A 144,179-nucleotide genomic window follows, 5' to 3' on the forward strand; every position below is an offset into this window, starting at 1 on the left:
GCGGCGGTATTTTTGTCTTCGGCTGCAATTGCTTCTTCTCCTACGGTCGTTTCGGCAGCGGAATTATCTTCTGTTTCGTTTGGTTTGTCCTCAATATCCTCGTGTACGGAAACACCTGAAACATTTTGCACTTCAACATCATCTTCTTTTTCTTCCAGCTTTTGTTGCAACTTGACGGGCGTGCTGCTTTGCAGGGTAGCTTTAGAGAAACGGTTGCGCAACAATGACAAAGGCGAAGAAACAACGCTAAAGAAGTCAAGACGAGCTCGCTTTGGTGGCGATATTTCCATGTCGGTTTGGAATTCTCCAATAGCTGATTGTGAATGTTGAAGGGGAGGAGTGCGCTCACGTTTACGCCCACGGCCGCCAAAGAAAGAGAACGACGAGTTGTTGGGAATTTCCGAGCCAACGGTTACATTCAAACTGGTATTGGTAGCATCCAATTCAAGGTTGATACGTCTGTACGATTCACGGAACTGTGGATTGCTCTGAAATTTGGATGGTGTGTACTCGTTGATGGGGCGTATAGCACGTCTGCCGGATATCTGTGAAAATGTTCTGGGGCGTTCGGGGGAAGACGATGGTTGCATGGCCAATTGCACATCTGTTTTAGGTGCTGCTGTACGTTTTGGCAACACTATCTTGCCAGGGGTAGATGTAGCTGAAGGAGCAATACCTTCGTTGGTGACCTGAATCTTTATGGGCGATTGATCGACAGCTAAAGTTTCCATTTCAACATCATCAATAGCTGTGGTAACCTCACGTATTGTGGGTGTAGTTTTAACGGGTGTTTTCTCATTAGCCTTTTTGGGGGTGTTTTCCACGGAAGAAGACTCTTTTTTGGTTGGAGTCTTTTCCACACTTTTATTTGGCGTCTTATTGGGTGTGGCGGCCTTTGAGTTTTCTTTTACAGATTTCGGTGTTGGAGGAGCAGACATTTGTAAATCTTCTTTTGCTTGCTGTTCTTGTTGTGGTTCATGCAGATCTGCAACATCCATACTTTCAACTTTATCTTTTTGCTCATCCTTGTTTTTATCTTCAATTGGAATTGATTCAACAGTGGTACCAATTTGTTTGTCGGTTTCCATATTTTCTTCGATCTTCGAATTTGTTTCCTCCTTCTTGTCTTCCTTAATTTGGTCCTTTATATTTTCTTTTGGGCTCGGCACTTCTTTCTCGGATTTCTCTGTTACCGTAGGAGTTTTACTTTCTACCTTTTCGGGTTTATTTTGCACTACCTCATTCTTTTTATCATTAGTTTTGGCAACATCATTGGATGTTTGAGGGGTAGTCTTATTATCCTTGGACTGTTGCTGGTTATTTTTGTTACCATTGGCGGCAACACCATTCTGCTGCTTCTCCGTTGATTTTTTATTATCAACAATTGCATTTTGTTGTTGTTTCTGGTTTTTGTTATTATCTGAATTTTGACTTGTATGTGGCTTGGGAATTTTGGATTCCGTTTGTTGCTTGTTGTTATGGCCGCCTTTGCCTGAATTTTCAGACTGTTGTTGTTTTTGATTATTGTTCTGATTTTGTTCAGTCTTTTGATGCTGATTTGGTTTATTATTGTTTCCATGACCATTGGCCGAGTTATTGCCGCTTCGATTGTTGTTGCTATTTTGGCCCTTGTTTACCCCGCCACTCAAGGACAAGGGAGTCCGGCGACCAGGTTGATTGGAAGCTTTGGCTGACATTTTTCGAAGACTGAAGTACCAAACAGATGTCTCTTAGATGGAGGTTATCTAAAATAGAAAAAAATAGAGATATTTATAAAATTATCTATCAAAACTGTAACTAATCTAAGTAAAATATAAAAATTAGTTTGTTTCTCCTTCAAGACGAACTTAATGATCTGAAATTTGAAAAGAACTTACCAATGAGTTATAAAAATAAATCTTTACTGTTATACAGTACTTTTGCACTATGAATGTTTAATTGAGAGTGTTTAGAACACGTTTTAGGATTTACTAAGAGTTAAACTCTAATGTTTATAGCAGGATAAACAAACAGTTACTGTTTAATGTTCGTCAAACACTCGAGGTTTAAATAGTAAGACACCTTAAGCAGGTAACAAGACATTTGAATTGGTCCTATGCAACTATTTTACATACTTTGATATGTATTGTTTATGGTCCCAACAAGGGATTAACTTTAGTATAGTACCTGTGGACTAAGTGGAAATATTTATGAATTTCTGGGAATTTTCGAAGATTTTCAAATTCGTTGAAATCTAACATATGTGTAAGTAATTAATGTTTAGCAAGCATGTTTTAGTGATTATTCCGAAGACAAAAAAAACATCGTGCACATGTATGTATTTCCATATAGACAATGCCGCAGATCAAATCTAAGGCAATTAGTTGCATCCATCTATGGAGCGAACACAACAAGCCGCAATTTAGTATTTATTATATTATATCCTCCACCAAAGTATTGTGGTTTGTCATTCCGTTTGTAACACCTTGAAATATACATTTTATACCCCACAAAGTATATATATGTATATATTCTTGATCAGAATAAAATTCTATGTCGATTTAGCGATGTCCGTCAGTCTGTAGAAATCACTCTAAGCTTCCGAACAAAAATAAGTAGGTTGATGAAATTTTACTCAATGTGTATATGCAGGATTTTTGGTATTTAAAATAGGCATGTAGGTCCACGTTTCGATATAGCCCCCATATAATAGTACCTCCCCTTTTTCGGTACTATGATGATTTTAGCGACATTATTCACCAGAATTGTTTCAAATTTGGTATTTGGTATGGGCCGCCATAACAGCCGAATTAATCGACACGACATCAAAATAAATGCCGAATATTATCGCAAAAATATTCTGGAGGGTGTATTAAGGCCTTGGGCACGCAAACAATTTGGCCGCATATCTTGGACATTCCAACAGGACTCGGCACACGCCACCCAAGAATGGTTACAAAATGAGTTTCCTCGCTCATTTCCAGCGCACAATGGCCACCAAAATCTCCGGATACAAATCCGTTGGATTATTGTGTCTGGAGTTTTTTTAAAAAGCAAGGTTGGCAAAAAAAAAATTACCAAAGTGTCGATCACCTCAAGCAAGCGCTTCGCCGGGAATGGGACAAAATACCGCAGAGCAACTTTCGTACAGCGTGTGACAGTTTCATTGGCCGTTTGAAGGCCATAATTTGTGCCAAGGTGACCAAACCTAAAACTTATTCTAAAATGTGATGCTATTTCCGACATTTTTGCTTTCATTCAATTATATTTAAAAAAATGTAAAAATGATGGCGCTTGACCTTGTTGCAGTTTTTTATCCCACCCCGTACATAATTTTGATTATAGTTCTTCAAAAGAAGCATTTTAATGCTAATTAAAAGAATTCATGGCATAATTGAGTGTAGACTCTGCCAAACTCAAAATTATCTTTAGAAAAGAGCGTAGTTTATCGGCTTCATTAAACTCCATAGCTAAGCAGCATGTTAACATGCATACTGCCAAACATTAAATCCATTTTGTTGAAGAGAAACATATCCTTTTTCCAAAAATTCCAAAACGCCGAAACATCGCACTCTTGGCTTTGTATTTCGGCTGTGAATATACTGCATGTACTCCAATTGGTTAGTACTGCTTCATGTATTTGTATACTCCTACTATTTTTAGTCTTTTAGACTTCCAAGGGATCAAGTCGCCCGCGCAAGCCACAGTTATCTGCAACAAATCAAAAAGTAGTAACAAGGTCCTCAAGGGGCTAGCCGACAGCACTTGGGATACGGACAAGGAGACCTTGTTGACCTCTTATAACGCGATAGGTCGGTCTGTGGTCAGGTATGCGGCCCAGTGTGGTCTGCGAATATAAATGCCCCGCTGTGGAAGATTATCCAGGCCTGCCAGAATACTGCCCTGAGAAGTGCAACAGGGTGCCTCCTCAAGGCACCAGTGGACCAACTACATGACGAGGCGAAGATCCTTCCCGTACGTCAGCATAATCATAAGCTTTCTCTGTTTGGGTGTTGTAGTGGAACTGTTACAACAGCAACAGCTATATCGTCTTTATATAGTAAGATTTGTACTTGTATATCTTTTATACATTCTCCCCTCCAGAAAATAGTTCGAATCGTTCAAACCACGCTTGACACCGGTTGAAATAACAAAAGACAATAACACTTTGAAATTCTACACAGGCATTGAAATTTTTCGATAAAGGTCGACTCCTGCTCCTCCGATAACGGTACTTCCTGATTTTCAATATTTTGAAGTTTTCGGCCCTTATTCCCAATTTTAGCATTTTTAATTGGCAAGAGTTGTTGTTCATATGTATTTAAATATTTGCCGATTTAGTGGGAAGATCTATAATTATCTTGTCAAAAATAAACAAATTATTCGCTCGTCAATTCTCTACTTCCAGGAAAGTAATAAATTCACAGCGACCATAAAAAATAATACAGGTAAGTACGGTATTTAGTTTTATGGGTTGCACAGAAGCCAGGTAAATAGAAGCAAATATTTAAAATATATATAATCATCAATGACTCAGAGAATTATACATCAGTCCTGCGAGTACAACTTACGAATTAGTGCCAACAAAGACATTTCGCATTTCTAAATGGTCTAAACGTGAGTATAACATCTAAACAATAGTTTTTCCTTTTCTCTTACATAATTCAAGTGGGAACGTCTATATACAACATCTCAAGTTTAAAACAAGCAATTCTATTTACATTTTAGGATGCACGCCCTACAAATGTATTACCGAGGCCTTAATGTGTCAACAAACTAGAACTTTAATGACTTTGCTCAATTGTTTTTTTGTTTTCATTTTGAATTTCTATTTTTGTAAATTTATCGTAAAGTTCACATGCGAAATTGCAACGCAATGTAAAAATGCGGTTGCTGTGTTGTGTTTGTTATGCCTTTGCATTTGTCTGCCAATGTTAGCAATGGTTTCGGTTTTTGGTTTATGTTTCTATTTGTATCTTATGCTACAAGAGATGATGTTTCGTAGCAATGCAAATACGAAGCAAGATGTGTGTTGCAAGCAAATAAATTAAACTGTTCTATATATGTAGTAGCTAATACATGTTTCTAAAAATACTCGGCATTACAACTATAAATCCCGATTGAACTTTTAACATATCTATTTAAAAATCGATTTGACATCTATTATAAACAATTCATAAATGTATATATACCAAATTAGAGGCTTTTTGGAGATCTCCCAGAAAAAGTTTTTATACCCTACAACACTATGTGTTTGATTGGGCCAGAATGAGTTTGATTGGGCCAGAATTTATTTAACACCTCGAAATATTGGTTTCCCATATAGGAAAGTATATGTGGATCTTCCTAGCTCGCCGAGCTGAGTCGATCTAGCTATGTATGTCCGTCCGTCCGTCTGTCCATGTTAATTTGTAATCACTCTACAGGTCGCAATTTTGGCCCGATCTTCACGAAATTTAAAATGTAGGTGGGGTTAATGTCAGAATAGAACCCTATTTCTTTTGGAGATGATCGCCAAATGTTTAGGGGTTGAAATGGACCAAATACTGAAAAAATGTCCGATTTTGCAGTAGCTATACAGGTCGCAATTATAGACCAATCGACGCGGAATTTCGCATGTAGCTAGAGTTTAGGGCGGGGAAGAAGTGGAAGTGGGTGGTCATCGGATAATATTTAGCGGGTAAAATAGACCATATCTTTTTTGTTGAAAAAATTCAAAATTTTTCATTAAACCGCGAATATTTTAAATCCCGGCGAAATCACAAAGCAATGACAAGGTTACTTCTGATTTTTACATTGATGTTAAGATCCAAAAAATCGAATATATAGCAAAATATGTGCGATATATACATATGTCTATCAAAGAAGATATGCTTGAAAGATCTCATATATGTCGAGAACGGCTGAACTGATTTCGACAGTTCTCATTAATTCAGATTGGCCTCTTGGCAGATGAAAATATCGATTTTGTAATATTTTTTCATATTTTTTCAATTTTGTCATATTTTTGGCATATTTCCATTTTGAATTAAACATTTGGTAATATTTCTACAGCTAACAAAACTAAGTAGTTAGGATATCAGGATATCATATACAGATCGCATTTATGGCCCGATCCTTACGAAATTTTCCATGAGGATAAGATGAGGGTCAGAATAGAAGCCTACTCTTTTTGGCGGTTGAAATGGACCAAAAAACTGCAAAATTGTCAGCAGGTCGTAATTATCGCCCGATCCTCAAGCACATTTGAATGGGGATTACCGGACATTGCAAAAGCCAAGAAGTTTTGAATGGCCATCCAAAAATATTCTATGAGTGAAGGAGTTTGCCAACTTTTGTAGACAAAATACAAAAATGTCCATTCCAGAGACATTTTGGAGAATTCACAAATACAGGAAAGACCCACTTCTGGCTATTTCAGTAACGCTGATTTCGTTGAAGAATATAGTCATATGTCTGTATCTCATATAGATGCGTTTCAGTCAAAAACCAATAATAAATGTTAATCTTTTGCCACTTCTGAGAGATTATAGGTCTTTGGGAAATATTGGTTCCAGATCTAGGAAGACCATTTACGTGCAACATCTACCAATAAATTGGAAATGAGCAAATTAGTTTAAGTTGCTATTATTCGAAAATTAGAGAACGAAACCTGATGGTTCTCTTTTATTATTTGTCACAATATCTTGTGGAATTCTTTCGAGTATCTCGCCTATATAAACTGTATCGTTTATTGTAGTGTTGTAGGGTATTCAACGGTCGGCCCCGCTCGACTGTAGGTTTTGCTTACTTGTTAAAAATGTAGGATTTTTGTACTGTATAATAAAAATAATTAGCCAGGAAATTTTTGAGAAATATTTGTAGACAATTCGCGATTCTTTTCCATTTCTGACAGAAGTCAATTAATTTTTTTAAATCTTAGCACCCTGAGCATCGAAGGCTCCGATCGTATTATAACCTTCTCACCTTAATATTTGTCTTATATGAAATTCATTATTTTTCGAAATGGTAGACCCGTTTCACACTTGATTTAATATTGGTTACTACTATAACATATTTTGAGTGTTGTGACTATTAAGTGGCTCAATCTAAATACAGCCATTTTGAAGTAAGTAGAGAACATGGGAGGTCGGGTTATAACCAGAAACTATATATCACCCAGGCTAAACTTCGAATCACTAGACATCCACATACAGGGTGAGATAAAATACTGCAACAAAGTCAAACGCCATACCATTATATGGGGGCTATACCAAAACGTGGACCTACACATACAATGTTTCGCAACACGAGCTACAACCCATTACAAACTACAAATACCAATTTATGGACAAATGTGCAAAAATGCGCTAAAATCATTAAAACACCACATATCGGGAGGAACCGTTATATGGAAGCTATACCGAAATGTGGACCTATACATACCATGTTTCGCCACACGAGGTAGAACCCATTATGACCTACAAATACCAATTTTTACACAAATCCGTGGAAAATGTGGCAAAAATCAACAGAATGCCGAATATCGAAAGGCACAATACAAATTCTTCTGCTAAATTTTAACGCTCTACGTCAAATAATGTTGGGATTTCAACAGAGAGACCGACGGACACTTTTAAATCGACTTAGAATTTTATGATGATTATGAATATATATACTTTAGGGATTTTACAAACGGAATGACGAAGTTAATGCCCTCCCTCCTTTCCAAGTTGGAGGGTATGGTCTTGAATTTTACCTATTCACATAGTTTTCTTATAAATTAAAGTTAAAAGCAGTAAGTTGAATACCCTCCACCAAGTGGAACGAATTTGGAAATTTTATAAATTTTTTAAAAAATAAAATCCGTTAAAAATTCTGTTAAAATCTTAAAAATACCGAATATAGCCGTTATATTGGGGTCTCTACGACGTAAACCTACTTAGGTTCTGTTTGTCATAAACCATTGCCATATTCAAATTCGAAACTTGAAATAAACGGTGAATAATGTAGCTAAAGTCATCGAAATACCGGAGGTACCGTTATATCGGAGATATACGTAGACCTGGACCGCAATAGACAATTTTCTGTCACAGGCTGTAGCATCAATTACGAACTTCAAATACGACATCTGAATATTGTACTGATATATGGGGCTTATACGAAGACCTGGACCTGCATACACAATTTTCTGTCACAGACTGTAGTTCCCATTACATACTCTAAAAAAGGAATTTGAAACTACTCCAGTTAATAATGACTCTAAAATAATCAAAATACAAAAATGTTTCTCATAGGCTGTAGTACCCATTACGAACTTCAAATACCAAATTTGAAACATTTCCAGTAAATAATGTCGCTGAAATCATGAAAATACCGAATGTCAGGAGGTACCGTTTTATGGGGGCTATACGAAGACGTGGACCTGCATACAAAAATGTTTGTCATAGGCTGTAGTACCCATTACGAACTTTAAATATGAAATTTGAAATAATTCCGGTAAATACTGTCGCTAAAGTCATGAAAATACCGAATATCGTGAGGTGACGTTGTATGGGGCTATACGAAAACGTGGACCGACATGGCCCATTTACGAACTTAACCTGCCCACTGGTAAACTATTCATGTATCCAAAATGTTGTCTCAATTCGTTCGAAAGATATCGTGATTACAACATACAGACAGTCATCGCTAGATCGTCTTAGAATTTAACGCTGATCCAGAATATATCTACTTTACTATTATGAATATTTCGAGGAGTTACAAACGGGAGGACAAAGTTAACAAACCCTCCATAGAATGGTGGAAGTTATAAAAAAAAATAATGAGATTTTTGTAATAACTTAAAAGTAATATAAGGGTATAATAATCCGCTCGAAAACTAATTCCATTGAATTTTACCTATTCACATAGCTTCTTATAAATTATAAGTTTTAGAAAAACCAGAACTAAATCTACACATATTGTTCCATCAGCCAAAGAGTTTACTATTCATTACGCTGAAATTAAACCTGTTTGGCGTGAGTGAAAATAAACATTTGCTGTTATGATTTTATATGCAATTGCAACAAATGTTTGCACCCTGCAAAGCTTTCTCTAAATGATGGCAACATTTTACAAATGCTATGGTGTATGCTTTCACTTTAGATAACACATAAATGGAAGCTATTACAATATGGCAGGAATTTTGTTTACGTTCGAATGCAGTTGCAGCATATGGAAAAAAACAAAAACGAAACAAAAGTACTAATAGTGACAACAACAAACGGAAATATTAAAACAAGACAAGCAAGCATGCAACTTAAAAACAAAAAAAAAAAAAAAAAAAAAAAAAAAAACGGAAAAATTAGGGGAACCAATGAAGCATGTCTAAAAAAAACAAAAAAAAAAATGTCGATGCAACTCTTTGGAAAATTCTAGAAACCTAATATCAATACCATAGAAATTCAAGAACAAAGAGCTGTTACATCCTCTTCCACCTAAATTTGACGTATGCCCAAATTGATAAAAATCTAAATTTTCCACTATTAATTAAAGTCAGCGTTGGAATTTCATAAAAAACGTCTTTGTTTATTTAATTCATATCCCCCAATCAACAACAGCTACAAACTGAACGAACATTCGTTGCTTGCCGTTGTCGCTTATTGTGAACATTAAGTTTTTTTATTTTGTTTTGTACATTTCTCAATGCAGTTGAAAATAAAACGAAGTAAGCCAAACCCTTTATGCAATTATGTACGATATTTTTCATTGTTAATGCTTCTTGTCTTCAAATCTTGTGTGTGTTTTCTTCATCGCTTTTAGAAGCTTATAGTGTGGATACACATTGCCGCATAAAATTGCAAATACAGCAAAAGAAAAAATAAATAAAAGACCCAACAGTATAGAGGGAGAATATTATGGAAGCTTGCAATCAAAATAAATAAAAAAGTGTCAAGTTCAGAGGGACAGTACTTTTTATACCCATATCCATAAAAAAACAACTAGAACATTTTGTAAATAGCATCGACGATATTAAATGTTATAGCGAGTTTTACTTAAACATGAATATACCAGCGACAATGATATGGAAATTAGGTGAGGTTCTTTTTTAATTGATGCACCTTTTGAGATGAGCTTAAGGAGTTTCTTGTATGTCCACTTTGGATTGCTTTGGGATTTTACCCCTGGCATTTGTCCAACACCGACTTAAATTTCATGCCAACTTTGAAAGGAATGCAAAACACTATACAGAAATTTTCATCGGGAAAAAATTAGAACAATGTGACAATAGTTTGGAATATTGTTAAAGAAAACCAATGAAAATAAATAAATAAAATAATAATAAGGCAATATTTTTTATCCAGATATTGGCATGGAATACCGATTGCACATCCTAGAATGTGAATTGGAAAGCTTTTAGGTCTCCAAAAATAGAGCATAAGAACTGCAATTTATACCCGATTGCTGTGGTACAGGGTATTATATCTTTGTGCATTTGTTTGCAACATAAAAACGGAATCGAAATGGACTTAAAGATCTTTTGGATGATCTTCGTAGAATCACATTCTGTGTCGATCTCTCTAAACTTTAGAAGCGAGTACTTCAACCGATTTGGTCCTAAAGTCCCTCAAACTAGCAATGTGTGCTCCACAACAATGATATTTGCTTCCAGATATCAGATACATGACAGAAACATCTCTCTCAAATTTTATCCAGATCGGTTGAAATGTATATATATGCAGGGTGAGATGAAAAAACTTCAACCATCTTTAGACTGTTGTCATTTCTAAACCACACGTCCGATAGCTGTTAAAATTATTGCAGTGACAGCTCACTATATTGTTTACAAGCGTTCAAAAGCATTTTGTCGAGAATTCTCCAGAAAAAAAGTTATTCGCGATGGAATTCAAGCGTGGTAGTGTGATTTCTTTATATTAGGCTAAAAAACCACAAGTGGCTATCGTTAGAGCACTCCAGCATTTAAATGTGAATAAATCTTTTGTATAGCGTAGTCCGACGTCAAGAAAGTGGACGGAAGAAAACAGCAACATCAGCAGAAAAGGTTCGAAAAGTAAAGAACCGACTTGATCGAAACACGCGTCGCAGTGACCGAAAAATGGTTCGCGAGCTGAAAATAACGCAATATTCCATTCGGAAAATATTGAAAAATGAGCTCGGGGTAAAGCCATTAAAATTCCAAAAAGTGCAAGAACTTACACCGCAACTGAAAGAAAATACACTCAAAAGAGATAAAGAAAGGCAGAAAGTGGTGTACGCCAAATTTGGTTTTTCCGATAAGAAAACATTCGTAGTCCAGCAGTTTGTAAACAAACAAAATTATCGTGTTTACTTGCCAAATAGGTCAGCTGAAAATGTGCACCTTCGGTTGGCCACCAGAACTCAAGGGCTCGCCATGGTGATGGTGTGGGCCGCAAAAACCGTCGATGGTCGCTCTCCGCTCGTATTAATCGACGCGGCATCAGAATAAATGCCGAATATTATCGCGAAAATATTCTGGAGGGTGTATTGAAGCTTCAGTTCCATCGCACTCAGCACGCGTCACCCAAAAATTACTACAAAATCAGGTTCCAAAGAGTCGATCACCTCAAGCAAGCGCTTCGCCGGGAATGGGCCAAAATACCGCAGGGCAACATTCGGGCAGCGTGTGAAGGTTTCATTGGCCGTTTGAAGGCCATAATTCGTGCCAAAGGTGACCAATTCGAAAATTCTAAACTTATTCTAAAATGTGATGATATTTCCGACATTTTTTGGTTTCACTCAATAAATTTAAAAAAAAAAAATTAAAAATTCTGGCGTTTGACTTTGTTGCAGTTTTTTTATGTCACCCTGTATTTGAGTGAGATTTTGTCTACCTACTTCATTCCATTCGGAAGCTAGTACCATGGAGAAAGAATAATAATAGGTGATAAAAAAACACGAGCCATTAAAAACCTTTTTTTTTAAATTACATTAATGTGAAGCCAAACATTTATTTTAAACTCTATTTTCTCGAGAGAGTTTTGAAAAGTGGTTTCTGTTTCTACACATTATACCAAACAATTTCGAATCTAACCCATTTGCAGAATGAACTCAATGAAAATAAAAAATAAAATAATTTCTAGTTTAGCCGATTGTAAGATTCATTCCAATATATATACCTTCAGAAACCCGATTTATGTCGATATTCCAGGCGTTCATTTTTAAGCTTTTCTTAAGTTGACAATTTCTCCAGATTCGGTACAGAAAAGTTATCTTAACTACACCAAACTTTATACGGACTTAGCTTTATATCATTCCAAAGAAAGGAAAATGTCGATCCTCAACCTTGATCCATCAACTGTCTTCAGCGACTACGTCTAAACATTTAAACACGGCATCACTTGTTTGTGTTTTCCTTAGCTAAGGAAGTGAAAACATAACAAAGACAAACGAAAATATCAACATTACACAAATTTGGAAAAATCGTTATCACCTCAAGTGATGTGTTATTTATTTGGGTATCGAAGGTAGGTATTTGTTTTAGTTGTGTGTACACATGTTTCAATGCCCAATGACCTACCCCAAGTGAAAAATTCTTTCAAGTAAATATTCTTCGCAATGAAACAAACTGATAACAATATGTTAGTGGATGGACCAACAGTGATTTTATTTTTCGTTTGGGGTGGAAGAATGTAACAGAAAATGTGACAGTGTAACAAAATTTTTAGACCCTATTTTGAAATTAGAAAAAGGCAAGAAACAGACTGTACTATCGACAAAATTCTGTCATAATTCTTCTAAAGATTTGGGTATTTCAAGTTGCCTCATCATAATATCTTTCTCGGCGAGTTATATTTCGTAAAAATGTCAACTGTACCCTCACTAATAATCTAAAAGGGTTCTATCAAAAACACCTTTGTAGATGTCTGTAAAATAGGAATATCAAAATTAATATTAACTAGTAATACTTGGAGGTCATTGAGATTTTCTAAAATTAACCATGAATATTGTTTTAGGAACTCTGCAAATACTCGACAATATATACCAAGATCGAAAATTTTGAACCGAAGTGTCTTCAAAAATTTTACAACTTTTTGCCATATAACATAAAATACATTAAAACCCCTTAACTTGTAATAATACCTCTAGCCTTCACTGTACCACCACATTTAACTAGAAATTATAAAAAAAGGCAAGGAAGAGTTTTGCATTGTACATGTATGATGGCCCCTGTGTAAAACGAATAAATGTATGTAAATGTGTGTGCATTGCTTTTTTTAAAAAATGGCGGTCGTTGGCTCTTTTTTTCTAGTATGGGTAATGATAACCAACGACGGTAGGCAGGCACCTTTTACAAATGATAAAATATGATTTTTAGCATATTTTGCATTAGAAGGTAAAAAAGCATTATAAACTTGATTTTCTTACAATAAAAGCTACTTTATCACAGACCGTTTAAATCACTTGCAAACACCAATACAACAGACGCCAAACATACACCGCCGCCAACATCAAAAACCGAAGATACACATTTTCAATTTATGCGATGCTGTATATTATTTCTCAGCAATATTTCAGTTTTTGTTGTTAATAAAGTTCAATGGAACACAAACCTTTTCTGCTATGCTTTTAACTATGATTTCCTTAGCTATTTTCTTTATTTTGATTGACAATAGACAAACGGTTTTAATTTATCACTTTTAATTTAATTTGTGAGAGAATGCACAACACACAACACCGACAAACAGAGCAAGCACAACAAATAAAAAAGTAACGAATTCTTCTTCCTTTTTTGTTATGTTACTCATCTAGAATAGATAACACTTAAGGCGAAGCCGAAAATAAATCGGGCGTTTTTACATTAAACGCACTGTTGTATTTTACAGAGAAAAATGTGGCAGTATTTCTCAAACTGTAAATATTTTATTTTTTTTGTTTATTTTTAAATAGTAGATGTATGCTCGTTCCAGAACTGCAAGAATATAAAACTTTTTACTGCGATAGCCGATTTTTATAATATCGCAAAAATGCTAAACTAGTAAAACAGCAGTAGTGTATTCTTCTGCTAATTTGTATGTGGAAACAAGAAAAGTTTAACATCAAAGGACATAGGAAAAAACGCAACTCTGTGCTAGAGTCTTAAGGTGGAAGTACATAAAGAGTTTTTTTTTTGACTGGCTTAAGTCATGATCCAAGTATAAGGTCCCCCTTACCAAAACAACCAGTCAATTAAATTTGAATTCGCTGCAACCAAAACAAATTTCAAAACTATGGTACAGGCATGGCAGAAGAATACAGGTAGATTCATCAACGCTTGGGTGCATTGATATGTCAAAAAAATTTAAATGTTTTTTCAAATATAAGTAGATTTTTAAATGTTTTCTTATACTATAAACCAATTTTTAAATTAAAAGCATTTTATGTATTCTCACTTTAAGAGAAATAACAGAATCTGGGATGGAAGAGTGGTACAAAAAAAAAAATGGATTCGCACTTGAAAATTTATTAGTTGAATTAATAGTGTATCGGCAAACCATTTATTTATTTTTTTTTTAGAATAGATAGTACCACTCATGGTACAATAAGGAAGTGGAACAGCCCTGAAGCAATGCCCGCTTCCTGTCAGACTTATTCAAAATTGTATAAAAAAGTTGTTTTCATTTTTTCATATATTTTTAGATTTTTAAAATGAGTTAAATAGCGCGAAAAATGAATGAAATGCCTGGATTTTCTCTCAAGAATATGATCCAAACTGTTCGATCGTTCAATGTCATGGCTAATCTGGTTAATAGCTTCATGGTTCAAGTCTGGTTCGGCATCAATATTTCATATTGATTGCTATATTTTTCACATTTACATCCCAAAGTGCTGGCAACGACCGGTAAACTTCCAACAACTCAAAAACATTTTTTTCTCAGTATCCGATATCTCTATGCATTCGCTTGGAAAAAAACGTCGCAAATAAGAATATGGAAGATTCCTCAACCGAACACACGTATAATTTTACAATTATTTTTCAATATCGCACAAAAATATAAATAATAGTCGAACTGTACATCCCTAGCTCAAATAGCCAAGAACCTCAACTAGTTCTGCGGTCATTTAATGAATGCTTCCAGCTGGAAAGTCTCATGAATAGTCGAGTAATCGGTTTTCACCCAAGTCCATAGTCGAGTTCGAGTTTCAGAACTTTGAGTACTAAAAGTCGATTAATCGAAAGTCGACTTACCTATCCCTAGGGTATTAATAAGAATCTATTTTTTGTGGTATATTTTTTGATTTTAACAAGAGAATTCTTCAAAATCAAGGTAATATTTTTTTATATTTTGTTAATTTAAAGTCATTATTTTATATTAAAATAAATATTCTCTTTTTTGTCATTTTCTTCTGGGCCACTTCGAATGAAAACATTGGCACCTGGTTTTTTTTTTCGCAAAAAACCTCACCTATAATACGACACAAAAACAACGTTGTTGGCTGACGAATCTATTTTAACAACAACAACACCAATAATAATATGCATGTAAATGTTATTTACCGGGTCTGTTGGTTGGCTGGCACACTGGTTGGTCTTTACATCCACCTCCCATATGGTGTTGCTGCCGCTGCGCTGCCCGTTCATGATTATTGGTGTATTTTTTGGTGGTGTGCTGCTATGCTGCTGTGTTCATTAACAAAAACCGGGTTACTTTAATAACAACTGACTCCACCGTCATCATTATTGCTCCGTATGCAATGTTTGGGCGTATTTTGTCTGCTTGATTGTCTCATGGCTTCAACATATGAATAATATTTGTCCGACGTCGCTATTCGGTGTCCGTTTAACAGTCATTTACAACCCACGCATTCATTTATTATCTTACTACTTCTAATTTTTAATTTTCTGTGTGTCACACGCTATCGTAGACGCGAGAGGTACGTCTTCGAAGACACATCCAGTGATTGAAAACATTTGATTTAAGAGCACCAGTACTAAGTTCCGCCCTCACCGTTCTGTAACAATGGCCAATGTCTTGGAAAATCAATTAGCTGCCGTTGCTTCAGTAATAGAAAAGCAATTGGACGATCAATTGGATCGTTTGGAAAATTTAGACACTGACGATTTGAAGGCCATTCGTGAGCAACGTATGAAAGAAATGAGAGAATTAAACCAAAAGAAACAGGAGTGGCTGAAAAATGTAAGTACCTATTTGAATATTGGAGATAATATCCTATTTATTGGATGAGGATATCGTTTTCGGTGAATCATGAAACGTGTTTTTTAGCTATTTTAATGACTCATCTTAGTAATTGTTATATGGTAAATGTTGGATGCCGTATTTCATCCCCTTTAGTTTTTATAGCGCATCTCCTAAATTAAAAGAGTATGGTTCCCTAAAAACTCACCCATTTATGTGACGGAAAGAGTTTTTTTTTATGAAAGAAAAAGATGTCATTGGTGTTACATTTTAGGCGATCTATCTGGCACACATTTTGTGCTTAAAAGTCGAAGTCATGACCTAATTCTTATTATTCAACAAGTTTTTAGTTTCTAATTCAGAATTGACTTCCCAAAATACCGTGATTATATTTTTCATCTTGTTACAAGACCCACTACAAAATAGCAAGTGGTTACAACAATTTTATAAATCAACTGTTATCAATGGGCTGTTAGAAGACTATTTGAAATATTCTAAACGTTGAAGTCGTGAGGCCGCCAAGGTTGACATTGTTGACACCCAATGATATTCGATTTGTGTGACCGTACTTAGTATTAATGGTACCTGTTTTTGATAACAGTTATTATTTTTGCAGAATACTCGTAACATATCAAATATGAAGCACAATTTCAATAACAATTTGGGTTCTAATAAATAAATTTATTACGAATCAGGTCGAAATGGTTTAAATCATATACGAAATATATACCACATTTTTCTTGTAGCCTCTACAGACGGTTTTAATAAAATTTCGAAAGAGGTTATTCTACGTAGAAGATCATAGACTACCAGTAATGTAGTCAATGTGGGATTTGAAGTCTATTTAGCACCTACTACACTTATACATCTATGCTTGTCAAAAAATTCAATTAGGTTACTGCAAAACAAAGACCTTTATGGAAGATCATGAAAATAAAGTACGAAAAACAAAATACTGAAACCTATATAAATTGTAAAAGCAACATGGCAGACGATTCTGAGGAGCTTGTTTTTTTATTCCCTGAGATTACCATCTAGATGGCCTTAGATTCCTTGCAACCGGTTTCCAAGTGTGAAGCAGCTAAAGCAATAGCTTCTTGGTAGTTTAAAAGTCTCATCAATTCGCTTGATTATCGACATATATAGTTAAATGATTATTCGTCCTGCTATGCTACTGCAAAGTTCATTTACCATTTCGGCTGCCATCTGGATGCAAGAATCTCAGCCTGAAAATCGATGCAATTGTTATTAAGCTTATATGAGAATGTTATGATTGGGTTAGGGCGGAATACGCCCGCACCGGTGCCTTCATCCGTCTGTACAGGGTGAGATAAAAATGTTGTAACAAAATCAAACGCCCAAATTTATACATTTTTCTCAAATTTTATTGAATGAAAGCAAAAAATGTCTTTGTCACGAATGTTGTTATTTTGGCCCATTCCCGGCGAAGCGTTTGCTTGAGGTGATCGAAACGTTGGTATTTTTTAGTGCCAACCTTGCTTTCCTCAATACTCCAGACACAATAGTCCAACGGATTGGTATCCGGAGATTTTGGTAGCCATTGTGCGCTGGAAATGAAGCGAGGAACCTCATTTTGTAACTATTTTTGGGTGGCGCGTGCTGAGTCCTGTTTGAATGTCAAAGGTCTGCCGCCAAAATGTTTGCCCAAGGCTTTAATACACCCTCCAGAATATTTTCGCGATGATGCCACGTTCGATTAATACGAGCGTAGAACGAACGTCGGCAGTTATGGCGGACCACACCATCACCATGGTTGGCGCTTGAGTTCTGGTGGCAAACCGATGGTGCACATTTTCAGCTGATCTCTTTGGCAAGTAAACACTATAATTTTGTTTGTTTACAAACTGTTGGACAACGAAAGTTTCCTCATCGCAGAAAACCAAATTTGGCATAACACCACTTTCGCCCAGCTCTTTTGAAATTTCAATGGTTTTATCCCTAGCTCAATTTTCAATATTTGACGAATGGAATATTGCGATATGTTCAGCTCACGAGCCTTTTTTTAGCCACTGCGACGCGGGTTTTGATCAAGTCGCTTCTTTACTTTTCAAACCATTTCTGCTGATGTTGCTGTTTTCTTCCGTCCACTTCCTTGACGTCGGGCTACGCTACCAGTATCACGCTACCATATATAAAGAAATCACACTATCACGCTTAAATTCCGTCACGAATAACTTTTTTTCTGAAAAATTCTCACCAAAATGTTTTTGTACGCTTGTAAACAATATAATGAGCTGTCGGACGAGTGGCTTAGAAATTACAGCAGTCTGAAGTTGGTTGAAGTTTTTTCATCTCACCCTGTATATTCCAATGAAGTCGAAAAAGATTAACATGTTATCACTAATCCCATTTCCTTCGCCTGACATTTTCCGACAAAATGGTATGTCCCGGATTTGTGCATGATCAACACGTGAAGAAAACCAGCTTATCGTAGTCCCAGCTCACACTTTGCTGCTTGGAATTGAGTGGCTGGAAGTTTTTCAGCACATCCAAGGCAAATTGGGAGTGTTCTTGAGAGATCCGGTCAGTAAGGACGCGGCTCTGCAGTGGTTAATTTGGACATGAGTGCTCTGGATTTAATCGCAAACCACAAGAGTCGCCCATATGTCAGAACAGGTAGAGCGCAATGATGCCTCGTAGCGAGGTATTTGACACACGGAGAGGGATTCGGTATAACTCCATCCAGTAATGATAGAGAAAAATTGGCATATTTAGGGTTTCTTTGTGAATAGTACAAGTTCTGTTTATCCCCAAATAACTTCAGCGAATAACATTCGTTACTAATTTTATATTTATCAATTACACTTAATATATTTTAAATTTAATATTCGTATTTTGCAGGGTCATGGCGTTTATACTGAACTCGCCGATGAAAAGGAATTCTTTGAAGTGTCAAAAAAATCACCCAACATTGTGTGTCATTTCTATCGCGATTCAACAGAACGTTGTCGCATTGTCGATATGCATTTGAAGATCTTAGCTGGGAAACATGTTGAGGCCAAATTCTGCAAAGTTAATGCTGAAAAATCTCCCTTTCTAACACAACGTCTGCGCATTAAAGTTATACCCACAATTGCCCTGATAAAGGATAGCAAAACAAAAGATTTCATTGTGGGCTTTACCGATTTGGGCAATTGCGATGATTTCTCCACAGACATGCTGGAATGGAGAATAGCCCAGTCTGGAGCAATTGATTATAAAGGCGACCTAATGACACCACCCGACGTCAAGAAGAGGGCATACATCAATCGTCCTAAGAAAACTATACGCGGTGGTTATGATTCGGATGATTCCGATATTGATTTCGACGATTAACCGCATTAATGTCGACGACCGTAGTGCAAATTGAGTTTAATGTTGTGTTTTGTAAACAAAGAAAAAGAAAAGAAAAAACGGAAGAAATATTTGAAATATTTATTAAATACGTCTGCCTTATTTGCAGTTTCACAAGTGTCTTTAATTTGAGCTTGAGTTTACAGTTGAGTTGAAGGTTAAAATCGTCATTTTTTAAAAATGATCAACACAACCTGCAACTTGTTTACCTTATACAGCTTAATATCAAAATGTATCAACAAATATTTTGTTTACAAATTAAAAAAAAAAAAACTTTTGTAAACTGTAATCTTAGTACACAAACAAACTTAAATCCAAAACTGAAAAGAAACAAAGAAATCTCTTAATGCAACATTCTACTTTTGTCAGTTTAAAATTTTGTTCAAAGTATTCTATTCTAATTTTGTTGTCCTAATTTAAAACATTTTTGTTTTTTTACAATGGTTTTCTATAACTTACAAAACATTCTCTTTTTGTGTTCATTTCTAGGCTTTGCTGGAAAAATTATACTCCTTAAGAGATTAGCACAAAATTTCATACAAATACAAAATTGATCTTTTTTAGTAGTTTTAATCTAAAAACAAAAAATGCAAAATAAAAAGACAATTTATAATTGTAGATTTTTTAGTATTTAAAAAATGCAATGCATAAATCATAAGCAAACAACAACAACAAGAACAAACAAACAAAAAACACTCATTCACAAAGAGCGAATAATATTTTTGAATAGTTATATAATATAATTCCTATTTTTATAGTGGTAATACAAAGTTTTGACATTCACAAATTAAATTTTAAAATTTAAATCTACAAGAAATCAAACTACAACAACAAAAAAGAGCATAAAACAGCAGCAACAAAACAAAATCACACAGCATAACATACGTATATATGTCTGGTTTTATTTTTTCACACTTTATAGTAATAACATAATTTATTTTTTTATAATTTTAAATGATAATCGTATTTTTTTAATTAAAAAATAAAAATGCATGGACAATTTTTTTATGTTTAAAACAAACTTTTTTATGGCGAATTTATTTACATTGTTGGTAATTTGGTTGTGGGTAGGCAAAGATGGTTAAATGGTTTTTAGGACGAAAGCAATAAGCATCCATTAGAAATTTGAAACCAAAATGCTATGGGGAGTGAGGAATAGTTTTATAATGAGGCAAACCATTAGTCCGCAATCAAAAAGAAAATAATTTTATGAGAAAAACGAAGTTGGATAAGGTAAAGGACAGATTATTTTCAATCTTCTCTCTTAAATATTCACTCTTCTTTTTGAGAAATATTTCATTTCATGGGAAATATTTCATGAAAGAATTTGATTTTTCTAAAATTTTTATACTTTTTATACCCCCCACCACAGTATGGAGCGTATAATAAGTTTGTCACTTCGTTTGTAACACCTCGAAATATACATTTTAGATCCCACAAAGTATATATATTCTTGATCAGCATAAAATTCTATGTCGATTTAGTCCATCCGTCCGTATGTGGAAATCACTCTAGCTTCCAAACGAATTGAAATAGATTGATAAAATATTACTCAAATGTATATTATGTCTGCAAGACTTTTGGTATTGAAAATGGGCCATGCAGGTCCTCGTCTTCGTATAGCCCCCATATAACGGTACCTCCCGATATTCGGTATTTTGATGATTTTAGCTACATTATTCACCGGAAGAAAATTGTCTGTGCAGGTCCACGTCTTTGTATAGCTCCCATATAACGGTACCTCCCGATATGAAGTTTTAGCTGGATTATTCACCGATTTTTTTAAGTTTCGCATTTGAATATTGTAACGGCTTATAACAGAAGTTGTCTATGCAGGTCCACGTCGTCGTATAGACCCTAATATAACAGCTACATTCGACATTTTTAAGATTTTAACAGAATTGTTAACGGATTTTATTGTATTTGAGAATTGCCCAGTTCGTTCCAATTGGTGGAGGGTATTCCTAAAGCGTTTTTACTTGTTATTATTGAAAAGAATACACACGCATAAACAATTAAAACCTAGAAAATAAAAAAAAAAAAATAAAATCATATGGTATTATAGACCGACCTTCGGTTTTAGGGATAATCTAAGAAAACATGTACCTATATATACAATATATAATCCCCAATACGAACCCTATGTACAGAATTTTAAACAATTTCCAAAATCGTCGACCTAACACGTCAAAATGCCGAATATTGAGAGGTACCGTTATATGAGGGCTAACATTTTACAACTGGACATCTCTATATCAACTAAGAATTTTTTGGCGATCAAGAGAAGTAACAAACTAAATGGACAAATAACGCTACCCGTTTTAATAAAACAACAAACACAGTAGACAACTTTATGGTTTTTGTTTTTTTTTTACAGACGTGTGGCATGAAAATTGCATATCGTACGTTACGTTTAACGTTACGACTGTCGTGAAGATACGAAAGCACGTGTTATACTAATTGGTATGTATACTAAAATTCCAAAACGAAACGTATCGTACGTTACGGCTGTCGTGAAGATACGACAGCACGTGTTATACTAATTGGTCTGTATACTCCAATTGGATCAGCTGGTGGTTTATTTACAACTTGATTTGTTCTTTTGCCCGTTTCACAACCAAATGAGGGGCTGTTTTACAATGAGAAAATATAGAAAAGAAATAAGTAATTCTCTAGCATTTTTACAAGGCAATTTTGTTCCGAGCAAAATATTTGAAACTAAAAGCAAGAAACTTCCAGTACGAGTTACATTTCCATGCCCTTCCTTTTCTGCAAATTGCCTAGTGTATATAATACGAAGGTTGTTGTTTTTCTAACACATTTCCGATAATTTCTCATAATTTAGCAAATATTTAACAAACACAAATGTCATTTTGAAAACATGGGCAAAATTATCCCAGTATGGACTTGAAATGGATTTCTGTAGAACCTTGTTTGGAGAAGAAAAAATGCCGGTGCTCTTTTGCTCACGTAAAATGGGAAAACATAATTTTGCAAGTGCATGTGTTTTGGCGTCGTCGTCGTTGTTGTTTATGTTTGTCGCCCCCCTCGACAAGCAATCCACCCCTTAAGCCTGATATTTTATCGGCCATATGAGAATCCAACCAGAAAGAGAGTACCCATTAACTGGAGACTGTTCGACCCCGTTGATGAGCTCATAGCATGGCAATAGCACAAATGAACTTGTTTTGCGCTGTGTTATTTGTTTTCACTACGCTATCAACGTTGTGGGTATGTATTTCTTCTCCATGCTCCATGCGCACGCAAGCCAAAACAAGTTTGGAGCAATTTCTGTGTTTGCTTTTATTTGTAGAGGAAAGCAATTTATGAATATTTCTGTAGTTTCAATCAGTCTTTCGTTGGATACGTCGCGTTACGCCAGCAGTTTCTTTTTTGATTATTTGCTTACCACCCATATGCGGCGGTTAAATAAAAACACATTCGGAAACAACTAAAGAAACCCCAAATAAAAGTTGAATTCTCTAGAGTGGTGGTTGTAAAAAAAAAACCAAACACAAAAAGCAATTTTTGATGACGAAGTCTAAAAACGCCACAGATTACCAGTACTCTCCATGACACACAGCCGTGACAACGAGCGATTTTGAATGTTTCTTCTTCTGGTGGTGTTCGGGGTATTGTGTGCTTATTGCCTTTTTGTATTGTTAAATTAAAAAGAATTTTAATTAGAACAAATTAGAATTGTAAGCAAACGAAATCAAGTGGTTCACTATCGATCTGTTGTCGTTCCAAAAGTTTAAAGTTCACAAAGCAGGCAAGGAAAAACCAATTACAAAAATCAATCCAACCAACAACGAAAAATATTTTATGTGTGTGTGTTTTTTTCCAAAAAAAAAAAATAAAATCAATAAAAACGACAATCGTTTATGATAATCTGTGTGGAATTGGAAAAAGTGAAAAAATACAAAGCCACAATAACAACAATAAATAAGAATGGCTCAGAGCTCTTCTAAAACGGGTTCACACAGTAACCTAATGGCCAGCGGAAGTAGTACTCCAATACGTATTGGCAGTTACCATGGTCATGTATCATCGAGTGGTGGCAATGACTCGCCCACCCCCATGATGCATCATCAGCAACAGCAATCGCAACAACAACAACAACAACAGTCTAGCAGTGTTCCAGCTACTGCTGGACATCTGGGTCAAAGTTCGGCTTCTTTAAATATGGGCCCATCCACCACAAGTCAACATCATCCTCAGCAGCAACAACAACAGCAGCAGCAACAAACATCCTCTTCTACGGTTGTTATGAGTTCCAGTGTTACCCCACCAAACAGTGCTGGTTTACGTCAATCGGGAGGTAAGTTTTGAGTCTGAAATCCCAAATGTGCAGACATACATACATAACAGTGATGTATGTATGCCCGTTTGTATTTGCACATAGTATCTGTATGTGCGTATGTGTGTGCTTGTGTAATGAACGTCTGAAATTTCATACTAGATTTTCTTCTGTTTATTTCTTTTTCTTATATTTTGTTTTTCCACGATTTTCTTCATTATTTGAGTTAAACCATTGCGCGTTGTTTTTTGCAATCTACCCATTCGAATGTTTTCTGTTTCCTTTTTCCATTTTTTTTTTATAAATATCACATTTGTTTCTATTTTTATTTTCGTTCTGTTGTTGATGTACACAGCCTGGGAGGTAATGGCTAATTGTTTTTTCATGTCATGGTGGTTTAGTTGGTAATTTTGCTTAACTGGGCTTCTGAAATCTCCCCCTGAAATCTCAATATCCGTTTCCGCTTAAAATGATGGGTATTCTTGGTAATGATTTTTAATTTAAGTTGTGCCCATCTGTAGGTACGTATGTGTAATTTATAATATAAAAATAGGGGATTAGCTAATATGCCCAGCTTATCATGAATGTCCAAGAATTAAAAGTAAACCATACATTCGGGGGCGAGCAAGTAAGAATCAGTAGGATTTGCTATCTAAATCTAAACGTGAGGAGCCTTAAAGTGTTTTAGGTCGAAACTAAGGTTGTTACAAACATAGTAATGCGCCAAATCGGGGACTCCATTCGTTTGTAGGAGATTTTAAATTTTGATATTGTGGGAAAGTTACACAATCAGTTAATCTTCGAACCCCAGGTAAATTTCGTAGAAGGATAGGGCTTGTTGCGGGAAGACTGAACCGAATCGCTGCATATAAATGTATGATTAATTATAACAAATTAATATCGGACATTTCGGAACGAGTTTAGAGATAAAGAGGGTAAATATCATTTAATACGACTAAATTGAAATGACGGGTTTAGACTCCATGTTTCCTTTAACAATATTTTCAGGATGTTTGGGTCGATCTAGTTATGTCCACCTGTTTTTCTGGTAGGTATACACGATAACAAAGTTTTGTCAAATGTAGACCTATGCACCATATTGGCTTACTCCTTCTAGAATAAAAGTTAAACATTTTCAAATTTGCTTGGAACATAGGTCAGACGTGAAAATGGACAACATAGAATTGAAAATTTATCCTCGTATTATAGGGTGAGATAAAACAACTGCAACAAAGTCAAACACCATAATTTTTACATTTTTTAACATAATTAAATGAAAGCAAATTCGGAAATGTTCGAATCGGTCACCATTGGCACGAATGATGGCCTTCAAACGGACAATGAAACCGTCACACGCTGCCCGAATGTTGCTCTACGGTATTTTGGCCCATTCCCCGCGAAGAGCTTGCTTGAGGTGATCGACACTTGGGAATTTTTAGTGCCAACCTTGCTTTCCAAAAAACTCCAGACACAATAGTCCAACGGATTGGTATCCGGAGATTTTGGTGGCCATTGTGCGCTGGAAATGAAGCGAATGTCAACGAATTTTTGGACAACGAATGTTTTCTCATCGGAAAAAAACAAATTCGGCAGTTCAACACTTTCGGCCAAGGCAAGCAACTCTTTAGCCATTTTGAGTCTATTTTCTTTCTGTTGCGGTGTAAGTTCTTGCATTTTTTGGAGTTTCAATGCTGTAACCCCGAGCTCATTTTTCAATATTTGCCGAATGGAATATTGCGATATGTTCAGCTCACGAGCTACTGCAATGCGGGTTTCGATCAACTCGCTTCTCTACTTTTCGAACCATTTCTGCTAATGTTGCTGTTTTCTTCCGTCCACTTCCTTGAAGTCGGGCTACGCTACCAGTATCACGGTAAAGAGCGAAGGTACGAGACACAAAAGATTTATTCACATGTAAAAGCTGTAGTGCTCTAACGATAGCCACTTGTGGTTCTCCAGCCAAATATAAAGAAATCACACTATCACGCTTGAATTCTATCACGAACAATTTTTTTTTCTGGAAAATGCTCACCAAAATGCTTTTGTACGCTTGTAAACAATATAATGAGCTGTCACTGAAATAATTTTATCAGCTGTTGGACGAGTGGCTTAGAAATGACAGCAGTTTGAAGTTGGTTTGCTGTTTTTTCATCTCACCCTGTATTATACGACAATAATATTATAAAGATGTAAGACAACTGAAAATTTATTTTTTTTTGGAAGTTTTAGTTCCTCAAGAGAAGTAGAACCGGACTGTTCGTTTCAGCTGGAAAATGAAGTCATCTGGATCAATGTAGGTGGCAAATAACAAGTTGTGGACAGCTGCTAAATATTCTAATCCGTGTTTTTTTAGAGATCTTGAAGATAATAGCTCAAATTCCGCAACGATATTCCATGCACATTGTGGGGGTGTCATTCTGATACCAAATAACACAATAATCTTCTCACTGTGAAGGTGTGGCTACGTAAGCAGCTTGGCATCATGGCTGAGCATTTTAATGACAAATTATAAGGAAAATCGACGCAGGATCTGAGTGGTTCCTTGCGAAGATTGCTTATGTACTTACAACTTTAATCCTGGGCTACACTACAAATTGTAATTAAAATAACGCATGCATCTCTAAGTATCTATAACTGTCACGTCGTTAAATATGATCCCTACCCATATTAGAGCGACTTAATGGTGTTCCATTCAATTTAGAATTTTGAGCAAATTAATTGAAGATCAAACATTCATTTGAAATTGTCTGTAATCAGCATATATATAACAATTATCCAGAATATCTTCTGATCGTTGCCAGGCGACTTTGATTCTTTTCTCTTAACGTTCTCTGCTGTAATAGAAAACAATAAAAGAACCACATATCTTAATATTATTTTCAAGCCTGCATTTGTTACGAATGAAAACATTTCGAGGCCGGAAACTATTGCATGCATACCATGATTGCCCGAACGTGAATATTTTCATTTTGCTAACCCATGGATTATTATTGTGCCATCCATTTTTATTGAGTTTCATTTCACCATTGTTTTGATACGCCACCACCCAAAGGATAAATACCATAATACTTGCCATGTAGTGTAAACAAGCTTATGTTGATGACAGCATGACATTTTTTGCTGACTAAATGGAAGGATGATAAATGAGCAACAGAATGTAGGATATAAAAAAATGAAATAAATTTAATTGAGACATTATTAGAGGGGAAATAGGATGGCCATATCCCACATGGGAACAAAAATAGCTTAGCAGTTTATTTTATGAACTTTCAAGTTATTTTCCGTGAAGTCTAAAATTCTAAAAAACCAGACATTTCAGTATTGACAAATGCTAGCTAATAAAACGATTCCCTTGTTATTCTTTTCAAATCTTTTTATAGCTTAAAAGTATTATCCCCATGTGCATTTGGTTTTCGAGTAAAGTAGCTGGATCTAAGTAAACGTCCTGAGAAGAAATTTGAATTTGCAGTTAACATATTGCAGATGGATTTTCATAAATCAAGGAATCGTGAAAAAATAGGGCAAAGCAAACATACCATGACACATCACATGAAAACTAGGATGAAAACGCGTCAAATATGGTCCATGGATACATAATGGTCTGGGAGAACTCACCTAGAATCGTAGATATCCTATGTAGTCGCTACGAATGTTATTGAATGATATATTCCCCAAATAGTCTGTCCTTTCCTTTTGCAGGGCACTGAAAACAGATACTTTCATTTTCTGCTTATCCCCACAGAGTCGAGGACATTAATTATTATTTTTTATAAGTTAAACAGTTATTGCTCTATCGGAAATTCAAAGTTCACAATTCCTAAGAGGAAAGGGACAAAATCCAGCATGCTGAAGCTAATTGACAGGCAGACGAGACCTTGCATGTTAATTCAGCCATTTTTTTTTTTTTTTGAAGTTGTGGAGGCTCGTCAGTATAATACCTCGCTATGCTAAGAAATTGGACCCCGTACTCACCAAGGTTTCTCAGAGTAAATCCGCAATCAAGAACAACCTAGCTTTAACCCATTTCAACGTGGCTACCCCTCCGCTGAAAGGCCCAGTTTGTTCGAATTGGTCACCTTTGGGACGAATTACGGCCTTCAAATGGCTAATAAAACCGTCACACGCTGTCCGAATGTTGCTCTGCGGTATTTTGGCCCATTCTCGGCGAAGCGCTTGCTTGAGGTGGTCGACACTTTGTGGAGTAAGTTCTTGCACTTTCTGTTGCGGAGTAAGTTCTTGAACTTTTTGAAATTTCAAAGGCTTTACCCCGAGCTCATTTTTCAATATTTGCCGAATGGAATAATGCGAAATGTTCACCTCACGAGCCATTTTTCGGCCACTGCAACGCGGGTTTCGATCAAGTCCATTTCTGCTGATGTTGCTGTTTTCTTCCGTCCACTTCCTTGACGTCGGGCTACGCTACCGGTATCACGTTAACGAGCGATGGTACGAGACAAAAAAATTTACTTACATTTAAATGCTGGAGTGCTCTAACGATACCCACTTGTGGTTTTCCAGCCAAATATAAAGAAATCACGCTTGAATTCCATCACGAATAACTTTTTTTCTGGAAAATGTTCACCAAAAATTCTTTTGTACGCTTGTAAACAACAAAATGAGCTGTCCCTGGAATAATTCTAACAGCTGTTGGACGAGTGGCTTAGAAATGACAGCAGTCTGAAGTTGGTTACAGTTTTTTCATCTCACCCTGTATAATCGGCCTCCAATTTCCCAGAAACCACATTTGTAGGCTACAAAGGTGCAATACTGAGACATCAGCTTTAAATTGTTTGAACAATTAAAACCCTCTTATGCTTCCCCCAGCATTCCTCCACTCTCTAGGTATATAAGTATATATCTATGAAAATGTATGTCACACGTGCCAATAAGGCTCTATTGCTCCCCATCGATTAGTTGCTATTCGAAGCCAATAAATTAAAGAAATTTTCGTGTGACAAAAACAAAGATCTCATAATGCTGGTAACCATTATTATTATTTAGCATGCTTAGCTTTATTACATACATCAAATTTCTGTTTTCTATTATTTACCGCCCCTTCGGAAACGTGTTGTTGATAACAACGATGCCATTGTGGGCATTGTTGTTGCCTTCATTGTATTGATGATAAACTATTTCATGGATAAAATCAATTGTTTTCCTGCATCTGTAAATAATGTTTTTTATCCAATGCCCGGATCTAAGTAATAACACTTACAGCCTTATTTAAGGCTAATTATGATTTAATTAGAAATCTTTAGAGATTAATTACAGCGTCATATATTATGTGCGAGCATGTTGAAATTGTTGTAAATGCTTTTCAATATGTCAGCAGAGGAGATATGACATGTACGGGTACTTATTATAGATACTTGGAAGTACATATGTATGCATGCATGTAAATTGGTGATGGAAATGATAACATAATATGATATGTTAGCGGAATAACTTTGATGAGACAATATCATATATATTCTTTGTAAGCCGAAAAGATTTGACTCCCTTCATAAAAAATACACTTGATTCTAATCGATACATGTTATTTCCATCAAAGTTGAAAGAATCATGTTAGATGCGCTCTAGATTTTTATGGGATCATAGAGCATTTATTTGTAGTCATTTGTAAAAAAAAAAAACATTTATTTGAAAAAAAATCCAATCTCCATTCCAAGAGTGTTAATCCTGTAAATAAAAGAAAAAAAATATGAAATAATTTGGAAAAAGGCAAATGTTAAACCATAAGACCCTTACAGCACAGTACGTTAACCCAGTATAAATGGGTTAAACCACTGGATTTGGATTAAAATTGTCATATCCATTACTTATACTTGAAATAAATCCTCTTGAGGTAGGTTAACCCTCCCAAAAGATATAACGTAAACGTGGTGTTAGTCCCATTCGAATTTTTCAAAAGTGTCGGTGTGAAGAATACAGGAACAAAGCAATCCTACAATGGCACTTCACATTAAAACTATGATGTAAACCCGATCAGATATGCTTCATGAATAGATAAAGAATAAATGGGAAACCTCAATTAGAATCAAAGAATATTGAATTACATGTTCGCCAAATATTCTGTTTTCTGTTTTGCAGAACTGGACAGTTACAAAACATACATTTTTAGATTAGTTATGATATTATTTACAAATAAATTAAAAGCTTCAATTTTGAACATTAAAATAAAGGTTTTGCTTTATTGTAGATTCGTGGAAATGTTCTCTTTAATCATATTTATGTTCTTAAAACCAAACATATGTGCAGGTCCATATGTAATCTTAAAAAGTATTTTACCAGTACAGAAATATGTATGAGTATGCATGAGTAAACGTGCATTTTAGCCCTCTTGTGCAAACGGTGGCAATTCCCGACCTCTCCCACTTTAGATCTCTAAAAACAAACAGAATTTCAACGAACTTAGTAGTAATTTGGCATTTCTAAGGGTTTACAGAAACCCTCTTTGTTTTGTATACTGGATGTACCGATATCCTGCTTTCCTCCTAAAGTTTGATATTTCAATGGTTTCAATTTTTCATTTTCGTTTATTAATAAATGGAAACACGCCATGCTATTATGGTTTCACCTTTTGATATAGCCCCCATCTAACTGCACCGCCAAATTTAAGGTGTTTTGCCGGTTTTAGTCATATTTTTGAACAGAATATTCTGGAAATTGGTAGTTTGTGTTTGATATGTGTAATAGATATCTTTGCAAAAGAAGTCCTCAAAGTCCTCAGATAACTGTACCCCACGAATATTCGGTATTTTGTTGATTTGTGTCACATTTTTATCGGAATTGTATCAAATTTAGTATTTGGAGTTCGAAATGGATACCACATATACTGACAGAAAATGTCTTATATAGGTCCACGTTTTGTATAACCCCCATGTAACGATACCTCCCTATATTCGGTATTTTGAAGATTTTAGCTACACATTTCATGGGAATTAAGTCAAATTAAGAATTTGTAGTTCGTACTGGACACTACCTCCACTGACAGAAAATTGTATGTGCAGATCTTCGTTTTCATATAACTCCCATATAACGGTACCTCCCTATGTTCGGCATTACAGAGTGAGATTAAAAAACTGCAACAACGTCAAACGCCATAATTTTTAATTTTATTGAATGAAAGCAAAAATTGTCGGGAATAACCTTAGATTTGTTCTAATTGGTCACCCTTGGCACGAATTATGGCCTTCAAACGGCCAATGAAACCGTCACACGCTGTCCAAGTGTTGTTCTGCGGTATTTTGGCCCATTCCCGGCGAAGCGCCTGCCTGAGGTGATCGACAATTTGGTATTTTTTAGTGCCAACCTTGCTTTTCAAAATAATCCAGACACAATAGTCCAACGGATTGGTATCCTGAGATTTTGGTGGCCATTGTGCGCTGGAACTGAAGCGAGGAACCTCATTTTGTAACTATTCTTGGGTGGCGCGTGCTGAGTGCGATGGTGCTGAGTCCTGTTGGAATGTCCAAGGTCTGCGGCCAAAATGTTTGCGTGCCCAAGGCTTTAACACACACTCCAGAATATTTTCGCGATAATATTCGGCATTTATTCTGATGCCACGGTCGATTAATACGAGCGGAGAGCGACCATCGGCTGTTATGGCGGGTCACACCATCACCATGGTCGGCGCTTGAGTTCTGGTGGCCAACAGAAGGTGCACATTTTCAGCTGACCTCTTTGTTTGTTGCTGTTTTCTTCCGCTATCGAGGTAACGAGCGATGGTACGAGACACAAAAGATTTATTTACATTTAAATGCTGGGCCCTAATGATAGCCACTTGTGGTTTTCCAGCCAAATATAAAGAAATCACACTATCACGTTTGAATTCCATTACGAATAACTTTTTTTCTGGAAAAAATTTCAACAAAATGCTGAGTTGTCAATGAAAAAATTTTAACTGCTGTCGGACTAGTGGCTTAGAAATGACAGCAGAAATAGGCCTCATATAACGACAATTTTGGAGTGGAGATTTTTTTCTACAGATACCTATAATTAAGCCTAGAATGGGCGTCTCTAGTTCTAATGGGTTTAGCTTTTTTATTGCCTCACATTCAGTTTTCCTTTCCTTCCAAAGTGGTTAAACTGCATAATCACCATCATCCATCATTGATTTTCTTCGTTAATGCTAATATTTCGCAAATGCCCATTAAACTAGGAGTAAAATATTATACGAAAACATTTTTTCTTTAAATCATGCTATTTACTATATATTTTTTTCGTTCTACATTCAATGTGTAAATGTGCAAAGGAGAACACGAAAATATACACGAACAACTACATACCTACCTTCAAACATACATATTTACACTTGCAATGTCAGTATTTGTAGACCAGAACCATAGCCGTCGTGTTTCGGTGTAATTAGCATAATGCATGTACACCACGACCATTCAAACCTAAAGGTATGGAAAGAATTCCACGTTTACCGAGTATATTGGGGTGGAACGCATTAAAAGTTTATGAAAATATTTATTATAGAAAAATATTTTTTTCGATTTGGGTATAGATCAAGTATTTGTCATGCTACAAAAATTGTATATAATTGATTCTCCCATTTCTTCGACCCACTCTCCTGTAGAATACTGCTGTGTGAGACCATAGCAATTTGTTTATTGGAAATAACCGCATAACATATAGAAGGAAATCATCCAAGCATTAAGTTAACTAACTGACTGACCAGAGAATAACCGTCAAAATACACGCAAATATAAAAAAAACAACAACAACAAAACATGTTCAACCAACGTCGTCTAGGTCAGGGCCAAAGGCGACAAATATGAAATGAAAAGCATAAAATGTGCGGCCATAGTTTTGTTGAAAGGGCAACATGGTGTGGTATGCTATTATGAAATGCTTCATCATTTCTAAGAATTTGTAATAAAAGCGAAGGTTAAGAAAGGTTTTCAAGCAGAAAGAATATTGTAGTTTTTTTTTTATTATTTATCAACTGGTTGGGGATTGAGGCAGTCAGCGAGTGAGACACTGAAATTGAAATATTTTACTTCAACAGCAATAACTGAACATAATTAAGTATGTGGTTCTATGGGATATATCCCAAAAAATGGAGTACATACACAGAAATTTTTTTTCGAAAAGCTTTATAGGTTAAGAATACGAAATAGCAAATTTCAAATTTTTTGTATGGGCGGTTTTTTCAAATTATTGTTAAATTTTGAAAGAAGATGTTCCGAGAAATGGCCTTCTATCCATTATCCATAACAAGGTGCTAACCGTTAGATAGCGATATACTTGCATCCCTCAAAATTTAACATGTACTGGACTCGAGCCTAAAATACCTAAAATCAGGCGGTATATTGAAATGGACCCCACACAAAACCATGGAGGCATTCTGAAAAATATACTTATACCATAACAATGATCTAATAATCCATTAGGAACTCAAAGTACAAAAAAATGCTGCCCGTTCTAATTAAAAATGCTATTTAAAGTACCTGCATGGGCTGGTAACGCATACAAAGGCTATACCAAATTTGAAAGGATAGACATTTGAATTTGATGTTAAGTCGTCAATGATTCTAAACAAGTTTTAGAATAATAATAGGATATTCACGAATTCGGCTGTAGTTATCAATCCTGTAATCACAGAAATATTTCCATTACGAGGCAATCTTCTACATATTTTCCTTTATCTTACTTACTTCAGACTTCTGTCATTTCCAAGCGACAGCTGTTGAAATTATTACAGTGACAGCTCATTATATTGTTTGCAAGCGTATAAAAGCATTTTGGTGCGAATTTTCCAGAAAAAAAACTTTCTTTGTTCTTTATATTTTTGGCTGGAAAACCACAGGTGGCTATCGTTAGAGCACTTCAGCATTTAAATGTGAATAAATCTTTTGTTTCTCGTTGGATCGCTCGTTACCGTGATAATGGTAGCGTAGCCCGACGTCAAGGATGTGGACGGAAGAAAACAGCAACATCAGCAGAAATGGTTGGAAAAGTAAAGAAGCGACTTGATTGAAACCCGCGTCGCAGTGGCTGAAAAATGGCTCGTGAGCTGAACATATCGCAATATTCCATTTGGTTAATATTGAAAAATGAGCTCGGGGTAAAGCCATTGAAATTCCAAAAAGTGCAAGAACTCTCACCGCAATAAAAAGAAAATAGACTCAAAAGAGCTAAAGAGTTGCTTCGCTGAGCCGAAAGCGTTGAACTGCCGAATTTGGTTTTCTCCGACAACATTCATTGTCCAGCAGTTTGTGAACAAACAAAATGATCTTGTTTACTTGCCAAAGAAGTCAGCTGTAAATGTGCACCTTCGGTTGGCCACTAGAACTCAAGCGCCGGCCATGGTGATGGTGTGGGCCGCCATAACAGCCGATGGTCGCTCTCCGACCGTATTAATCGACCGTGGCGTCAGAATAAATGCCGAATATTATCGCGAAAATATTCTGTGTATTAATGAAAAAAATGCAAAAATTATGACGTTGTCTTTGTTGCAGTTTTTTTATCTCACCCTGTATATTATATTTAAATATGCAAACATCTGTAGTTAAGACTGGGCGTTGATGTGCGGATTGATGATCGCAATCTATGTCTTTTTATATAAAGATGTATGAGGGAATTAAAATATTCATTACCTTCTAAAAAAAACAAACTGTAGAAAAAATCTTTTTTATAATTCACAAATTTATTTATTTCATTATTTTTTCAAATTATTTTCCATTCCCAATTTTAAAATGGCATCTTTGGTGGAGGATTTGGATTGTAAGGGCCAGTGCTGCTGGTTGGTATATTGGGTCGACGTCCAAAACTGGCATTAGCCTGATCCGCTCCAATAAGCAAAACGATGACGGCCATTAAACTGGAAATTATTTTGAAATTCATTGTAGCTTGTAGGATTCTAGACATATAACTGATACACAGCATCAATTAAAGTTCGGTATTTATAATGAGATGGATTATAATTTTGTTAATATTATAAGATAAGAATAGCAAAGGGGATTTTATGTGGGTTTTTGTGTTTGTTTCTTATCTATGATTCTGAGGGAATCACCGTCGATTAAGAATAAAATAGACTGCAATGGGGATTTTTTATAATCATAGTGATCTTGTGGTTAATATTGATCCTTATCCTAGAAGATCGATATATTCCTGAGGACGAACCGTAGTAAATTAATATCTACGAAATGCTTGTCATAAACATGGATATATGAGCAGTTAAAGAATTGTTTATAACAAGAAGTTGCTACATAGATATGCGCTACAAACGGATTACATATTAAGGCAGTGTTGAACAAATGTTTTAGAAAATCTAAAAATTTTGTATTTAGATTTGTATTTATTTATTTAGACTTTGTTGTTTGCGTACTTGGATTATAAATAATTCTTTATGGACAAAAATTCGGTTGAGCGCATTTTTCGATATAGTTCTGAATACGTTTGTATATCTTGGGTGGAGGAAAAAGTATTGCCAATGTTCACCACTTAAGTGTAGGGAACTAAGAATCCAATGCAACCATGGGCTAATGAAGCCACGGCCAATGAAGCCATCACACGCTGCCCGAATATTGCTCTGCGGTGTTTTAACCCATTCCCGATGAAGCGCTTGCTTGAGGTGATCGACACTTTGGTATTTTTTTATTGCCAACCTTGTTTTCCAAAATACTCTAGACACAATAGTCCAATGGATTGGTATCCGGAGATTTTGGTGGCCATTGTGCGCTGGAAATGAAGCGAGGAACCTCATTTTGTAACCATTTTTGGGTGGCGCGTGCTGAGTGCGATGGTGCTGAGCCCTGTTGGAATGTCCAAGGTCTGCGGTCAAAATGTTTGCATGCCCCAGGCTTTGATACACCCTCCAGAATGTTTTCGCGATAATAATCGGCATTTATTCTGATGCCACGGTCGATTAATACGAGCGGAGAGTGACCATCGGCTGTTATGGCAGCCCACACCATCACCATGACCGACGCTTGAGTTCTGGTGGCCAACCGAAGTTGCACATTTTCAGCTGACCTCTTTGGCAAGTAAATACGATAATTTTATTTGTTTACAAACTGCTGGACCACAAATGTTTTCTCACCGGGTTAAGCCAAATTCGGCAGCTTACCACTTTCGGCCGAGCAAAGCAACTCTTTAGCTCTTTTGAGTCTAATTTCTTTTTTTTTTTGGGGTGCCAGTTTTTGCACTTTTTGGCAATGGCTTTACCCCTAGCCGGTTTTTTCAATATTTGCCGAATGGAATATTGCGATACGTTCAGCTCAAGAGCCATTTCTCGGCCACTGCGACGCGGGTCTCGATCAAGTCGCTTCTTTACTTGTCGAACCATTTCTGCTGATGTTTTCTTCCGTCCACTTTTTTGTCGTCGGACTACGCTACCAGTATCACGGTAACGAGCTTTGTACACAAAAGATTTATTCACATTAAAATGCTGGAGTGCTCTAATGATAGCCACTTGTGGTTTTCCAGCCAAATATAAAGAAATCACACCATCACGCTTGAATTCCACCACGAATAACTTTTTTTCTGGACATTTCTCACCAAAATGCTTGAGTACCCTTGTAAACAATATAATGATCTGTCAGGGGAATAATTTTAACAGCTGTCGGACGAGTGGCTTAGAAATGACAGCATTCTGAGGTTGGTTGTAGTTTTTTCATCTCACTCTGTATATAAGTCCTATAAATGGAAGGCTTTCAATAGATATATATACATTGAAGGCCGTTAAAAGGTAAAATGGTTTTCTATAAATAGAAGGCTTTAAAAGGTTGCCTTAGGAAAAGAACACCTTTACAAGGTATACTATAGTTAGAGTAGATTTTTTATTAAATTAGATTTTTTTAGATAGACTGCTTTCAAAATGTCTTTAAGATCAAAAAGTCTTTTATGGATAGGCCTTCAAAAATTTTTCCATAGATGAAAAAACCTTTAAAAGGACGTTCATCTATTAAAGTGTATGAGTGTAAGGTAACCTGTCCTGTGCGTTTGGGTTCTGCAGCTTTTCTTATTATAGCTAGTTTGGAGACGAAAAATTCTTAATGAGTCTCGAAAAATGCTAACAGAGCTCTATTAGGCAGGTCTCAAAGATAGTAGCGTTATCTCAGATTGGCATTAAAATCATATTACCAGAACGTCATATAAGTGATCTGCAAACTAAATTTTAATATGGTTTGGTGTTAGTTTTTTTTAAGAACAAAACAATGGTCGGTCTGGTCTGTTTTAAGAATGTAATTATGCGTTAGTTCGTTAATTCGTCAGGGAAAAAGGATGTAAATTGTGTGGTAAGTGTAAGGGGAAGGCGGGGTCCTTAAAAATTGAAGATATTGGACTTAAAGGGTCAGGGTCAGGTTGGGTGGGCTAAGTGAGAGTGTGACTTCCACCAAGCACCCTTGTCACCGATGTATGTTTTGTTTGTATTGAAGTTTTTGTATTCCATTCCTTGGACTGATGGAGACAGGGCTGGTACTGATCCTGAGCAAAGCCCCCTGATTTAGCTGGATCCCCGCCACAGTGCCACAAAAGGCGGTAACATAACAACTTCTAGGGGTCTTCAGTCTCAAGATGCCATAATAGATCACTCATTTTATTATACCCTCCACCATGGGTAGGAGGGTATATTAACTTTGTCATTCCGTTTGTAACACCTCTAAATATTCGTCGTAGACCCCATAAAGTATATATATTCATAATCAGCATAAAATTCTAAGACGATTTAGCGATGTCCGTCTGTCTGTCTGTTCGTCTGTCTGTCTGTCTGTCTGTCTGTCCGTCTGTCTGTCTGTCTGTTGAAATCACGATAGAGCCCACATTATTTGACGTAGACCTTTGAAATTTGGCACAAGTGTGTGTATTGTCCCTAGGATGGTTGGTATTGAAAATGAGATATATCGGTCCACATTCTGGTATAGTCCCCATATAACGGTACCTCCCGATATTCGGTATTTTGATGATTTATGCCACATTTTTTCACTGATTTATCTGAAAATTGGTATTTGTAGGTCATTACGGGTCCCTGAGCGTGTGGCAAAACATTGCATGTATAGGTCCACGTTTTGGTATAGCCCCCATATAACGGTACCTACCGATATTCGGTATTTTGATGATTTATGACACATTTTTTCACGGATTTGTCTGAAAATTGGTATTTGTAGGTCACAACGGGTCCCTGAGCGTGTGGCAAAACATTGCATGTATAGGTCCACGTTCTGGTATAGTCCCCATATAACGGTACCTCCCGATATTCGGTATTTTGATGATTTATGCCACATTTTTTCACTGATTTGTGTAAAAGTTGGTATTTGTGGGTCATAATGGGTCCTAGTTCGTGTGGCGAAACATTGTAATTATAGGTGCACGTGTTGGTGTAGCCCCTATATAACGGTACCTCCCGATATTCGGCATTTTAATGTTTTTTGCCACATTTCTTCTAATGTTCTTTTACCCTAGGGTGGAGGGTATTAAAAGTTTGGCCCGGCCGAACTTAATGTTTTTTTTACTTGTTTTTTATTGTAGCTTCAACTTCAAAAATCTGTAGTTATTCTACTGCCTACTCTTAAAATTACCACTAATAATAGGTTCCTCTATTTAACCTAGGGGAATTCCCATAGCACATTTCCAAACTGGATCTGAAATTTATTTTCCCACCAAAATAAGCCTTACATTATTCTCTTATGACAGTCAACCCGCTGCTGGACAAATTCCCAGGTTCAATAAATAATTAATATAAAGTTTATTATTAAATAAAGGAAAATAATAATCATCGTATATCCTAGGGCAACATATGGTATTTTTCAAAAGCTATTTCGTCTTCTTCATTTTTTTCCATGGCAATTTTCTTTTCCAAAAGAAAAACACAAAGTTTATTTGCAATACGGCAAACGAATAACAGTCTAAACGACGTTGTCAACGGCGGTATCCCACTTTCCCATTATTGAACGGATATGTTTGAAAATAAATAAATCCTTCAAAGGATATTCTGCAAAGGAAAAAAAAAAGAGAAAATATTTTGAAAGTAATTGAAATTGATGAGCCATCATCATGACAATGCAATCAAGTTATTATCAACAAATTGTGAATTACGAAAATTGTCGATTATCCTTTTCATCGTCATCGTCAAACGGACATGAACATGTCAGCGGACAATGTCCAACGATTGTCAGCCATCCCTTTGGTCGTCTTAAAGATATCGAACGAGTCCTAATGACATTTCGTGAGAAACGTAAATATTTTCAATATAATAATTATGATATAGCCCAGGAAATGTTACAGGCCTTGGCCGAATACATCGATAAAGCTGAGCAAATGGAAATGTACATCAGGAAATTTTATGGTGAGTTTTTTTTGTGAAATACTTAAGAAAAATTTCAAGAAGATAGAAAAGGATGGGTGGAAATTGTAAATATTTATTCTTAGAGAAAATGCTAATCGAATGTTACATATGGGAGATATTAAAATTCATTAATCGCAAAGGTCATCCAACAGTATTCTACAGACTTTTGACAAGTCTTCAATGGATAGGTAGGTGAACTTTCAAGGGTCATTTCTATAGAAAACCTCAAAAAATCTTCTTTACATAGAATATCCTAAATGTACAGGTTTAGATAAAAAAAAAACTCCAACAAAGTCAAACGCCATCATTTGTACTTTTTTTTAATTTTATTGAATGAAAGCAAAAAAATGTCGGAAATAGCATCAGATTTTAGAATAAGTTTAGATTTGTTCGAATTGGTCACCTTTGGCACGAATTATGGCCCATTAAACCGTCACACGCTGCCCGAATGTTGCTCTACGGCATTTTGGCCCATTCCCGTTGAAGCGCTTACTTGAGGTGATCGACACTTTGGTATTTTTTGGTGCCAACCTTGTTTTCCAAAATACTCCAGACACAACAGTCCAACGTATTGGTATCCGGAGATTTTGGTTGCCATCGTGCGCTGGAAATGAAGCGAGGAACCTCATTTTGTAACCATTCTTGGGTGGCGCGTGCTGAGTGCGATGGTGCTGAGTCCTGTTGAAATGTCCAAGGTCTGCGGCCAAAATATTTGCGTGCCCATGGCTTTAATACACCCTCCACAATATTTTCGCGATAATATACGGCATTTATTTTAATGCCACGGTCGATTAATACGAGCGGAGAGCGACCATCGGCTGTAATGGCTGTCCACACAATCACCATGACCAGCGCTAGAGGTCTTATCTTCGGTTGGTCGAAGGTGACCTCTTTGCGAAGTAAACACAATCATTTTGTTTGTTTACAAACAACGAATGTCTTCTCATCGGAGAAAACGAAATTCGACAGTTCACCATTTTCGGCCAAGCGAAGCAACTCTTTAGCTCTTTTGAGTCTATTTTCTTTCTGTTGCGGTGTAAGTTCTTGCACTTTTTGGAATTTCAATGGCTTAACCCCGAGCTCATTTTTCCATGTTTGCCGAATGGAATATTGCGATATGTCCGGGTTTCGATCAAGTCGCTTCTTTACTTTTCAAACCATTTCTGCTGGCGTTGCTGTTATGCTACCAGTATCATGGTAACGAGCGATGATACGAGACACAAAAGATTTTTTAACATTTAAATGCTGGAGTGCTCTAACGATAGTCACTTGTGGTTTTCCAGCCAAATATAAAGAAATCACACTATCACGCTTGAATTTCATCACGAATAATTTATTTTCTGGAAAATTCTCACCAAAATGCTTTTATACGCTTGTAAACAATATAATGAGCTGTCATTTAAATAATAACAGCTGTCGGACGAGTGGCTTGGAAATGACAGCAGTCTGAGTTGGAGGAACCATTTGTGATTTGCTATCACCGCTTTCGAGTTTTTAAACTTATCAGGATTTCCCTATATTTTCCAACGAAATTGTCTGAATTTTGGTATTTCCAAGTCTTAAATTTTAGAAAACTTGCATTCATTTTGTACTAAGTTCTATACCTTTTACTTATTATTCTTCAATTTGTAATATTAAAAAATGTTTTATTCATAAAACTACAAACATGTATACGTACATACCGCTGCAACTTCCTCCTATGCACACACCTTTGCTGCAAGGTAACAGAACCATTTTCCACATCTTTAACTTTTACCTTTTTTAAACATTATGGCAACTCAAGGCATTTATTCCATACTTTTGTTCTTTTATGGCATTTAAATGTTGCATTAAAAATGCAGAAAGTTGCACATATTGTTCAACAAAAGCACCATTCACATATAAAACTACCTTACTTTCGTTTCGATGGAGAACGTAAAAAACTGAAAACATTTCCGAGATATACAGAGTGAGAAAGAGAAAAAGTCATTTTCTACCTTGGTCGTGTGGCAGAGGATGTACCTTTTTTACATTTAAATGATCAATTTAAGTTTAATTTAAAAAAAATTGGTAGTGTAAAAAGTCATTAAAAAGAGGCGAGGGTATGTGGAGTTCATGTTGTGAGTGTTTACTGAAAATAATGTATGACGTTGTTTTATGAAAATAATGTATGAAGGCCATAAGGCTTTGGAGATTCGACCACTTGACCACATAGTCAGTGAAAAATCCAACCTTAAAATTTTAGAATCGATCCAACAGTTCGTGTTAGGTCTTTTTATAACCCTACGCCACACTGTGACTCGTGGTATTATGTCTTTGGGTATTTTTTTGCAACATGGAGAATAAAACGAAATAGAACTACATTCAGAGTCGATTTATGCATGTCCGTCCGTCCAAATCATTTTTTGGCCCAGGGTCGAGCCCTATTGAAATTGATGAGAATCGTTCCAAATTCAGATTTCACTTTCACCGACGGTTTTCAGATTAGAACAAATTATTTTAAATTGGAAGTTTCATCTGATATGGAGTTTAAGTCCCTTACATTCGCAATATGTATATACAGATATCTCATATAGGTCAGAAATACCTCTCTCTAGTATTATCCAGATCGATTCAGGTTTGGATATAGCTCCCATATATATCTGTATCCGATTTCATATTTATTGTGCACCAAATGGTTAATATCAGTCTAAAAAGAGGAAACGTTTTCACGTCTGACCGAATTCAGCCTAGAAGCCAGTTTTGGTGAAAATCGGTTCAGATATAGCTATAGCTCCCATATATACAGGATGAGATAAAAACAACTGCAACAAAGTCAAACGCCATTATTTTTAATTTTTTTTTTAAATTTTATTGAATGAAAGCAAAAAATATCGAAAATAGCATTAAATTTTAGAACAAATTTAGATTTGTTCGAATTGGTCACCTTTGTCACGAATTATGACCTTCAAACGGCCAATGAAACCGTCACACGCTGCCCGAATGTTTCTCTGCGGTATTTCCCGGCGAAGCGCTTGCTTGAGGTGATAGACACTTCGATATTTTTTAGTGCCAACCTTGTTTTCCAAAATACTCCAGACACAATAGTCCAACGGATTGTTATCCAGAGATTTTCGTAGCCATTGTGCGCTGTAAATGAAGCGAGGAACCTTATCCGATCTGAGTCCTGTTGGAATGTCCAATGTCTGCGGCCAAAATGTTTGCGTGCCCAAGGCTTTAATGCACCCTCCAAAATATTCTCACGATAATATTCGGCAATTATTCTGATGCCACGATCGATTATTATAAGCGGAGAGCGATCAACTGCTGTTATGGCGGCCCGCACTATCACCATGGCTGTCGATTGAGTTCTGGTGGCCAACCGAAGTTGCACATTTTCAGCTGACCTCCTTGGTAAGTAAACACGATCATTTTGTTTGTTTACAAACTGCTGGACAACGAATGTTTTCCCATCGGAGAAAACCAAATTCGGCAGTTCTCCACTTTCGGACAAGCGAATTTTTGGAATTTCAATGGCTTTACCCCTAGCCGGCTTTTTCAATATGTGCCGAATGGAATATTGCGATATGTTCAGCTCACAAGCCATTTTCGGCCATTGCGACGCGGGGTTCGATCAAGCCGTTTCTTCACTTTTCGAACCATTTCTGCTGATGTTACTGTTTTCTTCCGTCCACTTCCTTGACGTCGTGCTATGCTACCAGTATCACGGTAACGAGCGATGGTACGAGACATAAAAGATTTATTGTATATGCTCTAGCGATAGCCACTTGTGGTTTTCCAGCCAAATATAAAGAAATCACACTATTACGCTTGTATTCCATCACGAATAACTTTTTTTCTGGACATTTCTCACCAAAATGCTTGAGTACGCTTGTAAGCAATATAATGAGTTGTCACTGGAATAATAAATAAAAATGACAGCAGTCTGAAGTTGGTTGTAATTTTTTCATCTCGCCCTGTATCTCAACGAATTTTCACCAAATTTAATGTACTTGCTTCTAGACTGAATTCGGTCGGATATGCCAAAATTCAGGTCCTTAGAACGGATATTGGCCATTATAAATGGGAGCTTTATCTAAATTTGAACCGATTCTCACCAATTTCAATAGGGTTCGTCCTTGGGCAAACAAATATTGTTTGGAAAATTTCATCTAATTTGGTTAACAAAATACAAAATAATAAATACATGTACAGACGGATTGACGGGCATAAATCGAATAAGAAAGTGATTCTATGAAGATTCACAAAAGTAACTATGGGTCTATCTCGCTTTCTTTTCCATATTACAAACAAATACACAAAGACATAATACCCTTACCACTCTGTGGTGTAGAGTATGAAAACTATTTTCCTAATTTTCATCCTTACCCCATATGAATGAATGGATATTATCTCATTTGTATTTGTTGACATATGATGTATTAACTGACGTGGCCCTCTTTTCTTGTGCCTCTTCAACTGTGTAACAGTAACACAAACATTACAACACACACACACACGCCTATACATACAACCCATCGAGAACGACAAGAGTATAAACATTAACGCCTTTACAAATCACCTGAGAAACGTATGTTCGTTCATGCCTATCTAACAATGTAAGCATGCGTATGTGTGTGTATGTGCGAGTTAATGTGTGATTGCTTTATCATACAAAAGGATTCACCATGCAATGTATACATGTATACGTACATGCGACTTTTTTGTCATGGTTCGTCCAACCACTCTCTCTTTCTCTCTCTCTCTCCTCCTCTCCGTCGGCTCATTGTCACCCACATTTTCGTGGAAACATTGTTTTCCATGTAGACTATTTTATCGATGCATGAATTTCCGTGTTAACTTTTTTCGCCACCACTGTGACAATTTGTGTTTTTTTTTTCAATTCACACACATACACATGCAGGCATTTATACAATGTGAATATTGTAGAAATTAAAGAGGAAATATAAAGAACTAAATTATATTTCTATGAGTTTGAGTAACACATAACATTTGCTCTAAATTAATATTCTCCTACTTTTATTCTTCTCTTTTCATAAATTTTGTTGACTGCTCAACTTTTTTTTATCTTTTCTTTCGATGGTTCGTTAAATATTCATTTGATCCTGATATTGTTTTCAACTTTCACATTAATCCTTGGTATTAAACAAAATTTTGTTTTCTTCATTCTCCTACATTTCCATATTGCTTGCTAGCTAGCTAGCCACACAAGACAAGAACAAAACAAAAGACAAAGGAATGTTTGTTTTGAATGTGGTCCTCTTCAAGTCCTTGAAATAGTTTCATAGCTAAAAAGTTTTGTTCATTGCTTTACGCTTGAATTGGGTTCAATACCTGGAGGCAGAGGGAATCGTATTTATGCAAATTTATTTCTCTGTCATAGACCAAAAAAAAAATGTATTAAGAAAACTTGAGTTTTCATCGCCCCTTGACATTTTCCGTTTTTTTTTTATTTTTATTGGAAAGTTTTTTTTTTTCACTTCTATCTATTGAAAGAGATAGAGATGGGATTGAAGGATAAAGAAATGCAAGTAAATATGAATGACGTGAGGTGAGATAAGGGGTTGTGCGGATGTTTTTTTTTTCTGTAAAATATACAAAAGTTTATTCATAAAATTGTTAAACTATTATATAATAAAAAAACTTAGAGGTTCGTTCGGATTTTGTGCAAGAGTTATCGTTAACGATAGGAAAAACGTGTAAAGTTTTTGCAGAATTTTATTTTCAATAAAACACAACTTCGACATAGTTTATTATTGTTGTATCTTTCGACAACTACACGCGAAATATTATCTTGTCATCATTGAAAAATGATTTCAATATAAAAATTTAAGAATAGAAATATATGCTTTCCGGCAAAACTGTAGACATGGCCACAGTTGCATAAAGTGATAACATTTGTACGTATAGATAATAATTATTCCAAATACATATACGCAATGATGTGCAATATTAATAACACTCATATGCAAGGTTTATTATTTACGATACAGTATACGATACGATATTATGGAAATTTTTTGTCGGTTGGTTTTTATGGACGACCTTCAAAAATTCAAAAGGAATGTTGTCAAAAGGAATAATTTAAAATCGTTTCTTGTTTTTTTTTATTGAAAGACCGATGAAATGTTTTTCTTTATGTCAGCCCTTTTGTCTTTCAATATAAGTCTTAAAAAAACCTTCTGCTTATAGAACAACGCAAAAAGCAATTTTCTTTATAGGAGAAAAGCGTAAAATATACGGGTGAGATAAAAAAAATGAAACAAAGTCAAACGTCATAATTTTCACATTTTTTTTTTAATTTTATTGAATGAAAACAAAAAAATGTCGGAAATAACATCAAATTTTAGAATAAGTTCAGATTTGTTCGAATTGGTCACGAATGATTGTCTTCAAACGGCCAATGAAACCGTCACACGCTGCCCGAATGTTGCTCAGCGGTATCTTGGACCATTCCCGGCGAAGCGCTTTGTTGAGGTGATCGACACTTTGGTATTTTTTAGTGCCAACCTTGCTTACCAAAATACTCCAGACACAATAGTCCAACGGATTGGTATCCGTAGATTTTGGTGGCCATTGTGCGCTGGAAATGAAACGAGGAACCTCATTTTGAAACCATTCTTGGGTGGCGCGTGCTGGATGCGATGATGCTCAGTCCTGTTGGAATGTCCAAGGTCTGCAGCCAAAATGTTTGCGTGCCCAAGACTTTAATACACCCTCCAGAATATTTTCAAGATAATATTCGGCATTTATTCTGATGATTAATACGAGTGGAGAGCGACTATCGGCTGTTGTAGCGGCCCACACCATCACCATGTCCGGCGCTTAAGTTCTGGTGGCCAACCGAAAGTGCACATTTTCAACTGACCTCTTTGGCAAGAAAACACGATAATTTTGTTTGTTTACAAACTGCTGGACAACGAATCATCGAAAAAAAAACAAATTCAGCAGTTCACCACTTTCGGCCAAGCGTAGCAACTCTTTAGCTCTTTTGAGTCTTTTTTCTTTCTGTTGCGGTGTAAGTTCTTGCACTTTTTGGGATTTCAAAGGCTTTACCCCGAGCTCATTTTTCAATATTTGTGATATATTCCGCTCACGAGCCATTTTTCGGCCTCTGTGACGCGGGTTTCGATCAAGTCGCTTCTTTACATTTAGAACCATTTCTGCTGATGTTGCTGTTTTCTTCCGTCCACTTCCTTGACGTCGGGCTACGCTACCAGTATCACGGTAACGAGCGATGGTACGAGATACAAACGATTTATTCACATTTAAATGCTGGAGTGCTCTAACGATAGCCACTTGTGGTTTTCCAGTCAAATATAAAGAAATCACACTATCACGCTTGAACTCGTATCACGAATAACCTTTTTTTCTGAAAAATTCTCACCAAAATGCTTTTGTACGATTTTAAACAATATAATGATCTGTCAGTGGTATAATTTTAACAGCTGTCGGATGAGTGGCTTAGTGACAGCAGTCTGAAGTTGGTTGCAGTTTTTTCATCTAATCATTTAGAAGGATATTTGAAGAATATTTTGAATTTGAAATTGTTTTAATGTCCTGCATAAGGTATTTTTTCAATTGAAGACCTTAGAAGCTCTTTCAATAGTGATGTGATAAATATGTCCTCCCCACAGAATACTTTAAAAAGTTTTGTGTTAAAATAAAATAAATAAATTTACTTTATTCTATAGAACTTATTTCGACTGTCTCCTGTCTGATTCGGCCCAAAAAATTTTCTTGCCGTTTTTTACTCCTTTATATCTAATTAGGTTTCATAAAAATCAATAAAGAGTGTTGTTTCCATTTTCGATAACGCACACTATTCTGAAGGTTATGAGATAAAAATAATGGGGTTCGCTAAAAATAAAACTACATTTTGTCAAAAAATTGCGTATATTATCATACTAGTTTTTCGTATTGTTGTAACGAAAATATTTGCACAAATATATGACTCAAACAGCGGTACAATTTTATCATCTACGAAAGTGTACACCTGTTGTTCCGACATTTAATATCTGGCAAGCAAATACTTTATTGTGATAACAATTAATGTACACAGCGCCGCAGCTGGGTATTATCTGTGATATGACTGGGTGGTGTCTGTCATTCCATCAAATGAGTTATAATTAAAAGAGGGAGGGAGAGAAAAAAATGAAATATACAGACAGGAAGTTTTACTAATTTGTTTGAACAAATATCGAATTACATTTTTTTATTTTGACATTTTTGGCCACCCTAAGGTCCGAGAAATGTATTCCATTTGCGAAAATAATGAATAGTGACACCCAAACTTAACGGTTTTTCCCTCTTGCCGAACACCCACCCCCCACCGAGCTTCTTCTTTTCAAAATATATGACTCATACTAATGTTGTGCTGGCATTGCGGAAATGTCAACATCAAGTTTTTTTCTCCCTTCATAACCTCAACATTTATTTTTCTTTTTCTACTTCTACTTCAGCATTGCCCTATTCTGGCGATTATTAGTTTGTCCAAGAATTGAACGAATGCCTGTCTGCCTACCTACCTACCTGAGTGATATGTCCATCTTAGTACTTTTAATTAATTGTCATCACATTGTTGTTGATGTTGTTGTTCTTGCTGTTTAAGCAGTTAATTATAATTGCCCTCCCTCAAGGGAGAGAGAGAGAACGAGAGAGAATAAATAACAAAAAAAACCATAGCAAGGATGATAGATGTGTCGTTTATTCAACCTAATGGTGTTGACTTTGGAATATTTTATTGTCATTGAAAATCATCAAGTGGAACAATTACGACGGGGAGGGGTTTTAAATGAACAATTTTGTTGGGAACAAATTGTGGAAGAAAATATTTTGTGGGATCCAGGCAACGAGCTATGGTTTTTGTATTTTGAGAAAATGTGTTGATGTTGGACATATCTTCAAATTTAGTCCTTGGGGCTGTAATTTTTTTCCTTTTATCCATTCCTCATTTGTCTGTCCATTGAAATAATTTACATTTGCTATTGAATTCTATCGTCATATTTTTAGCAATTGAAAAAGCGCTAGTTTTGTCCCTTCAGAATTGTTTTTCACAGTTTTGGAACTACAGCTATTTATTTTGAAAATTGGGGCTAATACATTCAAAAATTCCTTAAATTAGAAAACAGTGTTCCACAGAACTATACCTTAAAAAATGTAAAGTATTTGATATAATCTTGGCAAGAATAGTTTTTACAACTTGACGGGGGGAAGGTGTAATACGTCCTCCATAATCATCCATAAAATAATATGACCTTCATCTTGAATTCATTTAAATATAGAATTCATTTTATATAAGACTTTTGATTTTTCAAAATGTTGAATGCTTGAGGTAAAGGTGCCAGACGACGTGGACCAATGTAATTACAATTGCTTGAAATTTAGTAGATATTCGGAATTTAAGGAGAGTCGATGCTATATTTTTTTAGGTTATTGATCATTCAGGGGCTAAATTGAAAAGAATGTGTGTATTCGAGTTATCGATTGATGAACTTGAATATTTTGATAGAAACTACAACAATTTAAATCATTCCTACGTTTGAAGGTCATAATTCGTGCCAAAGGTGACCAATTCCAACAAATCTAACCTTATTTTAAAATTTGATGCTATTTCCGACATTTTTTGCATTTATTCAATAAAATTCAAAATAAAATTATCTCAGAAAGCAAATCGCAGAAAGCAAATCGTAGATATTACGATTTGCTTTCTCTAAGACATTTTTGGAAATTTTTGAACGTGTTTGGCGGGTTTTCGGTAAAACTGTGCCGATATATTTTCTCTTCACAGTAGCTCTAGTCATGGTTAAAATAGTAGAATAGGCAAATTAAAAAAAAAAAAAAAAAAACACATCCGTGAGTAATAGGTTATTTGTGAAACTTGAGAGCGATACCAATAATATGTTATTAGTCCGAACCAAATCGGATACTCCCTTCGTTATGTTACTTTTGAAGAAGCGGCACCAGGAGGATAGCCCGACTTCAAAAATTCGACGCAAATATTTAATTTAAATCGGACACTATCTTCAATATCTACCTTGCGCACCAGCCAGGCAGAAAGACGGACATTGGTACATAGACTTCAAATGCTCTGAAACGGATATCTGTAATGCATTTCGATCCCGTTTCGGGGTTCCAACTGGTAAAACAAAATTTCCAGTGCATATAATACTAAAGAAAGGGCGGAATAGTAACCATTTCGTTAGGGACCTTTGTCCAATGCTAACCCACCGCCGGGGAATATTGACTTTTTTACTTTGGCCGTCTTTTGCTATACTTTTAAATGATTTGGAAATCTGAATCCAAAACACCTTCAACACATCTCTGGCTATGGTAGACCTGTTTATCCTGATGCTGGCCAGATAATCGTAGGTTTCCTCATTGGTTTAACCCCTGCATTCTATTTTTGATTAAAAATTATTTTAATTTAAAAATATCTTTAAAAAATCGTATAATATTTCTCTTTCCTTATCACCCTTTTATCTCTCCAAATTTCTCGATTTTCGGTATTTTGAATTCTGCTGTCATAATTTCAAACCTAATGAGCTAAAACTTCAACTTTGGGGATCCTGGTAGGTCTGTTTTCTGCTTGCAAAAAATTATAAAATTAGGTCCACTAATCGGTTCAGCCCCCATGTAACGGTTCCTCCCGATATGTTAAAGGTTTCTCAGACAATTTCCAAACAAATTAGGTAAAACTTGACAATTGGAGTTCTCCATAGGTCTGTTTTCTCCTTTCAAAAACTTTTCGATTCAGGTCCACAAATTGTTATAACATACATGTAACGGTACCTCCCGATTGTCGGTATTTTTCAACCAAATAAGCTTAAACTTGACAATTGAATGGTCTGTTCTCTGCTTTCAAAAATACTCGATTCAGGTCCATAAATTGGTATAGTCCCCATATAACGGTACCTGCCGATTTTCGAAATTTTGAAGGTTTCGGCCACAATTTCCAAACAAATTAGGTGAAACTTCACAGTTGGGGTTCTCTCCTTGCAAGAAATGTTCGATTAAGGTCCAATAATTGGTTTAGCCCCCAAGTATCGGTACCTCCGGATTTTCAGTATTTTGAAGGATTCTGTATTTCTTACTAAATCCGCTGCAATTTAACTTTTGGATTTATTTGTAGGTCTGCTATCTCCCTGCAAATAATATCCGCTACAGGTCCCCTAATTGGTATAGCCAGTTTGTTTACATTACTTTGTAATGAGTTGTTCAAATAATTTGATTGCGTATTATTTACAGAATATATGAATATTAATCATACGCATTGCTTTACTTCTATTCAAACCTATTTTCAAATCCCTAGCAATCCGCTACCAATTAAATTAACCCAATTAAAATGTTATTTCAATTTTTTGCCACTTTCTATTTCCAATCGTATGTCGACCATACAACTGGGGTTAAACGAAGTAGAAATTTTCAATTTTAATGAAAAATCAATAGTTTCGAAAGAAAACAGTCACTGCATGAAATCCATATAATTCAGTCATTTTCCATTCTATGACGCTCTGACTCACTCCTCCGTTGGTGGATGTTAAGAACTTCATGACAACGTTTCAAATTGGTGGCAATGTTAAAATGGCATCATCAACGAGTTTTAAGTTGGCTCTTTTGCCACACATATATGTGATGTGATGGTAGTGGTGGTGTTAGTTGTGGCGGCATAGATACTACTCTGAATATGCATCTGCACGAAGATGGAAAATGCTAAAAGAAAAAAAAAAGGAACACATTTTCATTGGTGACGTAATAAATCCCTCAACCATTTTAATAAATGAAATTCCATACGAGTTTGTTTCCATCATATTCTCGTGCTGTGAGTTAACGAGCAAGCGAGAGCGTAACTGTCTATGTGTGTAAGTGGTTAGTATATGCACACAAGGATAACATTTAAGAAACATCTTGAGTTCTTACCAAATCCCACGCCCCCCTACTACATGGTATTACCCTTAACTTGGTTCAATTCAATTTGTCAATGTTGATGTTGTAATTTCAAAACTTGAATTTATTACCTGAGGCTGTCATAGCTAACAACCATCCAACCAACCGGCGAGCCAGTCAGCCAGCTTCTCTTAACCCGCCAGGTACTAGTATGAAGGTTGTTTTTTTTTTTTTTTTAAGAAAACTGGGGGAGAATGGAAAGTTTTTAACTTTCAAAAGAGAGATTTTAAAGGTGGGCTGTATTACAGATTACATTATGATGAGGTTTGGCTAATAAAAAAGTATGTTAGGTTCAAAAAAACGTCTTCAATTTAAATTTAATTTATAAAATTGAAATTGATTGAAATTTTTAGTAGAAACGGAGGCTGATGTTTTTTCGGAATAGGCAGTTTGGAAATGATTCCATGACAACATGTTCTCCTTAAGGATGAAAGTATTTCTTCACTTTGATGGGATCTCCTTAAAAAAAAGAAAAATTATTTAGGTTAGAAGTGAATTGGAATTTCATAAGAAATATGAAAGAAAACAATGAATATTAGCTTTAGATGGTACTAAACAACGGGAATGTGTTGTCGTATCATTCGCCAATTCTGTTGGGGAATTCGATTTGTTTTCGCGATTTGACAAGAAAGCGAGGGCAAAAATTCAAAAATTTCTTGTAGAACAAATGTCAGAAAAGTAGCCATATCGGGAGGGGCTCAGGGCCACCCTCATGTACACGTCCCAGCGATCACCAGAAATTCAGGATGAGATAAAAAACTGCAACAAAGTCAAACGCCATACTTTTTACATTTTTTTAATTTTTTTTTTTTTTTGAATGAAAGCAAAAAATGTCGAAAATAGCATCAAATTTTAGAATAAGTTTAGATTTGTTCGAATTGGTCAACTTTGATACGTATTATGGCCTTCAAACGGCCAATGAAACCGTCACACGCTGCCCGAATGTTGCTCTGCGGTATTTTAGCCCATTCCCCGCGAAGCGCTTGCTTGAGGTGATCGACATTTTTGTATTTTTTAGTGCCAACCTTGCTTTCCAGGCACAATAGTCCAACGGATTGGTATCCGGAGATTTTGGTTGCCATCGTGCGCTGGAAATGAAGCGAGGAACCTCATTTTGTAACCATTCTTGGGTGGGGCCTGCTGAGTGCGATGGTGCTGAGTCCTATTGGAATGACCAAGGTCTGCGGCCAAAATGTTTGCGTGCCCAAGGCTTTAATACACCCTCCACATTATTTTCGCGATAATATTCGGCATTTATTCTGATGCCACGGTCGATTAATACGAGCGGAGAGCGACCATCGGCTGTTATGACGGCCTACACCACACCATCAGGCGCCGGCCATGGACTTGAGTTCTGGTGGCCAACCGAAGGTGCACATTTTCAGCTGACCTCTTTGACAAGTACAAACTGCTGAACAACGAATGTTTTCTCATCGGAGAAAACCAAAATGGGCAGTTCACCACTTTCAGTCAAGGAAAGTAACTCTTTAGCTCTTTTGAGTCTATTTTCCTTCTTTTACGGTGTAAGTTCTTGCACTTTTTGGAATTTCAATGTCTTTACTTCGAGCCGGTTTTTTCAATATTTGCCGAATGGAATATTGAAATATATTCAGCTCCCGAGCCATTTTTTGACCACTGCAACGCGGGTTTCGATCAAGTCGCTTCTTAACTTTTCGAAACATTTCTGCTGATGTTTCTGTTTTCTTCCGTTCACTTCCTGTCGGACTAGTGGCTTAGAAATGACAGCTGTCTGAAGTTTTTTTCATCTCACCCTGTACATATAGCATCTATAGCAATATAATTGAGGGTCGTTTATTACTTTTACCAATAACGTTGTATGATTTTTACATTTTACTACTTTCGTGGCCATCACTTTTAGTACGGATATCCACAAAAATTCCACTTTAACTCGCCTAACCAAAAATGGAACTAATGGAAAGTATCAAAAGTCAAGGTCTTTCGACAAGACGAAAAGATTCAGACAACAGACGAGAAAAGCTTAAACAATTTGTTTGGAGTCTTTCTCCTATGAGTTTCTATAAATCTCAGTTTATCTTTGATCTCCAAAACAATATTTCCAATTCGTTCGATCATACAATATCAATGTTGTACTATTTTGGACGTTTTAGTAATCTTCGTACTTTTAAAATTTGAATTTCCGAAATGCACGCCATTTCTTACTCTTCTAGATAAAGAGTGATCTCCATGCTAAATTTCAAAATTTTAGATCCAACTGGTTGCACGATAACAATTAGTGTCATGTTGTACTTTTTAGTTCAATATTAATTAATATACATTTTTAGATTCTTAATTTCATTTCGTAGCTCAGAATTAATTCGCCTCTGTCCACAATTTTCTCGCAAAATTACTTGTCTAAAAATACTTTTTGTTTGTTTTATTGCCGTTCCTTTAAAACCACTCTCCGAAACTTAAATTCAAACCCACGGCCACCAGCAATCGAAGCAGCAGTACAAGGCCAATGGTGGCTGGATAGCTGGTTGTTTTAGTTGTTGTTTAATGGTACAGCTCCTTTAGCTATTTGTTGTTTTTTGCCTTTGCCGCGCCATTCCATCACAAGTGGCATGAGTTTGTGGCTTTATGAGTGGTTTTATTTCGTTTTCTACTTCTTCTTCTTTTTTCGCTTTCGCTTCTTCTTCTTCATCTCATTTTGTATTTTCTCCACATCTCAGACTACATTTCAATTGAATTTCATGCTTGAATGATGTAATCACTTAAATACTTGATGTTGATTAACTTTTGCTGTTTTTTTGTTTGAAGTCATTCTTCGTTTGGTATCCTTTTGTCGGGTGCTAGGGTTTGTTGGTGGTGGTCTTGGGGCTCAGGATTTGTGGTGTCCTATTGGTATTGGTGTGAATTGATTGAGCGCTTTTCAATCTCAGGGAAATATGTATAGAAATGATGGATTATTTATAGATTCTAGGAGGTGGGTTGGGTATATGAACCAACAGATGATTCACCTTTACAATGAGACCACAATGAAAAATATTTTCTGTCCCATACGAATAGGTGCTAAACATATAGCACTTATTCATACATTCGCCACAGAATAGAGATTAAAAAATGAATAATTTCAAAAATATAACAATATACTATTTTATTCTGGTGTAACTTATTAAAATCCAAAGCTCAGAAGTCAGACGTTTATAAAAGGAATCTAAGACATCTTTGAAATCTTCCAACTTCTATCTGTAGAAGATAGTCAGACTACTCTTAGGAGTTTTTTTTTTATCTACAGATAACCTTGGAAGTGCTTCTGTCTACTGGTGGTATTCGATTTTAAGATAATAAGAAAATAACAAAACTCAGGAGAGGCCAACAACACCAAGGTGGAGAAACCCAAAAATTGTCAGAATAGCAACTATTTTGTAGGGGGTTCGGCGTCCAACCCTGCGAACGTCCATATTTCTCCCGTTCACAAAGGGCTACTAAGGAGGATGGAAAAATTCTGTAATTTCGTTCAATTGAGCGATAATTTTTCAGACAATTTGAAAAATTATTAAGTCTGAAATTCTTTTTTTCCTCTAAGGTCCATCCTTGAAACCATTAATTTACGCCCAGCATCAACGCCGCTTTATTCTTAGTTTCTGTTCAGTGGGCCTTTTTATACCCTACACCACAAGGTGGTCAGGGTATTATGTCTTTGTGCATTTGTTTGTAACAGGCAAAAGGAAACGAGATAGACCCATAGTTCCTTTTGATGATCTGCATAGAATCACTTTCTGAGTTGATTTATGCATGTCAGTCCGTCTGTCCGTTCGCATTTATTATCCGATTGAGATGAAATTTTGCAAACAAAATTTGTTTGGCCCAAGGACGAACCCTAATGGAATTGGAGATAATCGGTAAAAATTTAGATATAGCTCCCATATATATCTTCGTCCGATTTGCCTTTTATTGTGCACCAAACGTGTAATATCAGCCCGAATAGTATGGAATTAGGCCTGAAAATAAGTATGCCAAATTTTATCGAAATCGGTTCAGATATAGCTATAGCTCCCATATATATTGTTCATCCGATTTGTTATTTTTGTCCTCCGCAGCCGTAATATGCACTCTGTAACAACAATATTTGGGGAAATATATCAAATGCAGCTCAGAAATACCTTTGCTAAATTTTATCGAGATCGGTTCAGATTTGGATATAGCTCCCATATATAACTTCGTCCGATTTACCATTTATTGTGCACCAATCGTCTAATATTTGCCCAAATGGGATGGAATTTGGCACATACGACCAAATTTAGTCTAGAAGGTAGTATGCCAAATTTGGTGAAGATCGGTTCAGATATAGTTATAGCTCCCATACATATTGTTCATCCGATTTATTGTATTTGTTACCCACAGCCGTAATATGCACTCCGTAACAACGATATTCAGGGAAATATATCAAATACAGCTCAGAAATATCTTTGTCAAATTTTATCGAGATCGGTTCAGATTTTGATATAGTTCCCATATATATTTTTATCCGATTTCAAATTAATTTCGCACCAAATAGGCAATACAAGTCCGAATTTAAAAGATACAAATGCTTCGGCATATTTAGTCCTTTGAATTTAAAATTCTAATTATAATCATGGCGTGTGTGATTGAGTTCTCCCATAAAAACTTTTAATTATTAAGTGGAGCTCAACTAAATTAGTAAAGTGGTGTAGGGTATCATAAAATCGGCCCCGCCCGAATTTAGGACTTTCTTTACTGGTTATCTTTAATTTTCCGCAAACCGGGGACCCTAGATTTTTGACCCGAAAGCCCGGATTTAAGACCTGGATCACCTACCCAATGTATACAATATAGGTATTTTTTTTGAAAATACTTATCCAACAAGTTGTCACTTGATGGAGTTATTTAAAGCGCTTCGAAACTTATAGTCAAATTATCGATTTTTTAGACACGGATTTTTTATAAAGTCCCCAAAAAATCGAAAACTGATGTCAAATAAAAGCTGACACTCTTACCTTTCCAAAATGGTACAATTTATGCTAATACCTTTTCTGGGTCCAAAGATGATCTCCCTGGGCAAGTTCAACCTGCTACGCGACCTAAAGTTTTCTAAATTTCACAGTTGTTGTAAGTAGCCGGCCTTCGACCTCATTATGTGACCACTTCTTTGATAGCTTTCAAACGATATCTATATTGCCTACATCGGGTAAGTGGTCAAGTCAAAAATCTGGGGAATCACAGTAGCAGTTTTCTAAAAACGACTTCAAGTCGTCTGTTGTGTTGACAATGGTAATAGCAATCAGTCATCGCTATCGACAAATAAAAACGACAAACCTAATACCGTTATTGTCGCCTCGACTTAATTCTGTGACGACTACGACAACCGTAATAGGACCAAATGTTTTTATTTAGCGATTTTTTTGTAGATTTCAAATTTGTACGGAAAGTTTGGAAATTTCATAAAATCTAAAATAAATTAAAATGTCTTTAATTTTTTACTGTTTTATGACCTTCAACGGCCAATGAAAACGTCACACGCTGCCCGAATGTTGCTCTGCGGTATTTTGGCCCATTCCCGGAAAAAGCGCTTGCTTGAGGTGATCGACACATTGGTATTTTTTGGTGCCAACTTTGCTTTCCAAAATACTCCAGACACACTAGTCCAACGGATTGGTATCCGGAGATTTGGGTGGCAATTGTGCGCTGGAAATGAAGCGAGGAACCTCATTTTGTAACCATTCCTTGGTGGCGCGTGCTGAGTGCGATGGTGCTGACTTCTGTTGGTATGTCCAAGGTTTGCGGCTAAAATCTTTGCGTGCCCAAGGCTTTAATACACCCTCCAGAATATTTTCGCGATAATATTCGGCATTTATTCTGATGCCACGGTCGATTAATACGTGCGGAGAGCGACCATCTGCTGTTATGGTGGCCCACACCACCACCATGGCCGGCGCTTGACTTCCGGTGGCCAACCGAAGGTGCACATTTTCGGCAAGTAATCATCATCCTCTTTGGCAAGTAATCATCAACACGATAATTTTGTTTGCTGGACAACTCTTTAGCTCTTTTGAGTCTATTTTCTTTCAGTTGCGGTGTAAGTTTTTGCTCTTTTTAGAATTTAAATGGCTTTACCCCGAGCTCATTTTTCCATATTTGCCGAATGGAATATTGCGATATGTTCAGCTCACGAGCCATTTTTCAGCCACTGCGACGAGGGTTTCGATCAAGTCGCTTCTTTAATTTTCGAACCATTTCTGCTGATGTTGCTGTTTTCTTCCGTCCACTTCCTTGACGTCAGGCTACACTACCAGTATTACGGTAACGAGCGATGGTACGAGACACAAAAGATTTATTCACATTTAAATGCTGGAGTGCTCCAACGATAGCTACTTGTGGCTTTAAAGCCAAATATAAAGAAATCACGCTATCACGCTTGAATTCTATCACGAATAACCTTTTTTTTGGAAAATTTTCAGCAAAATGCTTTTGTACGCTTGCAAACAATATAACGAGCTGTCAATGGAATAATTTTAACAGCTGTCAAACGAGTGGCTTAGAAATGACAGCAGTCTGAAATGTGGAAATTACTCTAGCTTCCGAACGAAATGAAGCAGATTGATAAAATTTTACTCAAATGTATATTATGCAGGACTTTTGGTATTTGAGCCGTGTAGGTCCACGTTTTCGTATAGCCCCATATAACGGTACCTATCAATATTTGGTGTTTTGATGATTTGATGATAACGACATTATTCACCGGAATTGTTTCAAATTTGGTATTTGAAGTTCGTAATGGATACGGCAGCCTAAGGCAGAAAATCGGTTGTGCAGGTCCATATTTTGGTATAGCCCCCATATAATAGTACCTCCCTATGTTGATGATTTTAGCTACATTATTTATTACTTTCGCTTTCACTGGAATTTTTTCAAATTTGGTATTTGAAGTTCGTAATGGATAAGGGAGCCTAAGGCAGAAAATTGTCTGTGCAGGTCTATTTTTTTGGTATAGCCCCCATATAATAGTACCTCCACCTGATGATTTCAGCTAAATTATTCATTTTTTTTCAAGTTTCGCATTTGAATATTGTTATGGCTTATGACAAAAGTTGCCTGTACAGGTCCACGTCGTCGTATAGACCCTAATACAACGGCTACAGAATTTTTAACGGATTTTATTGTTTTTGAAAATTGCCAAGTTCGTTCCAATTGGTGGAGGGTATTCAAAGTTCGGCGCGGCCGAAGTTACCGCTTTTTTACTTTTTTTTTGTGTGAAAATAATTTCCCCAGAATTTTTATCAAAACAACTCCTTTTAACAACTCAAAGAAAAATCTTTCACATACATTCTTAATTAATTTTGATACATTTTTTGTTTTGAATCCATTTCGCTAATAAGCAAAAAATTGTACAAACATTCCTCTGGTTAATTCTACGAATTCCATAAACCGGAAGAACTTTTTCGTAATCAGTTTTAATTGAAACCCTCCCTCCCCACCTCTCCCCTTTTCCGTCACATTTCCCTTTTATTTAAATTTTAGGGTAGACATTTATTTAATAAACATTTTTTTGTATGTCCATCTATTCTTCTCTTGTTTTCACTTTCTTTGTCATTTGTTTTTGTATTCCGTTTACATTATTTCACGTCATCTCTATTAGTATCAGCAGTATCATCATCCTCATCTCTGTCTCTATGTGTAAATCATCATGTATAAGTTTTATTATTATTATCAAATTGTGGTTGTTACTGTTGTTGTCGTCTTTTTTTTTTTTTTTGGTTTGCTGGCATTGAAATCACTGTAGTATTTCTTATAAACCAAAACAGTTTTAAGTCGAATCAAATAAATAAATATGAATCCCTCCCTTCGTTTATATTAATTTAGCTTTTGAATTCAAATTCATGAGACGTCCATCTTTAAAAACTGCCCACTTGCCCAAATTGTCATCGACCGATAGTTTAAGCTACAGTCCGGGTCCATCATCTCCAGGTGATAAATTTTAACATTTATTCTTCTCTCTCCTATTTACTATCTATTGTTGTTATTTGTAATGAACAAAAAAATATCTGTCACCTTCTCTCCACCCCCCAACTCACCTACTCCACTACTATGTGTGTGTGTCCCGACTTGCAAATTGTTTATTGTAATTTTATTAAAACATCTAGCACTTTTTAAATAGAAAAACAACAAATCAATACTTGTGTGAACAGAATTAATAATAGACACTGTGTTGTTGGGTGTGTTGTGTGCGTATGAGTGTGGGTGTTATTGGTTGATTGCACCGTTTAAATACACTTACAATAATAAAATTATAGAAATCACATAACACACTTACATATATTTGATGTAACACCTTGGTGGGGTCGAATTTTGAACAGCCTCTCTCTCATGGGAAAACTTTGATAAGGACCAAATCAAAATTTGGATTAGGAGGCTCAAATATAAAATTTGGAGATTACACCATATCGTCGAGAAACTTTAAGAATATGGGTCGACATTTTAATTGCCTCTCTCTCATAGGAAAATTTTGATTAGGTCCAAATCAAAATTTGGATAAGGCTCAAATATAAAATTTGGAGATTACACCATATCGTCGAGAAACTTTAAGAATATGGGATATTTTTGCGAAACATGCGGCTAGGACTTTGAAAACCTCCAAAAACGAGTGGTAGGATCATAATGAGCTAAAGTCGGCTGGAATCGACAGGAAAATAGAGGCTGAAAGCTTCACCATATCGAAAATCAGAAGGTATACAGGGTGAGATAAAAAAAACTGCAACAAAGTCAAACGCCATAATTGTTACATTTTTTTTTAATTTCATTGAATGAAAGCAAGAAATGTCGAAATATCATCAAATTTTAGAATATGTTTACATTTGGTCACCTTTGGCACGAATTATGGCCTACAAACGGCCAATGAAACCGTCACACGCTGCTCAAATGTTGCTCTACGATATTTGGACCCATTCCGGACGAAGCGCTTGCTTGAGGTGATCGACATTTTGATATTTTTTAGTGCCAACCTTGCTTTCCAAAATCCAAGGGATTGTTATCCGGAGATTTTGGTGGTCATTATGCGCTGGAAAGGAAGCGAGGAACCTCATTTTGTAACCATTGTTGGGTGGCGCGTGCTGAGTGCGATGATTCTGAGTCCTCTTGGAAAGTCCAAAATCTGCGGCCAAAATGTTTGCGTGCCCAAGGCTTTAATACACCCTCCAGAATATTTTCGCGACAATATTCGGCATTTATTCTGATGCCACGGTCGATTAATACGAGCGGATAGCGACCATCAACTGTTATGGCTGCCCACCCCATCACCATGGCCGGCGCTTGAGTTCTGGTAGCCAACCGAAGTTGCACATCTGATCTCTTTGGCAAGTAAACACGATCATTTTGTTTGTTTACAAACTGCTGGACAACGAATGTTTTCCCATCGGAGAAAACCAAATTCGACAGTTCACCACTTTCGGCCAAACGAAGCAACTCTTTAGCTCTTTTAAGTCTATTTTCATCCTGTTGCTGTGTAAGTTTTTGCACTTTTTGGAATCTCAATGGCTTTACCCCGAGCTCATTTTTCAATTCCGAATGGAATATTGCAATATGTTCAGCCGATCAAGTCGCTTATTTACTTTTCGAACCATTTCTGCTGATGTTGCGTTTTCTTCCGTCCACTTCCTTGACGTCGGGCTACGGTATGACGGTAACGGGCGATGGTACGAGACACAAAGTATTTATTCACATTTAAATGCTGGAGTGCTCTAACTGTAGCCACTTGTGGTTTTCCAGCCAAATAAAAAGAAATCACACTAACACGCTTGAATTCCATCAGGAATAAGCTGTCACTGGAATAATTTTTACAGCTGTCGGACGAGTGGTTTAGAAATGATGGCAGTCTGTAGTTGGTTGCAGATTTTTCATCTCACCATGTATAGCTATGCCTACGAGGAGTAATTCCTTTCAAATATTGAAAAGTTAAAAATTCGATTTAAAAATCACCCGATTCTCCGAGGATTATCAGAGCACATAATCGTGATTTTTTAAAGATTTTTTCAAGGACTATCAGAGCACATAACCGCATAATTTTAAAGAATGTATTCTAGGGACTATAAAAGTAATTTATCATAGATTTCGCAAGAATGTTTCTCAAGGACTATCAGAGCAAATAAACGTGGATTTTTTAAAATTTTTTTCAAGGATTATCAGGGCAAATGATCGTCGATTTTTAAGAACATTTTTTACAAGGACCATCAGAGCAAATAATCGCGAATTTCTAACGAATGTTTTTCAAGGTTTATCAGAGTAAATGATCGTGAATTTTTAAAGGATATTTTTCAAGGACTATCAGAGCAAACAATCGTGGGGTTTAAAGAATATTTTTCAAAGAGTATCTGAGGAAATAATCGTGGATTTTTAAAATATATTTTTCCGAGGACTCATAGAGCAAATTGTCGTGGATTTTTAAAGAGTATTTTTCAAGGACTATCAGAGCAAATAAACATGGATTTTTAAAGAATATTTTTCAAGGACTATCAGAGCGAATAAATGTGGATTTTTAAATAATTTTTTTTTTCGAGGATTTTCAGGGCAAATGATCGTCGATTTTTAAGAATATTTTTTAAAAGGACCATCAGAGCAAATAATCGCGAATTTCTAACGAATGTTTTTCAAGGTTTATCAGAATAAATGATCGTGGATTTTTAAAGAATATTTTTCAAGGACTATCAGAGCAAATAAATGTGGATTTTTAAAGAATATTTTTCAAGGACTATCAGAGCAAATAAACGTGGATTTTTAAAGAATATTTTTCAAGGACTATCAGAGCAAATAAATGTGGATTTTTAAAGAATATTTTTCAAGGACTATAAGAGCAAATAAATGTGGATTTTTAAAGAATATTTTTCAAGGACTATCAGAGCAAATAAACGTGGATTTTTAAAGAATATTTTTCAAGGACTATCAGAGCAAATAAATGTGGATTTTTAAAGAATATTTTTCAAGGACTCTCAGAGCAAATAAATGTGGATTTTTAAAGAATATTTTTCAAGGACTATCAGAGAAATAATCGTGCATTTTTAAAGAACATTTTTCAACAAATATATACAAAACCTATTCCATTCACTATGTCTCGTGGCGAGAACGCAACACATTTTCAATGTCAATGAATCAGTACTAAAAACTTTGAACTTCTCCAACGAATACCCGACCCATTCGGAAAATAAAAAAACAAAGTCAAACACAACCATTACCACAGCACTGAACCGAAACTAACCTTTAGTTCACAAACCAATGACCACTTTTAGTAAATATTTATAGTTTATTTTGCATTGTTATTGTTATTATGGTAGTTGTTGTTGGTCGGTCGTTTGACACCTAAACGACAGACTTATGAAAATATAAACAAACAATTGAATAGAGAGTGAAATAAATGTCGATATGTCATATTGGTTGGCTGGCTGGCTGGCTAGTTGAAAATGCTATTGTTATTTTTTTTTGTTGTTGCTTTTAGTTCTTCAATAGTTGTCGCGTTTTCTTTAGAGCAATTCTATGCAAATTATTGCCATTACAAACAATGACGCACATGTTTTTTATTTGCTTCGTTTTCGCTGGTATTGCTGGTTGGCACTTTAAATTTTATGATTTGCATGTTAGCAAAAAGTTTTGGCAAATCGCAAATAATAAGTTTTTTGTACAATAAAAAAGAGAGGAGGGAAAGGTGTTAGGAATACGGTGTGGAATTGAATTGTGTGTGAGTCCAAAGGCTCGACAAGAAATTAGCAGGTTATCAAGTGATTTTTATACCCTCCACCATACTATGGAGGGTATATTAACTTTGTCATTCCGTTTGTAACTCCTCGAAATACTAATGTCAGACCCAACAAAGTATATATATTCTTGATCAGCGTAAAATTCTAAGTCGATTTAGCGATGTCCGTCTGTCTGTCTGTCTGTTGTAATCACGCTATCTTTCGAATGATCTGAGATAGATGGCTAAAATTTTGCACACATGTTTATTTTTCCAGTAGGCAGGTTAAGTTCGTAAATGAGCCATGTAGGTCCACGTTTTCATATAGCCCCCATATAACGGTACCTCCCAATATTCGGTATTTTGATGATTTTAGCGACATTATTCACCGAAATTGTTCCAAATTTGGTATTTGAAGTTCCAAATGGATACTACACCCTAAGATAGAAAATTGTCTGTGCAAGTCCATATAACGGTACCTCCCGTATAACGGTACCTCCCGATATTCGGTATTTTGATGATTTTAGCGACCTTTTTCCCGGAAGTAATTTAAAATTTAGTATTTGAAGTTCCAAATGGACACTACACCCTAAGACAGAAAATTGTCTGTGCAGGTCCACGTCTTCGTATAGCCCCTATATAACGGTACCTCCCTATATTCAGTATTTTGATGATTTTAGCGACATTATTCACCGGAATTGTTTCAAAAGTGGTATTTGAAGTTCGTTATGGGAACTACAGTCTGTGACAGAAAACTGTCTGTGCGGGTCCAGGTCTTCGCATAGGCCCCATATATCAGTACCTCCCTACATTCGGTATTTTGACGATTTTAGGTACAATACCCACCGAAATTGTTTGAGATGAGGTATTTGAAGTTCGTAATGGATGCTACAGCCTGTGACAGAAAATTGTCTATGCTGGTCCAGGTCTTCGCACAGCTCCAATTTAACGGCACCTCCTAATATACGATGTTCTGATGATTTTAGCTACCTTATTCACCGTTTATTTCAAGTTTCGAATTTGAATATGGTAATGGCTTACGACAAACAATGCCTACGTATGTCCACGTCGTATAGACCCCAATATAACGGCTATATTCGGTATTTTTAAAATTTTAACAAAATTTTTTAAGGATTTTATTTTTTGAAAATTTCCAAATTCGTTGCGAATGGTGGAGGGTATTAAAAGTTCGGCCCGGCTGAACTTACTGCTTTTTTACTTGTTAAAAATAAATTTAATTCAATACTAAAACATTAAATGGAACAATTGGTACTGTTTCCTTCTTATTTTATCAATGGGCAGAATACCTTCTAAGCCCTTCAAAGGTTGGAAAGATATTCAAAAGGGTTTCAATGACCCACTAAAAAGACAGGTGGTCTTCTAAACGTCTTCTAGGAATAGCATAAAAATGGATAGAAGGCTTACCACAGGTCTTCTATGGGTAGAAGGCCTTTGAGAAGAATGTATGAGTAGAATGTCTTCCAAAGGTCTTCTATGGACAGAAGGTCTTTTGGAAGTTTTCTGTGTCTAAAGGTCTTTTCAGTTTATTCCATGGATAAAAGGCCTTCTTTGGAAAACATGGATATAAAGTCTTTTAAAGGGGCTTTATGTATAGAAGACCTTAAAAAGGGGTACAACCTTGCTTTCTAAAGTACTCCAGACACAATAGTCCAACGGATTGGTATCCGGAGATTTTTGTGGCCGTTGTGCACTGGAAATGAAGCGAGGAACCTCATTTTGAAACATTGTTGGGTGGCACGTGCTGAGTGCGATGGTCCTGTTGGAATGTCCGAGGTCTGCGGCCAAAATGTTTGCGAGCCCAAGGCTCTAATACACCCTCCAAAATATTTTCGCGATAATATTCGGCATTTATTCTGATACCACGGTCGATTAATACGAGCGGCTCACGCCATCACTATGGCCGGCGCTTGAGTTCTGGCGGCCATTCTGGAGTTCTGATGCACATTTTCAGCTGACTTCTTTGGCAAGTAAAAACGGGCAACGAATGTTTTCTCATCGGAGAAAACCAAATTCGGCAGTTCACAACTTTCGGCCAAGCGAAGCAACTCTTTAGCTCTTTTGAGTCTATTTTCTTTCTGTTCTTGCACTTTTTGGAATTTCAACGGCTTTGTCCCGAGCTCATTTTTCAATATTTTCGGAATGGAATATTGCGATATGTTCAGCTCACGAGCCATTTTTCGGCCACTGCGACGCGGGTTTCGATCAAGTCGCTTCTTTACATTTCGCACCATTTCTGCTGATGTTTCTGTTTTCTTCCGTCCACTTCCTTGACGTCGGGCTGCGCTACCAGTATAACAGTAACGAGCGATGGTACTAGACACAAAAGATTTATTCACATTTAAATGCTGGAGAGCTCTGACGATAGCCATTTGTGGTTTTCCTGTAAAATATAAAGATATCACACTATCACGCTTCAATTCCATCACGAATAACTTTTTTCTGGAAAATTCTCACCAAAATGTAAACAATATAAAAAGATGCCACTGGAATAATTATAACAGCTGTCGGACGATTGGCATAGAAATAACAGTAGTCTGAAGTTGGTTGCAGTTTTTTCATCTCACCCGTATAACAAAATTATACAAAATCTCGAGAGTCCGCGAGAGTCCGCTATTTGGCCGAAATGTATTTGAAGTCATTTTGAGTGAATCCTGTCGTAAAACAGAGATGCAGATTATGTTTATGTAGGATTTTAAAACCATAAACATCAATTCAGATCATAAATACGTTACCTTGAATGACATATTTAATTTTTGTTTGTTTACGAGTCTTTAGCGTCACTTACTCAAATTTCCCATGTCATATCGATATTTAAAGGCCGGGGATTATAAGAATATCCCAATGGGAATTTTCTATAGTTTTTCTCGTTGACTACCTGCCAGAATATGCCATATACGTAATTCCATTTAATATTTCCGCATTTGCCTTTAATGACTTTCACGCCTTTTCCCCGTTGCTCACTTACACACACACACACCCACACCCAATAAATTGTATTTGCAAATTTTATTAGCATCTCTTCCAGAGTCAGAATTTACAATTGCTTCGTTGTTATTGTGTTTTTTTTATTTGGGCCATAAATTACTATGTGAAAATGTTTTGTTAACGGCTATTCTCCATCGCCATGTGAACGCGAAGAAATGCTTAGGATCGAACTCACACACTCGCACACGAATTCGAATATTCATATCCCAGCACTTTGTTGAGAAATTATGGATACAATTAAATTGTACAATGACAGCAATTAATTGCAAATTGAACACTGAATATTGTTTGTGTTGTTTATGGCGGCTATTAGTTAGGCGTGTTAATAAATTTTTGGATATTTTTTTTGATGATAAATTTCTGCATAAATTATTTAAACAAAAACCAAAATTTTGGTATATTGGAAACTGCAACAAAAAAGACTGCGAAATTGTGATATTCAACACCACTTTATCATTTTCTGTTTAAATAAGCGCACAATGGGTTGAAATCACAAGAAATTATAAAAATTATGCCAAAATGTTAAAAATATGCCAAAATGAGTCGAATCTTTCTGATACCTTCACAAATTAAAGAGATATCCGAATCAAATATTGCACATCAAATTTACCTTAATTATACCCTAGCCATGAGGCTGCATACAGTTTACAGGGTTATATAAAAAACTGCACCAAAGTCAAACACCATAATTTTATTTTATTTTTTAATTTTATTAAGAGAAAGCAAAAAATGTTGGAAATAGCATAAAATTTTAGAATAAGTTTAGATTTGTTCGAATTTGTCACATTTGGCACGAATTATAGCCTTCAAACGCCCAATGAAGCCGTCACACGCTGCCCGAATGTTGCTCTGCGGTATTTTGGCCCATTCCCGGCGAAGCGCTTGCTTGAGGTAATCGACACTTTGGTATTTTTTAGTGCCAACCTTGTTTTCCAAAATACTCCAGACACAATAGTCCAACGGATTGGTATCCGGAGATTTTGGTGGCGATTGTGTGCGAGAAACCTCATTTTGTAACCATTCTTGGGTGGCGCGAGCTGAGTGCGATGGTGCTGAGTCCTGTTGGAATGTCCAAGGTCTGCGGCCAAATTGTTTGCGTGCCCAAGGCTTTAATACACCCTCAAGAATATTTTCGCAGTAATATTTGGCATTTATTCTGATGCCACGGTCGATTAATACGAGCGGAGAGCGACCATCGGCTGTTATGGCGGCCCACACCATCACCATGGCCTGCGCTTGAGTTCAGGTGACCAACCGAAGGTGGACATTTTCAGCTGACCTCTTTGGCAAGTAAACACGATAATTTTGTTTGATTACAAACTGCTGGACAACGAATGTTTTCTCTCATAGGAGAAAACCAAATTCGGCAGTTCCCTACTTTCGGGCAAGCGAAGCAAATCTGTAGCTCTTTTGAGTCTATTCTGTTCTTCTCTTTTTGGAATTTTTAAATGGCTTTACCCCGAGCTAATTTTTTCAATATTTGCCGAATGGAATATTGCGATATGTTCAGCTCACGAACCATTTTTCCGCCACTGCGACGCAGGTTTCGATCAAGTCGCTTCTTAAGTTTTCGAACCATTTCTGCTGAAGTTGCTGTTTTCTTCCGTCCACTTCCTTGACGTCGGGCTACGCTAACAGATCACGGTAACGAGCGATGTTACGAGCCACAAAAGATTTATTCAAATTTAAATGCTGGGGTGCTCTAACGACAGCCATTTTTGGTTTTCCAGCCAAATATAAAGAAATCACACTATCCCGCTTAAATTCCATTACGAATAACTTTTTTTTCTGAAAAATTCTCACCAAAACGCTTTTGTACGCTTGTAAACAATGTAATGAGCTGTCACTGGAATATGTTTAACAGCTGTCGGATGAGTGGCTTATAAATGACTTCAGTCTGAAGTTGGTTGCAGTGTTTTCATCTCACACTGTATACGGCCAAAGCACGCTTCATTAAAATAAGGGTTTAGGCTCTATATCTCCCATTGAGGTCAAGCCTGGCGTGCACGTAAATCTCGTAAGAGGTATACGATTAAGTTTAAACCTAGTACATTGTACAATTTCTATAAAACATAAGCACCGATTACACATTATGTTTGAGTTTTCTTCCACAACTATCTGTAGCATTTTTATACCATACTCTAAGGAATTCCAGAATCGTTTAAAAATAACAGTTCGCTATGCTATTTAAACTAGACTTAAAATTCTGGAGAGCGTCTAAAAGCATTCTATAAAATGTGCAAAATATAAAATGTGGAGAAGTCACTTTACATATGATCCTAACATCACGTGTAATCTAGTCTTTAGATCGAGTTTGAACATGGATATAACTAATTCAGTTTTAACTTCTTCAATTACTTCTTTCAAACTTTATATTTCTAAATTATTAATTTAATAAGTGTTAATCACTACAAATAACTGAAAATCGAAGCTAATAAGGAATATCTGATCAAAAATTCAGAAATCTATATATCGACATGTCAATAATGGCGTAGGGGACACTTAGGCATAACACCGACAATATATTGTTTGATTTGTTCATTTACCTTTTGCACATTATTGTCTATTCAAACCACATAATTTTTGTCATTCACAAATAAATATTAAATTCAATATCAATTCGCTTCAAAATCTTCTTTGCCCACATTTATTTCCATCGCCAAGAGGGAGATGGCGACTGGCCGTGGCGTCACAAGCTTTGAAGGCCTCTATTTATTATTGTTAATAAACCCATTCACGGTTAAATGTTAATGACTCACAAAACGTGTAAAATTCATAACTGGCTGTGATAGTTCAAGAAGTGGAAAAAATAGTAGCAATTTATCAGTTTTTATTGTTTGCTTGTCACACAATTTTTTACTAACAAATTAATAACAAAAAAAAAAAAAAAAATACAAAAAAGAAAACAAATAACATTTTTTGTTTACAAAACAAAAACCTGTTCTAAAATAAGCCGTGTAAATGATGACTGTTTGTTTAAGGGATTTTATTATTTTTATAGAAAAAAAAATAAATAAATAAAAAAATATATAAAACTACGGCTATGACGTATAGAAATTTGATATTTTGTCTCTTAAAAGTATTAAAAACTGAAGAAGTTGTGGGCCGGCCTTCATTACAAAATACGAGCCATTGGTTTTTTATTTCACGTTTAACAAAACAGTGCATCTTAAAACGACAGGTTTTATAGACTTTAAAATCTGTAAAATTTGTAAAGATTTTGAAATAAATGTTTGACGAGCAAACAAACCCTAATGGTGTGTTCATAAAAAAATAATTTGGATGGAAAGGAGAAAGTCGTAGAAAATATAACCTTATGGTTATCAGAACCAATGCCAACCAAGATGCATGCCTAGCAAAAGCTTGGAAGTTATATCTGTTTGACATGTGTTAGTTGCAAAAAAAAAACTTATTTCGGACAACATGCCATCAAAAGTTAATTTTATTCAAAATTTCGACCCATTGTGGGGGAGGGGGGGGGGAGGGAAGGTACCAGAAGGAGTGGACTGATACATTCTATCTTCACACCAAGTCTTGTGTTAGTAGAAATATTTGGATGTGCCAAGTTTGGATAAGCTTCAAGTTATTCAACATTTTGACACTTTTGTGCGGGAAGGATCAGAAGGAGTGGACTGATATATCCCATCTTCACACCTAATAATGTGTTAGTAGATATATTGGAATGTGTGAAAATTGAAGATAATCAGATACTTATTTCGCAAATTATAACAGATATAATTATTCAAAATTGTAACGCTTTATGGAAGGCTTTCAGTACAAAAACGAATATTTTCAAGGATCAGATAGGTTTTTTAGAGTTCAGAGCTACAAAGGATACTTTGAGAATGTTTTTTATAGGATTTACAGAATATAGATGTGGAATTCTGGAACTCAGATCAAATCTAAGTTCATAGATTATTAAGATAATTTTTTGAAGTACTTTGGAAATATGCAGGGTGAGATAAAAAAAACTACAACAAAGTCAAACGCCATAATTTTTACATTTTTTTTTTAATTTTATTGAATGAAAGCGAAAAATATCGGAAATAGCATCAAATTTTAGATTAAGTTTAGATTTGTTCGAACAACGGCCAATGAAACTGTCACACGCTGCCCGAATGTTGCTCTGCGATATTTTTGGTGGCCATTGTGAGCTGGAAATGAAGCGAGGAACCTCATTTTGTAACCATTCTAGGGTGGCGCGTGCTGAGTCCTGTGGGAATGTCCGAGGTCTGCGGCCAAAATGTGTGCGTGCCCATGGCTTTAATACACCCTCCAGAATATTTTCGCGATAATATTCGGCGACCATCGGCTGATATTGAGGCCAACACCATCACCATGCCCGGCGCTTGAGTTCTGGTGGCCAACCGAAAGTATACATTTTCAGTTGACCTAAACACAATAATTGTGTTTGTTTACAAACTGTTGGACAACGAATGTTTTCTCATCGGAGAAAACCAGTTCACCACTTTCGGCCAAGCGAAGCAACTCTTTAGCTCTTTTGAGTCTATTTTCTTTCTGTTGCGTTGTAAGTTCTTGCACATTTTGAAATTGCAATGGCTTCACCCCGAGCTCATTTTTCAATATTTGCCGAATAGAATATTTGCGATATGTTCAGCTCACGAGTCATTTTTCAGCCACTGCGACGCGGGTTTCGATCAAGTCGCATCTTTAGTTTTCGAACCATTTCTGCTGAAGTTGCTGTTTTCTTCCGTCCACTTCCTTGACACGTCGGGCTACGCTACCAGTATCATGGTAACGAGTAACGATGGTACGAGACACAAAAGATTTATTCACATTTAAATGCTGGAGAGCTCTAACGATTGCCACTTGTGGTTTTCCAGCCAAGTATAAAAAAATCGCACTATCACTCTTGAATTCCATCACGAATAACTTTTTCTCTGGAAAATATTCACCAAAATGCTTTTGTACGCTTGTAAACAATATAATGAGCTGTCACTAGAATAATTTTAACAGCTGTCGGACGAGTGGCTTAAAAATGAATGCAGTTTGAAGTTGGTTGCAGTTTTTTCATCTCACCCTGTATATTGATTCCTTAAGAACCCATCAAACATATGATAAAGCATTTTGTAAACAAAACATTTTTAAGTCGTTCTTTTCACGTCAATATAGTCCTGTGCTTGCAGGCTCTCAGACCAATATGAAACTCCCCTTCCCTTCTCCACTACACATCATGGATGTTCCTTAACTTTGCCCACAGAGCATAAAAAATATAGGTCACAAAATTTACAATTTCTTTACTAGTTTATTTCTTGCCGGTTTATTTTTTGTTTTCAATTTCTTATCAATTCGCCGATAAGAATTTCGAATATCTTCCCCACGAAATAGTCACACCAACACAGCTGTTAGATAACAGTATACGAAATTTTTATATTGAGTTTAGCGGGTCACTATTGCCATAAAGAATTGGACGTCTGGTAATAGATATCTACGACTATTAGTTAAACAAAACACGATTAATCATAAATTAATACAAATATAGTTATTTTGTGTCAGCGGTATAAAGACGATGAAACGATAAATAGAATTCACGTTATCTATTTTGTTACTGAATATTTATTTACGTTTTTTTTTTGTCGTTAACAATAGTTAAGATATTGAGCTTTGAAAACAACGTTTATATTCCATTGAAAATGTTTTGGGGAGTTGAATAGGTTTTATAACATAGTCTGAAATAGGTTGGCTGGCCAATGAATATTTGGTGAAAGGCGTTGCTGTTTATTGCACTTTTATCTGTCTCTAGTTTGGGAATTTTGAACTTTTCTTTTGCGAAATTCACACAGATTTAAAAAATCTAACACTGATCATTATTGTAGCTTTCCAAATAATAACGACTACAGGCATAAACATGGTTATTTTGCGCATTCAGGTTAAATTTTTGATGGCTTAGAAATGTTTTCCAAAAAATGGGTCATAGACGTGCATGATGCAGTCAGGGATATAAATTTGGATTTTTGCAAACATATTTTTTATGTATTATTCTGATGCTTACACCAGATCTATAACCAGCTTTTTTAAATACTTTGGGAATATAAAAATTAATCGTAGCTATTATGCAATTATGTATTTTAAGAATATTTTTTCAAAAGGCTGCCAGAAATGTGAATTTTAAAAGACTTAGATCAGAGTTTAAACCTTTAATATTTTTAGAGGCGTTTCTAGATTTTTAAAAGACTACAAATTTGTAATTTTTAGAATATCGCAATATTCCATTCGGCAAATATTGAAAAATGAGCTCGTGGTAAAGTCATTGAAATTCCAAAAAGTGCAAGAACTTACACCGCAACAAAAATAAAATAGACTCAAAAGAGCTAAAGAGTTGCTTCGCTTGGCCGAAAGTGGTGAACTGCCGAATTTGGTTTTCTCCGGTGAGAAAACATTCGTTGTAAAACAGTTTGTAAACAATCAAAATGATCGGATTTACTTGCCAAAGAGGGCACCTTCGGTTGGCCACCAGAACTCAAGCGCCGGACATGGTGATGGTGTGGGCCGCCATAACAGCCGGTGGTCGCTTTCAGCTCGTATTAATCGACCGTGGCATCAGAATAAATACTGAATATTATCGCGAAAATATTCTGGAGGGTGTATTAAAACCTTGGCCACGCAAACATTTTGGCCGCAATCTTGGACATTCCAACAGGACTCAGCACGCGCCACCCAAGAATGGTTAAAATGAGGTTCTTCGCTTAATTTCCAGCGCACAATGGCCACCAAAATTTCAGGATACCAATCCGTTGGACTATTGTATCTGGAGTATTTTGGAAAGCAAGGTTGGCACTAAAAATACCAAAGTGTCGATCACCTCAAGCAAGCGCTTCGTCGAGAATGGGCCGAAATACCGCAGAGCAACATTCGGGAAACGTGTGACGGTTCCATTGGCCGTTTGAAGGCCATAATTCGTGCCAAAGGTAACCAAGGAACTCTTTAGTTCTTTTGAGTCTATTTTCTTTCTATTGCGCTAAAAGTTCTTGCACTTTTTGGAATTTCAATGGCTTTACCCCGAGCTCATTTTCCTTTTACAACCATTTTCTTGACGTCGGACTACGCTACCAGAATCACGGTAACGAGCTATAGAACGAGACACAAAATATTTGGTTTTCCAGCCAAATATAAAGAAATCACACTATCACGTTTGAATTCCATCACGAATAACTTTTTTCTGGAAAGTTCTCGCAAAAATGTTTTTTACGCTTGTAAACAATATAATGAGCTGTCACTGGAATAATTGTAACAGCTCTCGGACGAGTGGCTTAGAAATGACAGCAGTCGAAAGTTGATTGCTGTTTTTTCATCTCACCCTTTATTTTATATTCGTTTTATTCGGTCTGCTATAATCTAATAAAAAGTTCATTCATTTTGTAAGTTTTTCAAAGAGAGAACAAATGCTATTATATACGTTTCTATAGACAGAAGAGCCAGTATTAGACTTTGATCTACAGAAGCGAAGTACAGAATATTTCCAAATATACCAATATGTATATTTTAATTTCAACGTGCCATCCTATTGTACATTTATTTTCTCTGTAATCAAAATGTTCAAGTGTTTGTTTTGATTTTAATAATAAAAATTTACACTTTGTCATCAGCGCCAGCAACATGTTTGCTGTTGTTGCTGTGACGACTCTCACACTCTCTCTCTCTCTCTAACGTGAATATTTGATGTGTATAAATTACAAAAACAAATATCGAGCACAGATTCAATTAATACGTCATATGTGAGATTTTTTCGCTGTCAACTTTTTTTTTATTTAGATATTTTTGTTGTTGACTTTTTTGTTTGTGGGATTGTTGTGGTGACGATTGCAACGTCACTCATCAACTAAGAAAAACGCGATCGCAAAGAAGCGACTCAGTGAGACTGTCAGCTAGTAGTAGGTGAGTGAGTAGAAAGAAAAAAAAAAACAAAATCAAAGCATGGCGATTTTGTCGTTTGAGGAGAGTCTTAAGGCCTCAATCTAATGTGTGTAGTTAGAGTCGTTATTGTTGTTGACAGTGTACGCTTGCTGGCCAACGAAATAGAGAATTTTGATATATACCCAGTTACCGCGTCTTTTGTGTTGTCGTCCCATTAATATTGTTATTGGTTTGAGTTTTCTCAACCACTGTGGCAGCGTTTTAGTTGTGTCCACAGCGTTTTGTTAAAATTGGATATTTCGAATATCTCAATCAGTTTATGAGTGTTCATGTCGCAAATAACACACAGCTAAAAATTTCGCGTCGTGAATTCGTCGGGTCTGCACGCGTTTCAAACGATCAAGCGAATAGATATTAAACGCGTAAATTTCAAAAAAAAAAAAAAACAAAATTATAAACGGAAAATATTTAATAATTCATGTTTAAATGGAATTCATAATGCGTTCTAATCGATTGACGAATTGAAGCACAAAAAAAAAAAACAAAAGCAATGGAAAAATATACAAAATCGTTGGTGTGATTAAACAAATTTTCAAACAGCAACAACAAAAGTCAAATATAATAAACGACATTATAATAAATTGAAAAAAAAAATGTCAAAATGCTTGTGAAAAAAATAAAACGATTTGTGTAAAAAAAACGAAACAAAAATAAATCACTGCTACAGTGAGTGCAATTTCGATGATGGATTATTAATGTTTGACAGCGATCTAGGGCTAAATTCGACTACACATTCCACAATGAGCGATCGTAACGACAAAACCTCCCTCTTCCGTAGATCATAGGACGTTTTTTATATTTGCGATTACTGTATACGAGGGTCTTAAACCGGCTGTAAAAGCCAAATACTCTTACTTCGATATACCTAGAATAGGTGTAGGCTTCACTTTTTAAAAATTATTTTTTCTAAAACGATTCTCTCTTTTTTTCAAAGCCAAATTTTAATAAAAAGATGTAAAAGGAAACGCAATTATTGTGCGTTTTCTCTTCATTTTTGCCTGCAAGGTTTTTGAATTTGGGAACGGAGAGCCTTGGAAAACTGGAGGCACGAAATAGTTATATATCTGAAATGCTTCCGAAAGGCATTTATTTGTACCTGTCTGAGTAGAAAATGTGTATGGTCTTTCATCTTTCTAGTTCTTACTAGAGAATGGAAGAGTTTTCATGGGTCTTCTTTAAATAGAAAGCCTTTTATAGGTCATATACAGGGTGAAATGAAAAAAAATTATTTTTTTGTTTTTTACATTTTTTTGAACGAAAGCAAAAAAAAAAAAAAGATTTGTTCGAATTGGTCACCTTTGGCACGAATGGTTGCTCTGCGGTATTTTGGCCCATTCCCGGCGAAGCGCTTGCTTGAGGTGATCGACACTTTGGTATTTTTTAGTGCCAACCTTGCTCTCCAAAATGCTCCAGACACAATAGTCCAACTGATTGGTATCCGGAGATTTTGGTAGCCGTGGAACCTCATTTGGTAACCATTCTTGGGAGGCGCGTGCTTAGTGCGATGGTTCTGAGTCCTGTTGGAATGTCCAAGGTCTGCGGCCAAAATGTTTGCTTGCCCAAGGCTTTAATACACCCTCCAAAATATTTTCGCGATAATATTCGGCATTTATTTTAATGCCACGGCCGATTAATACGAGCGAAGAGCGACCATTTGCTGTTATGACGGCCCACATCATTACCATGGCGGCGCTTGAGTTCTGGTGGCCAACCGAAGGTGCACATTTTCAGCTGACGTATTTGGCAATTAAACACGATCATTTTGTTTGTTTACAAACTGTTGGAATGTTTTCTCATCTGAGAAAACCAAATTCGGCAGTTCACCACTTTCGGCCAAGCGAAGCAACTCTTTAGCTCTAAGCAATTCTTCATCTCTTTTGAGTCTATTTTCTTTCTGTTGCGTTGTAAGTTCTTGCACATTTTGAAATTGCAATGACTTCACCTCGAGCTCATTGTTCAATATTTGCCGAATGGAATATTGCGATATGTTCAGTTCACGAGCCATTTTTCGGCCACTGCGACGCGGTTTTCGATCAAGTCGCTTCTTTACTTTTCGAACCATTTCAGTTGATGTTGCTGTTTTCTTCCGTCCACTTTCTTGACGTCGGGCTACGCTACCAGTACCACGGTAGCGAGCGATGGTACGAAACACAAAAGATTTATTGACATTTAAATGCTGCAGTACTCTTACGATAGCGACTTGTGGTTTTCCAGCCAAATATAAAGAAATCACACTGCCACGCTTAAATTTCATCACGAATAACTTTTTTTCTGGAAAATTCTCACCAAAATGCTTCTGTACGCTTGTAAACAATATAATGAGCTGTCACTGGAATAATTTTAAAAGCTGTAGGCCGAGTGGCTTTGAAATGGCAGCAGTCTGAAGTGGTTGAAGTTTTTTCATCTCACCCTGTATATTAACACAATTTTTTTTCCTCTTCGATTACATCCACGTTTATTTTAGCCAGTCGCAAAAAGTAATTTATGATGAAAAACAAAATGCATTATGTGTAAGAGTAACAACAAAAGCAAACATAACGTAAAAATTTCATTAACAAATTACCCAAAAGAAAACGAAAAAGAAATGATCAAAAAAAGTAACGAGAAAGAAATGAAATCTATTTAAAAAAAATTGTTTCTGTAGACAAACAGACAAAACAAATTTAGACTGAAAATTCGTCTAAAAATTGTCTGCCATTGGTAAATAGAATAGCACACATCAGCCGATGCATTATGACACACGTCTAATAACACCAACAACATCGTTGAAATCCATTTTTCAACATTTATCGGAGACGACAGAAAAAGAAATCCCCAACTATAATCCCCCCTATATTTAAATGTCAACATAACGGCAAACCTTGAAAGAGGAATTGTTTACTATTTGATGTTGTTGTTGGTGTTGTAAAAACAGAAAATATTTGATTTTGCAAAAACTACAATAATTTGCGTGTTTTTTTTTTTCTTCTCTTAAATACATTACTGACCAATGACAAAGACACAAAGATATTTCAAAGAAATACCTGCAAAAAAACATAACATGATTTTTCAACACATGGGGGTAGGAGGGAGAGGTGTACCACGGTCATTACCAACCACCACACCATTATCATCACCACATTCAACAACTATTTTAGTTAATTGGCCGGCCTTTTGTTATTTTTAATTTGAATTTATTTATTTTTTTCTGTTGATTGTTTAAAAAACATTTCTTAGTTAGTGCAAGAAATCGCAGAAGAAGAAATAAACAAACGAAAACTACACATCGCAATACACATATACGCACATGAAGTGTGCCCACAGATACAAACATCCATAGGATGTGTTGATATATTGACAATCTGCCTGTGATACATATAATTTTTTTTTCTAAATTTTCTAAATACTTTTGCTGTGATTTTATAATTTGTGAATTGTGAAGCCAACTTCTTTCTGTGTTACTGACAACGTCAACCATGAAATTCTTTCTAGGCCTTGCCAATTGGACATCCGACAGTCGTGACAAATATGATGGCAATCAAACCGATAAGGTAAGTTCAATGCAGTGTATTTTATTTTGAAAATATATTATTAAAACAGAAAATAGTTCTATACTATGGAAGCATAAACTACTACATCTCAAGGCGTGCATAACTTTTCATCTGCGTAAATCTGTCAACAAACTATTATTATTTGGGAATAAGGTTTTTGGGCGTAGGAGTTTTTATATATAATTCGAATCATTTTTATAGCAATTTGAAAATCTCTTTTATCTTTATCCAAGGTTCATTTAAAATTTGAATTACTTCATTTGAAATCCGAGTGAATTATCGAATTATAGAGCTGCGATGGTGATTGCAGTGGGTAATTTGGCGACAAAGAGACCTACCAATAGGAACAATAGTCTCTACATTTGTTTCACATTTTATATAAAAAAGTTGCGGCAAACAAAGGTAGAAAAAAGTTACTGGTATGGTAAGAAAAAAAATAATATAACTCCTTGAGTTCTACAGATATAAACATGAAAGTTTAATAGAAAATAGAAGTTTCTAACTCAGGGAACTCGTTGTTATACCCTACACCACATTGTGAGTATTATGTCTTTGTGCATTTGTTTGTAGCATCGAGAAGGAAGCGAGATAGACCCATAGTTCCTTTGGATGATTTGTATAGAATCACATTCTGAGTCGATTTATGCATGCCCATCCGTCTGTTCGTCTGTCCATGTATTTTTGTAAACAAAGTTCAGTGAGCATTCATTGTCGAGATAAATTTTTTTCACAAATTCTTTGTTTAGTCCAAGGACGTACGCTATTGGAATTGGGGATAATCGGTCAACATTTAGATATAGCTTCCATATATATCTTGGTCCGATTTACTTTTTATTGCGCACCAAATGTCTAATATCAGTCCAAATTGGATGATCAAATTGAGCCTAGAAATAAGCATGCCAAATTTGGTGGAAATCGGGTCAGATATAGCTATAGCTACGATACATATTGTTTGCATCCGATTTGTTAATTTTGTCCTTCACAGCCGGAATAACGTTATTTGGGAAAATATATCAAATACAGAACAGTGTTTGCTTGTTTGTTCGGGATACCATAGTATTTTGTTGTTGCAGAATGGTCAGGCTTAATCCCTTTATTGTTGTTTCTATAAAAACAACGTTTGTTTATTAGTGGAGAACACGATGGTCATGTCTACTAGGGGGTAAACAATATATCAAATACAGCTAAGAAAAAACTTTTCCAAATTTTATCGAGATCGGTTCAGATTTGGATATAGCTACCATATATGTCTTTATCCGATGTTAAGTTTATTGTGCACCAAATGGTTAATATAAGTCCGAATGCATTAGATTTTGGCACATATGACCGATTTCCGCCTGGAAGAAGTGTGTCGAATTTGGTAAAAATCGGTTAACATATAGCTGTAGCTCCCACATAAATTGTTCATCCGATATGCCATTTTTGTTCTGCACAGTCGTGATATGTACTCTAAACCAACGATATTTGGTGCCAGCAATCAGATACAGCACAGAAAATTTTGTGCTAATTATACCCTACACCACAAGGTGGTCAGGGTATTATGTCTTTGTGCATTTGTTTGTAACAGGCAAAAGGAAACGAGATAGACCCATAGTTCCTTTTGATGATCTGCATAGAATCACTTTCTGAGTTGATTTATGCATGTCAGTCCGTCCGTCCGTCTGTCCATGTATTCTTGTGAACAAAATGCAGGTCGCATTTATTATCCGATTGAGATGAAATTTTCTTTGACCCAAGGACGAACCCTATTGAAATTGGAGATAATCGGTAAAAATTTAGATATAGCTCCCATATATATCTTCGTCCGATTTGCTTTTTATTGTGCACCAAACGTGTAATATTAGCCCGAATAGTGTGCAATTTTGCACATACAACCAAATTAGGCCTGAAAATAAATATGCCAAATTTTATCGAAATCGGTTTAGATATAGCTATAGCTCCCATATATATTGTTCATCCGATTTGTTATTTTTGTCCTCCGCAGCCGTAATATGCACTCTGTAACAACAATATTTGAGGAAATATATCAAATGCAGCTCAGAAATACCTTTGCTAAATTTTATCGAGATCAGTTCAGATTTGGATATAGCTCCCATATATAACTTCGTCCGATTTACCATTTATTGTGCACTAAACGTCTAATATTTGTCCAAGTGGGATGGAATTTGGCACATGCGACCGAATTTAGTCTAGAAGGTAGTATGCCAAATTTGGTGAAGATCGGTTCAGATATAGTTATAGCTCCCATATATATTGTTCATCCGATTTATTGTATTTGTTACCCACAGCCGTAATATGGACTCCGTAACAACGATATTCAGGGAAATATATCAAATACAGCTCAGAAATATCTATGCCAAATTTTATGGAGATCGGTTCAGATTTGGATATAGTTCCCATATATATTTTTATCCGATTTCAAATTAATTTTGCACCAAATGGGCAATACAAGTCCGAATTTAAAAGATACAAATGCTACGGCATATTTAGTCCTTTGAATTTTAAATTATAATTATAATCATAGCGTGTATGATTGAATTCTCCCATAAATAACTTTTAAGTGGAGCTCAACTAAATTAGCAAAGTGGTGTAGGGTATCATAAAATCGGCCCCGCCCGACTTTAGGACTTTCTTTACTGGTTTTATTTGAGATCCGTTTAGGTTTGGATTTAACTCCCATATGTTTTTTTTTCATCAGAGATTACGTTTATGTTGCAAAAAAAAACGTAATATCAGCTCAAATAAAATTTCGGCGAAAATGGGATCCGATATGGCTATAAGTCCGAAATATATGTTTTTATGTCAAAGTCGAAAGGTACAAATACCTCGGTCAAATTTAATGATAGTCACATATATTAGTTCCTTTTGTTTTCAAATTATAACTGATCTAAAGCCATAATACGCATCCAAAAACATTCATTGTTCGTATGATCTACTTCACATAAATTTCCAATTTAAAGGTTAAATTGTTACGGGTAACTCTAATAAATATGAATAGTGGTGTAGGCTATTTTAAAGTTGATCCCGCCCGACTTTTGAACTTTACTTACTTGAGTTTGAGTCTGCCTGTTTCAAAATTTAAGTTCCATAAACTTTTTTTCCAAACTTTAATATAATATGGTTTTCTTTCTATAGAAACCCTATAAAAGGTCTTCTATATAGAAAATGTATTCTTCTATAGAATGTCTTATAACAATGGAAGGCCTGTAAAAGGTCTTTAAAAGTTTTTTCTAGAAGACAAGTATAAGGTCCTCCATCTGTTGAAGTGCTGCCAAGGTGGGGTATAGCGGTTCACTTCTTCTGGCACCTTCCAAAACGTGTCAAACTTTTTAATAATTATATCGCTCATAAAATTCGAAATAAGCATCCAAATTTTACACATCTGAATATGTTTATTAACACAAGATTTGTTGTGAATATAGTACAGGGTGAAATGAAAAACTGTAACCACATCAGACTGCTATCAATTGTAAGCCAGTCGTCCAACAGCTGTTATAATTATCCCCGTGACATCATTTTATATTGTTTACAAGCGTAAAAAATCGTTTTGGTAAAAAATTTCCAGAAAAAAAGTTATTCGTGATGGAATTCAAGCGTGATAGTGTGATTTCTTTATATTTGGCTGGAAAACCACAAGTGGCTATCATTAGAACACTCCAGCATTTATATGTGAATAAATATTTTGTGTCTCGTACCATGGCTCGTTACAGTGATACTGGTAGCGTACCCCAACGTCAAGGAAGTGCCTCGTTTGGCCGAAAGTGGTGAACTGTCGACTTTGGTTTTCTCCGATGAGAAAACATTCGTTGTCCAGCAGTTTATAAACAAACAAAATGATTGTGTTTACTTTCCAAAGAGGTCAGCTGAAAATGTGCACCTTCGGTTGGCTACCAGAACTCAAGCGCCGGCCATGGTGATTGTGTGGGCTGCCATAACAGCCGATGGTCGCTCTCCACTCGTATTAATCGACCGTGGCATCAGAATAAATGCCTAATATTATCGCGAAAATACTCTGGAGGATGTATTAAAGCCTTGGGCACGCAAACATTTTGGCCGCTTCACTGGGAATGGGCCAAAATACCGCAGAGCAACATTTGGGCAGCGTGCGACGGTTTCATTGGTCGTTTGAAGGCCAAAGGTGACCAATTCGAACAAATCTAAAGTTATTCTAAAATTTGATGCTATTTCCGACATTTTTTGCTTTCATTCAATAAAATTAAAAAAAATGTAAAAATGATGGCGTTTGACTTTGTTGCAGTTTTTTCTTCTCAACCTGTATATCTGACTTAGGACAGATATGAAATAGAAAATATTGGCCCACTCCTTTGTTGCCATCCCAATAAAGGGTCAACATTTTAATAATCACAACACAAGGCGGAGGTATAAAGTGTCGGCCAAACAGATTGACACTTTCTAACTTGTTTTTTTATCTATAGAAGTCCTGCGAAACATGTTCTATCTACTGATATTTCATTGATATATGCAGAGGACATTTTTAGGCATTTGCTTTTAATTTCTTCCTTGGTAAGGTCAACAAGTAACGTCCAAAGATTAGAGAAAATCGATCTTGACGTGCACATAATACTAATTCAAATTTTTATTTGTGGCAGTTCCTCGGCCCATACTTCTAGTTTTGTGGTCGGTTATGTGTTTCCAAAGATGTCGTAGTTTAACTTATCTTCCTAACCACAAACCATAGACTAGCTCATTTATATTACTCTGCAAAATTCAATTTTGAAACTCAAATTTTTTATATAAATTAATAATAATATTCTTCCTTTTCTTCCTTTTGACACAGACTCCGGGCGATTCATCGAAACTCAATCGCAAAGAATCGTATAAAGCGCAACGTAAAAATTACCGGCGCGAAAAGAAACGTGTTGCATCGGAATTATTAAATTCATTACAGGATCCTGCTGTGATTGTCTTGGCGGATTGGCTTAAGGTAAGTGTAATGAAGAATAGCAACATATTAAGCACCTATACCAGCACATATGTGTGTGTGTGTGTGTGCCTGTAATTTCCTCTAAGGATGTAATTTAAAATATACATATTTCAAGTTCAGTGGCGCGCGGCTTAAAGTATTAAACAAATTGTAATGACGACGCTGATGATGATAATAATGTAGCTATAAAGGGCGTGGATGGGGAGGTAAACGAATAACGTGACTTTAAATGGAATTGCGTGCGGGCCAGATTGACAGACATGCGGTTTATTATTGTTATTAATAATGACATACATGTATTTATCTGTGTATTTGAAATTTGTTGTGTGTGTGTGTGTGTTTTGTTAGAGTTAAAATATAGGAATTGGATTTTGCAATATTCTATGAAATCTACATGATATCATACAAATGGTCAAAAGTCACTTTTTGAGAACGCAATCTCTATGTTGAAACCATGATTCAGTCCACATTTTTTCACGTAGAGCGTCAAAATTTTAGCAGAACAGCTTGTATTGTGTCTAGGATGGTTAGTATTGAAAATGAGATATATCGGTCCACGTTTTGGTATAGTCCCCACATAACGGTACCTCAGATATTCGGTATTTTGCTGATTTTTGCCACATTTTTTCACAGATTCGTCTAAAAATTGGTATTTATTGGTTATGAAGGGTTCTAACTCCGGTGGCGAAACATTGTATGTATAGGTTAATTTTTTGCTAGAGACCCCATACAACGGTACCTCCTGATATTCGGTATTTTGATGATTTTTGCCACATTTTTCCACGAATATGTCTAACAATTGGTATTTGTCATAATGGATTCTAATGTTTCCTTCACCCTAAGTTCGACCCGGCCGAAATTAATGTTTTTTTTTTACTTGTTATAATTCCATTGTAAAACCTCAAAATATTTGTTGAAGCTTAAAGACATTATGCTGAAACGACATAAAGTTCGCAGCATTTGAGAAATTTTTTAAAACTTTGCACACGTATTGTTATTTAGGGCAATCACGAATATTCTCCGGGAAATTTTCCGTGCTTAAAATTTTTTAAAGAGCAAAAATCTTTTAAAATGTTTACCTTGAAGATGGAAAACATAAATGTATATTGACATTTCAATTTACCCTGTGGTTTCTGAAATAAAAATCTTCAAAAGAGGGAATGGAAAAAAATCCACGTGAAATATTATTTCTTTTTTGTCCTGATTGCCTTTGGAATATGGCATATTTGGAACACTTTAAATCGCTTTAAGTCTAGTTATATCTCCTCTCATGAAGGAAAAAGTCCAAAGTTTCAATTCCAAACGGCCATTGAAACCGTCACACGCTGCTCGAATTTTCGCTCTGAGGTATTTTGGCCCATTCTTCCCGGCGAAGCGCTTGCTTCGGCATTTATTCTGATGCCACGGTCGATTAATACGAGCGGAGAGCGCCCATCGGCTGTTATGGCGGCCCACACCATCACCATGGCCGGCGCTTGAGTTCTGGTGGCCAACCCAAAGGTGCACATTTTCAGCTGACTTCTTTGTATGTTTAGGGCTACTTTGATACCAAAACGTATGCAGTCTAAATATTCGAAACTTCTATGAATGGGGGTATAATAAGTTTGCCTTGGCCAAACCTCGAAATATTCGTCCAAGACGTAGGAAACTATATATAGATATTTCTATCTCGCCGAGCCAAAACTAAAGCAACTGAAATTATAAGGAGAATGAATGCCCTGTAACTTTTTAAAAATTAAGAAAATATGAAAGTTTTTCTTGTTTTAAATTAGGCACTTTATTCACTTTTTAAAAACTTAAAACAAAAAACCAAAATTGATTTTTATATTAAAAATAATGTATGGTAAAGTCAATTAACCCGATTTTGGCTTGGACAAAACAAAAGCAACTCTGTTATACATTCATATGATCGCTCCAATTTCAGTGGTTTTAACTGTTATATTTATCGCTTTTTGTTTCCTTCAACAATTTCGATTGCCATAAATCATATTTGAGAAGTTTTTTAACAACAACTCGTGTTTGTTTCCGATTTTTAAGTACTGCCCAAAAACGTTTAAAAATGGTTAGAAGAAAATACAGTACATGGATAAAATAGAAAAATTATCAGGGACTATGAAAACAAGCTATCGCAGAAAATGATTTCCGAGAAATATTTCATAAGTATTTCTGTGATTTCTCGTATACTAAGTCGGTTTTATAAACCTGGATCAGTAGTAACAGTTTATAAAGTATGAAGGACATGAAAAACTTCAGCCCGTACTGAACAACAAATTGTGAGAGAAATAAAAAACTACCATTGAAGAGTTTAACTGAATTTGTGAGAGAGCTATCATTGGATATAAGTTTGAGATCAGTGCATAGTCTAGTAGTGGCAGCTGGTCTTCATGCCCGTAAGCCATCAAAAAAGCCATTTATATCTGGAAAAAAACAGAAAGCCAGGATGGATTAATTGGAATCCAGCTCAATGGAAAGACATTTTATTTTGGGATGAGTCTTCGTTTAATATTAAAGGCTCAGACATGAAAAATTTTACGGTGAGAAGGCCAAAAAATGAAAGACTCAAGTCGCAGTGTTGCAAGGGTACAGTGAAGCATGAGGGAGGGTCAAAAATGGTGTGGCGCTGTTTTTCTTTTTATGGACTTGGACCTATCCATGAAATAAAGGAAGGCATGGATCGGTTTGTTTACAAAGATGTGTTGGACATCACATTGTTCCCTTTCGCTGAGAAAAATATTCGGCTAATTTGGGTGTTTCAGCATGACAGTGATCCCAAACATGCATCAAAACTTGTTAAAGATTGTTTGCGGGAGTCAAAAATCGATGTTTTGTAATTGCCGGCACAATCATCTAACCCAAACCCCATAGAAAACCTTTGGAGTATCGTAGACAGGAAGATCAATCGAGATTCGGAAACAAATAAACACAAAATTTTCCAAAGAATTCAGGGTACCAGGGAAAGCATACCTAAGGATCAAATTGAGAGTGTTATAGATTCAAGGCTTCGTAGGTGTGCAGCTCCTATCAAAAATAATGGATGCTATCGACTACTAGCCAAAATTTAATTATTTTAAAATCAAAAAGTTGCTTTAGTTTTGACCAAGCAAAAATTGGGTCATTTTAGTTTTCCATATATTATTTTTCATTCAAAATTATTTTTGTATTTTTATTTTTAGTTTTTCAAAAGTGAATTAAGTGCCTCATTTAAAAGTGGAAAAATAATTACGATTTTTTTATTTTTGTAAAAGTTACAGGGCATTTATTGTCCTTGCGATTTTAGTTGCTTTAGTTTTGGCCACCAGTGTATGTTGGTTCGTTAATATATGTTTGTGGGGTTAAGATTAGAATAGAAGCCTATTGTTGGAGAAGACTATCGCAATATATAACGGAATTACAATGAACCAGAAACCGAAAAAATCTTAATTTTGTAAAAAAAGGCAGAAATTTCTATTAAATCGCAAATATTTTCAATTCCAGCGAAATCACAAATACACGAAAATTTCACTTCTGATGATGCTGATATCGCATATATAGCAAACTATATACAAACTCATGTATCAATAAAGGGGATATTAGTTAGGACGTTTATGACTCAAGAACGGCTGGACGGATTTCGACAATTCTCACCCTTTTGGCAGAAAAGAATAAAATATAGAAAAATCGCATAGAAAGAGTATATTTCTGTAACATTTTGTCATATATATTTCATTTTTGTCAATTTTTTTCAATTTGTCCTACAATATTGAATTTTACCTTTTTGAATTTTTTTACCTGATATACAATGTTTTGGGGGTATTATATTCAGATAGCAATTATAGTTCGATCTTTACGAAATTTTACGAGGGGAAGGATTAGGGTCAGAATAGAAGCCGCTTTAAAGGGTTTAAAAGGGACTAAAAAACTAAAAATTGTCTAGATTTTGCAGTACCCCTACAGTTCTCAACTAAGGACCAATAGATATGGATTTTTTTTATGAGGTTAGAGTTCAGCGCAGCGCTGAAGCCTAGCATTTTGAATGACCATCGGATACAATTTACATACGCGACAGAATCATCGTAGGCCTAGTGTATCTATTGCAACTGCTTCTTAGTTATTTATTTTTATAACTTACATTCATTTTCATTATTCATTTCAAATATTATTTTTGTTTTTTTTATTTTGACTTAACGCTAATATTCGCACCTCAGCTCACAATACAAGTGAATAAATTGTTCATTGTATGGATGGACACTGATCATAACAATTTAGTTTTATTCATATCCAAAACACTTTAATTTGTTTAGAAAATATTTTCAGTATTGAATTGTCTCGTCGTTGGTCGAACAATTCATTAACGCTTTCGATCAAATTGATTGGCATTTCAATTCCACAAAAAGAGCAACCACACAACATTTATACGAATATCTTTATACACACACACAAGTCGGTCGAATGGTTTATTTGTTGTTTTGTAGTGTAGTGTAAAACGAGGTGCGTTTTAGGAGATTCATTGGCTTGTATATACATAATTTAGTAATGCGGCACATTTCAAAAATATTCATTGTGACCTTTATGCAGAATTTTAAGATTCTAGCTTAAATTTATAAAATGTAAGTTCCACGACACAGTTTTTTTTTTAATTTTTGTACGAATTTCCAAAAATATTCTCGAACAGAATGAATTGCGATGAAGTTACAAGATGTACTATATCAAATTATTCGTGGTTTCTCCCCTTTAAAGCTTACAAAAAAACCAAAATCTCTTACAGAGTAAGCTCGCTTCTGGTTAAATTTGACGCATTGTAGCATTTTTACATTTTTTGAAATTGACCTAGACTTTATTTTGAATTCTGAAAACTCATAAAATTTCTAGCAGGAGAAAAGAAACCGATTTAATCCTTTTCACCCTGCACAATTTCTCCGGCCATAATCTCAGAAATATGCCGTTAAAATACTCGCATTTTTCCAAGTGTATTGCGCTGCTATTACTTCACATTCAAAACAATCACTAAGTGACCGGGTGCTAAATGTTTGCTACTTTAGAAATTTTTTCGCACTCTATTTGTACTCGGTTAGATGAGAAGTTGAGATAAGCGAAATTAGTAAATAAATGTTTTAATTTTGGAAATTGTTGATAATTGACCAAGTGCATTGCGATACGAACAAATGTCTACGATTGTTTACTTAGTTCATTGCTTTATTTTTTCACACCCATAGACTGTTTGAATATATTATGGAGAATTAATTAATAATATTAATATCATAGCAATTAATGGGAGACAGTCAAAATAAGACAAGAAATACTGTAATTTTAGTATTTGGGAACATAGTTTAAAATGCTTTCTTTAAAAAAATGTTTATTCAGTTGTCCACTTCTGAATTTTAGGTAAAATAAGTCGTTACATTTTCATGAAATTGTATACGATTTGATATGACCCTGCAATTTGCATGACCTTTAAAAATTAATTGGACACTGTGGTCAAACCCTCGAAATAACTTAAATTAAGAGGTACATTTACAGGGTGAGATAAAAAACTGCAACAAAGTCAATCGCCAAAATTTTTACATTTTTTTTTTAATTTTATTGAATGAAAGCAAAAAATGTCGGAAATAACCTTTGGCACGAATTTTGGCCTTCAAACGGCCAATGAAATCGTCACACGCTGCCCGAATGTTGCTCTGCATTATTTTGGCCCATTTCCGGCGGAGCGCCTGCCTGAGGTGATCGACACTTTGGTTATTTTTAGTGCCTTGCTTTCCAAAATACTCCAGACACAATAGTCTAACGGATTGGTATCCGGAGATTTTGGTGGTCATTGTGGGCTGGAAATGAAGCGAGGAACCTCATTTTGTAACCATTCTTGGGTGACGCGTGCTGAGTGCGATGGTGCTGAGTCCTGTTGGAATGTCCAAGGTCTGTGGCCAAAATATTTGCGTACCCAGGGCTTTAATACACCCTCCAGAATATTTTCGCGATAATATTCGGCATTTAATCTGATGCCACGGTCGAATTATACGACCATCGGCTCTTATGGCGGCCCACACCATCACCATGGCCGGCGCTTGAGTTTTGGTGGCCAACCGAAGGTGCACATTTTAAGCTGACCTCTTTGGCAAGTAAACGCGATAATTTTGTTTGTTTACAAATTGCTGGACAACGAATGTTTTCTCATCGGAGAAAACCGAATTCGGCAGTTCACCATTTTCGGCCAAGCGAAGCAACTCTTTAGCTCTTTTGAGACTATTTTCTTTGGTGAGGTGTAAGTTCTTGCACTCTCTGGAATTTCAATGGCTTTACCCGGATCTCATTTCCCAATATTTGCCGAATGGAATATTGCGATATGTTCAGCTCACGAGCCATGTTTCGGCTATGGCGACGCGGGTTTCGATCAAGTCGCTTCTTTACTTTTCGAACCATTTCTGCTGATGTTTCTGTTTTCTTCCGCCCACTTTCTTGACACGTCGGGCTACGCTACCAGTATCACGGTAACGAGCGATGGTACGAAACACAAAAGATTTATTGACATTTAAATGCTGGAGTGCTCTTACGATAGCCACTTGTGGTTTTCCAGCCAAATATAAAGATATCAATTTCAATTCCATCAAAATTAAAAAAATCGAACATTTATTTTCCATTTTATGCAAATTGTTATTAGTAATCAAATTTCTAACTATTTACGGGGGAGGTACAAGATGCGGTGGACCGATATCTATTTTCATCACACCAGATCTTGTATTAACAGAAATATTGGTTTGTGTGACATTTAAACAGAATCGGATGCGTATTTCGCATTTTATAAGCGTTTCGATTTTTCAAAATGTTGACACTTTTCTGGAGGTGGTACCAGAAGGAGTGGACCGATATCTATCATCTTCACCCCAGATCTTGTGTTAACAGAAATATTGGGATGTTTGCAATTTGAAGAGAATCGGTTGCTTATTATTTTGAATTTTATGAGCGTTTTGTTATTCAAAACGTTGATTCCTTTGTGGGGGAGGTACCGGAAGAATTGGACCGATATATCCCATCTCCATACCAGATTTCGTGTTAATAGAAATATTGGGATGTGTGAAATTTGAAGACAATTGGAAGCCAAATTCGCATTTTATGAGAAATAAAATTATTTAATATGTTGGCTCGTTCTGTAGGAGATACCAGAAGGAGTGCACCGTTATATCTGATCTTGTGAAAATAGAAATATTGTGATGTGTGAATTTTGAAGACATAGAATGCTTTTTTTTTTTTTGCATTTTATTTGAGATACAATTATTCAAAAATTTGATCACTTTTTGAGGAGGTATTAAAAGGGGTTGGCCGATATCTGCCATCTTCACAACATATATTATGTTGATGGAAATATGGGGGCGTGTGAAATTTAATTTTAATGTTGACCTTTTGTTGGGGAGGTATCAGAAGGTGTTGGCCGATATCAGCCATCATCACACAAGATCTTGTTTTAGTAAAAATATTGGGATGTGTGAATTGTTATGATGAAATAGAATCGGGCTTTTATTTCTCATTCTATAACAGTTGTAATTATTTAAAAATTTGACCCTTTGTGGGGGAGGTACTTGATGAAGTGGATCGATATCGGCCATGTTTGCACCTGGCCCAGAACTGATATAAACATTAGGATTTGCTATGTTTGCACAAAATCTGATTACTATTCCTTCTTTTATGAGGTAAATTATTTTGTGTAAAAATTTGGACTATTTGTGGGGGAGGTACCAGAAGCAGTGGACCGATGGTCAACATCCGAGCTTGTTCTAAGTTTTACAACAATATTATGATGTACGAAGTTTGGACCAAATCGGAGACTACTTTCTAGAGTTATCGTGCGCACCAGTCAGCCAGACATTTTAAACATCATAATTTTATATTTAGATCAGAACATTTGCAATTTAGCTTGTTTTAATATTTCAAAACATTAGCCTTTGGTGTCTCTTCATATTTGATTATTTTCAAAGATTTTCATATTTTTTTCAATTATTTTACACAGGTTCGTGGAACTTTAAAATCATGGACCAAACTATGGTGCGTCCTAAAACCCGGACTATTGTTGCTATATAAAAGTCCAAAAGTGAAAAGTAGCCATTGGGTCGGTACAATACTGCTGACATCGTGTCAAGTCATTGAGAGGCCAAGCAAAAAAGATGGATTCTGCTTTAAACTATTTCATCCTTTGGAACAATCGATTTGGGCACCCAGAGGACCGGACAAGGAAACCATAGGTATGTTCAGTAGATAAATATTTTTAAGAAAATTTAGAATTTAAAATGTATGTTTTATTTTTCGCTTTACAGGTGCTGTGGTACAACCTCTGCCAACGGCTTATCTAATTTTCAGAGCTCCTAGTCAAGCGGCCGGCAAATGCTGGATGGATGCCTTGGAATTGTCGTTAAGATGTTCCGGTCTATTATTACGTTCAAATTCTTCTCCGGGACCCAATCAACAACCCGGTGCAATAGAGGCTTCAATTTCCCACGAGACCCAATGGTCGGAGGCTGATTATGAAAAGCATTTCAATGATCAAGGTAAGCTGTTCCCAAGCCTTTTAATGTTTGCATTTATGTTCTTTGCTGATGTTATTAGTTTTGCAAATGTTTGTACTAAATTTTGAATTTTTCCAAATTCCACAAAAAAACTCCTCCCCTCCCCCCAAAAAAACTACTAACACTTAACTCCCAAGACAAAGATAAATTTCCCAAAATACAGCGTAAGTCACAACAACAACAACAATCACAGCAATATCTCACAGTACCAACAACAACGGATGACGGTGGTAGCACCGATACCAGCATCTATCATCCATCACGTTCGCAAACACCACTGTTACAACAACTCTATCTAACCATGACCCATTGGGAACGGGTTGTTGCCGCCAATGCCCATCAATTGAAAAAAGCCAAACATTTACCGAAACTACGTAGATCCAAAAATAATATCGATTTCAGTGATGTCTCTAGCGTTGAAAACTCACCCAGAAAAACGCCACACGACTCATTGAAGTTCTTGAAGAAACGTCGAGGGACATTGCTGAAATCGTCGTCGTTGCGTTCGATTCGAAAATCAACATCCAGCTCTTCCGATGAAGAGGATTTGAAAACGATAATATCAACGCGTCAATTAAGTTCGAATGGATCGTCGAGGCCAGTTAGTGCACCACCGGGTATTTTGAAAAGATAAATTCTAAAAAAAAACAAATTTTAAATTCTTTTCTGCTTGTTGATACATTTTGTAGAAATGGCTAAATGGCATTGGATCAATTCAAAAATCATTTTTTTTGGGAGGATATCATTTGTGAGGATATAGAAAGAGAATAACGGAATAGCTCAACAAAAAATATTAAACTTAAATATTTATTTGACAATTGTAGTTGGAGCCATCAACATACCTTCCTAATCATCAAGGAATACACAATTGGGAACCAATATTAAATACTTTTGCAGGGAATAAAGCTACCAACCAGGAAATAAAAATAAAAAATTGCATCTCACGCAAAGTCATATACAATGTCAAATGTTGTAACCACCAATTGGAAGAGTGTCCTTAGTAAATGAACAAATCTATTTGTCAAGGAAAAGCAAAAATATATAACATATTTCTCGAGAAAGACTGAAAAACATGGACTACAATAATGAAAATGGGGACTACAAAGACAGGAAAAATATCTTTTCTATATAGAGTACAAATTTTGTCCTCAGAAACTTTTTTAATTCCAAAAATAATTGCCATAACACAATAAGACGATTTCTTAACCAACAGACTTATATATCTTCAATACTCCATTGTTTTGTATACGTTCTAAAGTCCCTTATGTGTCCAGCTAAACACGGAAGCTTTTGACCCAATTTTGTCGTTGCCACGCATGTCAATACAGCCTTAACTCCTTCCAAAAATACAATAGATTACAGAACACATTCACATGTATTCTCCATATACGTATTATTCATTTTGTTCGCCTTGTAGTTGAAATTGTCATAATGTAAACCCTAAAAAATTACCATATTTACAATTTATGTTATAAAAGTCGATTCTCGACTTTTTACTTATTTACCTCTAGATCTGGATGCGGACAGTCAAACAGAGGCACCAGCCGGCGTTATGTCGGGTATAGATACTGATTCTGATTCCGATGGCAACGATAATGCTGTAGATAATCAATTGCAAGTGATTGACAATGAGGAGCCAGTGGAAACTCCCTATATTCCAGCACCGGAAGAGGAATTAAATACGGTAAATATAAAAGAGACACAAATTCAGAAAATTTCATTGAAGGAAACGCCCTCGCTTCTCGATAACTTCAATGAAACTCTCCCTATCTGATAATGCGTTTCAAATGTTAATAACACATTTTTCTATTTCACAGACAAGCGGCGAACAAGTGGAAGAATTGGCAGAAGAGAATAAAAGTTTAATTTGGTGTTTGGTAAAACAAGTCCGTCCAGGTATGGATTTAAGTAAAGTGGTATTACCCACATTTATTTTAGAGCCACGCTCATTCTTGGATAAACTAGCCGATTCATATTATCATGCTGATATTCTATCAAGGTATGTTAATGATAGCCATTGAACTTATATCGGATTCCCCCTGGTCTATCAACAATTTCTCACCTTGAATTTTAATAACGGATTCACTTCTTAATTTCCATAGGGCCGTCCTTGAAGATGATCCATTCACCCGCATGAAACTGGTTGTACAATGGTATCTATCTGGTTTCTATAAAAAACCCAAAGGTCTCAAGAAACCCTACAATCCCATTTTGGGTGAAACCTATCGCTGCTATTGGGAACATGAGAATGGTAGTCGCACTTATTACATTGCTGAGCAGGTCTCACATCATCCACCAATATCGGCATTTTATGTGACCAATCGCCAAGAAGGTTTCTGCATTAGTTGTTCCATCTTGGCCAAATCGAAATTTTATGGCAATAGCACTTCAGCGGTGCTAGAGGGTGTGGCTACGCTAACTCTGTTGCCACGTGGCGAAAGTTATACACTAACCACACCTTATGCCCATTGCAAAGGTATTCTCATGGGTACTTTATCTATGGAACTGGGTGGCAAGATAAATATCGAATGTGAGAATACGGGCTACAAGACGGAACTTGAATTCAAGCTGAAACCTTTTTTGGGCGGTGCTGATAGTACTAATGTAGTAGCGGGTAAAATACGTCTTGGTAAAGAGACATTGGCCACAATCTCGGGCCACTGGGATGCTGAGATGCGTATTAAAGATACGAAAACGGGTGAAGATACCACACTATTTGCAGCAACTAAGGACACAATGAGGAGGCGTCTGAAACGTTATGTTGTGCCAATTGAATCACAGTTTCCTAATGAATCGGAACGTTTGTGGAATTTGGTGTCGGCCGCCATTAGACGTGACGATCAGATTGGTGCTACCGAGGAGAAAACCGTTCTGGAAGAGTCCCAGCGTAATGCTGCCAAGGAACGTAAAGCAACACTTACGGAATGGGAACCAAAACATTTCCAACAAGACATTATTACCGGCAAGGTGGGTTAGCCTTTTTATGACAAAATATACAAAAATAAAGTCATTTTTTTACTCTATCTCTGTTTTTAGTGGATCTACAAATATGCCGATCTACGTCCATGGGATCCTCGCAATGATGTCAAACAATATGAATGGGATTATAAGGTATTAACAAAGACCCGACATCAAGCACCGATGGTACGAACTGCAAGCATTGTTAGTGTCGATCCAATGCATGTGATACGCAATTGTGCTTCTGAACAAAGACAATCATCGTTGGCCATCATGAAGGCTAAACGTAAAAATAAGAAACTATCGAAACTATCATCAAATGATCCAAATAATTCAGATTCAAGTCAATCCCAAGAAGATCTTAATGACCAAGCTGTATCATCACACACTGTCAGAAAGTAAGTAGCAGGATACAATAAATTGTATTACATCTCTATCAGAAGGGTATATTAAAAAAAAAACCTAGAAAAGAAGAGAGTAACAAAGCCTTCACGTGGGTATATAAAATAACTGGATTTAAATGTTGTTATTCATTTTTTATGAAGACTCAAAACCCTTTGAAATATGCAAAGTAGATTCTAGTATAATTCAATCTGCCAAATACAAAAATATCGATATAGATTGAAATGCATTTTAAATTGTCAATGTAAGTCAAGCCAAATGATTTTCTGACTTCTTAAAAAAAAGTTCACAATTACAGAAAACATTATCTTTGTAACTGCCCGAACCGTATACCAGGCTAGCGTTTATGATAATTCCCTAAGAGAATTTCTAGTTCAGTAAAAGTTTTCACATCAAAATATTTTTCATAAAACTTAGATCGAGTTCGAAGAAGAAAAATATCGGTTGATACAGTTGAAATTTCGAATAATCACAAGTGGAAAAATTGATAATGTTGGTTCACTCCTTCAATAAGGGTACATTCATCGCCCTCCTTTCTTACCTTTTTCTATGAGGTGACAGTAAAATCAAAGGCTTTTTCATTATACCCTCAGCCATATGGCTAGAGAGGGTATATATCATTTGATACGGTCAAAACGTGACTAGTCGAAATAACGGTTTTAGACCCTAGGTCTAACCCTCTTTGGACCAAATCTTTTTCAGGACATTTGGAGTCGATCCAGCGATGTCCGTCCGTCCGTCTGTCTGGCTGGTAAGTTCGGAGATGGGCTATATCGGTCCACTCCTTCTTGTACCTCCCCCACAAAAGGTCGAAATTTTAAAAATATATATTTTCTGCACAGAGAGAGATAATCCGATTTTGTCACAAGTTTGCAAATTCTAATATTTGCGTCAGTTCTAGTTTGGTGCAAAAATGGATAATATCACATTTTTGAATAATTATAACTCTTATAAAATGTGATGTAAGAATTCGATTGTCTTAAAATTTCACACATCCCAATATTTGTATAAACCCCAGATCATAAAAAGCGAAACTAACATCCGATTTCATTCAAGACTTGGCACATCTCAATATTTTTTTGCTACCTGCCCCAAGCGAAGTAAGCATTCAACACTCTTCAAATTTTACAGATACAAACATTTTTGCTAATACAATATCTGTTGTGCAGATGATATATATATATATATATATATATATATATATATATATATATATATATATATATATATATATATATATATATATATCTGTGAACCCCTTCTGGTACCTCACTCACAAAGGGTCACAATTTTCAATACTTTTATCTGTCATAACTTGCGAAACAAGTCAGTGATTCTTTATATCTAAATATATCTCCGGTACGAAATGACCAATATTGGTCCATTCCTTCGGAACCTACTCCGTAAGGGGTTAAACATTTGAATAATCATAACAGAAGTCAAAATATTTTTAAATAATCGTACATTGGCTGAGAGTATACATGTGTCAGCAAAACCGACAGATTCTTTTTAAATTGTTTTAACATTTCATTGATACTTAAATCACTTATTGGAATCCTGAAATCATAAGTCTCTTAAAATCCAATGTTAATTGTTTCAGTTAATTTATTTTACTCTTTTATATTTTCAGATTAATGTTAGCCGTTGACCAGTTAAACAATGCTTTAGACGATCACAAACGTCAACTGGTCATGATCAATGCCAAATTGGAACGTATACAATATGCTCCACCACATCATACCGAACATTCGTCGTCTGTCTGGGGTGTGATAACACGATCCATACCACAGCCATTGGTCATACGAGCTTTAGCTTATGCATTTGCAGCTTTATTAGTAAGCCTTTGCCTAAAGTGGCTTTTAAACTAGTTAACATTATTCAAGAAATCTAACTAAGTTAATACATTATTCAATAAACCACACACACATACTGCATACACGTTTACTACAACAACAACAATATTTAAATGCAAACAAAATTAAACAAAAATATATTTAATTAAAGTCACAAAAAATAAATTCAATGAAAATATATTTTTCATTAATTACTAAGCTTGAACATTTTTCACACAATATTGTCCCAAACATAGTTTTTTCATTAATATATTATCTTTGAAAAAATTGGTGGTTTCAAAAATAATATTTAGATTTTTGACAAAAAAGAGCTAAAACGTTTATGTATTTTTATTATAAATATGTATTTAATTATATGTTATGTATACATATATACTTTAATTATGTATTATATGTTTACATTTTTTATATTTTTAGTTGTGAAAATGTGTAAAATAATTTCATTAATAATTTCTATTTGTTTTCTAGAAAACTAGTTGTAAGCGACGATTTCCAATTTGTTATCCTAATCTATCTCAAGTTATAAATTCTTTTATATGTACATTTACTTATTTATACATATGTTTGTTTGTATGTATTTTAACGCCTTAGCTTCCGGTTATTGAAATCATTCGCTCTATTTTCCCGTTGAAACAAACAAATATATATATATATTTAAAATGCCATTTAAAATATAAAGTTTATAAGCACTTGGCACCTTGATGAAATGATAAACAATCAATAATTTTTTTTAATAATCACTTTGAATTTAAATAACTTTTGAATTGTACATTTTAAGATTAAAAAGAAAAAAACTTATGTAAAAATACACTGTTATACTTATTTAATTCGGTTACACAATTCCAAAATTCTTTAATAAATTCCTATTCCAATTTAGATGTTGCTTTATGATTGCATTAAGTATAAAGAAAGGTATGTATTGAAATATTTTGATTGGGTTAAGGATTCAACTCTCAAAGATTTGAATAATTCGTATTGTGTGATTCTATATAAATAATGTTTTCTCGAGTTTTACCGTTTGTGATATTTTTTTCTTTAATTCCTATTTTCACTTTATAACTGCATTGAGAATAAATAAAGGTAGGAATTGACAAATTTTGGTTGGATTAAGGGTAACATCCTCTACGAAGGTGCACATTTTCAACTGACCTCTTTGGCAAGTAAACAGGATCATTTTGTTTGCTTACAAACTGCTGGACAACGAATGTTTTCTAATCGGAGAAAACCAAACTCGGCAGTTCACCACTTTTGGCCAAGCGAAGCAACTCTTTAGCTCTTTTGAGTCTATTTTCTTTCTATTGCGGTGCAAGTTCTTGCACTTTTTGGAATTTCAATGGCTTTACCCCGAGCTCATTTTTTAATATTTGCCGAATGAAATATTGAGATATGTTCAGCTCACGAGCCATTTTCGGCCATTGCGACGCGGGTTTTGATCAAGTCGCTTCTTTACTTTTCGAAACCTGACTTAAATCTAGTTTGTTTCGGGAACAACTCTAGTTTAGTAAAAACTCCTCGATTTTTTCAAATTTTTTTCCAGAGGTACTTATTTTTTCTTAGGGAAAGGGCCTGGAACCCAAATTTTTGACCCGAAAGCCGGGGTTCAAGACCACTTATCTGTTGTATTCAATATAGAAAGCTTATGAAAATATCTATCCAACAAGTGGTTACACTTTTATTTTTTCTTGGGGGACGGGATATTTGACCCGAAAGTCGGGATTCATGACCCGGACTGGACCCGGATCCACTTATCCATTATAGACAATATAGAAAAGCTTATGAAAATATCTATCCAAAAAGTGGTCACATGATGGTAATTTTTAAGCGGTTCGCATGTTATAGTCAAATTATTGGTTTTTTGGAATCGCACTTTTATAAAAACACAAAAAAATCGAAGAAGGACCCATTTTGGAGGTCAGCAAATTTACGTAAAATTATTGCGGGTGCATCATGTGACCACTTGTTGGATAGGTATTTCCAACGATACCATAAGCTTTCCATATTGTCTATATCGGGTGGATCCAGGTCTAGTCGGGGTCTTGAACCCGGGCTTTCGCGTCAAAAATCTGGGGTCCCAGGTCTGTTCCCTAAGAAACAAATAGTTTCCCGGGATCAGGGTAAAAATACCTACCTCTGGAAAGAATTTCTGACACTTGTATAACATACAAAACCAAATTCTTATGTGGTTGTTGTTACGTTTGTTGTACAACAACACTTGCTGTTACCTGTATTATTCTACCATGGTGTTTGCCCATGGTAAAATTGCGGGAGTTTTTATCCGATTTGAGACGACAAATCGTCGGCGTCTATATCTAAAACGTGGAGAGGCGGCTGGGTGCCGCCGTTACAGAATTGACTCGCCTCTGCTGTTTACTACAAAATTGTTTATGTATTTTTATTTTCTTCTGCTAAAGCCGTCAACAATACAATTTTCAATCATAAAATTAAAAATAACTGAAAAGCATTGACCAAAATGCTACACCAAGAGAGTGAAAGTTCTGGTGGTAGACCCCGGCACACATATTGGCGTGGATTTATACGAATTTCCGACAGAGGAAAAAGTGTAGCTCAGTGCATGAAATGCAGGAGTCTTATCAAGAATACTGCAGTCGCAAGGATGTCGGCTCATCGGTATGTAGTTTTTGGTTAACCATATGTAAACTTACTCGCTGATTCCATGATGTTTTACAGGAAAAAGTGTCCAATAGATATGGATGACAGTATGGGAGCCTACGAAGGTCAATGGGATGAACAAGCAAATACTCAGAATTCCCAGCCAGTAAAATCAAAGAAAGTAGCAAATAAAGACTTAAATGAGAGCGAATCTACGAAAGCTCTTGGCGGTGGCAGACCAAATCACAAATTTTGGTGTGGCTATACTAAAGTATCACTAAATGGAAGAACTTCAGCCCGATGTATTAAATGTAAGAATCTATTTAGAAATACGTCATCCTCTCGAATGGGAGCACATTTGTAAGTATATGGTTCACTGCCATGGTTTATAAGAATGTTAAAGTTGAGTGTTCTATTTAAGGCAGAAGTGTCAGCTGAATCTTTATCAAACAATATGTGCTAATGGCGATCATCACTTGTCGCAAGAGCCAATAATTGATAATGAACAATCTCTAGCGGATACAAAATCTGATTTGAACGTGATGCGTACGTTTGAATCACCCCATGAAATTGATGGAGATGACACCACTGGCGATAGAAATAAGTTAAAGCACCGATATTGGGATGGCTTTACACGAATTTATGAAAATGGAAAAACCGTAGCGCAATGTTGTAAATGTGAGCAGTTCATAAGAAATACTGCCTATGTCAGATTGAAGGCTCATCGGTAAGTAAATAGCAGGGGGAAAAAGAAGAAAAGGAGGAGGGTACATGCAACTCTATCACATATACCAAATTTTTAGTATCATGAAATTTTATTCGATTTTCGTTTGTATGCGTTTCGTCAGTTCAAGTTCTTTTTTGTCACAGTTCATTTGTAATTTGAGAATCGTATTTTCAATTTGTGATATTTTATGATATTGCAATTTCAATCACGTTAAATTAGGTACAACGGATTACTTTTAACCCGTTCATAGGACACGATTCGTAATTCATAGTAACATAATTCCTTTTTTTACAACGTTTGTTTGTTGGTTTTAATGTGAATTTTTGAATTATTGTTTTTTCCTCTAAAGAGCTATTTTATCGTTATTTACAATTGGTCTGTTCCAGAACAGCAAGAATGTTAAAGTTTTTACTACGATAAATGATTTTCCCTTTATGATATCGAAGAAAATTGTAATGCAAACCACACACAATTCAACTGGTTGTACAACGTGGAGAGTACTCAAATTGTGTGTTTCTGTCACAAACGATACAACTTAGAGTACAACTTCTTTGTACAACTTCACTTTTCGTAGAGCTTATTTGTGTTAAGATGACACCGGAAAAAATGCATGCTCCATAATTGACTCAATAGATTATAAATTGAAATTTCATTTTATATATACTTTAAAATAGCACATTTGATTGGATTTCGTATTATATAACGATACAATCTTGAATACAACCTCTCCCAGTTGTACAACCAGTTGGAACGTGTGTGGTTTGCATAAAACTAATAGACAGGTACTGGAACTGAGCAAATATTCATTAATGTTTTGACCCTTTTCTGTAAATGTTGATGTTTTCATTTTTGCTGAAGAGAAACCTGTCAATCTATTTTTTGTCGATTCAAAATTTTTGAAAACAGTGCCTCGTGTAACTCGAATGAGGAAGAGAACAAAATTTAATTCCGTTTGAATGTTCATATGCCATTCAAAATTATATTTTTCAGTCTTCCCATGGTACAATAAGGAGGTAGAGCAGCTTCGTAAAACTACAGAAATACAGCCCAGAGGCTATACCCGCTTCTTGTCAGAATTATTCAAAATTATATTCAACAAGTTGTTTTCATTTATTTGATATTTTTTGTTCATTCTTAAAAAGAGTCAAACAGCGCGAAAGATGAATGAAACGCCTGGATGTTCTCTCAAATACATAATCCTAAGTGTTTAGTCTTTCAATTCCATGTTTCTTCCATGTTGTTTTTTTTTTCAAAGCAATGAATACATACCAGTTTCGGCCAGCGGCTGCCAACCCAGTATGTACATGTTTGTGTTTGTTTACTGCTACAACAACAACAACAACAACAAAAAATTGGCAAAAGTCGGGCACACTTAGAAAAAAATTGTAATCAGCTGGTAGCTCTATCATACCTTTTTATTGTACCATGAGTCTTCCTTAAAAATTTGAAAATTTCTTAAAATATTTTAAATTTTGAATATCATAATTTATTTTTTAAATGCTTATGACACTAGTGTAGAATAATATAGGTAACAGCAAGTGTTGTTGTACAACAAATTACAACCCACACACTATACAACTGCTGGTACAACTTGGAGGGTAGCCAAGTTGTATTCTTCGGCCACAAACGATACAAATTTGTGTACCACCTCTTTGTGCAACTTCACTTTTTGAAAAGTTAATTTGAGTTTAGATGACACCGGAAATAATTTAGCAATCTATAATTGACTCAATAGCTCTTATTTTTATTAATTTCTTAATTTCTATTTTATAATATTAATATATACATGAAAATCACACATTTGATCGGATTTTGTGTTGCTTTGATGTGCGCAACAACATACCAAATACCAAAAAAAATATTTTTTTGTACAACCGAGACACAACTTCATACAACCGGCTTACAAACGATACAATATTGAATACAATTTCTCTGAGTTTTAAAACCAGTTAAATATTCATTTTTGAAATTTGAATTATTGAATTTAAAATTCAGAAGAATAGTTCCTCAATTGTTTCATTTGAATGCTTTTACATCATCCTAATTTCTCAACAATTCAAGCAATCGCTAGAAAATTGTGGAAACACCAGCATCCCTTTCAAATTGAAACTTAAATGCATACATACTTATAAATATATAAATACTCCTAATCTCATGCAGGAAGAAATGTCAGGATGGCGGTGACGTATCAATGAACGAAGACGAGAACAAGCCACTGGAATCAGCAGAAACTGAAGATTTCCACAATATTGTAAGAAATATACATATATATATTTTTTTTATTTTTACAAAATACAACGATTTTTCTTTTATATAGCTGTCAGCGTCTTCCTCTTCCTCCTCACCACCCGAACCTGCAATTTTTTTCGACATTGATAAGTTTACGTCAAGCCCTTTGAAAACAGAGAAGTTGACAAAAGCAGAAAAAACGAAACTCGATACACTACTGGCAAAATTTTTCATTGCCTCTAGTGTACCTTTTGCTGCTATCGATAGTAAATTCTTTAAAGATTTTTGTGGAGAACTACAGGCGTCATATATCCCACCAAGTAAAAGTCACCTGGTCGGTCCTCTGCTAGAGAAATTACACAAGGAACAAATGGATAATAATGCTACATTTATGCACACAATTTCCAGTGCTGTTTTACTAATTGATGAGTGGAAAATTCAAGGAGGAGATATAACAAATATTACGGTTTTGTTGCACAACTGGGGTCACCGGGTTCACCTTGAATCATTTGATATTTCTGATTGTGATACAACTCTTCCAAGTGTGCTCGACGAAACTATAAGACGATGTAAGGATCAAGTCAATGAAACTTATAAAGTTGACATTTTCGCCGTTGTGATAAATACCGAGTGCAATAACGAACCATTAGTCTTAAATAGCGATTTAATGCAGAGTACATGCAATGCAAAAATTGGAGAATTGCTTGTTAAAGATATTATTAAAAAGTATTGTGGTATTTCTACAGATAATCGCATAAATCAGCCATGTGTTCCACGTCATAATAAAAATAAAGGTGTTGGTACACTTGATAATTTGTATAGCATTCTCAGTGAATTCAAAAGACCCCATTTAGAGAAAAAGTTATGTTATCTTGGTGGAACTAAAGCAAAATTACCATGTGATACTGCCAGGAGCAGTGAGCGGGACTGTCTTTCATGGTTTCGCGAAAATCTTTCCAGAATGAAGGAAATTGCCGCCGAAGTAGATAATCAAAGAGTATCAATCGTGAAAACGGAAATCAACCAATTACTTCATAATGATAACTTCATACAATCCGTTGTAAATTTACATGATCTATTAAATCCTGTTGCTGTACTTTTAAAAAATTGTAAAAAATCAATTAATTCAATTGCTGATGCGTCAGAGGAATGGCTAGATCTTCTTGCCGATGCTTCAAAGGAGTTGCATGATATAGCAAGTAAACGATGTGAAGAAAGCAATGTATTCAATAAATATGCACTAAGTGCAAATTTTTTACATCCTCTGTATCGGGGTGCCCAATTGTCTAGCGAACAAATGACAGTAGTTGAAAATTTTATGCATGAACGATTGGATCGAGATGGCTTGTTGTCATTTGCCGAGTACAAAAAATCAACTGGAATATTTGAACTCCTTACTGCAAAGACAACACAACCTGATATATTTTGGAATATGGCGAAAAATCAACATAGCTCATTGGCATCATTCGCCCTAAAAATATTAATGATACCGGCATCAACGGCACAAATAAAACATATTGTATCCAATGCCAGTTGTGATTTAAGAAATCAATTCAATTCAGAACGTTCAAAAAAATTGCTAGAAGTTTATCTCTCACTTAAACTGAATGATCAATGTGGTGAGATTTATTCAAATATTGATGGCGGAACTGATTCATCTGATGATAGCTTATAAATTTATGATTTTTACACATATATACTTTACATTTAGTATTATTGGTTAGGGATTTAGTTTATATTAAATGTATTTAACTTATACAGTACCTTAAGTGTAAAAAAAAAACTATTATGATAATGTTTTAGTATTAGTTGTCATACTAATAGCGATTTTATAATATATCAAATACTTTTGAAAAATGTTTGATCTATCCACGATAACTTTTTCATTTATCTTACATACCATTTACTTTTGGAATTATTTTGCCAATGTATGTTGCAGAGGAATATGATAAGCCACTAAAAATACAAAAAGTTAGAACAAAATTAAAAAGGTAATGTACCAAAAAGAATGCAGCAATTTTACAGTTGTTCTGTCACGCAAAAAAAGTATCATATCGGTTAATTTAGTATCTCAGGGATTAAGAAAATCGCATTTTTTGTTATGTTTCTGAAGATGACTAATGGGGGGGAGGGGGGGTGTTTTGATCCTAAAGAAAACGAGTATGGGTTTATCTTACGAACTACGGCACTGGTACCTTATTTAGGTGGTGAAATTTTCATGTACCTTACAAAATGTGGAAGAGTTAACATTGCATCACCTAAAGCGGAATTCCAAAACGCAAGTGTTGTAGGTCTTTGTAAGGTTGGACAAAAATATGAGTCGTTGCACACTATTAATTAAACTCGATAAACTTATATGAATGAACAATTTTAATCTTGTTAAAAATCGGTTATGACTTAGATATAGCTGCCGAAACGGATTATATTTGGATATTGCCTCATATTATATGTTTCACCGATTTAACTAAATTTCGGTCTGGGTCATAAGCTTCAGGGATAACTGGTGGTCTGCGCATATTGTAACAAAATTAAGTTCGGATTTAAATATAACATCCATTTACAGGGTGAGATGAAAAAACTGAAACCAACTTCAGACTGCTGTCATTTCTAAGCCACTTGCCCGACAGCTGTTAAAATTATTCCAGTGACAGCTCATCGTACAAAAGTATTTTAGTGAGAACTCTCTAGAAAAAAAGTTATTCGTGATGACATCAAGCAGAAATGGTTCGAAAAGTAAATAAGCGACTTGATCGAAACCCGCGTCCCAGTGGCGAAAAATGGCATGTGAGCTGAACATATAGCAATATTACATTCGGTAAATATTGAAAAATGAGTTCGGGGTAATAATGCCATTGAAATTCCAAAAACTGCAAGAACTTACACCGCAACAGAAAGAAAATAGACTCAAAAGAGTTAAAAAGTTGCTTCGCTTGGCCGAAAACGTTGAACTGCCGAATTTGGTTTTCTCCCATGAGAAAACATTCGTTGTCCAGCAGTTTGTAAACAAACGTGTTTACTTGCACCAGAACTCAAGCGGCGGCCAAGGTGATGGTGTGCCTAACAGCCGATGGTCGCTCTCCGCTCGTATTAATCGATCGTGGCATCAGAATAAATGCCAAATATTATCGCGAAAACATTCTTGAGGGTGTATTAAAGCCATGGGCACGCAAACATTTTGGCCGCAGACCTTGGACATTCTAACAGGACTCAGCACCATCGCACTTAGAACTCAAGAATGGTTACAAAATGAGGTTCCTTGCTTCATTTCCAGCGCACATTGACCACCAATATCTCCGGATACCAATCCGTTGGACTATTGTGTCTGGAGTATTTTGGAAAGCAAGGTTGGCACTAAAAAATACCAAAGTGTCGATCGTCTCAAGCGCTTCGACGGGAATGGGCCACAATACCGCAGAACAACATTTGGGCAGAGTGTCACGGTTTCATTGGCCGTTTGTAGGCCATAATTCGTACCAAAGGTGACCAATTCGAACAAATCTAACTTATTTTAAAATTTGATGCTATTTCCGACATTTTTACTTTCATTCAATAAAATATAAAAAAATGTAAAACTTATGGCGTTTGACTTTGTTGCAGTTTTTTTATCTCACCCTGTATATGTTCAACTTTTTTTTGGTGAAAAACGACCGTAAACCTGTTACAAAAAAAGTAAAAAAAAAAAAAACAATTAATTGCCTTTTCCGCTTCCGTACATTTCACATAATAGGTGTGTCTGGTTACCCTAAAATTTGTAACAATTGTTACAAATTGTTACGGGAAGACGTCTGTTAACCCGAAAGTTCTGCAAAAGAGAGCGGTTGGAGAGAGAAATTTTGACAGTTCTTTCAGTGAGAGTTTGCAAATTCTTGCTGGAAAAATTTCTTCTTGCAATCTTTTGCAACTCTTCTTCTTCTCATTCATCGACATTCAATCAGATGTTTTCTATTGTTTATTTATTTCTTTTTGTGATTTTAATTTGAAAATTTTGTTTTGGAATTGGCAAGAATAATTGTTTTTGGAGAACAACTTCACAAAATGTGAAAAACATAAATATTAATATGTAATAAGAAAATAAAAGACTAATTCCAACATTTTTAGACAAATGTCACTAGCAATAGGTTTAAAGGATTCCGCGGAACACATCAAATCTATCTTCCTTTTATTGCTTATATTTTTATTTTATTGTCAATTTCCTTTTTATTTATAAAACTTGTGAAATTGGCGGTGGTTCCTTTCGTTTAATTCTTTTAATGGGGGACAAATTGGTTTGTTTTGACAAATCAACTGATTAGTTGCAAGCTTCTGCAGGAATACCGTCTGTTTACTTTTCGCAATTTCCTTGCAAAAGAGAATAAAACTACCTTACTCTCTCAGAAAGATGTTGCTGGACAATTCCTGCAGGGAAAGTAACCAGACACACCTAATAAAAATATTGTTCCTCGTCAACGTCCGAGTGGCTGAAAAACTATTTCAATTATTTTACATATTTTCCTATTAATGTTATAATGGACGAACGATGAAAAGACTAAAACAAACAACACTCCATAAATCGTATACAGTTTTAAACGTTTATTTTGTATTTTTCTTATATAGTTTTTCTTTATTATTATTATTATTACTTTTTTTGTTTTTAAGTACACAGTATCAATTATTATTGTTGTTCTCTGTTTATGTCTGTTTGTTGTTGTTCTTGTTCAAATATTCAACGTATAAAAAAATTACAAATTACAAAAAAAGTTGCACATGAAAAAATACTCGCAATATATATTTTCTTGCCATATTTTCAAAAAATTTTCTTCGTTTTTCTTTTAGTTTATTTTTGTTTTTCATTATGTTCAATTATTTCATTTAATTAAACAATTAATCAATCAAATGATATCGAGTCTGATGGAAAAAAATTCCAATGGATTCTTTACTTATTCTTTTGTTCCGACTTCATCATCTCATTACGGCTGAACTATACTATGTATACAATAATAATATTTAGTATGTATGTACTAACAAATGTTTAGTTTTTTTCTTTCTTTAAATCATTATTATTACATAAAAATTAGGCGTTTATAATAATAATAAAAAATAGTAAAACAAAATAGACAAAGCAATGCTTTTTCTCTAATAAAAAGAAAACAAATAGGAGATAGAGGTTAGGATCGAGTGATGGATAGGCGGGCGAAGGATGATAGAAAATGGAAAAAAAAGAAGAATAGGAATCTTTTATCTTGTAAAAGGAATTGCGTTTAAAATAACTTACAATTAGTTTGGGTTATGTTTTATTCTCAAACAATAAAAGGAAGAGAGGATGGGATTGCAACGGAAGCGACATGGAGAGGTGTTTGGTTGGGTGGGAATACAAACAAAAAATGTAATGTTTAACACCCTGTATTTTCTTTTGTTTTCAATAGTTTTTGTTTGTTATTTCTAAATAGTATTAATAATAGTATGATTTTGTTTTGCTTGTTTGTGTGGCGACTTGTCACCAACGAACAACAGTATTCTTGAAAGTACCCTTAAAAGTTATAGAGAATATATGACGACGGCTGCACAGCAGTTTTGTGAAATAGAGGACCTTTTGTTTTTTTATACTCTTTAGGTTTTCCATTGGCAAAAGATATAGAGTGTTTTTGTGTGTGTGTATGTGTGATTGTGTAGAAGTGTGGGTGTTGGTGTGTGTAAAGGTGATTTTTTTTTTAAGTTTAACGAACACCAAGAACTCTAAGCTTAAAGTTAGTTGTATAGATTTGTTTTTGTTGTTGTTGCAATGAATTTCTAAGAAATTCTCTAATCAAGGAAACAGTAACTTCTATGTATGTTGTCTAGCAAAGTTGGTTTAGCTCTTCTTATTATAGGCTTATGTAAGCGTGTATTGTTGTGATAGTTGAGGGAGTATCAATGCAACGGAAGGATAAGGAGTTATGGGTGTGTACATGTGTAGGATCGGGTGTCCAAAAAATTTAATAAGTTGGTTTTTTTTTTTTCAAACATTTTTATTCCACTTTTCAAGAAGATAAAACTGCGAATTATAAATTGAGATAAAAAATGACTTGAGAAATTGGAAACAAAAAATTGATAATCTTTAAAATATTTTGAAATCATATTTCAATTAAAAAATAACTAATTTTAAATTCCAAAATTCCTGAAAAGAACTTCTTTGAATTTATATCAACAAATTTTGAATATGAAATCATTAATGGTTGTTGATATTTAAACAGCAAAATTATAAATTAAAAAACAATTATGAAATTGGATTTCAAAATCTTCATCTTAAATAATTTCAAAATACGAAAATTTTAAATTTTCAAAACAATTATTAGCGTTTTCAAATCTGTAATTTTTTGGACACCCTCTCTTGTGTATTGGTGGCTAGCAATGAATTTCTATTGGGATTGGCGAAAAAATGACAGAGCTAATGAATGGGAGTGTTGGGACGACGAATTTAGCAATGTGTAGTGTTGTAGGGGGGGAACCTGTGGTGGAGGTGGTGGTAATGATTGCGGTGGCGGTAATGAAGGATATGAATGTGATAATAATGCTAGTGTTGGATTATGGGGGAAAGATGATATTGGTGTATTATTATGATCATCTATGGAAATGGCAGCAGCAGCAACGGCGCCAACCGTGGCCTTATTTCAACCGGTATGTATGCGCACATGGTTAGTTAGTGTACTTTTCTGTCTAAATTGCTTAGGACAATAGGAACAAGCATATGGCTTTTCGCCAGTATGAATTTTCATGTGGTTATTTAATGTGGAGACTTGTCGGAAGTGACTTTCGCACATTTTGCATTTGTATGGCTTCTCGCCGGTATGGGTCTTCAAGTGATTGGCCAGCGTGCTCTGCTGTGAAAAGGCCCGACGACAGACACTACACATAAATGGACGATCTGGGCAACTGTTACGTATACAATGGGCAACGACTCCGGTCGGAGTTGGACCGCCGGGATTGTTATTATTGGACGAGGCGAACTGTTCCTTATTACTTAGGGTGCTGACGGTGGTGTTACTATCGAGAAAATGTAACAAGGGATGGTGTTCTACTTGGGGCTGTATTTGTAAATGTCCTGTAGCTGTTGGTGTAACCATGATGGTAGCAGCTGCTAAAGGGATGTTACTATTACCATGTGGGTGATTTACAGCTGCTCCGCCTCCTCCTCCTGTTGTTGTTGAAGGTTAGCGTGTAAAAATTTAAAATAAAATAATATTTATTGTTGTTAAGCGTAATTAAAAGTTAAAAGATTGTGTTTGTTTTTTATTTAATTTTAAAAATATAATTTTTAATGTTTTTTTTTTACTATTTTTTTAACATCAGTTGTATGGCGTCATAACAAGCGCCTCACCTGTGCCTGTTGTTCCTGCCAGAGTGTTATGCGATGTTATAGTGGCCACCTGATTGGCATGCGTCTTCATGTGATTGTTGAGCGTACTCTGTTGCCGGAACGTCATACAGCAATATTGGCATGCGTATGGTTTATCGCCCGAATGGATCTTCTTGTGATTGGCCAGCGTTGCCTGCTGACTGAAAGCCTTGTCGCAGCCATCACATTTATAGGGTTTAGGATCAATATGGGTGCGTTCATGATTCTGCAGGGTACTTAGTTGTGGGAACCTTCGTTTACAAATATGACACTGATACGGCTTGACCAGCTCATCGGCCTGTGGTGAATTGTAACTGCCTGTATAAAGACTCTTGGTTATATTTTGTCTTTGTTGTGGGGTATATATTATTGTACTTTGCCCTTGTTGTTGCTGCTGCTGTTGTAGCTGTTGTTGTTGTTGGTGTATCAATTGAGCCGTTGCTGCATGGGCAGCAGCTTTTGACTGTCCTTTGCGTGAAGTACCCTGCGTTGTCTGGGGCAGCTGAAAGTTAAGCAGTGCGCCCGCCGTTCCATTATTTTGTTGTTCGGCTAGCGAGGCAAAAACTGCAAGTAGAAAAATGTTCAAGAAAAGGATTTTTTTAATGCCGATTTTATTGCAAGGATGCTGTTATTTTCTGCATAATATTTGAAAGATAGTAACATAACTATATTCAGTTTAGTTCACGAAATTTAGCAAATCCCTTCAGGAGAAAATTTTAAACATTTTTACCACTATGTGAATTACTTGGATAGAATGGACTTTTTTCTTCTAGGTATTGACTAAAAGGTGTCTAATGTTAGTTTGACATATTTTTCTATACTCTATTTTTTATTTAAATAAAACATTTTGACAATGTTGGAAGATATATTGGATAACAACATGGATAACAACCAAGTTTTATGTATTTTAGTATTTTCATACTTTTAATATCCAGTGTCTACTCCGTGTCAAGTTATAACTTGATTATCGACATAAAGATGCTTAGTTTTTACAAAGCTGCTGATATTTCTCAGTACCATGCAGCATATGTTTGTGCTAATTGCGTGACCATCTCTATATGAAAGTTGTGCGTAAATAAATATTTAAGAGAATTTGGCGGGAAACAACTGTACTTAAAACACTGTATGCAATTTAACCTAAGCGTATGTTTTGCAAGGTACATAGACGTCTGATAGACTTTTATATGAAAACAAGTAAAAAAACATTAAGTTCGGCCGGGCCAAACTTTTAATACCCTCCACCCTAGGGTAAAAGAACATTAGAAGAAATGTGGCAAAAAACATTAAAATGCCGAATATCGGGAGGTACCGTTATATAGGGGCTACACCAACACGTGCACCTATAATTACAATGTTTCGCCACACGAACTAGGACCCATTATGACCCAAAAATACCAACTTTTACACAAATCAGTGAAAAAATGGGGCATAAATCATCAAAATACCGAATATCGGGAGGTACCGTTATATGGGGACTATACCAGAACGTGGACCTATACATGCAATGTTTTGCCACACGTTCAGGGACCCGTTGTGACCTACAAATACCAATTTTCAGACAAATCCGTGAAAAAATGTGGCATAAATCATCAAAATACCGAATATCGGTAGGTACCGTTATATGGGGGCTATACCAAAACGTGGACCTATACATGCAATGTTTTGCTACACGCTCAGGGACCCGTCATGACCTACAAATACCAATTTTCAGATAAATCCGTGAAAAAATGTGGCATAAATCATCAAAATACCGAATATCGGGAGGTACCGTTATATGGGGACTATACCAGAACGTGGACCGATATATCTCATTTTCAATACCAACCATCCTAGGGACAATACACACACTTGTGCCAAATTTCAAAGGTCTACGTCAAATAATGTGGGCTCTATCGTGATTTCAACAGACAGACAGACAGACGGACAGACAGACAGACAGACGGACATCGCTAAATCGTCTTAGAATTTTATGCTGATTATGAATATATATACTTTATGGGGTCTACGACGAATATTTAGAGGTGTTACAAACGGAATGACAAAGTTAATATACCCTCCTACCCATGGTGGAGGGTATAAAAACGATTGGAGAAATTATGTTTCTGTATTATATATAATTAGAAGCAGCATTTGCCCCTACATCACTATACGTATTTAGAAGAGCTACCTGTAACAAATAAACTTTTATATTGGTCATTAATGTGAAGTACGTCTGAAAATCAAATCGGATGGAACCAATCTAGATCGATTTAAAGCTACGGCTTTAGAGCGGTTTAAAGTTCAAATCGGATCGATTTTTACAACATTTTAGCTGAAGAGTGGACGGAAGAAAACCCGCGTCGCATTGGCCGAAAAATGGCTCGTATCTCGAAAATATCGCAACACTCCATTCCGGGGTAAAGCCATTAAAATTACAAAAAGTGCAAGAACTTACACCGCAACAAAAAGAAAATAGACTCAAAAGTGATAAAGAGTTGCTTCGCTTGACCGAAACTGCCAACTGGTGAACTGCCGAATTTGGTTTTCTCCGATGAGAAAACATTCGTTGTCCAGCAGTTCGTAAACAAACAAAATGATCGTGTTTACTTGCCAAAGACGTCAACTGAAAATGTGCCACCAGAACTCAAGTGCCGGCCATGGTGACGGTGTGGACCTTAACAGCCGATGGTCGTATTAATCGACCGTGGCATCAGAATAAATTTTTTGCTTTCACTCAATAAAATTTAAAAAAAAATATAAAAATTATGGCCTTTGGCTTTGTTGCAGTTTTTTTTTATTTCGGCCTGTATGTCAATAAATAAGTGAATATTTTTTTGTTAATTTTTTTCGTTGTTTTATATTTTTATCGCATCAGATTTTTTCAGTTTGTCTAACAATATGAATTGTATCAAGGTGTATATAAATACACCTTGACTGTAATATTTTTCACCTTACAACACTATGTGTTGAGGATATTGTATTCAGGACGCAATTATCGTCCGATCCTCATCAGAATTGAAGTCAAATGCTTTTGAAGATGTATATTTAGCGGTTCAAATGGACAAAAACAAAAATTAAAATTTTCTGATTTTGCAGTCGCTCTACACACGACTAAAAGCCAATCCAAACGGAATTTTGAATGAGGTTAGCGTTTGGATGACCATTGATTTGATTATATTTCGCGACTAAAGGGGACCACAACATTTTTGGGAAATTTTTTAAATACCTATCAGTCAAAAACAAAATTAATAGCGTTCTAGGGCATCGCATGTTCGGCCCCGCACAACTGTTTGATTATATTTCGTGGCTAAGGGGGACCACAACATTTTTGGGAAATTGTTTAAATACCCATCAGTCAAAAACAATATTAATAGCGTTCTAGGGCATCGCATGGTCGGCCCCGCACAACTGTGGTCTTTTCATACTTGTTTTAATTAATTCTTTTCAAAATCCTCAAAATCAAAGAAGTTATTTTGTCACGGAATACAATAGCTTTCAAGAAAAATGTAGTTGGAAGTAATGGAAATTTTGCTATCGTAATAAATATGATTTCATATTTCATTTGGAAATATTGCATTTAATTCTCTCTAGATACCAGTTGCACTTCGTATTTATACAATACATCAAGTTAACTGATGAATGTTCCATATAGTAGTTCATCTTGGCGACGAATAAAGCAAACAATGGCTGCTTGAAATATGGAAGAAATCTTAGGTTAATTGAATTTTCCTTTCAGTGTCGTACGTCTGATTTATACACAACAATACTTTGAAAGAATTGGTTGGGATATGAAAATAAAAACAAATAATAACAACACTCTTCTTTAAAACATATTCTTTTGATTTTTATAGCTAATCCGCTGTTATAAATGTTGTGCTTATACGTATGCCTTAACATATAATAATCCTTAGGAAAATAAAACTTTATCTGTCCTGTTATATATCAAAATAAAGCACTGAAGCTAAATGAAAGGGCTCCTAATGTCCTATCCTGGGGTAAGGTACACGAGTCAATAGAAGAGAAATCAAAACTATAAACGTTGCAAATACATTTTTAATGGATACTTCGCGCTTGTTAGAAAAAAAAAGAAACTACCATTCAATTGTAACACTCAAAATTGTATTTGTTGCGTACAATTCTAAGGCGATTTAGAGTTCCCGTCTTTTTTTGCGTTTGTCCTTTTGAATGGCTCTCAATCTGTTGAATATTTTCAAGTTCATTTACATTATTTATCTAGAAAACAATTTGAAACTATATTTCCCAAATGTTCTTTAAATAAATCTTACAAAATACATTAAAACAAATAAGTAAGTCAAGTGATTTGGTGAGACTAATAGCCTGCATAGTATAAATTAACGAAATTAATCCCAGAAAACAATAGAAATGATCACACCTATGTTATGTTTTTGTTCCGCAACTCATTACATATTAAAAGATATGCCCTTCAGCTTATCTACCATTCAGTTGCATTTGAACATTTGCCAATGAAGACATTCTTTCCTTTTTCTTGCCAATTTTTTTTCAGAGCGTATTTCTGAAGCAAGAAAAGGAAGAAGACCTTTGGTAAATCAATGATAAGCAGTTTCCCACAGACCAATGCATATACACATTTAGAACGAATGGAAATAGAAATAATCAAATACTCCGACTTGAGTTCGTTGATCAAAAATAATCATTTTCGAATGCAACTAATAAGCAAATCAAATAACCGAGTCTTATAAATGAATTTTCTATCAGAAAATTAAACAATTTAATAAGTTTTCTCATTCAAAGTTTATTTGAAAGTGGTAATCCACAAGATAACAAAAAATATAAGTTGGTGTTCAATGCTGAGCTTACGCACCTGAATTTAAAAATACTTGTGTGCAATGCGTCCACAGTGAATAATCTATTTCCTTCTTAGTTTAGCTAATTCAAATCAATTCCCGAGGCAGGAGAGGTATTTTAGTTCTCCCCTTACTTTAAAGTAATTTTAATGTTTTAACTTGGTGCTAACATATATGTTTGAATATTCATTGCTTAGATTGTAAATGAAGAAGATTTCAAACGGATAAGTTACATATCAGCACCTGACAGGGCATACCTGTTACTTTAACTTTTTTTAAGTAGCAAAAATAATGAAATGACTACAATTTTGTGCAAAGGAACAATTTTCAAATGAAAGTTCAAAAAATATTTTTGCACAAAAAAAGGGTTTTGTATTTCTCTATTCTAGCGTCCTCTGTATAACTTTATAAGTTTATTTAAAGGAATCAATCATTCATCAACTTCACATCTTAAACCATTTATTGGTTGAGGAAGAATAATTTGAAGACTCATTCTCGTACATAGAATTGCTTTTATTATCACACATTTTCTTATGATTTAAAAATTATAGAAGAAAATATTTAAACTAATAAATATATGAAATTAGTAGTTGCTTGTTAAGAGTAGGTGTTATACGTTAAGAAAAGTAAACGCAATAAAAATTTGTTGTAGGTATTAAAACTAAAACTTATCGTTTTAACTTAACATGAACTTTTGTTAAATCTTTATGTCTTCAATAAATGTGGAATGTAACAATAATGTTTACATAAAAATACAAATAAACGCTCAATTGAAATAAAGGCAAAATATGTATTTACAAATACATTTAGTTTTAATTGGGGATATGCATTCCATACCATCCATGTAAGGCGAACAGACACAGAAACAATCAAACAACAGGCATGATCTCTACTTACCCTTGTGTGTTTTGATGTGATTGATCAGAGTCGATTGTTGACGAAAATCCTTAGAACAGATATTACATTTAAAGGGTTTCTCGCCAGTATGAATTTTTACATGATTTGTTAAAGTGGAAATTTGACGGAAGGCTTTTTCACAGTGTTTACACTTATAGGGTCTTTCATCGGTGTGTATTTTCATGTGATTCCTAAGCGTGGTCAATTGACGAAATTTATTTTTACAAATGTGGCACTGTTTCTTTTTGCGTGGATCATCAACCGGTGGCTCGGGCATTTCCTCCGGCATCTCAACCTTTGTTACGGTCATTGGTGTTATTGGCGCCGGATGGTTGATATTCGATGTGTTGGCGGCCGTTGTTGAAATGTCCAATAAATGAACAAGCGGGTGTTGCGGATGCAACATAGCCTGATGAGTAGGATGCTGTATGGCTTGCACTGCTGTTAGCTGGTGTAGTGTAAAGGGGGTCTGCTGCAGTCCGGCTGCAGAAATTGTCTGATGTTGATTTGTCGAGGTGGTGACCCCATGGGAAGTAGAAATTTGTGCCGGTGCATAATGCTGATAATTGATCATGGCGGCCGTGCTTACTGCTGTTGCATGATTGAGGTGCATCTTGCATGAGGTATTTTCGCCTACCAATCCGACAAGTTTATTCGAGTTATTACTTTAGAGCCTCGCGCAACTTTTTTGTTAAACATACAACTATAAATGAAATATCATTAATTAACAATTCCAATTGAAATTCAATATGAATTTCTTTGATAGTTTCACGTTGCGCTTACCCCTTTTCACTTTTTCACTCTACAGAAGCAGAGTCTGTGTTTTCGTTCGTTATTATTGCCACTGTGGCAACGTGTGTGCTTGTTTTTCTTCTTTCCAATAGAGTTGTCTGTAAAATTTCACGTTTTTCGTGGGCTTACATTTCACACAACTTTCGGCCACCTTTTCACTTAGCACATACAGCGAACGCAAGAGATGGAAATAAATTTCGGCTTTTACATAAAACGGCCAAATGGAGAGAAAACTATCTAAATAATTTTCATTTTTCAAGGATTTTAGATGGTAAAAAAAACTTTTTCAGGAAAAGAAAACAAACAGCTGGGTTGGTCAATTTGTCAAGTTATTCAAAACAACATGCTCAGTGTTGCGTTGAAGGGAAAAAGCGTGGTTACACAGTGTTGCATTCTGTTGTCACGACAGAGCAGAGATGTATTTTTACGTACGCTGAATTGTTGATGGTGTACATTCCGATGAACCATTCCGTTAAAAATACAAGGAAATTTGTAGATTGACGTTTATCTCTTTTTAATGCAAAACGGTGTAAGAAACCTTATTTTTATAATAATGGTTCAATTAACTTAAGGTAACTTCGTTATAAATAATAATACCCAACACCAGGTTCCCATCTCTGATTTTTTGAAAATACAATTGATTAATGGAAATTGACTTTTACAATAAGTGTTCTGTTCAAGAACGCCAAGAATGTAATAGTTTTTTATTACTATTACCGATTTTACCTTTATCATATCGAAAAAAACTGTTACCTTCTTCAATGTTAAACTAATAAAGAACCGAATTTTCAAAATCAAGCAGAGGCTGACAAAACTACATGGTAGAAGAATATTGGTAGACGCTTCGACACAGCTGCTGGGACAATGAGCTGTCAAACCAATTTTGGAATCGAAATTTTTGAATGAAAAATTACTCAAATTTGTAAAAATTATTAAAAAATGCATATTATAACAACCTCCGATTGGCGATGTGTGGTAAAACATAGACAAATTTACTTATTTTGGCAGAAATATTTAAAAAATGTTGACATATCAATGTCCCAAGCATTGATGCATCTATCTGTATTTTTCTACCATGCAAAACTGGATGACAATCTAGCAAAATATAAATATCAGCCAATTAGAAGAAATACATGAGTGAAATACGTACTTTTTCGATCACAACGAGCCCTATTTCATCGGAAAATATAATATAATCAAAAGTGTTGTGTGAAAATATTAAAAATTTGCCATAAAATTCATCCATAAAATATTATACTTTATTACAAAATAACATGAACTGCTAAAGTTAGAGGGCGCTTTTGGAAAAGCAGCATCACGCTAGTTACACTCGTGGCTTTATCTGATCACGCAGACTTGAAAGTCTTACGCCAAAACATTTTTGAAAGCATCATTTGTGGCTTAAAGGTGAGTATACATAAAATGCTGTTTTGACTGGCTTCTTTGTAGAGGAACAAAGGAGTTGACTTAGTTCGATTTTAGCGATTACGCTCCTCTTTTTTTATGAAGAAGTCAGCTGATAACTTAAGCCAATAGAAAAAGACTTGTCCTATGTAAAATACACCAATAATGCTATGTCCGCTTCCTGCTAAAATTAAAAAACCGAATGCAATAAGTTGTTTGCATTTATTTTATATTTTTACTAATTTTTAAAAAGCGTTAAAAAGTATAAAAGGTGTGTGAATTACTTGAATTTTCTTTCAAATATATGATAAAAACTCTTCAAGGTGTCAAGTACATCCCAAACTCCTTAAAAATATTCCAATCATTGATTTTGAAATAAAATATTTTGTGTCTATTTTTCAAAACAATCAAGTAAGTAAGTAAGTAAAATATTTATTGAGTCTTCTTTTTTTTTCGGTTACAATATGTTGTACTTATCGATAACAACGGTGATAATCAAAAAAACGCAAAATTATAATCGTTTTGTTTTGCTGCACATTGACGTTCGTTAATGCTACATGCAAAGTAAATAAACAGAAATTTACAAAATGTAAACAAATGGGAAGAGATTTTTAGACTTGCTCGCGGTCTATATTTTAGCGTGCAGAGTAAATATCTGCATAACTACTTAAACACTAGTTAACACTTATATACTAAAATAAATAAATATGTTTGAACAGTGTGACAATTTTAGGTAGGTATATATGAATTGAGATCATATATAATGTAATGTCGAGATTTTACATGAAAAAAAAAATTGCGAAAGCAATTATTGTGATAATTGACAATTACATACAATGTGTAAAAAGAACATTAATTGTGTAACATATTAATTGTAAGATTATAACGTTAAGAAACATGAGGTGTGAAATGATCTATTTATGTGTAATTTTTCAGGTACTACGTGACTTAAGTCTAAAATGTATATAAGAATATCACAGAATCGTTTTTTTGCATTCATTTATCCCCTATGTGTTTCGAGACTCGTCTTGGTAAAAAAAATCAGGTAGAAAGTACTGGCCAGAACTGTTGTCAAGATTTTCATTTAGAACTCCTACTGGTGAAAGGTAAGTTGAGCCGGACCATAAAATATTTTGTTCAGCAGCATATATTTCATTTAAAAGTTCATTGTTATGTACGGCTAGGTTTTCCACAAATCTCCTTTGGAGGTTGAGAGCATACGTGCAGAATGGCAGAATGTTTGCGCAGGTGTAAATGTGCTGATTTGAGAAGCGCTTGGAGGGATTCTGGAAGTTTTTTCCAACACATTTTCTAAGGATTTTTCGTTCAAACATTTCAATTTCATTTGCCACTGTCGGGGAAATCGAAAACCACATTGGGAAACCATAATACATAATTGGGCGAATGGCGACTTTATATAGGAGCAACTTAGTACTCTGTGGCAGATAAGTATTGCACATGATGTATGATAAACGACCAGCTGTCATTTTGGCTTTTTTCAGGGCGGCTCTGGCGTGATCATTAAATTTAAAAAGGTTATTTATGTTTATTCCCAAATATTTTATAGTATTCCTAAAAGGGATTTCTGTTCCATCAAGCGAGAGATTCAATAGTTTGGATTCAGGCACTACTGTTCTATGGCATTTTCCTGAAGCGTTTCTAATGCAAATTGCCTCCGACTTCGCAGCATTTATGGAAATTCCCCATGTCGTGTAATATGCTTTTATAATTTGAAGATGGTACGCTGCATTATTGAGAGCAGTAATTGGTGAGTTGTTATGACTATATATCAGGCAATCATCCGCATATAAAATAGATTTAGAATTTTCGGAAACATGAGGAAAATCATGAAGGAACAAGTTGAACAGTTGGGGTGACAGAACGCTGCCCTGGGGGACACCACTTTCTATTGCGCCAAAATTGGACATATAATCATTGATAATAACAGTAAATTTTCTGTTGTTTAAAAAGCTTGAAAACATCTTGACCAGAAACGGATCCACGTTCAGTTTAATTAATTTATAAATAATTCCTTTGTGGTATACAGAATCAAATGCCTTCTGGATATCTAGAGAGATTGCCACTGTACATATTTTCTCTCTTAGGTGACTCGTTATATCATTGTGAAATTTAAGTAAGGCGTGATTTGTAGAGTGAGCTGGTTTAAATCCAAACTGAAATGGGGAAGTAGGGTTAATAATAAATTCATTTTCTAACTTTTCGTGTAACACGCGCTCGAAGATTTTTCCAATGGGGTTTTTTATATTAACATGGTCCTGTCACGAGCTGTTATCTAGATAGTATAGACACAAACCATTTGCTCAAAATGCATTTTGTCTAGTCTTTACCATTTTAGGTCTTTGTATCTGGTACCAAATATCATTCTTGTGGAGTGCATATTACGAATGTGAGAGGCTTAAACACCAAATCGGATGAAAGATATATATGGGAGCTATAGCTATATCTGAACCGATTTTCTCCAAATTTGACATACTTGCTTCTAGGCCGAACTCGGTTGGGTGTGCCAAAATTCAGGTAATTTGGACTGATAGTGGATATTTGGTGCACATTTAACCCGAAATCGGATGAAGATATATATGGGAGCTATATCTAAATTTAATCCGATTCTCACCAATTTCAATAGGGTTCGTCCTTGGGCCAAAAAAATATTGTTTGGAAAATTTCATCTCAATCGGATAATAAATGCGACCTGCATTTTGTTCACAAGAATACATGGACAGACGGACGGACGGACGGACAGACGGACTGACATGCATAAATCGACTCAGAAAGTGATTCTATGCATAAATCGACTCAGAAAAGTAACTATGGGTCTATCTCGTTTCCTTCTCCATGTTACAAACAAATGCACAAAGACATAATACCCTTACCACTATGTGGTGTAGGGTATAAAAATTCTCCTTCTCAATTGTGTAAAAAAGACATTTACATCAATGTTCCCAAAAAGCCCAAAAATATTCCCTAATTTTTTGATCATTTTTTTCTCGGACTCTTTTCGAGTTGACGCCCGAAAACAACATAACAGCAGATTTCGTCTTAGAAAGAAGGTCTGAAAAGACGAAATATTCTACAAAACTATTAAAATCTCCATTTATACTTTTTTTGGGTAAAATGTTAAGGGAAAAATTATATAAGATCAAATTATATTGTGAGTCTCTTATAATGTATCGTAAGAAATGACAAAGAAACCCAAATATTAATTTTCCGCCATATCGATTGGAAAATATGGCGCTTGCTTGAGGTGATCGACAATTTGGTATTTTTTAATGCCAACCTTGCTTTCCAAAATACTCCAGACACAATCGACCATCGGCTGTTATAGTGGCCCACACCATCACCATGCCCGGCGCTTGAGTTCTGGTGGCCAACCGAAGGTGCACATTTTCAGCTGACCTCTTTGGCAAGTAAACACGATCATTTTGTTTGTTTACAAACTGCTGCACAACAAATGTTTTCTCATCGGATAAAACCAAATTCGGCATTTACCGAATGGAATATTGCGATATGTTCAGCTCACGAGCCATTTTACGGCCACCTCGACGCGGGTTTCGATCAAGTCGCTTTTTTACTTTTCGAACCATTTCTGCGGATTTTGCTGTTTTCTTCCATCCACGTCCTTGAATTCGGGCTACGCTATCAGTAGACACAAACGATTTATTCTCATTTAAATGCTGGAGTGCTCTAACGATAGCCACTTGTGGTTTTCCAGCTAAATAGAAAGAAATCACACTATCGCGCTTGTAAACAATATAATGAGCTGCCACTGAAATAATTTTAACAGCTATCGGACGAGTGGCTTAGAAATGACAGCAGTCTGAAGTTGATTGCAGTTTTTTCATCTCACCCTCAGTCTGAAGTTGATTGCAGTTTTTTCATCTCACCCTGTACCTTCCCAACAAATGTCCAACAATTTAAATAATTTTATAAAATCTTATAAAATACGAAATGAGTTTCCGATATTCCAAATCCCAATATTTCTAAAAACACAAGACCTGGGGGGAAGATGGGATATATTGGTTCACTCCTTCTGGTACCTCCCCCACAAAAGGACAAAATTTCCACAAAAAATAATATTCCGTATAAAACAAAAAAGAATCATCCAATTTGGATCAAAATTTGCAAATTCTAATATTTTTTATCAATTCTACGTCAGGTGCAAAAATGTCGGTCCACTCCTTCTAGTACCTCCCCCACAAAGAGTCAAAATTTTGAATAATTATATCTCTCATAATTTGCGAAATAAGTATTCGATTCTCTTCAAATTTCACACCTCCCAATATTTCTACTAATACAAGACCTGATGTAAAGATGGGATATATCGGACCACTCCTTCCGGTACCCCCCCAAAACAGGTCAAAATTTTGTATAATTTTAACTCTCATAAAATGCGAAACAAGCAACCGATTCTCTTCAAATTTCACACATTCCAACACATCTACAAACATGAGATCTGGTGTGATAATGGAATGTATCGGACCACTTCTTTTGGTACCTTGTAAATGAGAAATTCTTTTTTAATCTAACACATTCCGATATTTCTATTAACACAAGGTCTAATGTGAAGAAGTAGATATCGGTCTACTCCTTCTTTTTTGACATGGGCCCCACTTTATTGAAACTTCCTGATTTTTGGTATTTTGGTTTATCTTATGAACGAGGTTCTTTAATGGAATCATCACCTACATCTACATAAATGTGTATTTTGCTATTCCAAGGCCCCACTTTTCAAGTATACCTATTATAATTTTAACTTTGCGTTTCCAACCGGAAACCTTGACTTAGCCGCGAACGAAACATCAACTTCAAATTACTTTAACCAAATTTCACTATTTCATCATTTTCTTGCTAAAGTTTTGCCATTCTGGCCTTTGGAATGGAAATTTTTCGATTATTTTCTCCAAACAAATTCATGCAAATGTGAAATATTTCATTTTCCCTTTGCCACCACCACACATCACAAGTAACGTCATTGGACGATGGCTAGTTCATGTTCTCGCCTTTCTTGTTGTTTTTGTGGAGGATTTTCATTTAAATGTACAACACGGTCGTTTGCAATTGTGGTTGTTGGTATGTGTGTGTGTGTTAACACGCTCGTTACTGTTTCGATTCCAGTTCCCTGTATTAACATGAGTGACTTCATTCTCCATTCGGTTGGTAACTGCAGGAGATTTTTTAGTTTTGCACTAGGGGCAAGCTTTTGCTCCATCATGACCGCTATCCATAATGTCTCGGTGTTGGTTAATGCATTGAGAAAGTTTCTCTAGTCGCTTTGCATTTTTGAAAGTTTTTTCCCAAAAGAAAGAAACAAATGTTGGTAAAATATCCATGTCTGAATTCAGAGCAAATGATAGATAGGCAACATGGGCTGGCTACAATGGTTTTCAAACGCCTCTCTGGCAACGACCATAATCATGGGATAGTGAGTGGTAAGCCGGCATATGCCAACTGAAAATGTCACAGTCACGGGAATATTAAGCTAGGAGAGAAATTTTAGCTGGGATTTTTCCGTTTGTTTTCTATGGAAAATGAGTTTGAAGAAGAAATTAATCAATGAAGTGCACTTTCATAATGAAATCGTTTAGCATGACCTCTTTTGGGGCGGAACATTACGTGTGATTGTTTTCAATGGAAACTAAATGCCAAAAAATGAGAGGCCAAAGGGCAGGCATGCATGTGCATAATGGAATTCCAATTCTTTAAAACATGGAATGGGATGTCCTCTTTAAAGCACACAACTTTTTCAATTCCCCTCAAATTAAACAAACACGTAAACATAGATAGATATGTGTCAAATAATCGTTTCCTTAGATGCTCTCACCATCACCCACTCTCTCACTCTCCGCTATTTCAATCAACCCAAACTATTATTGAATTATTCGAAAGAAGAAACTAAAAAAAGAAACTATTTCACAGCAAATTACTTTAAATCCAATCAACTTTATTTGAATAAGACGATAAAAATAATAAAAAGAGAAGAAACGAAAAGCAAAGACATAATAAGATGGAGTGTGGAATAATGCACTTCTTTGTAGCAAATGCGCAATTTGAAGACACATGAACTGAGCTGTGTAATAAAAAAACAATTGGGATTCATTACAAATTATGGCAACGGTAACGATGATGTCAAGCTACAATGACGGCAAACATGAAAATCGTATTTCTCTCGTAATTGGAAATGAAACGACAAATAACAATGGAGCAGATAACTACTAAGAGGAAATGTCTTTAAATGTTAAGGAAACCAGTGAAGTAAAATTTAAGTATTGAATGGAAAAATTTTAAATAGGGGCTTAATATATTTAAAAGAAATATTAATTTTTCCTGGAAGTATTTTATTATATAAAAATGTCGGCAGACGCATTCGATTTAGCTGAATATTAGTATATTGGTATATTAATATAATATATATGGCTCTTATATTAAAAAAGGGTAAAAAAAATTTAAAACCCAATCTGGTACTTAAAAAGTATTCTACGCACCATCAAATAAACCAATCTGAAGCCAAATTTTAATACCCTCCACCATTTGGAAGGAACTTGAAAAATTTCAAAAAACTTCCGGAAACTACCAATTAATTGAAAACTGTTATATGGAGACTATACGAAGACGTGAACCTGCTTACGAAATAATTTGTCATAGGCTGTAGTACCCATTACGAACTTCAAATACCAAATTTGAAACAATTCCGGTGTATAATATCGCTAAAATCATCAAAATACCGAATATCGGGATGTACTGTTGTATGGGGGATATACGAAAACGTGAACCTACATACAATTTTTTTTGTCATAGGCTTTAGTATTCATTACGAAATTTGTTACAATTCCGGTGAATAACGTCGCACAAAATAAAAAGTATTGAGAGGTACCGTCATATGGGGGCTATACGAAGAAGTGGACCTGCATACAATCATTTTTGTCATAGGTTGTAACACCCATTACGAACTTCAAATATGAAATTTGAAATAATTCTGGTAAAAAATGTCACTAAAATCATGCAAATACCGAATATCGGGAATTTCCGTTATACAGAGGCTATACGAAGACGTGGACCTGCATACGAATTTTGTTTCCATAGGTTGAAGTAACCATTAAGATCTCTCAATACGAAATTTGAAACGATTCCGGCGAGTAATGTTGCTGAAATCATTAAACTACCGAATATCGGGAGCTATCGTTATATGGGTGCTATACGAAGACGTGGACCTGTATACAGAAATGTTTGTTATAGGCTGTAGTACCCTATACGAACTTCAAATAATTCCGGTAAATAATGTCGCTGAAATCATGAAAATATCAAATATCGGGAGGTACCGTTATATGGGGGCTATACAAAAACGTGGACCTGCTTACAAACATTTTTGTCATAGGCTGTAGTACCCATTACGAACTTTAAATATGAAATTTAAAATAATTCCGGTAAATACTGTCGCTAAAATCATGAAAATACCGAATATCGGGAGGTTCCGTTTTATGGGCGCTATATGAAAACGTGGTCCGATGTGGCCCATTTACGAACTTAGCCTGCCTACTTGTAAACTATGCATGTATGCAAAATTTTAGCCTTCTATCTCAATTCGTTCGAAAGATAGCGTGATTACAACAGACAGACCGACATTGCTAGATCGTCTTAGTCTTATATATATACGTTGTAGGGTCTATTATAAATATTTCGAGGAGTTACAAACGGAATGAAATCATGAAATTATCAAATATCGGGAGGTACCGTTATATGGAGGCTATATGAAAACGTGGACGGATGTGGCCCATTTACGAACTTAACCTGCCTACCTGTAAACTATTCATGTATGCAAAATTCTATCTCAATTCGTTCGCAAGATAGCGTGATTACAACAGACAGTCGGACATCGCTAGAGCGTCTTAGAATTTTACGCTGATCCAGAATATATATACCTTGTAGGATCTATTATAAATATTTCGAGGAGTTGCAAACGGAATGACAAAGTTAATATATCCAATGAAACTGTCACACGCAGCCCGAATGTTGCTCTGCGGTATTTTGGCCCATTCTCGGCGAAACGCTTGCTTGAGGTGATCGACACTTTGGTATTTTTTAGAGCCAACCTTGGTTTCCAAAATACTCCTGACACACAAGTCCAACGGGTTGGTATCCGGAGATTTTGGTGGACATTGTGCGCTGGAAATGAAGCAAGGAACCTCATTTTGTAACAATTCTTGAGTGGCGCGTGCTGAGTCCGATGGTGCTGAGTCCTGTTGCATTGTCCAAGGTCTGCGGCCAAAATGTTTGCGTGCCCAAGGCTTTAATACACCCTCCAGAATATTTTCGCAATAAAATACGGCATTTATTCTGATGCCACGGTCGATTAATACGAGCGTAGAGTGACAATCGGCTGTTATGGCGGCCCACACGATCACCATGGGCGGCGCTTGAGTTCTGGTGGCCAACCGAAGGTGCACATTTTCAGCTGACCTCTTAGGCAAGTAAACACGATCATTTTGTTTGTTTACAAACTGCTGGACAACGAATGTTTTCTTATCGGAGAAAGCCAAATTCTGAAGTTCACCACTTTCGGCCAAGCGTAGAGTGATTACAAATTAACATGGACATAGCCAGATCGACTCAGCTCGGCGAGATAGGATGATCCATATATACTTTCCCATGTGGGAAACTAATATTTCAAGGTGTTACATAATTTTAGGCCCAATCAAACTTATAATACCCCCAATACATAGTGTTGTAGGGTATAAAAAGGGCCCACAAGACCACTTTGTTCACGCGCTCGAGGGTTTCAATTGTCGACCAAAATATTCCTCGTATTTTCATCTATAGTATTGCCGAAAACCCTATATACCTAAAATACACATATTTCGAGGAATCTTAATCCGAAAATTTCCAGAAGTGTTGAAGAGGGAGGAACTTTCTCCTCTATTTGGGTTACTTTGCGATGAAAACTTTCAAAATGCCGATACAGCTGCCTTTCATTTTAAGTGCTACTTTTTTAATTCAATAGGGCTTTCCTGAAAAAAAATTGAATTTTCTTGCACAGTGAACATCTGAGGAGCATCTTCAATTTCTGGGTATAATAGGTAAAATATTTTTTAAAAAATATTTATTGTTTTTTTACAATTTTATTTAAGTTTAACATAGCTGTCTTGAAAGTTATGTTATAATTAAAAACTACCTATCATTTAATTGGGTAAGACCTCAAGTATATCAAATTCGAATCATTACATTTATGCTATATCTCACGAATGAAAAACTTCCAACTAACTAATTTTTCCGTCGATAGGGAAATGCATAAATATTAATCAATTTTCTTAAAAAAAAGAATAGAATTACATCTTGTCCATCAAATATCCTATGCCTTAGGTGAAATATAAACAACTGTCTTGGTTCTTAATATTTACCAGCATTTATTTATTTATTTAAAATAAAACACCTTAAAGTCTAAAGAACAATTTATGGTTTGTATTATATCTGACTATATTAAGTACATAAATAGCTTTCCATTAATGTGCAAATTATTTAAGGAAATAGTTGGAATGTTAATACTTACAATGAAAACAGATATAAAGAAAAAATAATTTAAGATTAAAAATCATACAAAATGTCTAAGTACAGCATAAAATAAAACTGATATAAATTATATAATTAAATTCTTGCATTACATTAAAATATAATTATTCCCTACTTTCTTCTATCCTTCCAAAAAAAGAAACTTTACCTTTGTTCGTTTCGGTGCTTGAAAGAAAACTAAAATAATAACTTAATTAAGAGAACTTTGTTAGACTCCACACACACACACCCTAGTGCACCCACTGGTGCAACCCAATCCTTTGTATGCTGGGTATGTGGAAAATAGTGTGCCGTAATTTAATATTAAACATTATGTGAACCTTCTTCACGATTTTCATAAGCCCAGAATTTGTGAAATTCAATTAGGATGGAGACAACAGTTTCAGCTTGGCCACTGCAATGAGAACAAAAGAGAATACAAATTACAAAAAAAAAGAAAAAAATAATAAAAATAGAATGGGAAATTGAAAATGAAAAGGAAATGTGAAACTTATGAAATAAAATAACCATGCCACAGACCAAAAACAAAGCAATATTCCCGCGAGAATAAATTTCAGCAAATCTGCTGCTGCAACAATCTTTGCAAAACAGATGCAGTGGCAGCGTAGCACAGCGCTGCACATGCATATTCAATATGTGTGATTTTAATTAATATCGGGTAAATTAAATTCACGTGCTCCACTGGAACGATAAGTGAGATATGTGATGATGATGATTATGAGACTCATCATCATCATCCACGTAATTATTATTGAAAAGAAACATGAAACGTACATTACATGTGCAAAAGTATAACTGTCTGTGCACTTGTGTATGTGTGTGTTTTAAGTCCATGTTAATGTAATGGCAAACATAATCGAAGAGGCGAAGAAAAAACCCAAACAAACCTTTCATACCTAGAGCTATGTACCTACCCACTGCATACATTCAGAGTTCGGATCATATACACAAAGTTCAGTTTATGTTTTATAGATATGAGAATGAAACTTTTTATATTCATTAAGTTTTAAGGGTGGTGTGATAATGTATAGAAATTCGCATTGGTGGGTGGGTGGATGGCTATTTAAATATTGCAAATAGATTTGATTTAAACCTATTAACAAATGCAAGAGGGTTGACTTATATTAAACCTCAATAAAATTGTTATTATAAAAAAACGTATCAGGAAACAGACAGAACACGATCAATATTGCAATAATTATCCAGTAAAGAGAGGTCAAAGGCCGGACGGGGCCTATTTAGAAGAGCTACAAGCAGTTATTAAACAACAAAGTCAAACGTCATAATTTTTACCCTTTTTTTAATTTTATTGAACGAAAGCAAAAAATGTCGGAAATAGCATCAAATGTTAGAATAAGTTTAGCTATGTTCGAATTGGTCACCTTTGGCACGAATTATGACCTTCAAACAGCCAATGAAACCGTAACACGCTGCCCGAATGTTGCTCTGCGGTATTTTGATCCATTCCCGGCGAAGCGCTTGCTTGCTGTGATCGACACTTTGGTATTTTTAGTGACAACCTTGCTTTCCAAAGTACTCTAGACACAATAGTCCAACGGATTGGTATCCGCAGATTCTGGTGGCCACAAACCACATTTTGTAACCATTCTTGGGTGGCGCGTGCTAAGTCCTGCTGGAATGTCCAAGGTCTGCGGTTAAAATGTTTGCGTGACTAAGGCTTTAATACACCCTCCAAAATATTTTCTCGATAATATTCGGCTTTTATTCTGATGCCACGGTCGATTAATGCGAGCGGGGAGCGACCATCGGCTGTTTTCGACAACGAATGTTTTTTTTTATCGGAGAAAACCAAAATCGGCAGTTAACTACTTTCGGTTAAGCGAAGCAACTCTTTACCTCTTTTGAGTCTATTTTTATTCTGTTGCGGTGGAAATTCTTGCACTATTTGGAATTTTAATGACTTTACACTGAGCTCATTTTTCAGTATTTGCCGAAAGTAATATTGCGATATGTTCAGCTCACGAGCCAATTTTCGGGCACTGCGACGCGGGTTTCGATCAAGTCGCTTCTTTACTTTTCGAACCTTTTTTGCTGATCTTGCTGTTTTCTTCCGTCCACTTCCTTGACGTCGGGCTGCCCTACCAGTATCATGGTAACGAGCGATGGATGGTACGATACACAAACGATTTATTCACATTTAAATGCTGGAGTGCTCTAACGATAGCCACATGTGGTTTTCCAGCCAAATATAAAGAATAAAGGCTTAGAAATGACAGCGGTCTGAAGTTGGTTGAAGTTTTTCTCACCCTGTATGGGAACCAATTTTAATCAAATGGAAAAATTCGATTGAATTGGCAAAAATCCATCCAATTTCAACTGATATTTCATATTTGTAAATGTATTGTACTCAAAATAAAAACTTAACATAGAGTTTTCCCCCCTATTGAAAATAACTAAAAGTCAAATCGTCAATCAAAATTGATTATATTAAGAAGAAGCTAATTTAAAGGAGGAAAGGACGAAGTTCATTCAAATGAAATACAAACGTATTTATGCTTCGATTCGTCGTCCTTACGAAAAAATACGCTCCTCGTATTTTACTTTAGTTGAAACTTACAAGTGGGTTAGTAAGGAAATATATATGTATATATACACTTGTATATAGAGACAAGTTCAGCCATGGTTATTATAGGTATGAATCAAATATCAGCACATACATACAAACATAAATGCACCTATGTACATACATAACAGCGTAATGTGTAATGTTAATAATGGCAACATACATGCCACTACTTCGCACAAGGATACAGTGGATATGTGCATCATACTACTACTAAAGTGGCGAATCGAACAACAAAGAGCATAGCATGGTGGGGGAAGCAAGCATTTTCAGTAAGGAGGAATACAAGTATATATATATGAAATGTGGAATGTAATAAAAGTTAAACAGAATACCAATTTTTGTATAGAATACGAAGCGAGCGCAAAAAAACAGCATATAACTTATCATACAGACATACTTCTTCTTGCTGTTCGGTATATATCTACATAGACATGTATAGATTTGTTAAATGAGGTCAATATGTTAATGTTAAATGCATCATAAATATTAAAAATCTGTGGGCCATGAGTATGTGTAATGTACGTGTGTGTGTGTGTGTGTGTGCATGTAAAATAATAAAATAATTTTTAAATACGTAAGCAAATTAATTTAAACATCATTAAATACAATAATGAGATTCCAACAAATGCAGGGAGAAAGATTGGCGGTGGGAGTGGCTGTAAGTTGTGTGCGTGTGTGTATTTTAGTATTAAATTAAAAATAAAATTGAGGGGATAATGTGTGGAATAAATGTAGATATCATGGGAATGCATTTCACGATTTAAATTTTGACATTTTAATTTAAAAGGAGAAATTATAAATAAAATTAATTTAACGGTTTTAGTAGAATTAAGGATACAAACATAGAATTAAATACATAAATTTAATAAAAGAAATTAAAAATACACAAAAGAAATTAAAAAATACATAAAAGAAATTAAAAACAAGTAAGCAAAGGCTACAGTCGAGCGAGGCCGACGTTGAATATTACAACACTATAATAAACGATACTCTTTATATAGGCGAGATACTCGAAAGAATTCCACAAGATATTGTTACAAATTATAAAAGAAAACCATCAGGTTTCGTTCTCTAATTTTCGAATAATAGCAACTTAAGCTAATTTGCTAATTTCCAATTTATTGGTAGATGTTGCACGTAAATGGTCTTCGTAGATCTGGAACCAATATTTCCCAAAGACCTATAATCTCTCAGAAGTGGCAAAAGATTAACATTTATTATTGGTTTTTGACTGAAATGCATCTATATGAGATACAGACATTTGACTATATTCTTCAGCGAAATCAGCGGTAACGAAATAGTCAGAAGTGCGTCTTTCCTGTATTTGTGAATTCTCCAAAAAGTCACTGGAATGGACATTTTCGTATTTTGTCTACAAAAGTTGGCAAGCTATTTCACACATTGAAAAGTGTAGCAGCTTGTACTGCTCCGATTTCCCCTAATCTAGTTCTGCTTCTAACTCTAAGCTAAAAAGAATGGTGCAGTGTTCCATGTGGATCTGTACCATACACTGGACAGGTTTTCTGCGCACTGCTGTCAGTTCGATTGAGGCGGCTCAATCACGCAGAACTAGTTGTGACAAAACAACTCTGGTTTGTTGTTGTGGTTGCAAATGACTTTAACTCCGGGCTCAACAATTTTGCTACTTTTACGGTTTGCGACCAGAGGTCTTCTGGAGTTAGTGGGGTAGGTTTGGAAAGAGGTGTATCGTATTGTGCGGGCCTGTATCACACGTTGGGCAGACGTTGTGCACATCTTCGTCAATTTGTGCCAACTACGAATAAAGACGACTGCATATTCTGAACGTAATTGCGCCGAAACTACCTGCTTTGTCAAGTCAGCCGACTTTCTTCAGTTGCAATGTATTGGGGTGAACTCTGTGGACGGTCTGGCTTGTGGATGCAGATTTCGATGAGATACGGTTATATTGAATTTGCACAACATCTGTAACCGCGTCAGAGTGAATACTATTCAGTCCAGCTTGAAAGGCATGTTGGTCTAGAGGCTCTTAATTATACCTATCTCTCTCTCTCTTTAGATTATGGTCTTTCCTTATCACACGTTGGGCAGACGTTGTACACATCTTCTTCAATTTGTGCCAACTACGAATAAATACGACAGCCCATTCTGAACGTAACTGCACCGAAACTGCCCTGTTTTGTCTACTAAGCTGACGTTCTTCAGCTTCAATGTATGGGGGTGGACTCCGTGGACGCTCTACTTTGTGGATGCAGCTTTCGTCCTTCAGCTGCGATGAGAGACGATTATCTCCGAGGATATATTGAATATGACTAACAGGGAAATATATCATTTTACAAGGAAGATAAAAGTGAGGAACTTTGAAAAACTAGTATTTCTCAACATGGTATTCGATGTTTCGAATAATCATCCTTGACGGCAAATTTGTTTGGATCCTTGGAAATATCACTACAACAAGTCTATTAGTTAATGTGTTAGTTTAACCCCTTATAAGCATCAGATTTCAAATAAGGACTTAACACGAAGATGGCACAATGTTATATTTATGGATAGGTCCCCGCAGTCACTGAGTGTGTACTGGATCAGAGTAAATAAGTGAATAATTAAGTCAATATCCTCATAGACAATAAATTCGCTATTGTTCAAAATTGTATGAGGATTAACAAATAAAAATTAAAAAATTTGGTCATTTTGACTATGGCCTTTTATTATTAGATCGCCAGCTAGGCTTAAGCGACTTAATCAATGTTGTGTGGATTTATACTGATGTTATCACGTGTTTACATTCCAGAAATGGATGCTAAATTAATTACCTACATACAAAATAGTCAGTTTATTTCCACGAAGGCTATGCATAAAACAACTTGGTTGCTTGTCTATTTTGGTTATGAATGCTTGTCTATTACGATGCTAGAAATTTTAGACATTTTATATTTATGTGAATTGTTATGCGGATTTAAAATATAAATCAGTCAATCTAGACACAATCTCTCCCACACACTTACCAATTAATTAGATCCTGCAGCGTGATTTTATACGGATCCTTTGATTTTACCATATCGAAGATTTCATCTTTTAAATCTTCAAAATTTACAGATTCCGCATTGACGGCACGTATTTGTTCTTGAATACCCTTAAAAAAATAATGCAAAGTTTGGGCCGTCAAATATCCCTTGTGCTGGACATCTAAAATGCGAAACAAATAGTGCAGCGATTGGGGTTCATGACGATTGTCCAAGGCCAAGACGAAGTCAAGAAATGTCTTATAATCCATTTCACCATCAAATGTGCGACACTCGTCAAAAACACGATCCAAAAACACTGAAGTTAGCGTGCCCGAACCATAAGCGGCCAATTCTTTTTTACTCAACATGCCATTGTGATCCTTGTCCAAATTCAAATAATTGCCATAGACCGTCAACACGGATGGCATAGAAAACCAATTATGCTCTTGAGATTCTTTCGATGATTCCTCGTCACGTAATTCCAATAGTTCCGTCAAAAGACCTGATGCCAAAATGTCACGAATCCGTATACGTCCTGTGTGTAATGGATCCAAAAAGAAAAAGAATTTCTTCACCACCGTACAGACATAGAAACTCTGAAACGAGGGCTGAACACAACCACTGATTTGTGCTAACGTGGGTATGATGTCAATAATGTAATTTTCCATATCGATTTCTCGCAAATAACCTTGACCCACATCGTCGTAGAACGAGAGGCCAATGCGTCCCTGTGTTAGCCACACTTTACGCATTGTATAATTGAAAATGGAAACAATTTCAACTTTCCCCGGATAACCGGAATGACATTGTAATTTGGCAAACAGCCGAGCAGTTAGATATTTGCGGCACTTGGCACTAACAGCTTGCATTACTTTCAAATAGTCATCATAGCCAATCAATTGCTGGCCCATTGGCGTCACCTGTGTACAATGTTTCTCCAGTATGGACCACAAGGTATTCAGTTCCTCATTGTCCAACAGCTCTTGTGAACGTTTTTGCAAGAACAATGAGTGGGCTTCTTTGCGTAGATTTTGCCTCAGGGTATCGGTGGGAGCCGGTGGAGCATGGAAAAATTTCGGTATCGTTGAATATGTTGGATGATTAGTGTTTGGTTTTCCATTTGGAGAATTTGGCTTATTAGCAGCGGCAGCAGCACCTCCCCGGCCAGTGTTGCTGACTTTAAGTGGAGCATTTTCATCAAATGCTTTTATTTCTTCTTCACTTGGTTTCTTGGTAGTAACTTCAAGATTTTCAAATTCTTTAATAATATCCGGATCCAACTCCATATTTATATTTGTAATTTAATAGGAAATTGTAGATTTATACTTGTTTATTTTTGTGTTGTTGAAAATAATTTTTCGATAGACTTTTTTTTTGTAAACAGCTGTTGCTGTCAATTGTGATTTCTCTCTCTCTCACTCTCACTCTCACTGATAGATTTTATTTACGATCACTACACAGTGTTGCATTGTACGGTAGGCGATATTTTTAGTACAAAAATGTGAATCTCCGTTGAATTGAATATAAAAAATTATAAATAAATCAAATATTAAAACTGGAGATATAAAAAGTGATGGACATATAAAAATTGAAAAGAATCGGAATCTTGATTGTATTAGCCAAAGTTTTCAATAGAATTTTCTAAACGTTTGTATATTAAGCTATTAGTTTTATCGACCGCTTCCAATAAGAGTCAAAAACTACATTTTTGGGAAAAGTGTCTAAAAAAGAGTTATTCTAGATTAAAATTTATTCTCTGAACAAAAGAAGTTTGATTATGAAATATGTATATACCGTGAAAAAAATACCACCAAATTTTGTTTTTATTAACAAAAAATTAAGATATTTTTCATGGTATATATGGGGTGAGATGAAAAACCGCAACAAAGTCAAAAACCATACTTTTTACATTTTTCTTTTAAATTTTATTGAATGAAAGCAAAAAATGTCGCATATAACATCAAATTTAAGAATAAGTTTAGAGTTGTTCGAATTGGTCACCTATGGGACGAACTATAGCCTTCAAACGGCCAATGAAACCGTCACACGCTGCCCGAATGTTGCTCTGCCATTCCATTTCCGGCGAAGCGCTTGCTTAAGGTGATCGACACTTTCGTATTTTTTAGTGCCAACCTTGCTTTCCAAAATACTCCAGACACAACAGTCCAACGGATTAGTATTCAGAGATTTTTTGGCCATTGTGCGCTGGAAATGATGCGAAGAACCTCATTTTATAACCATTCTTGGATGACGCGTGCTGAGTCCTTTTGGAATGTTCAAGGTCTGTGTCCAAAATGTTTGCGTGCCCAAGGCTTTAATACACACTTCAGAATATTTTCGCGATAATAATCGTCATTTATTCTTATGCCACGATCGATTAATACGAGCGGAGAGCGACCATCGGCTGTTAAGACGGCCCACACCATTATCATGGCCGTCGCCAGAGTTCTGGTGGCCAACCTAAATTGCACATTTTCAGCTGACTTCTTTAGCAAGTAAACACGATCATTTTGTTTGTATACAAACTGCTAGACAACGAATGTTTTCTCATCGGAGGTAACCAAATTCGGCAATTCACCACTTTCGGCCATGCAAAGCAACTTGTTAGCTCTTTTAAGGCTAATTCCTTTCTGTTGCGGTGTAAATTCTTGCACTTTTTGGAATTTCAATGACTCAACCCCGAGCTCATTGTTCAATATTTGCCGAATGGAATATTGCGATATGTTCAGCTCACGAGCCATTTTTCGGCCACTGCGATGCGGGTTCGATCAAGTTGCTGTTTTCTTCAGTCCACTTCCTTGACGTCGGGCTACGCTACCAGTATCACGGTAACGAGCGATGATACGAGATACAAACGATTTTTTCACATTTATATCCTGGAGTGCTCTAACGGTAGCCACTTGTGGTTTTCCAGCCAAATAAAAATAAATCACCCTTTCACGCTTGCGAGTGGCTCAGAAATGACATGAGTCTAAAGTTGGTTGCAGTTTTTTATCTCTGTATTTCCTAATTTTTTTTTAAAGGGAGTTGTTGACCATATTTTGTTAGCCCGCATGAGGGTTAAGACTTTCGACCAAAATATTCCTTATATTTTTCTCTTCAATATTGCTAAAATGCACGGATTCCCATCGAAAATTAAATTAAAAAAATTAATTTGAAAATTTTCATATGTTTTGAAGAGGGTAAAACTCATCCCCTCTAAATAGGTTACTTTTTAGTGTAAACTTTCAAAACGCCAATAAAGTTATTTTCAGCATTACTTTCATAATCTGCTAAAATTACTCTCTAATTATTGAAAAAAAAAATGAATTTTGTCGCATTTGCTGTCTGTTTTATGTAAATACGGCCTTATAGCATGTTTCCATTGGAAACCGAACAACGTTGTTCGCTCTCAGAATTATGTACACGAATTAACCCGTTCATACGGCACGATTCGTAATTCATAGTAAAATAATTCCTTTTTTCAAAAATTTTGTTTGTTGATTTTAATGGGAATGTATACGAAAATACATGAAATTCTCACTAATATGAATAGAATAAATGATTGTTTTTCTCCCAAAGATTTATTATATCAATAATTTTATAATTTTCATTCACGTTTTCAACTTTTTGTGTAAATGTTGACATTTTGAATATATTTTTGTACTTTTCTATTTTTAAATTCTGCTGGAGAGACACTTGTCAAACATTTTTTCTTTCAATACAAACATTTTGAAAATATTGCCTCTTTTGTTTGCAGTTTTCTGTGAAAATTTTAACTCGTGGGCAAAATGCGTACCTCGGATGAGAGAGAAAACAAAATTTACTTTCGTTTGAATGTAAATACGCTATTCAACATTGTAGTTTTCATTCATAATTTTCAGTCTTCCCAAAAATTTTTAAAATTTCATTAAATTTTTCTATTTATAATTTTTAAATGTCATAATTTATTTTTTCGATAAATGCTCTCATTTGTTAGGGATGGGACATATTTTTTCGTTGTTCTGAGAGTGATTTGATTTGAACAACGTACAAATATGAGTGTTCGCTCAGGAAATTTTGTGTGAAGAATTAAGTAGTTTTTTCATATTTAAGGGTCAAACAACGAATAGAGAGCGAATCAAGTATAGTGGAAACGCCACATTAGGTAGGTATATATGAATTGAGATCATATATAATGTAATGTCGAGATTTTACATGAAAAAAAATTGCGAAGGCAATTATTGTGATAATTGACAATTACATACAATGTGTAAAGAGAACATTAATTGTGTAACATATTAATTGTAAGATTATAACGTTAAGAAACATGAGGTGTGAAATGATCTATTTATGTGTAATTTTTCAGGTACTACGTGACTTAAGTCTAAAATGTATATAAGAATATCACAGAATCGTTTTTTTGCATACATTTATCCCCTATGTGTTTCGGGACTCGTCTTGGTAAAAAAATCAGGTAGAAAGTACTGGCCAGAACTGTTGTCAAGATTTTTATTTAGAACTCCTACTGGTGAAAGGTAAGTTGAGCCGGACCATAAAATATTTTGTTCAGCAGCATATATTTCATTTAAAAGTTCATTGTTATGTACGGCTAGGTTTTCCACAAATCTCCTTTGGAGGTTGAGAGATCGACCAGCCAACATGTTCATTAGTTTCTAACATTCTTAAAATCGATAACACTTGAAATCGATTACAACTCTCCCTCTTTTGTTCTTCGTTTCGGCCCTCATTCTTATTTATTTTTGTGTTCCCTGTGGTCGCGATAAGGTATTTTCTTATTTCGGTAATAAAAAGAATATATTTCAAAACGGCATCATATCTGAGATCATTGTTGTTGAACAACAAACATATTTTCGGTGGAATTTATATAAAACGAGGTATAATTTGTGGAATAACATCAACAGAAATGAGTGAAAAGCCTACAACTTCCCAAAACAAAACCAAAGATGAGAATGAAGCAGTTGCTGAAGGAACAGGTGAGAAAGAAAAACATGCGTAACTGGGTGTGTTATGTGAAAGGAAAAGTCGAAAATGTAATTTAAGCTCGGACTGGAACCATTTTAAATTGAATGAGTTCAATAAGAATGTGAAATGAGGCATTTCATTGTTGTTTTGTTTCGCTAGATGGCGCTGAAAAATTGTCATAGTTATGTTTCGTTGTTGTTTAATTGTAAAACAAGTAAAAGGGCAAAATGTGAAACTCATCCAAAATTTCGCAAATTTTATAATAGACGTGAGTAAATGGATTCACAATTTCAGACTTGAATCTTTTTCCAAATTAAAAGAACCAACCACAGTTTTTTTATACCATTCTCACAAATAATTAAATGTGTAAGTTTCCCATTTCATTCAAACTATTTCTGGGAAAACTAGATCCGATGTTAGGATTGGACATAGCGATCTACTCTTTCAGGTGAATTTGCACAACATTTTAAAAATTCATAAATCATATATTCCGTCTGAAATGTCAATACTTCCCCCTGAAGGGTCGACAAAAAACTTCCAAAACTTTCAAAACTTTACAAATTTATCATTAAAATAATATATGGTACCATGTATGGTACCTTGGCAGAAACTATTGATGCTACCTTATTAGTTAAGTTTTAAATTTAATGATTTCCGTTCTAATATCTTAGTATTTTTTATTTTTAGATGAGGATACCACTATGGATGCCATTCGAAAGTTCTTCACTCAAAAATTGAATTTGGTAACAACTTTAGATGAAGAAGATGGAGCCAATAAGAAAGTAAGTTTATTTTAAATATTATTTATACAATAGGCAAAAATAAAATTGTTCCTTGAAGAGAAATACATATCCCTTTTCAAAATCTTTTAATAGAAAATATCACTTTATATTTATGACATTAATCCTACATTTATTAAGACGTTTTAATCTAACTATAGTATTTACATATGAAACTTTTTCTTTCTACAGGCTTTTGAAAATCTGACATTTGAAGGACTATGCGACCACTGGAAGTCCAAAGGTTTCAAGAACATAATCACTATGGTTGGAGCTGGTATCTCAACATGTGAGTATTTAAAAGAAAATTTATAAAATTTCATATTTTTAAAAGATAATATTTTCTTTTTCAGCTGCTGGTATTCCCGACTTTCGTTCACCTGGATCTGGACTATATGATAATTTACAAAAATACAATTTACCCCATCCATCGGCAATATTTGAAATGGATTATTTCGAAGAAAATCCTCAACCATTTTTCGCTTTAGCCAAAGAGTTATATCCGGGTTCATTTAATCCAACACCGTCACACTATTTTGTACGTCTTCTGCATGAAAAGGGTCTATTGTTACGACACTATACCCAAAATATTGATACATTGGAGAGAATTGCTGGTATACCAGACGATAAACTGGTAGAAGCTCATGGTACATTCTTTACCAATCATTGTTTGGGTTGTCGTAAACTCTATTCCATGGAATGGATGAAGGAACAAATATTTAGCGATAGTGTACCAACATGTGAGGAGTGCAATTCGGTGGTTAAGCCAGACATTGTATTCTTCGGTGAAAATTTACCCGAAAAGTTTTACACACTACCGGCAAAGGATTTTAACAAATGTGATTTGCTTATTATTATGGGTACCTCATTGGAGGTACAGCCGTTTGCATCACTTATCGATAGGGCGGGTCCCAAATGTGTACGTTTGCTCATCAATCGTACCAAGGTGGGCAATGATTTCGGTGGCATTGGTGCATGGTTTATGATGGGACCGGGTCTTATGTTTGATAATCCCAAAAATACACGAGATATTGCCTACATTGGTGACTGTGATGATGGGTGCCTGGCATTGGCTGAGGCTTTGGGTTGGAAGGATGAATTGAGTGAATTAATAAAAAGCGAACATCAACGTTTGAATAAGGAAAATGCGGACTGCAAGGAAAAGCGGGCCAAGGAAAAATCGAAAACTGATGATGACGAAAAGGAATCGGATGAAACAGAGGAAAAACCTGTCGATCCCAAGAACAAGGAAAAAGATGCCGTGTAAAAAATATTGGTGCAATATTTAAAGTTAAATTCTTTCTAGACTTAAGATAGGGCCCCTACTACCTACCACTATAGCCTTTTCCCTTTATTATTTTTAGAAAAAAATAGACTAATTTATTAAATAATGTGGTGTGTATTTCAAATACCTTTCTATGTGTATATTTTAATGAATTTAGTCGTATACCGATACTGTACTGTAAAAATAATCAAATAAAGATTATTGTAATGACGATTTCAAGTAAAGAACATTTTATTAAAATGAGAGCTGCTTTAGTCTTTATTAATGGATTGCTCTTAATGCTTATGTGAAGGGGAATGGTGCACTGGAATTCTGACGAACACCTGAATATTTTCTTGTTTAAATTGTAATGAAATCCTTTTTGTTCATATTATTTATGGAATCCAGTCCAAAGTTTTAAAAATAAATCCTGAAATATTATATGACATGGTTTTCTATTGTATAGACAAAGAAAAATATTAACAATTATTTGTATAATCTTTCTTAAAATTCCATTGTAATTTATCAATAAAATATCCAATACTTTTATTGAAATTACTTTTACTGCGGTTTTGAAGTCCGTAAAAAAGTTACAATCAATTTCCCATATCCATGGCAGAGTTCTTGATGCAATGACAAACATTCGACATCTTGTCTGTTTTAAATTACAGAAAGCAATGCCTTACAGAAACATCATCCGTACAAACAAACGCATACACACACACACCGGAAGAATTAATTAGTTCAACTATTCGACAATATACCGCAAAACTAGTAGCAACAAACAGTTGAGTTTCTGTAACCGCAAAATTGTTTTCAGCGCAAAAAGTAAATTCTAGTGAGGTAGCTAAGTAGGCGGGTAATTGCAAAACCGGATTTTAAACGAATAATTGGGTTATTCTTATTTATAATAATTGGTATATCTTATTTGAAAAAAAAAAATGAATCTGTTCTGTCCGACTGATGATTTCTATCTTACAAAAAGTAAACATTTTTTTAAAGTAGGTCCTCAGTGTCCAAAGGCAGATTTTTTCTATAGAAAAAATTCACGTCCTCAGTGTCTGAGGGCAGATTTTTTCTATATAAAAAATCATGTCCTCAGTGACTGAGGACAGTTTTTATACCCTCCACCATAGTATGGAGGGTACATAAAGTTTGTCATTCCGTTTGTAACACCTCGAAATATACATTTTAGACCCCACAAAGTGTGCATATTCTTGATCAGCTTAAAATTCTATGTCGATTTAGCGATGTCCGTCCGTTAAAAAAATGGCCATGTAGGCCCGTTTTGGTATAGCCCCCATATAACGGTACCTTCCGATATTCGGTATTTTGATGATTTTAGCGACATTATTCACAGGAATTATTTCAAATTTCGTATTTGAAGTTCGTAATGGATGCTACAGCCTATGACCGGAAATTGTTTGTGTAGGTCCACGTCTTCGTAAAGCCCCATATAACGGTACCTCCCGATATTCGTATTTTGATGATTTTAGCGACATTATTCACCGGAATTGTTTCAAATTTCGTATATGAAGTTCATAATGGATATTACAGGCTAAGATAGAAAATTGGCTGTGCAGGTTCACATCTTCGTATAGCCCCCATATTACTGTACCTCCCGATATTTGTATTGTAGCTACATTATTCACCGATTTTTTTTAAGTTTCGCATTTGAATATTGTAATGGCTTATGACAAAAGTTACCTTTTGCAGGCCCATGTCGTCGTATAGACCCTAATATAACAGCTTCATTCGGTATTTCTAGATTTTAACAGAATTTTTAACGGATCGCCAAACGGTGGAGGGTATTTAAAGTTCGACCCGGTCGATTCGGGTTTTTGCTCTCCGATCTATTCTCCTCAATATCCTGCAACATTATTCCGGGAAACATCAAGTTTGTTAACCACAACAGTGCTCGATTTCAAAACTATTAAATCGCTACTCAACCCACATCCTCACAGCAAACCCATTACTGTGACCGAGAACAAAAATGGTAGCCAATTTCTTTTATTTTCGAGAATGAAAAAACCTCAAACTATCTTCCTCCAATAGAGTATCATCAGCCATCCACAGGACAGCGTCAGGTTCAACAGTCATTTGCCTCTGTCATCAACTGACTGACAGACTATAGATGACAATTTTCACAGGACTATTACTTTCAGCTACCACAAAATAAACACGCACACACACAGGCACTTGTATTGCACAGGGATCCTGGCATAGAAAGGTGGATGATAGGTGTGCAAGGGACATCAACATCTTCTTCAATTGCAACCACAACCAGGCCACTCGATATTGTTCGATGCGGTGAAAGAGTCCAAGTTTTAAGTAAATTGAATGCACTCAAATGCAGTACCTGGCGTCCTCCTCACGTGGTCCTGTATGAGTGTGTGTGAGGGTGTAATTGTGTAAGGGCTGCCACAAATTGAAGCACAGGATGATGATTAAAATGGGATTAATTTGTTTTCATCTGCAGCTCAATTAACATCTCAAATTGCAAATATTTCCTGTTTCCGGTTTATTTCACTGGACGGAGTCGACGCTATTCAGCGAGGCATTTAAGGTGGATGTCCACAGGTGAATATGGACAAATGTATGCTAACAAGTGGTAATTTAAAAATTTATGGCACAAAGCCTATCTGGTCGTTAGACAAGGTTATATTTATGCCAGTAGTTAGGAATAAAGGGCTTGTGGTCATTTTTAAATAATAAATAGTTCGTGCCTTTAAAAGTGATCACAACTAATAGCAAAAAACTCAATAATTAAGGAGTTATGGCAATTTTAAAGTATTCATGCTTATAAAAGTGATCACAACTAATAGCTAAAACGCCGAAAACTTAATCTTTAAGAAGTTATGATCATTTTAAAATATTCAATAACTCATGCTTTCAAAAATGATCAGAAATAATAGCTAAAAACTCCGAAAACTCAATATTTAAGGAGGTATGGCCATTTTAAAATATTCAAAAAATCATGCCTTAAAAATGATCACAAATAATAGCTAAAAACGCCGAAAACTTAATATTTAAGGAGTTATGTCCATTTTAAAGTATTCAACAATTTGGGAACAAGTGCCAATTTTTCATATACATTGATTTCCATTATATATTTTACTGATCACGATTTGAATTAAAATACCCCTTTTATTTGTGTGAGTAAGCATTTTGCCACATTCCTGGCAACTTCTGACTCGTTTTCGTTTTATTTGGCAGCCGGCATATATCACAAATCATTTAGCGTTTATGAAAATTCCATTAGCCAAAAAATAGGTTAGATTTTCCAAATCTTCCTCATGGTAAATTATACATTAATACCGACTGGGAAATGGTATTCCTTTTTATACCCTCCACCATAGTATGGAGGATATATTAAGTTTGTCATTCCGTTTGTAGCACCTCGAAATACACATTTTAGACCCCAGAAGGCATATATATTCTTGATCAGCATAAAATTCTATGTCGATTTAGCGATGTCCGTCCGTCTGTGGAAATCACTCTAGCTTCCGAACGAATTGAAGTAGATTGATAACATTTTACTGAAATGTATGTTATGTCTGCAGGACTTTTGGTATTGAAAATGTATAGCCCCCCATATAACGGCTCCTCCCGATATTCGTTATTTTGATGATTTTAGCGACATTATTCACCGGAATTGTTTCAAATTTGGTATTTGATGTTCGTAATGTATGCTATAGCCTATGACAGGGGATTGTATGTGCAGGCCCACATCTTCGTATTCGGTAGGTATTTGCTATTTGAAGTTTGTAATAGATACTACAGCCTAAGACAGAAAATTGTCTGTGCAGGTCTACGTCTTCGTATAGCCCCCATATAACGGTACCTCCCGATATTCGGTATTTTGATGATTTTATCTACATTATTACCGATTTTTTTTAAGTTTCGCATTTGAATATTGTAATGGCTTATGAAAAATGTTACCTATGCAGGTCCTTGTCGTCATATAGGCCCTAATATAACAGCTGCATTCGGTATTTTTCAGGTTTTAACAGAATTTTTAACAGATTTTATTGTTTTTGAGAATTGCCAAATTCGTTCCAAATGGTGGAGGGTATTCAAAGTTCGGCCCGGCCGAACTTACAGCTTTTTTGCTTGTTTTTAGAAAAAATGCTTTCACCCTGTGCCAAAGCGTGAAGAAAATCTTGATGAATATTTTATGGCAACGTTTGAGAAAATATTTCCAACAGCTTTGGGTAATGGAAATAAGAAATGTATGTATGTGTGTGTATGAGTTATCGAAGAGATCCCCATCTAGCATATGGCATATTACCCTTGGTTTCCATGTGACCTCCTACCAATATTTTTCCATATGGGATTTTGATTGTTTCTTCGCCTTCGTGGCACCACATGCAATGTACGAACCCATGGTGATGTCGAACATCAATGAATGAATTGGTGGGATGTGGGATGCCAAAGTAATTTGGGCCAATAAATGTTTGTTTCTGGGGTTTATTAAATGATTTTTATGAGAGTGTCATTGCTTTGCCAATCTTGTGGTGCAATGTATCACATTTTTTATGATTTTTTTTCCAAAATTTTCTTTGTTTTGTCATTTCAAAATGGTATTCTTTAAAATACATCCTTGCATTTGTTTGTTGCTGTGTGACTGTGAATGTGTGCGACAAGAACTAACGACATTAAACAGCTGTTGTTATTTTATAGTCTATTTGTACGAGGGAATGGTGGCAAATTAATGGAAATTATATGGGGGCTATACGAAGACCTACATAGACAATTTTCTGTCTTAGGCTGTAGTATCCATTACAAACTTCAAATACCAAATTTGAAACAATTTCAGTGAATAATGTCGCTAAAATCATCAAAATATCAAATATCGGCAAATACCGTTATATGGCGGCTATAAGAAGACGTGGACAATCTCCTGTCATAGGCTGTAGCATTCATTACCAACATCAAATACCAAATTTGATACAATTCCGGTGAATAATGTCGCTAAAATCGTCAAAATACCGAATATCGGGAGGTGCCGTTACATGGGGGCTATACGAAGACGTAGACCTACACGGCCCATTTGAGTAGAATTTTATCAATTTACTTCATTTCATTCGGAAGCTAGAGTGATTTCCCCAGACGGACAGATGGACGGACATCGCTAAATCGACATAGAATTTTTGTGCCGATCAATAATATATATACTTTGTGAGGTCTAAAATGTACATTTCGAGGTGTAACAAATGGAATGACAAACTTAATATACCCTCCAAACTATGTAATGAATAAACTACCAGTTAATGATAATGGATGTTGATAAGGTGTTACTACCAGGGTTCTGTCGAAAAGAGGACTGCGGGAGCCATTGATCAGCTATGCTTCAGTCGGGTTAGGGGGGTTCTCGTCCCTTTTTCGCAGAACT

At 35.4% G+C, this 144,179-nt stretch overlaps 7 protein-coding genes across 18 annotated transcripts in view; 4 read left to right on the forward strand and 3 right to left on the reverse strand.

Moving 5' to 3' along the window:
* LOC101889319 (general transcriptional corepressor trfA) overlaps nt 1–13,702 on the reverse strand; it is a 15,034-nt gene extending 1,332 nt beyond the window's left edge. The window contains exons 1-2 of one of the 2 annotated variants that reach the window (XM_005187991.4): nt 13,533–13,702; nt 1–1,745 (exon numbers count right to left, since the gene is read on the reverse strand). The exon at nt 1–1,745 is cut by the window's left edge and continues 1,332 nt beyond it. In XM_005187991.4, coding sequence (XP_005188048.2) covers nt 1–1,697 — 1,697 coding nt within the window. In that variant the 5' untranslated portion in view covers nt 1,698–1,745; nt 13,533–13,702. Of the gene's footprint in view, nt 1,746–1,877; nt 2,022–13,532 lie in introns of those variants that run through there. The other variant, XM_020038366.2, reaches the window with a different exon arrangement.
* Nucleotides 13,703–15,069: 1,367 nt separating this feature from the next.
* Nucleotides 15,070–19,540, forward strand: LOC101889143 (thioredoxin domain-containing protein 9). 2 transcript variants are annotated; one of them, XM_005187990.4, is made up of 3 exons: nt 15,070–15,227; nt 15,748–16,097; nt 18,960–19,540. In XM_005187990.4, exons 2-3 carry the CDS (start codon nt 15,921–15,923, stop codon nt 19,431–19,433), a joined length of 651 nt encoding a protein of 216 aa, XP_005188047.1. In that variant the 5' UTR covers nt 15,070–15,227; nt 15,748–15,920; the 3' UTR covers nt 19,434–19,540. The 2 variants fall into 2 exon arrangements, with proteins under 2 accessions (XP_005188047.1, XP_011294369.1); XM_011296067.3 differs by having other exon boundaries at nt 15,092–15,227; nt 15,826–16,097.
* Nucleotides 19,541–22,303: 2,763 nt separating this feature from the next.
* LOC101895503 (oxysterol-binding protein-related protein 8) lies at nt 22,304–96,708 on the forward strand. Of its 8 annotated transcripts, none has more exons than XM_020038824.2 (12): nt 22,304–23,772; nt 58,817–58,921; nt 77,088–77,146; nt 81,945–82,091; nt 90,067–90,298; nt 90,371–90,601; nt 90,757–91,236; nt 92,131–92,303; nt 92,437–92,618; nt 92,722–93,586; nt 93,656–93,975; nt 95,610–96,708. In XM_020038824.2, the coding sequence occupies exons 1-12, from the start codon at nt 23,403–23,405 to the stop codon at nt 95,845–95,847; spliced, it is 3,402 nt and encodes a 1,133-aa protein (XP_019894383.1). In that variant the 5' UTR covers nt 22,304–23,402; the 3' UTR covers nt 95,848–96,708. The 8 variants fall into 8 exon arrangements, with proteins under 8 accessions (XP_019894383.1, XP_058984640.1, XP_011294880.1 ...); XM_059128656.1 differs by lacking the exon at nt 22,304–23,772 and adding an exon at nt 38,603–39,049; XM_059128657.1 differs by lacking the exon at nt 58,817–58,921 and having other exon boundaries at nt 22,307–23,772.
* Nucleotides 96,709–98,179: 1,471 nt separating this feature from the next.
* Nucleotides 98,180–103,407, forward strand: LOC101895682 (uncharacterized). Its single transcript, XM_005189212.4, has 5 exons — nt 98,180–98,460; nt 98,521–98,802; nt 98,864–99,169; nt 101,330–101,420; nt 101,487–103,407. Exons 1-5 carry the CDS (start codon nt 98,303–98,305, stop codon nt 103,071–103,073), a joined length of 2,424 nt encoding a protein of 807 aa, XP_005189269.3. The 5' UTR covers nt 98,180–98,302; the 3' UTR covers nt 103,074–103,407.
* A 2,545-nt stretch (nt 103,408–105,952) lies between these two features.
* Nucleotides 105,953–115,604, reverse strand: LOC101895220 (zinc finger protein 260). Of its 2 annotated transcripts, XM_005189210.4 has the most exons (5): nt 115,235–115,604; nt 114,452–115,154; nt 109,125–109,313; nt 108,732–109,067; nt 105,953–108,548 (listed from the first exon to the last, which is right to left on the reverse strand). In XM_005189210.4, exons 2-5 carry the CDS (start codon nt 115,062–115,064, stop codon nt 108,025–108,027), a joined length of 1,662 nt encoding a protein of 553 aa, XP_005189267.1. In that variant the 5' UTR covers nt 115,065–115,154; nt 115,235–115,604; the 3' UTR covers nt 105,953–108,024. The 2 variants fall into 2 exon arrangements, with proteins under 2 accessions (XP_005189267.1, XP_005189266.1); XM_005189209.4 differs by having other exon boundaries at nt 108,732–109,313.
* A 2,669-nt stretch (nt 115,605–118,273) lies between these two features.
* On the forward strand, nt 118,274–139,050 carry LOC101899889 (NAD-dependent protein deacetylase Sirt2). 2 transcript variants are annotated; one of them, XM_059128655.1, is made up of 4 exons: nt 118,274–118,415; nt 137,429–137,523; nt 137,713–137,809; nt 137,874–139,050. In XM_059128655.1, the coding sequence occupies exons 2-4, from the start codon at nt 137,443–137,445 to the stop codon at nt 138,785–138,787; spliced, it is 1,092 nt and encodes a 363-aa protein (XP_058984638.1). In that variant the 5' UTR covers nt 118,274–118,415; nt 137,429–137,442; the 3' UTR covers nt 138,788–139,050. The 2 variants fall into 2 exon arrangements, with proteins under 2 accessions (XP_058984638.1, XP_005190183.2); XM_005190126.4 differs by lacking the exon at nt 118,274–118,415 and adding an exon at nt 136,495–136,752.
* LOC101900056 (serine/threonine-protein phosphatase 2A regulatory subunit B'' subunit gamma-like) lies at nt 126,370–133,212 on the reverse strand. The gene is made up of 2 exons (XM_059128654.1): nt 131,798–133,212; nt 126,370–126,620 (listed from the first exon to the last, which is right to left on the reverse strand). The coding sequence occupies exons 1-2, from the start codon at nt 133,081–133,083 to the stop codon at nt 126,530–126,532; spliced, it is 1,377 nt and encodes a 458-aa protein (XP_058984637.1). The 5' UTR covers nt 133,084–133,212; the 3' UTR covers nt 126,370–126,529.
* Nucleotides 139,051–144,179: the final 5,129 nt, after the last annotated feature.

Source organism: Musca domestica, unplaced genomic scaffold (assembly GCF_030504385.1).
Source record: "Musca domestica strain aabys unplaced genomic scaffold, Musca_domestica.polishedcontigs.V.1.1 56, whole genome shotgun sequence".
Taxonomy (NCBI): domain Eukaryota; kingdom Metazoa; phylum Arthropoda; class Insecta; order Diptera; family Muscidae; genus Musca; species Musca domestica.

Bases quoted from the DNA above. Each gene is read 5' to 3' on its own strand.
- LOC101899889 (XM_005190126.4), top strand. From the start codon at position 136,683: ATGAGTGAAAAGCCTACAACTTCCCAAAACAAAACCAAAGATGAGAAT. The intron at 136,753-137,428 runs GTGAGAAAGAAA...TTTTATTTTTAG, and splicing joins AGCAGTTGCTGAAGGAACAG to ATGAGGATACCACTATGGAT. The intron at 137,810-137,873 runs GTGAGTATTTAA...TTTCTTTTTCAG, and splicing joins TGGAGCTGGTATCTCAACAT to CTGCTGGTATTCCCGACTTT.
- LOC101895503 (XM_020038824.2), top strand. From the start codon at position 23,403: ATGGCTCAGAGCTCTTCTAAAACGGGTTCACACAGTAACCTAATGGCC. The intron at 82,092-90,066 runs GTAAGTGTAATG...TATTTTACACAG, and splicing joins TCTTGGCGGATTGGCTTAAG to GTTCGTGGAACTTTAAAATC. The intron at 92,304-92,436 runs GTAAATATAAAA...TCTATTTCACAG, and splicing joins CGGAAGAGGAATTAAATACG to ACAAGCGGCGAACAAGTGGA.
- LOC101900056 (XM_059128654.1), bottom strand. From the start codon at position 133,083: ATGGAGTTGGATCCGGATATTATTAAAGAATTTGAAAATCTTGAAGTT. The intron at 126,621-131,797 runs GTAAGTGTGTGG...TTCTCATTGCAG, and splicing joins CTGCAGGATCTAATTAATTG to TGGCCAAGCTGAAACTGTTG.
- LOC101889143 (XM_005187990.4), top strand. From the start codon at position 15,921: ATGGCCAATGTCTTGGAAAATCAATTAGCTGCCGTTGCTTCAGTAATA. The intron at 16,098-18,959 runs GTAAGTACCTAT...CGTATTTTGCAG, and splicing joins AACAGGAGTGGCTGAAAAAT to GGTCATGGCGTTTATACTGA.
- LOC101895682 (XM_005189212.4), top strand. From the start codon at position 98,303: ATGCTACACCAAGAGAGTGAAAGTTCTGGTGGTAGACCCCGGCACACA. The intron at 98,461-98,520 runs GTATGTAGTTTT...GATGTTTTACAG, and splicing joins GCAAGGATGTCGGCTCATCG to GAAAAAGTGTCCAATAGATA. The intron at 101,421-101,486 runs GTAAGAAATATA...TCTTTTATATAG, and splicing joins CTGAAGATTTCCACAATATT to CTGTCAGCGTCTTCCTCTTC.
- LOC101895220 (XM_005189209.4), bottom strand. From the start codon at position 115,064: ATGCACCTCAATCATGCAACAGCAGTAAGCACGGCCGCCATGATCAAT. The intron at 109,314-114,451 runs GTAAGTAGAGAT...TTCTACTTGCAG, and splicing joins TCACATCAAAACACACAAGG to TTTTTGCCTCGCTAGCCGAA. The intron at 108,549-108,731 runs GTGAGGCGCTTG...CAACAACAACAG, and splicing joins GGCAGGAACAACAGGCACAG to GAGGAGGAGGCGGAGCAGCT.